The sequence below is a fragment of the Silurus aristotelis genome, assembly GCF_946808225.1.
Source record: "Silurus aristotelis genome assembly, chromosome: 12".
Classification (NCBI taxonomy): Eukaryota; Metazoa; Chordata; class Actinopteri; order Siluriformes; family Siluridae; genus Silurus; species Silurus aristotelis.
Window position 1 is genome coordinate 17,086,464 of NC_139585.1, and position 143,009 is coordinate 17,229,472.

The 143,009-nt window shown below is 36.6% G+C and overlaps 13 protein-coding genes and 1 long non-coding RNA gene across 25 annotated transcripts in view; 2 read left to right on the top strand and 12 right to left on the bottom strand.

The window, feature by feature from the left end:
- Window positions 1-3,653: 3,653 nt before the first annotated feature.
- On the bottom strand, window positions 3,654-8,569 carry sost (sclerostin). Its single transcript, XM_083556242.1, has 2 exons — window positions 8,116-8,569; window positions 3,654-6,031 (listed from the first exon to the last, which is right to left on the bottom strand). Exons 1-2 carry the CDS (start codon window positions 8,354-8,356, stop codon window positions 5,613-5,615), a joined length of 660 nt encoding a protein of 219 aa, XP_083412368.1. The 5' UTR covers window positions 8,357-8,569; the 3' UTR covers window positions 3,654-5,612.
- An 8,450-nt stretch (window positions 8,570-17,019) lies between these two features.
- Window positions 17,020-26,094, bottom strand: dusp3a (dual specificity phosphatase 3a). The gene is made up of 3 exons (XM_083556180.1): window positions 25,643-26,094; window positions 22,409-22,641; window positions 17,020-20,703 (listed from the first exon to the last, which is right to left on the bottom strand). Exons 1-3 carry the CDS (start codon window positions 25,810-25,812, stop codon window positions 20,495-20,497), a joined length of 612 nt encoding a protein of 203 aa, XP_083412306.1. The 5' UTR covers window positions 25,813-26,094; the 3' UTR covers window positions 17,020-20,494.
- Window positions 26,095-34,060: 7,966 nt separating this feature from the next.
- On the top strand, window positions 34,061-44,736 carry LOC310734340. Of its 2 annotated transcripts, XR_014536012.1 has the most exons (6): window positions 34,061-34,122; window positions 42,631-42,711; window positions 43,146-43,251; window positions 43,601-43,700; window positions 44,308-44,384; window positions 44,625-44,736. It is a non-coding gene; the product is annotated as an uncharacterized lncRNA (long non-coding RNA). The 2 variants fall into 2 exon arrangements; XR_014536013.1 differs by lacking the exon at window positions 34,061-34,122 and having other exon boundaries at window positions 42,711-42,758.
- Window positions 39,110-41,343, bottom strand: arl4d (ADP-ribosylation factor-like 4D). Its single transcript, XM_083556243.1, has 2 exons — window positions 41,157-41,343; window positions 39,110-40,385 (listed from the first exon to the last, which is right to left on the bottom strand). The coding sequence occupies exon 2, from the start codon at window positions 40,245-40,247 to the stop codon at window positions 39,645-39,647; it is 603 nt and encodes a 200-aa protein (XP_083412369.1). The 5' UTR covers window positions 40,248-40,385; window positions 41,157-41,343; the 3' UTR covers window positions 39,110-39,644.
- A 2-nt stretch (window positions 44,737-44,738) lies between the features above and the next one.
- tmem106a (transmembrane protein 106A) lies at window positions 44,739-50,992 on the bottom strand. The gene is made up of 8 exons (XM_083556238.1): window positions 50,822-50,992; window positions 50,325-50,464; window positions 47,245-47,308; window positions 46,922-47,075; window positions 46,370-46,510; window positions 46,202-46,245; window positions 45,230-45,283; window positions 44,739-44,978 (listed from the first exon to the last, which is right to left on the bottom strand). Exons 2-8 carry the CDS (start codon window positions 50,434-50,436, stop codon window positions 44,861-44,863), a joined length of 687 nt encoding a protein of 228 aa, XP_083412364.1. The 5' UTR covers window positions 50,437-50,464; window positions 50,822-50,992; the 3' UTR covers window positions 44,739-44,860.
- A 1,482-nt stretch (window positions 50,993-52,474) lies between these two features.
- On the bottom strand, window positions 52,475-63,058 carry nbr1a (NBR1 autophagy cargo receptor a). 4 transcript variants are annotated; one of them, XM_083556215.1, is made up of 21 exons: window positions 62,781-63,058; window positions 62,137-62,199; window positions 61,965-61,983; window positions 61,806-61,828; window positions 61,504-61,686; window positions 61,171-61,248; window positions 60,853-61,061; window positions 60,609-60,728; window positions 59,696-59,935; window positions 59,275-59,434; window positions 58,874-59,122; window positions 57,855-57,980; window positions 57,706-57,781; window positions 57,479-57,589; window positions 56,801-56,977; window positions 56,557-56,691; window positions 55,942-56,374; window positions 55,766-55,848; window positions 54,985-55,051; window positions 53,606-53,708; window positions 52,475-53,352 (listed from the first exon to the last, which is right to left on the bottom strand). In XM_083556215.1, the coding sequence occupies exons 1-21, from the start codon at window positions 62,880-62,882 to the stop codon at window positions 53,173-53,175; spliced, it is 2,937 nt and encodes a 978-aa protein (XP_083412341.1). In that variant the 5' UTR covers window positions 62,883-63,058; the 3' UTR covers window positions 52,475-53,172. The 4 variants fall into 4 exon arrangements, with proteins under 4 accessions (XP_083412341.1, XP_083412340.1, XP_083412339.1 ...); XM_083556214.1 differs by having other exon boundaries at window positions 55,942-56,383; XM_083556213.1 differs by having other exon boundaries at window positions 56,789-56,977.
- A 97-nt stretch (window positions 63,059-63,155) lies between these two features.
- psme3 (proteasome activator subunit 3) lies at window positions 63,156-69,582 on the top strand. Its single transcript, XM_083556234.1, has 11 exons — window positions 63,156-63,427; window positions 64,038-64,070; window positions 64,148-64,210; window positions 64,285-64,389; window positions 64,513-64,564; window positions 64,670-64,788; window positions 64,887-64,955; window positions 65,170-65,237; window positions 68,415-68,469; window positions 68,624-68,710; window positions 68,813-69,582. The coding sequence occupies exons 1-11, from the start codon at window positions 63,386-63,388 to the stop codon at window positions 68,891-68,893; spliced, it is 774 nt and encodes a 257-aa protein (XP_083412360.1). The 5' UTR covers window positions 63,156-63,385; the 3' UTR covers window positions 68,894-69,582.
- Window positions 69,583-71,097: 1,515 nt separating this feature from the next.
- Window positions 71,098-95,947, bottom strand: skap1 (src kinase associated phosphoprotein 1). Its single transcript, XM_083556225.1, has 12 exons — window positions 95,733-95,947; window positions 94,767-94,872; window positions 93,962-93,987; window positions 93,640-93,753; window positions 82,152-82,232; window positions 81,966-82,049; window positions 81,746-81,870; window positions 81,577-81,640; window positions 80,548-80,787; window positions 79,085-79,138; window positions 78,873-78,982; window positions 71,098-71,753 (listed from the first exon to the last, which is right to left on the bottom strand). Exons 1-12 carry the CDS (start codon window positions 95,770-95,772, stop codon window positions 71,661-71,663), a joined length of 1,137 nt encoding a protein of 378 aa, XP_083412351.1. The 5' UTR covers window positions 95,773-95,947; the 3' UTR covers window positions 71,098-71,660.
- Window positions 95,948-101,694: 5,747 nt separating this feature from the next.
- Window positions 101,695-120,853, bottom strand: hoxb1b (homeobox B1b). 3 transcript variants are annotated; one of them, XM_083555795.1, is made up of 6 exons: window positions 120,446-120,844; window positions 109,487-109,575; window positions 107,128-107,183; window positions 105,130-105,560; window positions 102,627-102,968; window positions 101,695-102,521 (listed from the first exon to the last, which is right to left on the bottom strand). In XM_083555795.1, exons 4-6 carry the CDS (start codon window positions 105,491-105,493, stop codon window positions 102,187-102,189), a joined length of 1,041 nt encoding a protein of 346 aa, XP_083411921.1. In that variant the 5' UTR covers window positions 105,494-105,560; window positions 107,128-107,183; window positions 109,487-109,575; window positions 120,446-120,844; the 3' UTR covers window positions 101,695-102,186. The 3 variants fall into 3 exon arrangements, with proteins under 3 accessions (XP_083411921.1, XP_083411920.1, XP_083411919.1); XM_083555794.1 differs by lacking the exons at window positions 101,695-102,521; window positions 102,627-102,968 and adding an exon at window positions 104,051-104,775 and having other exon boundaries at window positions 105,172-105,560; window positions 120,446-120,853; XM_083555793.1 differs by lacking the exons at window positions 101,695-102,521; window positions 102,627-102,968 and adding an exon at window positions 104,051-104,775 and having other exon boundaries at window positions 120,446-120,853.
- LOC310734137 (homeobox protein Hox-B5b-like) lies at window positions 113,175-115,600 on the bottom strand. Its single transcript, XM_083555796.1, has 2 exons — window positions 114,610-115,600; window positions 113,175-114,113 (listed from the first exon to the last, which is right to left on the bottom strand). The coding sequence occupies exons 1-2, from the start codon at window positions 115,196-115,198 to the stop codon at window positions 113,866-113,868; spliced, it is 837 nt and encodes a 278-aa protein (XP_083411922.1). The 5' UTR covers window positions 115,199-115,600; the 3' UTR covers window positions 113,175-113,865.
- hoxb6b (homeobox B6b) lies at window positions 116,011-117,968 on the bottom strand. Its single transcript, XM_083555797.1, has 2 exons — window positions 117,153-117,968; window positions 116,011-116,718 (listed from the first exon to the last, which is right to left on the bottom strand). Exons 1-2 carry the CDS (start codon window positions 117,574-117,576, stop codon window positions 116,465-116,467), a joined length of 678 nt encoding a protein of 225 aa, XP_083411923.1. The 5' UTR covers window positions 117,577-117,968; the 3' UTR covers window positions 116,011-116,464.
- Window positions 120,854-123,351: 2,498 nt separating the features above from the next.
- Window positions 123,352-125,527, bottom strand: hoxb8b (homeobox B8b). The gene is made up of 2 exons (XM_083557414.1): window positions 124,779-125,527; window positions 123,352-124,527 (listed from the first exon to the last, which is right to left on the bottom strand). The coding sequence occupies exons 1-2, from the start codon at window positions 125,188-125,190 to the stop codon at window positions 124,235-124,237; spliced, it is 705 nt and encodes a 234-aa protein (XP_083413540.1). The 5' UTR covers window positions 125,191-125,527; the 3' UTR covers window positions 123,352-124,234.
- Window positions 125,528-128,254: 2,727 nt separating this feature from the next.
- On the bottom strand, window positions 128,255-135,201 carry ttll6 (tubulin tyrosine ligase-like family, member 6). Of its 3 annotated transcripts, XM_083556081.1 has the most exons (16): window positions 134,976-135,201; window positions 133,990-134,119; window positions 133,607-133,762; window positions 133,366-133,403; window positions 133,120-133,238; window positions 132,911-133,041; window positions 132,652-132,808; window positions 132,409-132,552; window positions 132,125-132,210; window positions 131,746-131,971; window positions 131,424-131,602; window positions 131,079-131,267; window positions 130,823-130,979; window positions 130,277-130,486; window positions 129,733-129,994; window positions 128,255-129,439 (listed from the first exon to the last, which is right to left on the bottom strand). In XM_083556081.1, the coding sequence occupies exons 2-16, from the start codon at window positions 134,025-134,027 to the stop codon at window positions 129,195-129,197; spliced, it is 2,337 nt and encodes a 778-aa protein (XP_083412207.1). In that variant the 5' UTR covers window positions 134,028-134,119; window positions 134,976-135,201; the 3' UTR covers window positions 128,255-129,194. The 3 variants fall into 3 exon arrangements, with proteins under 3 accessions (XP_083412207.1, XP_083412208.1, XP_083412209.1); XM_083556082.1 differs by lacking the exon at window positions 133,990-134,119 and having other exon boundaries at window positions 128,255-129,442; window positions 134,976-135,200; XM_083556083.1 differs by lacking the exons at window positions 133,990-134,119; window positions 134,976-135,201 and having other exon boundaries at window positions 128,255-129,442; window positions 133,366-133,406; window positions 133,607-133,699.
- A 4,055-nt stretch (window positions 135,202-139,256) lies between these two features.
- The window catches only part of srcap (Snf2-related CREBBP activator protein), a 23,088-nt gene continuing 19,335 nt past the window's right edge, over window positions 139,257-143,009 (bottom strand). For all 4 annotated transcript variants that reach the window (XM_083556068.1, XM_083556066.1, XM_083556067.1 and 1 more), the window contains one exon: window positions 139,257-143,009. This exon is cut by the window's right edge and continues 1,699 nt beyond it. In XM_083556068.1, the coding sequence (XP_083412194.1) occupies window positions 140,680-143,009 (2,330 nt within the window). In that variant the 3' untranslated portion in view covers window positions 139,257-140,679.

Genomic DNA, 143,009 nt, shown 5'->3' on the forward strand with positions numbered 1-143,009 from the left:
GCAGAAAATACAAAATCCTCGTTTCTGAAGCCTTTTCCGATTCAGAAATCTTTTGTCTTTCTGCATTTATTTCTGCATTTATTTAATATATTTTGTTGCTTTTGTATGCTCATAACCATCACTGAATTGAAGCAAAGCAAGAGGTATAGTTAAGTCACAGCTTAATAGGTGTATATCTTAATAAGCATCTATTCACGATTTTCTCTGCAGACCACACTCCCAACAGGCAGCCTGTGATATCATATACATAATTGCTATGTACAAGGTGACATCATATGTACATGTGCTAGCCTTTACCTGGCCTCTATTCCCCCCTCATGAATACAGGAATCTCAAACACATGCTCTCAAACCATTTGGCATGTGTTTATTGTCAGAGCAGGGTAAATGTTCAAGGTGTCTGTTTGACTTGGATGAATTGTAATCTTTTAAACAAACAAACTGCAGTCTAGAGCCAGCACTCAACACCCTGTTGGCAAAAGCTGTAGAGTATAATATGATGAATGTTATCTTGCGTTTCACAAAAACAGATTGCTCAGAACCCCTGTGCCTCAACTGAGCCTATTTATTTGTATGAGGATCTGCATGTTTTGGTCTTGGATTTTCATTTTATTGATTCCAAATGGAGACAAGTATTACAGGACTCAGACCTCTACTGTTGTTTGTGGTTACTGTTATTCTCAAATATTGACTGCCCATATCCACTCTGCTGCTGACATTGTTCCTATGCAAGCTTGACCTTCATTGGATTCCTCCACTTGGCTCAGGCAGTTGTGGCTCATTGGGTTCTGCTGGCTCGTGACGTGCTACCGTCCGTCCCTGCACTCATCCGCTCCCCTAGTGTTTCCTACACAGCAATTTTTTATGGGCCATAGATGTGCACCCTTCTTAAGTGTGGTCTCTTGTTCCTCTGGGCACCAGGAACTCAGCCTCGATTACAATTTGTAGTCTCTGGAGGTTTGTGTGTGTTAAACATAATGCTATAGGACACACTAAGGAGCCCCAGTCTCTCTATAGCCCTGACCCAAGTTTTCTTACTCCTACTCTTGCTTAACATCCCTCTTTTTGAATTGTAACAATATCCCCACAGCGCTGTGCACCATAGAGGACTCCAAATTAGTTAAACTTGTGCTTTCCATATCTCCATGCCAAGTGCAGCTCTGCTTTAGATTTGTTCTAAGTTATTAGTGCACATGACCTGATAAGTCTAGTGCAGAACAAACATCCTTCTCTGAATTCCTCTCTCATAGCTCCATGTGTTTTGGGGAAATGAGATCTTTTTCTGGAGTACCTTAACTCAAAGTTTTAGGTGCACAAACAGGGACACAAAAGAATCTCAAATTCCTGGTAAATATTTCCAAAATTATGACTTGAATAAAGAAGACAGAAGAGAATAGTAAAGCTGATGTGTAACTGTTCTTGATGGGAACATTTAAAGGCTTTTGATTTTGATCTGAACGAGACATTCTGCATGCCATAAGCATCTGTTTATGTTTATTATTGCTGTATGAGTGATGAACACTAAAGGTTCAAACGTTCTTTGCCTGTGTAATGCAGCACACTAACACTAATATCTTTCAATCATCTTTAAACGGCGATACTTGATATTTTTAATTGATTTGTCTTTCATTTGGGTCTGGTAAATAATCTCTTGGCATCTGAGCACAATCAAACACTAATTGTGTGCAAGCTGGAGAGATGAGACATTTGATCTCAGTATTATCAAGATCAAAGGAGATGGTAGCCCTTAAAAATGCAGTTGAAAGCAATATCATCTACCAGACATGCAGCTTGGGTTAGACAAGCTAAGTGCAGAAGAGACTGAGGTTTACATAAAAGTGGTCTACAGGATTGTGTAGATGAACAACAATGTGCATTCACTTAGACTGAACGAGGAAAAGCTCAATGAGATAAAGAGGAACATTTAATGAGATTTGTACGAATGTAACAATTTGTACATCTGTATGAAGTGAAAACATTGTGGTAGAGAGAGAGAGAGAGAGAGAGAGAGAGAGAGAGAGAGAGAGAGAGAGAGAGAGAGAGAGAGACATTAAACATTGAGTATTTATTTCCATACTTCAGATAGCAACTGGCTTATTAGATATTTCGTGTACTTTGTGTTATCAGAAAAACTTGTTAAATATCACCAGCTGGTAACAAAAATAATACTTACTGAATCACAATATATCACCAGCTATCTATTAACAAAAATAATATTCATAAAGTGTTATTTGATAATAAAAATTACAAATAATTTTTTATACTTATTATTAAAAGCAGTTATGACATAATGAAATATAAATGGGCCGACTGTATTGCACATCAGTTCAAGTATTCAAAGTTCAATTTGCTCATATTTATTCTTCTTTTGCCTCTTTTACAATTACAATTACTTTCCAGATCATGTGTTACAACACTGTCTGTGTGATTACTGCTTATTCATACTTTCACAGACTCACATGAGACGACATGTACGTGTAAACAGATTATAAAAAATTTGTAGTTAAGATATTTCTTTATAAGTTATACTTTGGTATTTACATTTAGTATTATTTTCTATGATAATTTGTTACCATTCATTTGCATGTAAAAGTTTAATTGCAAATTAATGTATACTTTGACTGATCAAAGCTTTATGGTATGTTTCTTACTTTTGAAGCCGTACTTGACTACATTGACACCTGGTATTAATGGGCTGATTTGAACCCATGTGTTTAAAACATTGTAGAGAAGCCACTAAAGTGTTAAATACACTCTGAGGAACAGGTCTTCTCTGACCTCTCACACACCTCTGCCTACCCTCTGGTTTAGAAAGTCTGTGCCAGGTTGCTGCCGAGTAATTACTCAGTTACGGTGCCATAACACAGGACAGCTGCTTTGTCAGCACCAATTTCTTAAGGTACTAGTCTTGTGCTACTCACCAGTGCTTGTTCTTGAATTACTGAAGAAGCCCAATGCCTGCCAGCATCTTTGAGTGTAAGCACAGCACACGTTGTTAGTGTGGATACAGCTTGCTTGTGATATTGAAAATGGCTATAAAAGATTATCACAGGGAATCAGATGGCTGTTGTAGAACACTGGCAGCTTTAAAGAAAACCATTTATTTTTGAGAATAATTTGTCCGTGTTTGTCATCCATCTATGTTTGATTTCTTCCATATAAAAATTCCATAAATTACATTTGTATAATATTCCGCATAAACACCTGATTGTTTTGTGTGTACTGTGTAGACTGGTCATGGTTATGCATGCATTGGGAGTTCCTTTATGAGCAATTGTACACAGTGTTCAGGTATGTAACAAACATGACAAACACAGAGGTTGTCCAGAATAAGTGAGCTAAGAAAAGTGTCCTTTATGGTATGAAGGAGGCTTAGGTAAACAAACAGCTTTACGCTTGTCTATAGCTAAAGTATAGCTTCACCACAGTAAACAAAAAGTGACTGAACCAAAAACATCCGACATAACAATTCTTTTGTGCAAGCTCTTTTTCTCTCGTCTATTGTAACGGCCTGCTTGACATTCCAAAGTGCAACCAAACCTCCGTTCCCCGATTGCAGTACATTGTTTATCAGGGCATCACTGAGAGACAGGCTTAGCATGAAGGAGATAGAATTCATCAGAGCACTTTGAAAAGAATGATAAACACACTGCCTTTCAAATATACTTTGACTTACTTTATTTGTGTTCTCTGTCTGTTAGGAAATTTGCTATTATTTTAATATAGAAGTATAATGGCTATTATTTTATATTAAAAAAAGAAGTTGCATAAATAATTTAAATGTTTGAAATTAAAAAATAAATATACAGTTCATTCTATGCAGAAGTTTCTTTCAGGACTGGAGAGGGTTGCAAATCCTTCCAGTCAGTACTCATTTAAGGGCTTTACAACAATAGACCAGATAAGTACACTTTGCCTAATCTGGTTAAACATAGCATTTTAACATACATTACAAGAAAAAAAGTTTCTTTTTCAAACATACAATTAAAAAAGAAGCAATCATGGATAATAATGTATAGAAAAGAGAGAGGGAAAGCCACAGCCACAAAAAAAAAAATCTGGAGTTGAACAATGTCTGGACATGAGTGAAATATTCTTCATTAGATATACTCGAGGCGAGACACTTGGATTGGATGTGACAGGCAAATGTCTGGCTTGGGATTCCACAGCTCTCCTACTGTACATCCTGTGTAATATCAAAATGCACTTACATCCAGAGTTCAGTCCCGTATTTCATGTTTGTCTCTTAAAGCTCCCCTAAGGATGTTTGAGAAATTGATGCAACTCCAGTTGTTAAAAGCACACTGCTTCACAGCTTTTCTGGAGGACATTGTCATTCTGTCAGGTCATTTTTCATTCAGAGCTGAATTCAATCACCAATTAATTTCACAGCACATTTGTAAAGCTTATACATTGTACACAACATAACGGAAGCTTTTATAATTGAATGCCATACTGAGATTACATGTAGTTGTACATGCGGTTTGTTGTTTTAATGTCCTCGCATTTAAATCTCACTGTTATTACAATTAGATAACCATTAACGCTACTTAGTTACTCCAACTGGCCAAGAAGCTCCAAATGGTTTCCAGAGAACGGGGGCGGTGTAGAAAAGTGCTCTGTCCCTAAGGTAACAACAGGCACAATTGTTGTAGATTCCTACATGCATGTGGGCCCCGTTTTTCTGCTATTCAAACAAACAGGAACTGACCACGTCTAGAGGAAATAGCTTTTTATGACTCAAATCCTAAACACAGGAATGGGTCTATTTAGTAATTAAGACAGGACAGAGAAACAGTGTGTGCTGCTCTTGGCTCTAACAGACTCAGCTTGTGAAGTGCTGACACAACCGTTCCCACTTTCTGATGCTGACAGTGGGCTTCGCTCCAGCTGATAGCTCCTATAAGGTTTCTTCTGGAAAGGTAAGGCTGTGGGAATTCAGCACCACAGCTTGTCAGATGAGTTCCTTGCATATGAACAGGGTTAAGAATGCTAGATTTCAGCAAAGTGTCACCAGCAGCACGTTTTCTGAGCCCAGCACTCCTGGGCAGCTGGATCATGAGCTTCAGCACACCCGAAAGAGATGACTTCATTTCAGCTATACAAACATTCACCTCAGCCATAAGCTTGCAGCATCGCTGATGTAGGATTTGGTCATGGTTATGCTTGTTAACTTTGGTGTCAATTTTAATCCTGATCACCCTTATAATAAACTTCATGAAAATTAGATCACCAGCCCTCCACAGAAATACTGTGAATATACAATATAAACCATCAAACTCTCAACACTGATCTCCCACAACTACAAACTTCAGTTTAAGCAAAAGTCCAACAGTCCTCCTGTTTTCTGTTGTCAAACATCTCAATTATTGCATTTCATTCAAGTTTAATTGTCCATGCAAAATTTGTGACTTTATGAAAAACTTTGAAGACTTCAATCTATAAATGTTGAATATGCAAATATTTCAGGCTGGTTGTATCTCTATTTAGTCTTCTTTTCCTTGAAGTTTTGGATTCTCATTTGGACAAAATGTGATTGTGTGTGTATGTATGTGAGTGTGTGTGAGAGAGACAGAGTCTTTGTATGAGCTCACATACATGGAGGGCTGTTTCTCAGTATGAGTTGCTGCTGATAGTAGGCTCTCTGCTTCGGCCCCGTGTTTGCTGGAGTCGTGCACGCTTCTTGTTTTGATGTACTCTTTGAGAAGTCGGTTCCTTGGCATCTGACTGGTTGTGGTGGCGAGTGAAGCGCTTGCACTTGCAGGAGGTTACCACTCGGATTTTGTAGGTCCGACTCTTGCCATTGGGGCAGTGGAGCTGTACACGTTGCACGCGGTAGTGAGCTGGAATGCAGCGGTAATCCGGAGAGCCACTGCGCCACCACTTGCTTCGAAGGATAGAGTTAAGCATCAGATGAGCAGGCAGACATTGGCCTGAGCAAACAAGCTCATTCACTGGCTTGGCACTACGACACGAACCATCAGTGATGTAGCGAGTAGAACGCAGCTCTCGGCAGCTCAGTTCAGAGGCTTCTACACATTGACAAGAAGCAAAAGAGATAGTTAGCTCAGGCCGGAAACTGTGTTACATCAAATTTCTAGTCAAATGTTTTGTTATTATAAGTATTGGTTTTATTATTAGTAGAGAATTGAACTATTCTGTGATTTCCGAAGTTCCCATGCAAGTCTTCACAGAAACCAATCCTGATTCATTATTGTAAAGTGGAATGTGAATTCATTTAGTTTAAAGTTGTTCAGCTGGAGGCCAAGATCAGAAAGCTATTGTTCAACCCTTAGTGACACCATTAGTACCTTTCCATACAAGATACTGGAAGGGTGAGCTCAAGAAATTATACTGCAGAGGAATTTGTTTTCTACTGCAGCTCAACTTTAAAAGAAACAACAAAAGATTTATGTGTGTGACGAGTTCATGTTTTCCCTCTTCTTATTCTCAGAGAACCCGATCTGTTTTATAAAGGCTCAGTGATTCCGCTCCCCTTTAAATGCGAAGGAACTGGAGGTCAGCCAGAGAGAGGTGAGCATATTCATCATGACCCCATACTGTCCGCTATAGACTGCTTACACCCCACCTCTCAGAAATGGACACGGGGTATGTGATGGTCCATTTAGTTTATCTTCTGACTTAATTCTGTTTATGACCATATTAAAATACTAGAGTTACAGATAAAGTTACAAATATAAATTTTTCTTGTTTATTTCACGGTATACTCAAGTACATGTTTTTTACTTTTAGTTTTGATTACTTGAATTTACATTTTAGAGGGTTGAAAATTTCCATTTTTTTCTATTAAACTATATATTTGATATTATGTATTAATCATATCATATTTATATAAATAGTCCAGCTTCTGTAACTCCCACATTGAAGCATTAGATGAACAAAAAGTCACTATAACACCACAATATTGTACAACTCAACTGAAAAGATCATGAAGCACAGAGATTACCACAGGGTCTATTAAGCACAGGTGGGAATCATTCACTAAAGCACCATTGCATTTAAATAACAATTTTAAAATACCCTTAAGAAATGCTCTAACCAACTCTATTTGATTCTGCTTGGAAACATACTGATGCAATTAGATAGTTATTTGGACCTTGACTAATTGTGTAACAGAGCGGAAATCACACAAAACACTGAGTTATCAGTGCATCACCTGATTGCAACACAGACTAATACATTCCTCTAACTCAGCTTTGCATGATTCCTCACAATGAATAAATGTCCAGTGCCACATAATAACTTTCAAATCCATTTATTTTTAATTAAATAATATCACTTTGGATATAGCACACATATTCCATCTATGAAAAAAAAGTAATGGAGTGTAAAAAATATATATATAAAGCCATGATGACAGCCAACCCATTTGTGAATTGCGCTATAGGCTTTTATATGTAGTTTTCACATGGGTTATTGTTGTAGTTATAATAGAAAAAGTTGAAAATGTGTCAATTTGTTTTAAAATATCACTTTAAGAAACTAATTATGATTACTCAGTTTTTATTGGCACAGTTTTTACTCTGAAAATCTAGTGTTTTTAGTTGTTCCTCTGAAGGACCCACAAGTTTCTAAACCCCACAACAGCAAGGTTTTGAACTGGAAACATTTTGCAAAGCTAAGTACCATGATTTTACAAAAAATGAAAAAGAAAAAGAAAAACAATATATATTTTTAAGAGAGTTCAATATTCCTTGGGCAGCAGATTTGAAAGTATGGGACCACAAAATCCAAGTTCTGTCACAGAGTTTAGGTCAAAACTCAAACACTCTAGCGATCCAGACTGAAGCAGCAAACCGTGAATGAGTTTATATTTGTAATTCGTCACATAGAATGAAAACTGAATTCAAAACAGTTACACTAAATCGAAACATTTGGGTGTGATGTAAAGACCCACCCGTACTCTTCCTTATAATAATTAGCGCTGCAAATTTTTATGAAATTCGTGATATATGAAGCAGATTGAAACAGCAAAAAAAATAAAAATGTATATAAATGCAACTCGTTCAACTGAACGGATGCGATGTTCACTTTTTAAATTGAGTCCTTCTAATCTGAATACTAACAGGTAGAAAAGTTTGGAGAAAATACTTGCCATATGCAGGACTGTTAGCTGACTGTCTCCTGCCCCCGTTTTTGGCGTCGTTCATCGTGTTGTTGTAGTGGTTAGATGGCTGAAGCTGGTGCTGTGGATGAGCTGTGTGACCGGTGTACTCCGGGATCAGCTCCGTAGCGTCGTTCTTTAATTCTCTCCATCCTCCGGCGGAGGCGCTCAGGCAGCCCTGCAGCAGCAGCAGCACCGCGCTCCGGTACATCACCACCAAGTTCACCTGCATAGCTGACTGACACTGCAAGCAAGCTCACACACTTTCACACTAACACTGCACTGAGGCAAACTTCAGCAGGACGGAACCTCACTGAATTCTCTGAGCTCTGCCATCCGGGAGCTGTTTAAGTAGCTCAGGCTCCGCGCGAGCCTCATAATTAAGCGGCCCGGCGCAGTGGGAGGATCCGCTCACATACACATACACACATACACACAGACACACACACACACAGATGTGAGGAGGAGGAGCACGACTAGAATTGAAGAAAACCTTTCAGGTTTTTATTCTCTCAGGTTACTGAGGCCCATAATGGCATCCCATGGCAGCCCACTGGCACCCAATCTCCACTTAAACAAGACTCACATCTGTACTAATATTTAGACTCACATCTAGACTCAGATCTCCATGAACAGCTTTACTAACATTTGGATTTACATCTTCACTTATTTCTCTATTGATATCTCTACTCCACTGTGCTGATTAGATGTTCCCTCTTATTAATAATTGCAGACCAATAGCCCCCACCTGTGTTATCATGAACACCTTTAAAATGATGATGGGATTTCTCAAATGCAATATTTAAGATCTGGATCCACTTCAATTTGTTTACGGAATCAACTAATTGTAAAAGATGCTAATAATATCAGGTTTCACTTCAACTTAAAGTGCTTAGACCCGCAATAGGATGTGCTTGGTAGATTTTTGCTCAGAGTTAATATTGTTCATTGTCCATGAGCAACAACAAGAGAATCTCATCACTTTACAAGTCCTTGGCTCCAACTGTACATGCAAATTTTCTTTTCATCAGGAAGCAGTTTGAGAATTGGTAGCAACATTTCTGAACTCCACTTGCTCAGTATTGGAGCACCACAAGGTTGCATCCTCTCACCAATCTCATATGTGCTCTACACAAATGATTCCTTTGCATCTTTGAATTTGCAAATGATATTACTGTAATTTATCTGATCAACAGTGGTAAAAAGTCAAAGTGCCACCAAAAGGTTTAATAACTAGCCTTCTTGTGTTGTCAGAACAACCTCAAGCTCTTTTCTAAATGCTCTTAAAATCACACCATCTTCAGGAAACTGACACCTTTCCTCTGCCCACACATCTGTAATTCATCAGTGAGCAATGTCACTTTGTCCCAAGTTTCCCAAGATGCATAGATCATCCATCAACATGAAACCTTGGCAAAAATGAAGTTTCTACAGCTTTTTGCAAAATTCCATATATCCCAAGATTTCTGTTGCAATTCTATACTGTGACTTTAGAAAGCATCCTTACATCTGCTATCCCAATCTGGTTTGGGGCAACCTTATCCAGAGAAAACAAAAAACTCTCAAGGCCACTCAAGACCAGTTAATCATCAACTATAGCCTACTACATATGATGGTGATTTCTTAATAAACATTATATTATACTAACAATAAATTGTAATGTTTAATACTATCTATAAAGTATATTATTCATTAATAATGTCATTACTATACATTGTTGCTCTTTACATTTCACAATTTTCCCACCCCATTTAATGCACTGCATTAACTGCATCCAGATGAAACGTCTACCTCCTATAACCCCTCTATCTTCTATAACTGAAACTGCCAATTCTGCTTAATATATAATACAATTGTTGTATATTAGGTGCAATTTGTCTATATTAGGATGGTCACTGTGGTGTGTTGTCTGAGATGTGTGTGCTGAATGTACCATGTTCTGACTAAAGACAAAAAAGTTCTTAACACATGTACAACAACTTACCCAGTGCATCCAGAACAGTAGTCAGAGAGCCTCTGGACTATATAAACCAACTGATGTTTTGACTGACCTCATATTGCCCCAGAAGCTGATGACGACTGTCCGAAACCCTTTTCTTTCTCTGGAAACATTTACTACCTTTATTATATATAATGGCAATATGACCTTAGTTATTCTTTCAAATGAAACCTTTCATTCACTTACAATATTTTTTTACATAATATTTTGATATATACATTTGTATTTAGATTTAGTACACTATTTACAATATAAAGAATTGTACTACATATGCATAAAATATATTTGCAGTTTTCTGTAAATTTGTGTGTATTAATTTAACTTATATATATAAAATATAAAACTGGAGATCTCTATTCTATTGACATGAGAAAACCTCATTGAGTGGTTTGAGCTTGAACCACACAATAACCCACAGGTTATTAGTCAATAGGATGGTGACTGTTTAATGTCACAGATAAATGTTGTATAAAATATATACCTTCTGTTAATCATATATATATATATATATATATATATATATATATATATATATATATGTATGTATGTATGTATGTATGTGTGTGTGTGTGTGTGTGTGTGTGTGTGTGTGTGTGTGTGTGTGTGTGTGTGTGTGTGTGTGTGTTTTGGCTGATCTTTTCTTTATATATTAATTATTAAATATCAAATTATTAAATAAATAATTTATATATATTATCAAATCCTTGACTATCAAGTCCTAATGCATATATCCAATGCATAACCCAAGCGGAGATGTCGTATTATCTCATCATCTCAGTCAAGATAACGCATTTGTACAAATACTGCCCCCTTGAGGGAGCCCAAACAAGCAAAAGTTCCTAACAAGAAACATTTTGCCACACACTGATTAATAAAATAAATGACAAGAGTTGTAGAGCAGGTTTCATTCTATTTATTTAACTAAAACATATAAATAAATATGTAAACACGTACTGTGGATCAGATGGTTTTCTCAGAAATTTCCTGATTCTGATCAGATACAAGCTTAGAAAATTAAAGGCAAAATATTAGTGCCTGTGTTTCATATTATAAATCAGACACTGAAAGGAAAACGGAGAGTGTTTGTAACTCCTCATCTGTTAGTCTTGTCATCATGACAGAAGGGAAAGATTACACTGTCCACTATATTTCCACAATGATTGCCTGCTCTCTGGCACACTTTTTATACATCCCACAGTCTGCAGTTAAAACAAGTTCCATGCATGTTTTCTCATGATATCCGATTTTGGTTAAAAACTTGGGAAATATGTGACTGTTCTGAATAACATATAATGTTATAAATCTGTGTTTACAGCAAAGTAATATCTGCAATAAACTGCAAGTAAAGTGTTCAGTTGAATTTTAAACTATTCATGATATAATGACTTTTGTTCTCTATATTATACACTTTCTTTAAAAGTAATTTTCAAATGCTTAAATATTATCTAACTAAAAAATGATTGTAGAATGTTTTTTTAGAATGTTTTTTTCTTTTCTTTCAATTGGGATTTCTGTGTTTATACCAGGTGTGTTTGTAAGCAATACATTCGACCCTTGGACAGTGAACATTCTGGAATATTTTATTTGACTTCACTTTATGTTCCAAAAGTTTGAAGGCTGATTTTCCATCAAGCACATGGAAACCATGAAACTAATATTATATAATTTGCGTCTATTTGCCTGTTCTACGGATTAAGCAATATTAGTTCATCCAGGGTACGTTGGTCGAAGCATTTATGTATTTGGCTCCTGTACCACAATTATGTATATAATTATCAAGTCGCATGCTTGTCAAATAGCCTCACAAAAGAGTTCATAACATTTTTCAACTCACTATTTAAAAAAAGAAACAATAAAAGGAAATAAAAGAATCAGATCGGCAGAATTCAAAAGCAAAATTCTTGCCATCTTTCTTTCCTCAATCTGTGCTACATGTAATTTGAGTTTAGTTCAGCTGTGGTTTCACTGTGGAATTCAGCAAACCCCAAAGCCTGCTCCATGTGTAAACACCCTGATTTCTCTTTGCCAGCTCAAATGAAGCCACAGGTGCTATTCTTAGAAGCTTCTCTAATTAGCTAGCAAATTATCCAATCCAAATGTGCAAGTCCTCGAACTGTTCCTAAAAGAACACACAGTGGAGTGAACGTTAGGTTTTTTCTAAATAATTGGGTGACCTCTTTCTAGATTATTTCGACTCATAAATGTTATCCACACTGGGATTTACAGCAAGAAGGTTTTTATAAAATAAAAATGTTTGGGGTTGTTCCCAAAAATCATGAAAAAAAAAATATTTATTTTCATCGAGACTTTCTCTCTGACATTGTTAAAGTCCAGATCACATTGTTTTGTACCAGTCCAGAATTCTGAAGTGTGATTTTACACAGAAACATTTCTCACGCCCTGAAATTCCCATGTACTTTGTGCTTTGCATCATCTGATCTTTGTCATGTTTGCTTACCCTTTCTATTATAGGGGAGTTGAGATGCTTTTGTGTGTATTTGTGTGTTTGTGTGTGTGTGTGTGTGTGTGTGTGTGTGTGTGTGTGTGTGTGTGTGTGTGTGTGTGTGTGTGTGTGTGTGTGTAGTACAGGCCATAATGAAATGGTTTCAGTGCAATAATATAGATGAGGTTTATAAATGTCCTTGGTGCACTGAAGTTGCTTTATTAGCTGCACACTGGAGTGATGTTCGGAAGAACAAGCGTGTCAGTAAAGTCTGATTGTGATTCTAGACTGGGACTGCAAAATTGTGCTCTTGTACTTCATCAATCAGAAAATTAAAGCTGTAAATCTTTCAGCAAGAAAAACTTAATGTAGTTTACAGGATATCCACTGAAAAGGGATATTACAGACAACATCCTGTTCAAAAACTTTAATTAATTAAGTGTCAGTGAATATGATGTGCTTGACCTACTATTGCTACTTTCATTGGGTGTCATTTTTGTAGCGAACTTGTTTGCTAGTCCAACAGTTTGGCTATAGTTTCAGCAGCACATAATCTTTTGCAGACTATGACTCACAATCAACAAGGCCATCTGAAAACAAATGCAGTACACACTGACGTGTACTTTTGATGACAGGAAGGTGCAACAGCACACATGTGGAATGTCATATTTTCCCCAGAATTGCAGAGGAAGGGGCATTAATTAACCATGTAAGCCTAAACAACTTCATCTGGTGCACATGCAGAAATTTATGTGGCTTATCCAAGGGAGCTAAAAAGAAAATATTTCAAGCACTGTTTTGAAAGCACTTCAGCACTTTTTTACAGGATTTATAAAACTAGATAACAAGCATGTGAAAATAATCCTGCCACAGGTGTGTAACCCAATAAAGTCTAATTATAAACAGAGCTAATAAATGGGGTCATGGATCTGTCATGTGACATTCACTAAAGATAAAGTCAAAGACACTGACTAAAGACCAGAATCCTGAGTCTCAGCACTCATTCTAATGGGAGAGGTTATTTTGAAATAATAAATATATCATCACAGCATCTACTATTTCAGTTGGACCTTCAACCCAGTTCGTTTACACTGTTATATCCTAAGTTATATTTGGCCTTAGTTCTTATTACTGAGTTATATGTTTACAGGTCAGCTAAAACTGCATACAGTTTGTGTATGCTACATATATATATATATATATATATATATATATATATATATATATATATATATATATATATATATATATATATATATTATGTGCTGATAAAATAAACAAAATAAACAAAGAGTTTTCATTTCTTTCTTATTTTGACTATTTCTGAACTCTGACAGGTAAAGAATGCTGAAGCTTAAAAATTAAAAATAATAGTCTTTTTTTAAATCCTATTATCCTATAATTATGAAGGACATAAAATTGAAATGTTTGTTGAAATGTTAAAAATGTTTAAACGTATTTTAAAAACACACATTCTTCACAGTAAATATGTATTTATGATACATGTAATAAACAAGATAATACAGCAGAGTAGGGCAGATAAAACAAGTATATTACCTCATCTGTGTATAAAACCTTGTTCTTATTATTTACTTCTCTAATTCCTCCCCCAGCCAATCTCTAATATTAAGTGTGCACAAAAGTGCACAGACGTGCTGTCCATCACTCACAACTTTTTCTGCATATTTCCAGTCCAGGCTTTGTATGTTTTAATGTAACACAGCGAAAGAAAATCCTGTTTCATGTGGTTGTTGTGTCTGTGGATAATTTAAGGTAATTATGTTTGATCTCCTGCATTAATCAATCTGTGCTTTATGTGAATCTGCATCACTGTTGTAAGAGTCTATTATTACTACCTTTTAATACAGGCATATTTCACAGAAAAAAAATTTAAGAAAAACATTGAAATAATTACAAGGATTCCAACCAGGCCAGACGTTCTCTAAAGTAAAGAGATAAAAGCGCAGTCTGTTATGTTCCAAATACAAGTGCTCCCACCAGTATCACAAACTGACTTGGACCCCAAAGAGCCATGCAGACATATTTGACTGTTTCTGACATGACAGTTCCTTAATAAATATCAGGCGTACTTGGCAAAGGCTTGCAGGATCGTCACAGTGCAGTAAAACAACAGAGCACACGGAGATGAAACGAGCAACACCACTGCGGGCGCAGACGCTTGGAAGAGGATCTGAAGCCCATCCACTCCAAGCCCATTCTCTCCCCATATTTCCCAATAATTAGCACTGCTCTGCAGATGTTCCCCTTTTTTCCTTAAGTTTTCACAACGGGAGTGTGTTGCAGAATGGGACAAAAAAAAAATAATCATGTGCTTCTCATTTAGTAGAGACATTTGAGATGTATGACGAAAAAAATTATAATTTCTTGTAAATGAGTTATTTGTTTGTTTTTTTGTATTTATACATCTGAGCCTATTTTCTTAATTGCTACTTTGGTATTTGAAAAGACAGACTGATCATAAACATATTCACAAAGCATTATAACATGTACAAACATGTGCAAACATGGATATGTAATTTTTCCAAACATTGTAATTTACATTACACTACACATTTGATCTTAATAAATCTGTGTGTGTGTGTGTGTGTGTGTGTGTGTGTGTGTGTGTGTGTGTGTGTGTGTGTGTGTGTGTGTTTCTGTTTGAAATACACACACCGACCCCCTGAGGTAACTAATGGGGATGAAGGCCAATTATGAAGCTCCCTCCTGTGTTACTGGCAGCATGTCCTCTTATCAGACTCCAATGTGATGAGCCTCAGCCCAGATATTTCCTTAGAGACAACAACAGCACTGCAGCCAACTGTCACTGTATTATAACAAATATTTATAAATGCTTACTGGCTGAATGCATCTTCATTATAATTCAGAGACATGTAGTTTAGGTCATGACTTGGAGGCCTCACAAGGCTGTCAAAGTTGAAGCATGAAGAAGAATTCCTCAGCCTATACTGTTCTGCCCCAGTGTTTTCTTTGTGTTCTTCCATTATTTTCCGCAAAGTTCTGGCTCTGATGTCCAGCATGTCTCCGGTCTTTGGAGGGTGACAGGGAGGAGGCCTCCAGACAGTGCTCTCTAAGGAGGCCACAGCTGGCCTCAGGTAATTGCAGCATGAACAAGGCCATGGAAAACGAGATCGGTCATACTGTCAAGCCAATTGACTTGAGCATTTTCAATGATCCTCGTGGACGTATAGTTCAACCCCTTTATGCAGGTGTGCTGTGTAAAAACTGAAAGACCTCAAAGTCCATTTGAATCAAATCATCAGGAAACAGTAATGCAAACCTGCATAGGATGTTGTCTTGAGTACTAAATGTGTGTGCATGTGTGGTGCAGCAAGTTCATGGGACATTTCATCAAATCATGGCAAGTATGAGTAACAAGATTTTATTGAAGCTTTTGTCTCCATCTGCTGGTTGGTAGGCGTATTGTTTTAAATCTGCAATAAAAGACTGGGTTGCTAAATTTAAATATTGCTATTTCATATCCTCGTTTTTTTTCATTAAGCAAAACGGTTGTCTGCATCTGAAAAGCTTTAAAAGGCGCACTGTAAACCTTAAAACCTCTTTTAATGGTTAACATATGAACACTAAAGTAAATATAAGATATGGTGAGCTCATCCATTTTTTTTTTCCTGTATCAAATCGAATCTGGCCTTCTAAAAGAATGATGACCAATGACCTTTCTTTTAATGTATTCCCTGTTTACCAGAGGTAATTAAAGGCTGTTGTAAGCAATATTTCATCTGCTCCATCTGCTAAAATCAAAGGCCCACATAAAAAAGTTGCAACATGCAAAGGGAAGTAATGCTCTAGAAATAGTGTATTGTCACGCAACACCCACCTACATAAGAAATGAGCTCTTCTCATGCTCATTTCTGCCTGACAGAAACCAAGAAAGAATAAGCGCTTATTATAAATGGTACTAAACAATATGAGGCCTGGAAATAGCACAAAATAAACTATTGTTATAAATGGTTTTATATATACTGTTTAAAAAATTTAGGATGAAAACTTAAAACGTGAGGGCAGAAAGGCGCTTGATTAATAATTTATAGTAAATGTAAGAAAATCAGCTCAAAACATATATTTTTTAATTTAGCAATTTATTGTTCAACAGCTGGACATAAATACAATATTCCCAAAGCAGGAAACACATCAGTAATTCAAAATCAAGTGCACTTCAATATATAAAGTGTTTGTTATAAGCTGTATGCTTTGCTTTGTGGAGTGAGTACTATATATATATATATATATATATATATATATATATATATATATATATATATATATATATATATATATATATATATATAAAATCAGTTTTAAAAGTAAGGCTTTATGGTGGGATGACAGGACAGCTTGTATGCCCTACTCCCTCTTCTACAGTGTATTATTCATAAGTGGTTTAATGGGGGGGGGGGGTTGGGGAGGTTCCACATAGATTGAATTTAACACAGATTGAGATGTGCCTCATGTGTGTCAATCTAAACAACTATTTGGCAGTGTGAAAATGTGTGCAAAACCAACTGAAGAACATATTAAAGTATATAATAACATCATTGTTACGATGTTTTACAATATACTGCTGGGGTCATCTTATTTGATTCTTATTTGAGTACAATCATTCTGGAATAACAGAGCATGAAAAACACATAACTCTAAAGTGTATGCACACACGTTGGTGTAGGTGTGAGTATGTAAGACAGGACAACTTCTAAAAAGTACAAAAGTACAGACAATACACAACATTGTTACACTTGTGCTGATCAGTAAATACTGTATGTATACGATAATAACTTTGATTAGATTCATCAGCAAAGATCAGTGCAGACCACAGGTAAGACAATCAGATAAGCTCTTTAAATATAGCATAGCATTTAGTAGTTTGGTTTACATAGACCATCCTAGGAGCAATCTTTTTAAGTACGAAACAATATACCACCATAGTAGACATATAGTATTACATAAAAAAAATTACCAAGCAGCATTACAGTCACTCTTGATATCATTAAGCCATACAGCAGTTCATTACCAGCTTCAAACATTTAAAGTACATTTCTATATTAAATATTACTGAATGAAAATTCTATGGAAGGTGGCAGTGTATCTCTTCACTAATTCATTTTTACTTAGATAAGTATCAGATCTGGCTGGGCTCTTGGTCAGGAAATAGCACATCTGAATATTTTGTGTCCATTAAATAGTGGTAACCATTCTATCATACTTTTTTATTATATACACATATCTAATGGTGAAGGAAGATTTTATGTCTTAATTATAAGAGAGTTACTTTAAATAATCGAGGAAAACACATTTTTATCATAATAACCTTTTAAGAAGGGATACTTACTTGGCATCCACATTAGTACACTATATTTTTCTTATAACGGCAGAAGGTTTTCAGTATCTACAGTAGGTTAGGTTTTAAAAAGCATATGTCTCCAGAATACAATATAGGAATGTTTAAGGTTAGTACTTTCTTATTACAATTTTGTTGCCATTAAAATAGACATTATGGTACAGAACACTGGTGTGAAAAACTGAACAGGACAGATGGCGGTGATGCATTGAGGTAGCCTGTGACAGTGTTAACTGTGAAGACAGACTTTTGCCCTCTTACGTACAGTATAATCAAGATTTTTAAAGAAAACTGCACAGTAATTTAGAAATACATGTGATTGCTAATAGTGGTTTAAAAGCTTTTAAAAAACTGTAAACGTTTCAAAATAATACCTGAAATTTTAGAGCAGGGGTATTCAGCTAAGGTCCAGCTGAGTTCAAGGTCCAACTACATTATGTCATGCTTACAAAAGTGCGCTCGAGTGACCTTTCAATATTAACCTTGAATCATTTTTACACATAGTACAGAATACTAACTTTTTAATGTGCTTGCATGATATGATAACTTTGTTTTTGTAGAGAGAATAAACACTTATCTTTAAAAACATCTGCTTTCTTATCTCTTATCTCATAAATAAGAAATCTGCTTGTTGAATTATTGTCTCTAGATAACATCTGGTATGGTGAGCTGCCGAAAAGTCAGAAAGACACGACACAAAAACTGCTACAGAAGTCATGTTTTTTCTTTTGTTTTTGTAGCTTTTACAATTCAATCCATTTAACTCATTTAACACTGATCTGTTAGATGAAAACCCCTGCTGTAGATGATCATTATAATTTTGTTCTTTAAATATTGGCCATGTGTGTTAGCATGATATGAATCATGGCTACAGTAAGTTGGATAATAGTTTAAGAACATATACTGTATAGTAATGCACATACAGTTTATTATACATTCATATATGTCAACACCTAACTATTAATCTACATGAATATGTATATTTGTGCATTGCATATAAATATAGAAATTGGAGTTACTGGAAGAGAAAATGATCTATGGTTTTATGTGGCCTAGTTTTATAGTGTGTTCTAAGTGAATTATGAGTGTCCTTAATCATTACAATACGCAAGAAAACCCCTTGGGCTTTGAATGTAACATGTGAGCTTCACACAGTGGACTAATGATGCTCAGGTCTTTCTTTTGTGCTCTCAATTTTAATCATCTTGTACAGTCCCTGACTGTAATCCTACTTTTGATATATCAGGGCTATAAGGAAGACCCAATAAAAATATTGGCTTAAAGTAGTTTACTAGAATACAGTATATATGCTAGTAATGCCCTATATAAAGCATGGCTTGACCTTGTATTTGATGCATGATATAGGGTAGTTAGATTTATATAATCAAGCATACAAACATATGGATTTTTATGGTTATACTACAGTTTCACTGTGATCTTGAGCAGGCTAAAATTTTCAGGTGCTATTCTGGATTGGTAGAGGTTTAACTGACGTTTCACATCTATGCAGTTCCTGTTTTGCACTGTATCATGGCTAATACAGATATTTCCATTTTATAGGTTTTAGCTGAAGAATACTAACTTCATGTGTCCAAAAAAAAAAAAAAAGCAGTGCTGTCATAAAAAATTATTTTGTGATACCCTGTCAGTGGTCTAAACCTTATTTTTGTTGGAAATATCAGTATTAGCTGCAATTAGTTAAATAAATATTCATTCTTTTTGAATTTGGTGCTTTTTCCACAGAGGTGTGTTTACTTTCTGAAATTCCTCCATATATAGCCTTATACAAAATGGAATGGGTTCGATCATTGTGAAAAATCCGGCAGTGGCAGACATTGGTGTGACTGTGCTCTAAAATTTTACCATTGTATGCAAATTGGGCGAAAGAGCTCCAAAGATGGTAGACATACAACAGATGGCAGCAGGAGTGTTTTACACTCCACATGTATATGGAATATACTGTAATATTTTATAGAAGTCATATATTGCAAAATATAAATTGTTTACATTGTAAAATATATTAAATAGAAGTGTTTTGCATGTGGCTACATATATTACTGTGGGAAATTGAGATCAAATAAAAAAGGGAGAGGAGCAGAAGATTTCTCATAGTTAGATTTTGTAGACCTACACACTAACTGTGTGTGTGTGTGTGTGTGTGTGTGTGTGTGTGTGTGTGTGTGTGTGTGTGTGTGTGTGTGTGTGTGTGTGTGTGTGTGTGTGTGTGTTGTGTGTGTGTGTGTGTGTGTGTGTGTGTGTGTGTGTGTGTGTGTGTGTGCACGTGTTTTTGTGTGTGTGTGTGTGTGTGTGTGTGTGTGTGTATTCAAGGCTAAAAATGTAGCAATTCTGTTAAAACATATCTGACTTTAAGTTATTTATATTTTTATGGGTATTTATTTGTGTGTGGGGGGGGTGAGAGAGAGAGAGAGAGAGAGAGAGAGAGAGAGAGAGAGAGAGAGAGAGAGAGAGAGAGAGAGAGAGAGAGAGAGAAGTTGGCTGCTAGCCTGGTAAGATCTTTTCTCTGCCAGAGGAGTCACAGATGTGCCATCTGTCATTTAGTCTTCAGCTTGCCCTCTTTGGCCAGCTTGTCATTGAGTTGGCACAATTGGCGCAGGAAGCCATCGTTGGGCCCGATTTCTCTCTTGTGCCTTACTGTAGCCGTCGCCACTCGCACATCCATTTTATGGTACAGCATGAGGTAAGCAATAACCATCGTTGGGGAACGGCTGTAGCCTTCTCGGCAGTGAACATATACTTTTCCTAAAGTTAGAGCAGAGTAAAGGAGGTAGCTTTGCACACAATCATATGAAAGAAAATATTTGTCAGAATACAGCACACACAAAAAACACATACATGTATGCCCAAACGTATAAATGTATTATCGAGTACTCCATACCCCTGCAACTTTCCCTCACAAACTCCTACTATGCTTATTCTGCAGATTCTTTAAGCATCTGAAAATCAATCTCTGTCTCTCTTTTCCCATAGCCCCCTTTTCTCCTAGAACTATGGTATACATGAGTATAGCAGAATACACATTTACACTTTTGTGTTTCTTGAGAATTGAGCTTAGATCGGATAGGGGTTATCCACTCGATACATACATTTAAAACAGATTTAAATCTATTTCCGAAAGGTCTGACACACCATTTACTAATCTCTATACCCTCTCAATACACTCTATTAATATAAATTCTTTGACTGCTAATAACTCTGACTCATTTCTAAACAAAACAAAACAAATTAGACACACACACAATAAATGACAAAGGACTCTTGTGGAAAGTGGAATGAGCTTATTTGCTCATTATATTTGACACAACCATTAGGTTTTAGTCTAGCTCACTGTAGACACATTTCACAAGTATAAATGAACATGATTAAACTCAAGCAACATGCAACAGAAATGCAAGAACCTTGAAACAATCAGGTATAAAAAGAACCCAATGTGATCTTATTATCGGTGACCTTCCACTATAACCTGTCTCATATGTAATTGCAACCCTGAGCAGATGTTCTCTCCAGAGAAAGATCAATGTGTGTCTAGTGCTCTGATACCCACCAGTCTCATTAAGATTCAGTGACCCAGTCTGTTCACAGAATGTCACTGAACATTCTCTGAACACAACTGTCACAAATGTGAGCAGTGAAACAGGGCAGGAGTACAGCACCTAATCAGAGAATCTTTTTTTAATTTTTGCTCAAATTCTCATTTAAAAGATTGTCTTTTAACATGTCTCGGTTCTGCAGAAGGCCTCATGCATTATAATCATTCTTCTGCTCTGTCACAGATGTCATAAAATCCATGGCATAAAACATGATCCTGAGAGAACAAATTCTATGTATATAAACAAATAAATAAATAAAATATATCCAGTATGGATTTTATGTTATTAAATATGTTATATATATATATATATATATATTTTATGTTCCTTTATTTAAAATTTTGATTAGTCTTAATTACATTGTACAAATGAACTTTAGCTTGCTTTTGGGTTCCATTATATACAATTTCAACCAATATATATAATGTATATAATGGAACCCAAAAGCAAGCTAAAGTTCATTTGTACAATGTAATTAAGACTAATCAAAATTTTATATAAAGGAACATAATATTTAAATAAAAAAATAAAGTGCTCCGTGCCTTGTCTTTGTCTTAGTTTAGATGATTACATTATTTTTCACGGTGAAAAATGTACATCAATTCACTGTTTAGTTTTCAAGGAAACAATAATTAGCTGTCAGCTTATAAAACAATGAATATAGCTGAGAAATGCCTGGTATTCTGCACTTAATGGATATGACTGAGCAGCACTCAAGTTGAAAGATGAATGTGAGCTATAAAATAAATACATCTCAAAAATATTTATAGACATAATTAAAAAGGAACTACTTATAGGGTCTATTGAGAAAGATGTTGCTTACAAAAAAATGTTTACAATCACGATTTGTGACATACCTTTTCCATTTGCGTGTGCCAAAGCCTTATCAATAAAGTCGGCCCCTTCCTCAAAGAAGGCACTGAGGTTAAACTGTTCCGTGTCATTGGCCTTTATGCCATGGTATGTGATCCCACTTCCTGCATAGAACTCAGAGTTGGTGTTCACGTGCATGAAGGAGTTGCCCTCTGCTGTGTTCAGTATGTGTGTGATGCCGAGTCGTTGAAGACGCATCACATTCTGGGCCACAAACCTGACAAGCAGAAGGAGAACTTCACCTTATCCACAGGAACTCTGATAATGTTATATGTAAAATCAGTCAGCCCTGTCCAATAAAAATAAAACAGCTAAAAAAGCTACATTCACCAACTGAACTGCATTAAATATGAATAACTTTTGCATCTTCTTTTTTCCTTTCAGACACATGCACATTAATACTTTTTATATATTTATGTAATGGTATTGTAATAGTCCTGTAATGGTGCTCTTGCTGCTTGCGTGTTCATGGCATACTATAAAATCCAGACAGAAAAGCTTCTTCTATCCCGCACTATTTGCCATGATTAACTGGAACCTGACAGGAATAAATCGTGGAGCCACTTTTAGACAGCAGAGATGTCAATCCATGTTACTGAACCTCAGGGGATGGCAGTGTTCTAAACCACTACAGACACAGCAACCAGATCTTGGCTGCTGCCCAAAAGCATATAAAGAGCCACAGACTCTGAGCACCATGCCCAGAATAGGGCTTTGAGGTAAAGAAAGAAAGCAAGAGAAGAGAAAAGAGTCACAAGCAGAGTGGAGTGCTAGGTCATCATGTTGTTACATTGCTTCTGTTCTGCTCTAGCACCTGCTACACTTTTATCTTTATCTTCACCCAGTCCAGCTTTTTATATTGCTCCTTTTTTTCGGCCATATACTATAGAGGAGCATGATGTAATACAGATCGATGCGTAAATTGCTATGTAGATAGATGAATGAGGAAATAATGAGTCGGTTGCTTCATGATTTTACCAATAAAGTCTGCTTCTATCCAAAACCATTAATTAACTTACTTACAAAAGGTAAAAAGAAAATGACAAAACCTCCTATTATTACTTAATAGGTGAAGGGGTTATGAACTCTACCTGGATGATGAATTGTGAAACTTGATCTAATCCCCAAAACCCATCAATCAAATGCTCACACTGAACTCATCTATCCATCCAAAGCTGCAGGAGATTGCAGTCATACCTCTCGCTGGCCTGCTGTGCTCACTCACCCACAGCTTACTGCAGTCTCTACACATACATTATTAATAGAATCCTCACGAAGAGGTGAAGCGTGCCTGGCACAGAGACCACTCCATTAAACATCCTCTATTTACCTGTTCTGGTTAAAACATGCTTTTGTTACTTTATTCAGTTTTAACATCAAGTTATGTCACTCTATTTTCATGTGTGGTTAAAATGTCACAATTCCTAGCTGGCAAAATATTACAAAATCTCTAGCCATGTGAAAACGACAGGAGCAGGGGTAGTTCAAAGGCCTGAACTCAAATTGAGTTCAAATTCATATTTAGAGAAAATATTAAACATAATATTGTCAAAAGGTGAACAAACAAGATGTTATTATCATCTAAAACTCTGTTTGTGCACTAGTGTGTCATGTCAAATTTAATTTGTTTAAGTAGAATGAATGTAGAAACGTCCTACACACACAAATTCTTCCAATTCCAAAAGCCGATTGATGCGTCATCATATTTCTTCAGTATTACATGGGCTATTTCAACAAAACCCATACCACCTTCACCATTCACTTATGAAAGAATGTCATATAGGGCTGTTTTACACTTCATGCCACAGCAACCTGATTTTAATGAATAAATGTAGGAAACTATATTTCACTGACCTTTTCAACAAATCACATTCTGGTCTGCTTAAAGTGTAAACAGGCCTTTTCACAATTGTATCACACCAAACTCTCCGAAGCTGAATAAAGACTATCTGAATAAAACAACATAATCCCACTGATATTACAGCACAATGTATTTTTTTCTCCACACCTGCACTGTGGCATGTTTTATCTTTTCTATATCTTCTCAATTTATACCTAAGGAATATTTAAACCACAGAGGCATGCCACTGCTTCTAACAGACTGAGAGGAACTTATTCTAAACAATGGATCATCTCACAGATGTGAGAATATGCAAATACAAAAATGGATTTCTACTCTACTCACAACAATATAACACAAAGATTTTACACATTTCCATAATTTTACTGTATACACATCAGCATTAAGCCTATAGTTGGATTTGATTGTAAACAAAAGCAGGAATGTTGTGCCCTCTGATTCGATTATGCTTTGCGTTTTCATTTCCTTTTTAGTTTCAAACCGATTTTAGTTTATTCGGGACGTTTTCCTTCCCATCTATACATCCAATTTAGCATTCACCACATTCTTTTTGCTACATAGCACTGGATGTTCTGTACACTGGTCATATGATTTTGGCCAGCTAAGACAGATGATATATGGAACATCAAACCTTGAATCGATCCACATTGTTGGGAAGCAATAAATACACGCAAAACCACTTCTCATGCCTGTAGATGCCTCTGGTGTGTGTAATCAGGCATGAATGCAAATCGGATATTATTGCATACATTTTTTTATTAAGGAAATTGTTGGTATTATTAAATATTGTACAACTTTTTTGGAATATTTTTCCTACAATGAAGATAACATTAACAGTATAATATTAATATATAGGATGAGTGGGCTATATACTGATGCACTAAAAGTATTTTTTGTTGTTATTAAGAGAAATTCGACAAGCACAAAGTGATATGTTGATTTTTTTAGTATGATTAATTGGTGCTTTTAAAAAAATTAATAAATAAAAGAAGAAGGCTGGATATAAGCGATGAGGATGCTCATAAATGCTTATACATAAGAGTCACAAATGATACCTTGTTTCCACTCGGAGTAGGCTTTGGGTAAAACACTGCTCCATCTCAATAGAAGAAAATGTACCAATTAACCTACACGATTAGAGCAGTGGTTTAACTCTTTCAGTGCCATTGCCTGGAGACTGATAGTGAAAGGTTATGTTAATGAATCTATTCTATTCCGACAGCGTCTTATCTAAGCAAAAATTCAAATAGGCTGATAAAAACCCGGGTCTACCTGCCAGTTGCAGCTCCTGCAGCGAATGTAAACACAGGTTAAAGTGCCACCGATAAGAACAGAACAATAGGCCGCCATAACTTACGCATTTCCTATGTAAATCCTAGGAAACACCTCGTTGAAATGTTGCGCCGGTAAACTGTAAAATCCGCTGCTGTCGGATAAAAGCTCGTTGAGTTGCTGCACGGTAGCCTCGCCTTCTGGTACGCGCACTTCCGCCGCTAGCTTGGCGGGGCTGTGGTGTAGCTTCTTCATGGTTTTCTAGATGCCTTCCAAAGCCAAACAAGTGTCAGATCCGGCTTGTCAGTTTTTCATTATGCTGCATATTTTATTTGTTGTTTGAATTTTAGCTCCACTGGTGGTGGTGGTTTGCGCTCGGTGGGTTCCTTGTTTGTGCAGACACACCCCGATTCGCCCGAGGCGCTTAGACACTTCGGAGAGAGAAAGTGGTGGAGAAACACCAAGAGCGGCTCGCGCGCCGACGAACAAGTCTACGAGCGCGCCATTAAAGGGACCAGTGTGTCACGAGCGCCAGTCACACACCAGCACGTACAGACGGGTGACATATTAAAGGAAAATCCGTGTCTTTGTTATGCTGTGCAGAAGCATTTTAATGGGGCTGCCAGGGTTTGGGTTCATGTGTCTCCTAGAGCAAAGTGTCAGTGCAATCAGTGCAAAGTATTCCGAATGATTAGATTTGTCCTATGATTTCTGTTTTTACATGTAAACAATCTCTTTAAGAATGATTATACCCCAACACCTGATAGAAGTAGCAAAATGCAAAATGTTCTTTACAGCTACATTCATTACATTTAACACATTTCCTTGAAATACTATTTTTAAGTGATCAACAACTGAAAATAAATGTATATCTATAACCAGATGTTCCATTGATTTGGTTGCCTTCGTCGATAGTTGCATGATTGTAGAGCTGCACATTCACTACCCCATTTATCTCCACATACAGTGGATATTATCGCTCCTCATAATCAGTTCTGGGAACAGCAACACGTTAATGGATGTCCACTGCTCCAGGAATCACACTGGCCCAGGGTCAGGGAACAAAGAAGATGGCGCGACAGTTAATAGCATTATTGCTAAGTCTGTATCTGGGATTATTTAAAAGTATCCAGTGACTGCTAAAGTCCTGCTTTACAGCAAATAATCAGAATTTCATTTTAATATGTTTCTGCAAATAAAGTGTAGGTCTGTGTGTATACAGATGCATTTCTATTGTAAGATATTTTAGATATTGTTACGTCCCAGTCTAATTTATATACTACATTGACGTTGTTTATACTAGTTTATTTTAAATATTATCTGTCTCAGTTGCCTGTAATATGAATATTGTACAGTACAATCAGTTCTAAGCAGCAAAAAAAACACAATGCATGTTAAGATTTATGCATCTGGTCTGTTTTTTTATATGAAAACCTTTACTGTTCTGGAACCTTTTCTGAATCCTAGGAATCCTGGTTATAAATACAGTATATTAGCTCTTCTGTGTTTACACAGTGACAACAGTGACAGGAAACGCATCTGTTGTATTCAACATAGTTGAGAAAAGGTATGTCTAAACCTGCTCAAAACAAACTGCAAGGTTGTATGCTGGATGATTGTATGTTGCTGACTGTCAGCTGCCTAGTACTGAGTTACTCTAAAAAATCACTATAGTCAAGTGTCCTTTTCCTTTGAGTCTATGTCGTTTTTGTTGCTGCCTTGCCACACCAAAATATATATATTTTTATTTAGCATGATTTAAAAAAACAGTTTAAGTTGAAAAATAACTTTAACATCTGCACCTTGCCCTGAAAGAAAAACTTAAAGTATATTTTATCTATAGGACCCTTTTACACTGCCTCTGTGTCTTCAATGTTTATTTGACAAGACAATGCTCAATTCTGTTTTTATACATAAGGGGGCGACACCCTCACATTAATCCTTCAAGACTTTAGTTAACGCTGGTAAGGTTGAAAGGTGTTCTATTGCAGGCTATTTTGTCCACATTTTTCAAATAATCTTTTTTTTACTGTTATTTGTTGAGCAGCAGGGGTCTCTCTTTCATTCTCTCTCTCTCTCTCTCTCTCTCTCTCTCTCTCTCTCTCTCTCTCTCTCTCTCTCTCTCTCTCTCTCTTCATTCTTTCTCATTCTCCTGCCCAATCAACACCCAGTATATCCCCCCTGCATATAAAAAATGTATGCAGTTGTTAGTAATATGATTTTAAATATAGGTTGCAGTGTTAACAGGAATATAACTATTATTCTTGCCTAAACAGTTGTCTTTAACTGCAGTTTGTTCTGGTACTCTTTGAAACAGTCCTTGAATAATGGCCTTTGTAAAACAATCTAACTTGCACAGACATCAACTCAACAACACTGACTCATGCATAATAAACCATCTGCTGGTCACATATGTCCCATATTAAGAGCATACCTGAGTAGCTTTAAGAGAGAGAGAGAGAGAGAGAGAGAGAGAGAGAGAGAGAGAGAGAGAGAGAGAGAGAGAGAGAGAGAGAGAGAGAGAGAGAGAGAGAGAGAGAGAGAGAGAGAGAGAGAGAGAGAGAGAGAGAGAGAGAGAGAGAGAGAGAGAAGCAAGGTCAAGAAACTCTATGTCATTGAAATTACGTAATGTATCCCTGTATCCCTGTTTAGTGTTTTTGTTTGTTTTATAAATAGCGGCCCACATGTTCATAATGCAAACATCATGAGGTAATCAAATATGTTTTTTAGGGGTTTTTTTTATAGCAGTTTTAGTTATTTTACGTGCGGCTTTATTCTTGAAACCCATGCATAAGGTAACGACAATTTACACTTTCCCCCCCATGCTTTTTACACAAGTGGATTTCAAGTAGAGCATTGCCCTGGAGCTGCAATGTTACAGGAAATCCTAAGTTTATCAGTGCTGCATTCTGACTTTATAATTTAAGAGAAGCACAATATCTGTCCCAGTATATATGTATCTATATGTAGAGATGCAGCCAATTTTTTTTATGATCTTGTGAGACTTCTGGGTTGTCTAAATATTCACCATTGAGATGTGTGAGGGTCAAAAGCAATGACTGACACTGATCACTTTAGCAAGAGCAACTTAACATTAGCTCTAAATTCTTTATAGACTTAAAATTTTTCATAATTTTGATAGTTACTACATACATGTAATAGTGTTACCTATATGTAATACTTCGTTCTTTCAAAATGTACAAAGGTGAATTTACAAAAATCCCCAAATAATCCATTTGAAAAAAATGTGTTAAATGCTAAAAATATTATATGTTATATATAATATAATTGATTATTTTATCCTTGAATGACACAGGACCTATCCCAGCAAGCCCATTTATATCAGCATGTACTGGGTGCTAATGTCTTAATGTTCTTCTTTGTCATAAGTCAAAGCTTTAGTCTCATTATTTACAGTACTAAAATGCTGATTTAAATGAGAAGGAGTCAGTTAAGACATTAATCACTGTGTGCTGGACTGTGGTAAGCTACTATAAATACTGAAAGCAAGCTGACAAGAAACGGTTCCCTTTATTTTGGCCTCAAAGTTGTGGCCCCATCTGCAGAGCCTCATGAGATCACTGACCCTGAACACTCTGTGAGTGGTTCAGTACAGCAATGTTATGTAATTCAAGGACCGAGCTCATGAAGATTCTCACTGTGGAGACTGTTATTGTGTTTCTTGTGTTCTGTATTGTTTTGCGTGACATTTTGAACTCAAATATTATTCCAGGTTTTTTTTTGTTTTTTTTACACTTAACAGATGAACATTAAGTAAACACAATTTTTTAAATGTGGAAAACATAAATGTATATTTGAATATTTATTTTGTTCCTAATACTGTACATGACCATAGTGAGTTTAAGTCTGCAAAAGAGATTACTAGCTCTTCCATTACAAACACAACAACCATCCAAACACAGCTGTCTTGATCTGATTGCACTAAAAAACAGGATTTAGTAAAAAGCTAAATTGTTCTGAAGATGCTGTTCAAAGTAGGCAAAACTGGAGCAGTGCAGAGTTTCCAGCCCGGTTGCGGTCTGTGGTTAACTGGTTAAAAACTTAAAAACTTGGCAGACATGCTATGAACATGGTAACCGGGCAGATTACAAACCAATGATCATCTTTACACATTATATATACTTATGTGTCTTTTTTCACCTCTTCTAAACAAAACTGATTTTGTTAAAGCTTTATTTGTTATATACTAACATATAGCTTTTTAACTTTAACATCTGCCATTTTCTATAATATAGTATTATTTTTCTTATCTTGAGTAAATGAACTTCCCTTTTCTTAATGGCTCTAATCTAATCTGATCTAATATATTCTAATCTGATTTGTTAAATATTGAACATGTAATTTCACTGAGTGAGAGGATAAAAATTCTGCTTATATTTTGCCACTGGCTATAAGAGCCCAGTCTTTCCATTAGCATCTTTTGTAAAAGCCCTCATTCTGTCCACTCAGTAGGTCTTAGAGCTGCAGTGTGTGTATGTGTGCTAACCTTGTGGTGTGCCTATCTTTAGCTTTTACTCCTCTGCCATTGCCACGTCTCCCAGCTCCCTGCTCACTTGCACATGCATACTGCAGTTACTGAGCAGATGAAAATAGGCATTTTCTTCTGAGAGACACGTGTCAGATGTTGTTGTTTTTTTTATTGTAATTGAATGGTTCTGCACTAAGTTGCAACCTAAGGGAAGCTGGGCGACCTCTGCTGCTGCATAAATTACTACTATACTTTGCCTGAAGAAAGATTTTCCAGCTCCTGCCTTAGTCCTGTTCTGGAAAAGATAGCAAGAGGCATTTTTCCCTACTCCTTTCTTTAACGTACCTTTACATTTTTAGTATTTTGAAGTATTATTGCTTGCCTTATTGGATGTTTGTGGATACTAAACTGTAAAATTCTCATTGGGATAAATGAAGTATCTATCTAGCTAGCTAGCTAGCTAGCTAGCTATCTAGCCGACCTATAATTATAAGTAAACAATCCATCTATTTACTGTATGCTGTAGGTGTTATGCCAAAATAAGTGTTTAAAACAACTTCTCAAGTAACAGACGTTTGATTGAACGGAATGGATGAGTCTGGTATGTTTAGCTTATCTAAAGTCAATAAACGAAATGGCATTCCCTGCGTGTATCTTTTCTTTCCGCACACAGACCAGGACTGCATTTGCTTAATCTTATTCTTGGGGGTTAAATAAGGTCAGAGTTTCAGGTCATGATTAGACATCCACCAAAATTCTGCTGAAATTCCACAAATTTGAAAATCTCCAATCAGAGGTCAGGGTTAAAATAGTATAGTAATTGTTTTTATTAAAGCCCACTCTTAAGTGCCAGATTGTGGTCTTTGTGTGTAGTAGATGTGAATCTGATTAACTACTACTAAACTACTGCTACTCACTTATAAAGCACTAAATGGATTGGCCCCCATGTATCTCTCCAGTCTTTTAACACGCTACAATCCGTCACGCTCCCTGAGATCTCAAAACTCTGGGCTTCTAGTAGTTTCTAGAATAGCAAAGTCCACCAAAGGCGGTAGAGCATTTTCACATTTAGCTCCCAAACTTTGAAATAGTCTTCCTGACAGTGTTCGGGGTTCAGACACACTCACCCAGTTTAAGTGCAAATTAAAAACATATCTTTTTAGCAAAGCCTACACATAACACACATCACATCATAACCTTGTGCTCCAGAACGTCTGATCACATGCACATTATCAACTTGTGCTGTTAATATCATGAACAGCAGCTACACTAATTCCTCTCCACTGCTTCTCTTTCTCTCCCCATCCCGAGGCTTCCTGAGGTTTGGCCAGCTCCAGTCACGTCCCACCTCGTGAAGATTATGGACTTTAAAGAAGTAGATGCCGAACTCACAAACATCCTGAACCATCTAGAGACATACCAGTGCCAATTGGATCCCACTTTATGTGTGGAGTTTTGACATTGGACCTCCTGGAGTGTTTAAAGGCTCTGGCATGGAGAAGCTGATGCTGGATCTGTGATGATCACAAATGTTGAGCTCAGTAGCTCCTACTTTTATACCAAAGACTGTAGAAATAACATTTACTTATAATCTTATACTCCAGTACTCATGTTAGTTCTCACTCTTCAGTGTTCTGTATTGTTGAAAGATTTATGATCAAACTCTTGATGTCACCCAAATGACGATGGGGTCCCCTTTTGAGTCTGGTTCCTCTCAAGGTTTCTTCCTCATAACATCTAAGGGAGTTTTTCCTTGCCACAGTCACCATGGCTGCTCATCAGGGATAAATGCACACCATTCACAGTGACTGTTGATTTCTTTAAAGCTGCTTCGAGACAATGTCTGTTGTGAAAAGCGCTATAGAAATAAACTTGACTTGACTTGACTTGACTGATTAGTGTTAATTACTAAAACCATCCTATTTACATTTAATATTTTACCTCAAGTATTTTTAGCAATTAAATCACTGTTTATGATTGATTTAAGCCAAGTGGTTCAACACTAAGTTTCTGAATATTCTTAGTGTTAATAATTTAACTAAAGCATTGCATTCACTATTTTGCATAAAAAGGTTTGCTGATTTTGAGGCAGAGAAGTGCATTTGAGTGTGTGTGCTTGCCTCCCCCCCTTTCTCTGCAATGCAGTGTGTGAGGCTGCCTAGGGAGCTCAGCTGCACACTTTAGTGCTGCTGTTCTTTTCTTCTTCACTGTGCCATACGGCAGTGTTTTACCTCAGTAATATCTCACAATCCCCAGTGACCTTTATATTCACCTCTATGACAGTAGTGATCCAAGCTGCAAGCTCTTGGCCTCATTAAACAGGGCTAGTGTCACTGTGACTTTGAGTTTCTATATTCTTTTGTGTAATCATACATAAAAACAGTTTTAAAGCAGTATTGACCTGGCTAATACTGCTCTTACAGGCACAGGTGCTGCATACATTAATGCTGACCTACATTCTGTAGGAGACTGAACCAACAGAGCAGGAGGAGTGGGATACGGTGATGCAGGTCATAGAGATTGGTGGCACCTCTGACATCACTTACATTCTGTGTTGATGTTTAAATATGTCCTCATTTTATTAAAAATAAAACAAATTAAAAATGCTAAAAAGAATTCACAATTTCTATCAAGATTGTTTGCTCACTGGGTCCTGTTTAATACAAGAAATTCAAAATATTTAATCAGCATACACTTATCTGTACACCTGCACATGCATGCAGTTATCTAATCAGCCAATCTTCTGCCATCATCAACACCAATCAGAAACTGCTAATCTCCTGGAAGTCTGTAGCATTTACACAGAATAGTGCGCAAAAATATCAGAAGAGCACATCGGGTTCTATTCATGTCAACCAAGAATTAGAACCATAGGCACAGAGTTTGAGCTTGTACATAAACAATGTTTCCTGTCCTGCAAATCAACATTAAAAATTCTGTTTGAAAAATGAATATTATAATAATAATAATAATTATTATTATTATTATTATTATTATTATTATTATTATTATTATTATTATTATTACGGATAAGCGGGAGAAGATGAAATGAAATGAAATTATTATTATTATTATTATTATTATAATAGTAATCTTTATTATATACGTGTGTGTGTGTGTGTGTGTGTATGTATGTATGTATGTATGTATGTATGTATGTATATACACTCAACACTCAACATACCCAAAGAAAATGTACTCAGTATATTTACAGTAAGTGATTAATGTGTGCAAATGACCGACAGCATAAGTCTCATTTATCGTCAGTAATTCCGTTGCTAGCCTAATACTGTGTTCTGTTTCTAGTTTTATACGTTTAATTACTGGCCAGTGCAGGTGCAAGGCCTGCCATGTGCTGATTTCCTTTTCTTTTTTCTTTAAGACGAAAGGGCTTTGCCACCATTAAATAATTATACTGAGAAAGCATAATAAATTTAGGAGATAATGGTGGCAGATGATGTACCTGTGGTCAAATAGAAAATGAGATGCGGTAACTATTGACAAATAAGAAAGAGATTTGTTACCTAGACTGTAATAAAAGAACGTATAAGGATGTGTTTTTGCTGTAACTTTGGACACTTCCATGGAACGGTCTGACTTTGAATCTGCTGGAATAAAGCCTGAAGCTTTGACATCACAACTCTGGATTCTGTTTCTGATTGGAGTCTTTATTTTGATACTGAATTTGTTTGTTCAGAGTAATGAAGCACTTACTTATTAAAGTTACTTGTATTTTAAAGACTTGGTTGATGTTTGTATCTCCTCAGTTTTCTATTGGTTTATTTGTAATAGAAATGCTTAAATATTTGTCATATTTTGCATATAAGATTTTAATGAATAATGAATCCAATAAATACCAGTCTGTAATTTTTTGGCAGTAATAAATATTTTACTGGATGCCTATTTAGCATGTTTAGTAGTGTTTCTCAGTTTGCATATTGCTCTTGCTGAGAATTTATTCTCTATACAGTATGTTCAACTTGATGTTGAGGATCTCAAGAACAACTTGAATAATTTGATGCACATCTTTCATGAATAAACAACAGACACTGCCAGACTTGAAACAAACCCTGCAGGTACTTACAGAATAAAGCAATTGTATGAATCATGAACTACACTTGTAAGTTCTTGCAGAATGAGCTGCCCCCCCCCAAAAAAAAATGGAAATGAACAGCAGCAGTATAACGTGTGCTGGTCTGTGTCTAATAGACAGCATTAGGGCCAAGTAATTAAAAAACAAAAAAGAAACTGCAGTGATTGGTGTATGGGTGCTCTTTGTAAATGTGTTTACTATCAATGGGTTTAAAGAAATGTTAACTGTTGAATGAATGTAATGTTTTGTGCTTTGAAGTTTACTTCATTTAAAGAAACCTTAGAAATAATTGCCCACAGCTGATCCAGTCATGTTCAGTGAATGACTTTGAACTCAAAGGGTGGTGCCATTTCTCAGGCCAGAATCAAAGCAGATGACTGTCTCTCTAAATCTAGTTTAAGGCACATCGACTAGGCAAACTGAATGCATTCAGGTTGCCCCAGCTTCCACCCCCACCCCCTACTGCTTGAGCACTCACCTTGTGAGTCTGCCAAGTGCTATTGTAAAAATGTTATGGCCATCGAATCTTTGGGGAGGGTGCTTGTTGTTCTAGGCCGAACCTGTTTGAAGACTGAAAAATTGAGCTTAGAAAAAAATTCCTTCATTGAGGTCAGGAAGTATTACACTTAAACAGAAGTCTGTAATTGAGCTTATAACTATATAGAGGTTGTTTAGATGACAGGTTAATGTTCATTATTCCCCTGTAAATATACCCCCTTATAGAAGAGAATATGCAAATAATGCTAATTAAACTCCCACACATACATGGGCTTGGATACACACTTGCATTACACACTGTCTTCTCTCTTCACATGGTATCACATATCAGTCCCTGTGGAAGGCTGAGTAATGAAGGCAGATTTAATACAGTGTACAGTAAACTTGCAAACTTAGGGATCTTACTGCATGGGCGGAGGGAACTGCCTGCCAAGGATAGAAGAGTGTTTCACTCTCCCACAGAGGCATATTTATCAGCATGGGGCATTTTACCAAGAGCAGTGTGGAGGAGTGAGAGAGATCCCACCCACATTACAAATGCTGACCAGACAGAGAGGTGGGTTTAGCATGGGAAGGCCTATGCAGTAACATATTCTATATGGATTATAAACCATGCATATGGTTTTTATCAGACTTCTCTCATAGTGCACTGAATATCTGCAAAGTAAGAGTGGAAAGCTATACTAACCCTTATTAAGGTTATTTCATTAAGATTCTTGAAGATCAGTTGAGTCAGATTCTCACCTCGGGTTATTTAGGGCCCGCAGCTAAAATTTAATGGCTCTCATTGCTTTAATGAATCCAATAAGTCTTTACAGACACTGTTTCATTTTTGTTGAAATGCTACAAATGAGGATTCAGACTCTTAAGTAAGAATCCTTATTTATACAAACACATCATAAGAATTTAGCTTAATCACAATCTGTGTTCATAATTTATATTTAAAAATCGAATAAGTTAAAGTATTTGTGGTAATTGTTATGTAGTCATTCACTTATTGATTTCTACATTCATAGTCTTATTCTGTAATAAGTCTTGAAATATAGCTTAAAATGTGCTTCATGTTCAAACAGGTCACATAATTGGCATCCCCATGTTAGGGCTAAATCTGCAAAATCAGCTTTGTGTTCTATTTGGACATAAAGCACAAAAGGAAACCTCAGAGGCTGGCAATCCAGTTTCATTCTATGATACATTAGTACAGTCTGCAGGTGCACAGTCTATTGATAGTGTACAATAGTATTCTCTAGTGCCGTTTTATTCATAGAGCCTCTGAGGTTTGCCAACAAAAACCTACAGTAACACCACTTTGTATCTGCTGATTTTGTAGATTCAATTAATTAATGTAGTACGTAGTTTACATTTAGGCATTTACTTCCTATTGAGAAAGCAAATTGCTTCCAAAGCCTATCCTTGTATAGCTATCCCCGACATTAAAAAAAGAACAAGGAAACAGACTGCCACACCCTGTAGGTCTTAGATTTCAATACTAAAACTTCTCCTTTTAGTGCACAGTAATTATACAGTGAACACTCTAACTCCACCTCATGATTAAGGTTCCCTGTTCACAGCCTGAATATTTTGGCAGAGGGCTTTTTTTGCATTGGACTTCTGGAACAGGTCCTTGGCACATAGATATATGACCTACCGTCTCTGGCTTTGGGATTCCCACTGATTGCCTTTTTCTGTTTCCAGAACAGCTCGCATTTCAGCTACGGTAGCAGCTTTATGGCTTTGAGGAAAACAATACTATTTAGACAAGGCTCTGTCATGTGACAGCAACAGCAGAGCAATAAACCTTCCAGCATCCACTTTTATCCACCTATTCACTCATGTGGAGCCTTCAGCATTTAAAGCTATATTTCTAAATACAAATGCATGCATGGCATGTCTAGTAAAACTAACTTTACCTTGAAAGACCTCAATAGGTATAATGAAACTGTCAGTATTTCACTGCAATATACTATGTCCTCCACTGCACAGGCACAAAGACAATTAACAACTTTTGAAAAGCTTAGAGGTCACCCTTGGTTACAGGTTTACATTGAGCCCATTTGCATAACCTTGCTGTAATCTAAGTGAAGCCTGGATTTTAGCTCTGAATGCTTTTCTTTGTTAATATAAAACAGCAATAAAAAAAAAAATCACAGACAAACAGTAACCCTTTGGCATAAATTCAAATGACTCCATCTTCCACAGATGACAGAATGAGATTGAATATCTTATTCATTCTTAATCCATTAGAAACTGCCTCTCTTATTTGTATTCCCTCCATCAAGATAATATTTAAGAAGATGTAACATTCACTTGTATTTTCAGGAACAAATGGTCAGTATGGTGTTGCAGCCATAAATACACCATAGATGTGACACCTGGTATTCAAAGTAAGCAGTTCACCTATCAGAATGTTTGTGAAGGCAAGAGAGAAGTGTTGAACTTAGAGAAAACCCAGGCTGATACAGAGAAGACAAGTCTAACTCCATGTGGACAATTACATAAATTCAAGACAGAACCAGGGACACTAGAGCTGTGAAGAGCAACACTAGCCAACTGCACTAGAGACAGACATGCCTCTTGATATATTGAAAGATTTTCATGTATGCCATGCTCTCTCTCTCTCTCTCTCTCTCTCTCTCTCTCTCTCTCTCTCTCTCTCTCTCTCTTTCCATAGTAAGGTCAGAGTTTTTAACCAGGCTTTTCAATTCCCCCTCTGCATAGCAATTAGTCAAAGCTATCAGCTGTACTGTTAAAAAAATGTTTACACAAGGTTACTGATGGTCAGCTCCCATAGTATTCCTTGTATAATAGCGCAGAAAATGTTGGTCAAGCTGAGACAATAGTCCTCGGGGGTATGTATGAAACTCTTAAAGCTGACTGACTTGTGGAATCACAAATTTTTTGGAAGCCCCTTGAAGAATTTGTTATATATCTTTTATGGCCAGTCTGGAACTGAAATTGCTATCAAATATTGCTAAATCTTTCAGACTTTTCAGAATAATGTTTATGACTATAGTGTTTTTAATTTAAATTTTTTGGACCAAAACTTCCAAAATGAACACAGAAAGTGTCACCGTTTCTTTCAGCATTACAGTCCTTCTTAATTAAGCAGCTCTGCAGGGTGTTGTGCCTCTTATCATACATTCTTCAGATAACATTGCTGGGTGCGAGAACTGGTTTAGTGAAATGCCATTGTTCCTATGTCTAGCAGTACCAATTTTCAGCTGCCTTCTCCGCTAAATTCCCACAACCAGAAGTCACAGTGACGCACAAGAATTGGCTTTAACAAAGGTTGAGGTAAAGATTGCAGCAATCAATAAACTCATTAGCAGTAGATGGGGGGTGTTTCTTTTATTGTGGCTGATGATTATTTGGTATTGATGGAGGTGATGCTGTGATAGCAGAAACTCTCAGTTGTACTGAAATGTTTAAACAGAAAAATTAAAACTACTCCCTTGTACATAAGGCATGTGTAAATACTTAACAGTATATGATTTGGAAAAGCAATTTATGTTTAGATAGGAAATGAATAAAGAAACCCAGATGGTATGTTACATACACTTTGCTTAATGGTCCAAGACGTCCGTTAACATTGCCTCAGCAAATAAACCAAACCATACTTCAATAAATCAATCTTGCTTTATTTCCCCACTGCGGTTTGGTTTAGCCCAAAACCAGATTACTAATTAATCCAATCAGGCCTGACGCAGCTGCTTCACTTGGAAGTTAAATAAATGGATTTAGTGTTTATCCATGTTCTGATGGGGGTTGGGCATCACACCATTTGTTCATACTGTGATGGTCATTGGAAGACAGTAATATCTCACCTATTTAAGAAATATCCAGCTGCTGTTCTTTCATGCTTTTATTTTATTTAAGTCAGTATATGAATAAATATAACACAATATTTTAAACATTTAGACATAATGCTAGATTCATAAAAAAAAATGGAGTAATCTAATGTCTTTGTTTATTGCCATCTAATAATTTTGCACAAAATATATTGCTTTGAGTTTTAAAGTGTCTCCATTCAGACATATGGTGACACTAAACATTATTGGTGCATCTCTTAAATCGTTTTTTGTGACAAACTTACAGGTCATAAATGACATCATCGTAAGCCCTGTGTCTATAAATAAATTTGGGACAGTTGCTATTTTTGTAATGTTACTCTACTTAGGGACACCAGTGCATTTAGGCTTAATCTATTAAATGTTTTAAATAGGATGAAGTTCCTAGCTGAAGGCACTGTCCAAGAAAAATATCTTCTGCACATCTAAGGTCTAATGATTTTATAGAAATCTGTATATAAAGAGACGCAGCAGATCATTGGCTTACCATCGGACCAGAAGCCCAGTTCATATTTTTAATACTACAAACTTTAGAATTTCCTATAGAGTTTCACACAGTACATCATGCATGAGTCCAAAAATAAGTTTAACCTTGCAAAGAGAAATATTTCTTCAATGTATATCTCAGGGCAAAGTCATCTATAATTTATTCATTCTTCAACATTACAAAAAAAAAAACTATTTACAGAATGCAAAAACAAATAGGTTTCTGTACTAAATCTTCACTGGAAATAGAATGTGTCGAACATTGAGTCCACTAGCATAATACAAATTTTAATATGGCAATTGTTATATCAGCAAAGAAATAAAGTTGTTTTGTAAAATTCTCTATAAGCAAAACAATGTTTTGCTAAACGACAGTCTTGAATTCAGTCACTTTCCTAAAGGGAGGAAACACCTATGAGCAAAAGGCCTGGGCTTAAATTCTGTTGATATTAGACTTTTCAATCTATAGTTATCGTCAGATATAAACAGCAGCTGCACAGAAAATACTATGAAAAGCAGTTCAATACTGCATGACAGATAAAGGTCAAAGCCATTTTTCACTCCAAGACCATCTGGAAGGCCTTATTCCAAGCAAAATCCTCCAATAAAGCAGAAACCGCTGTGGAGGTTCACAAGCAAAATAACTGTGCCTTAATGGGGGTCCTTAAGCTGCTTATCGCTTTTTCTTACTGTGCCTCACCGCCTTTTTTCTTTTAAGGATCATCTCATACAGTTTCTCTAGGCCCAGTTGAAGGCCTTGGCCATCCACAGCACTACACCCTTGCACATGGTGAAAGGTGTTAGTGCTCAGTTCATGTACAGCCAAAACCTTCTCCACCTCAGTAACAGGCAGGGCAACCGGAAGATCCTGCTTGTTGGCTAGCACAAGTACAGGCACACCCTGGTTCTCTGACGTGCGTGTAATCTTATGAAGCTCCACCTTGGCCTCTTCCATACGCTCTGCTTCAGCAGAGTCCACAACAAAAACCAAGCCATCAGTGCGCCGTGTGTACGATTTCCACAGTGGCCGTAGTTTGTCCTGACCACCCACGTCCCATACCTGGAAAGTAATGGCTCGACCATTGCCCACCGGCATTTTGATCTTCTCCATGTTGAAGCCCTTAGTCGGAATAGTATCGACAAACTCTTTCAATTTAAGTCGGTAAAGGAGGGACGTTTTGCCCGCTGAGTCCAGTCCAATGACCACCACGTGGAGGGAATGAAAGTTGGGCAAAAACGGAGTGTTAGAAGACATTTCTGTCAGCTGATTTCCCATTGCAGTCGGATTTTCTCACTATCCTGTGAGACGTAGCAGACTTGACTATTAAGCTTTAAGTGTAGGGCATTTGCACCTACTTCAAAGATCCTGGAGGCAGACAGACGGTGCAATGAATCCTGAAGCACAGTGTTGGACCTGATTAAAGCAAACACAACAACTGGTTACAATCTAATGCACTTAATATACGCTTTTAACAGACTTTTAAATTAAATATCGAGAGTAACACATTTAATACTCATCCAAGAAAATCTGTACGCTATAAGTTGCATACATAGTCTTTTTATGTTTAAAAAATAAATAAAAGCATAATAATTAGGCTAAACATGGTCTATTGTGCCTAAACTATGTTATTGTCTCATGTATATATGTAAAATATGTCTTAAAGCTATAAATACACAACTTACAGTTCTCTATAAAATAGAAAGTGTGGGTTTAGTCCACACAGCCCACAGAGTAGTAGGTTGCTTGTAGATGTAAACTGCTACCAGACCTCGGGACTCTAGGAACTGTCTGTTTTCATGCACTTTTAGAAAAAATACCCAAATATCATTTTTTAAAATATCTAAAAAGCTTTAAAAGGTTCGTTAGTTTAAAGTTCGGTTTAGAGAGAGAAACATTTGAAGAATCCTAGAAGCAGCTTTTTTCAGAGTGCAGAGACTGGATTTCATCATCCTCATAGACAGACTGAAGGAAGTCTCGAAGTTTTCTATCTTGGTACACGTAATAAGAAGATTACATTGGCACAGAGATTGCTGTTAGATATTTTCTTTTCCCCTTGTAAATATTTAGATTTTCATCACATCCTATAGTCCAGACGCAACAACACTGCAGTGCTAAATTCAGTCTATGCGCTGTTTTTTTTGCGGGCATTTTTACAAATCAAAGCTACAGATTTCACCTCCTTACCTTATTTGCGGTTAATATTTCCTGAACGACACATGCTTTGACATGTTAATCAAGAGAACTGTTGACATTAAAATCCAGTCTTCGTTTCAAATCAGTCATTTTCTCTGTACACCTCAATGCGCATAAGCTGCTCCTCTGGCCGTCAGGAGAGAATACAGAAGGAGGCAGTTGGAGGCCAACTGACTGTATGTGCTTGCATAGCGCCGCCTAGGGCTCTACTGATTTCTCTGTGATCCAACGACCAAAAACTAACTCCACTGCGCCTCCTGCGGGTAGCTGCGTGTATATCTGCAAGCTGTGAATATTCAAGCTGTGTGTATGGTTGCTAGTTGTGTATGTTCAAAATGCCAAAATAATTTCGACAAACGTTAACATTATTTTATAATTCAGAAAAAATACTTAATCTAGGGATTCTAAAACAATTCTAATCAAAAGGTTTTGGAAAGTTTGTTAATTTGGTATGCTTTCCCCCCCCCCCTGTTTATTTATTTATCTGTTTGTTGTTTTCTCATAGTAACACGATGTTGTTAAAAAGATTTTTTTCAGATTCAATTGTTACCCTTACTTGCTTCCTAGTTATCTGTATATCCAGCTATATTTTTATGTTTCTTTATTTATAATAGTAGTTTTGCTTGAGGAACATTTTTAAAAATTAACAATAGATTGCTTAATTCTCCTTTTTTCGTCTTCTCCCATTAGGGGTCGCCACAGCAGATCATCCTTCTCCATACTCCATACCCCTGTCCTCTACATCTGCATCTTTCACCTCAACTACCTGCATGTCTTCCCTCACCACATCCATAAACCTCCTCCTTGGCCTTCCTCTTTTCCTCTTTCCTGGTGGCTCCATCCTCAGCATTCTCCTACTGATATACCCCATGTCCCTCCTCTGGGCTGGGCTTATATGATAAGATTTACCTTATGAAAAAGTATCTAAACACTTTCTCTAAAACATCAGTATTTTGATATCTACTGTGAGAGCTTTTTTTTTTTTTCAATAACTGCACACTAAATGGACCTGAATGGAAGCAGCAGAATTTATGGGGATTTTTTATATCATAACCTCTATTTTAGTTTAAAAATATAGTTTTTATAGACATTACATAAGTGTTATCAAACTTAATTTACCAATTCTTTATGCAGCTTCAATACAGCACTTCAGTAAGGTTCTGTAACCTTGTTGGATAACTTATATTGTGAAATGTTTTATATATTGTATAATGGTCCTTGATATGAGAATCTTATATTTTAATTCATATCACCAGGTCTGAAAAGATATTATGTATTACAAAGTAAAAAGAAAACAATACAAATGATTTATTAACATGACAAAATTGACATTTTTTTTGTTTTTGCATAGTTTTTTTGCTAGTTAATATAGTTCTCTAATAAAATCTGATCAGTGTGGATCTTTTGGACTGTGTACTAACGCTGTTATTTCTTGTTATACTTATTGGATTTTGTGGCATAGCAGTTGCTGTGTCACTAGTTCTTCTGTTTTGCAGAAAAGTTGCTAGGGAACGCACAAGCCATCAGGCGTCACTGCAGCATTGAGGTCAGTGAAGTCCAAAGTGTGTGTTGTCTCTGCAAGGGCTAATGTTGGTAAGCTTTATTCTTCTAAACAATGCTTATTAAAGATGGCAGTCTGCATTGCATGCTCATTTCTTTCTTAACTTACGCCTGTACTAATTCCTACAAGGGTTACATCCTTTGACCTATTGCTTATATAAATTGCTGTAATGGCTTTCATGTGACTGAAGTTGGCAAGATAAAAACATTTTCAGCCATGGTAAAGGATTCCCGAAGATTAATTAATACATTTCCACTGAGTGGGCAAATTATCAGATAACTAAAATTCAGTCTGTTTTTTTTTTTATTTTTTTTTTGGTCCTATCTGTGGACACCTCTCACCGCTTGAATTACACTAATCAGAAAAGGGAAGCTCTCATGTTACGTTCTGCTGACTGGTCACATAAATCTCCTTCTCAGGTCTTTCATCAGGTGGTGTAAGATGTCAGCGATGCACTGGGAGGCTCGCCGCCGGCAGATGGTGCTGGACCGCAGGATGGCCACTAAAGCCAAGCAGTGTCTCACAGTAAGCTGTTTAAAAAAAAAAATTCTAATAGCTATAAAAGAGATCTTCAGTCTACATAATCAAACATGTTTTCCTTATTAGTTTCGTCAAATAATATCTGCATCCCAAACATAGAAACAAAGTGTGACCATGAAATATAGTCTCACTAACTTATTACATTTAAGTGGAATAACGTCCTCAGATAATTTCTTGAATTTTTGTGCAATTACATGGTGTATGTGCGGCACAATGTTTATTACATTGTGTAACTATAATAAGGGCTTTAAAAGTAGCTCTCTTGTGTAAAGACTGATGTCAAATGTTTGCATGCAGTTCTATGAATGGTTCCTATCTTTTGCTGGTGCTGTAGGAAGACAGACAGAAGCACGGCGCTACAGAACAGGGACCAAGGGAAACTAATCTAACACCCTCAGTGTCAGCAGTGAAAACAGCACCGCTGCATATGACAGGTTTGCAAATACAGAATGCAGTATGATGTCGCAGTGCTACTTGACTCTGTTCTCATGAACTACCTGTGCACCATAGTATCACTTTCAGTTTTTTATCGTAATGTATAACAATTGGAGATATTTGTAGAGGGGTGATGGTCCACTCTGACATTTAAAAAGGGGGGGGGGGGGGAATAAAATATTCGAGTAAAAGATACATGTTTGGTTCAGTTTTTGATCTGAACCATCCTGAGGCTTAAATAAATCATGATGCCATTACTCTTCATGATCCCCTAAACCACCAGTCACAAAGCAGTCTCAAATAAAAAAAAATTTCCACCATATTAATCACGGGTTTTTTTTATTTAGTCCCTTTATGCAACTAAAAAGATAATAAACATAACCAAATTGCATGTTTTGATGTCATATGACCTCAGAATAGGTAAAAAAAAAAAAAAAAAAGTTCTTTAAATTCTGTTTAGAGCACATTTCTAAATGTCATTGTGTATAAAGCAAAATTTTATTGGGTTTTTTTCCGTCAATAATTCTGGAGAACCTGTTAATTTACTACTGCAACTGACAGACTAACAGCAAAATACACTCAAATGTGCCTTTTTTGAACCCCTAGTGGTGGAGAAAAGTATCAGCTGCCAGTGTCAACCTGCAAAAGAGCAATATAGCACCAAGATTGAAAACAGATTCACGGTAAGATTAATCATTACTTGTGTTATGCTGTTTTCAATAAGGCTATGATTACAGAATTAGAGCCAATTAATCATTGCTGGCTTATAAAGTGTCCTATAAATCCATCATTATTAAGGGAGCTGAGTAACTGTAATTAAACACCACAAAATTAAATACATTCATGCATTTAATGAATCATATAAGTTTTTAATAACTGTAAAAGCAATGGCTATATAAACAATGGCTGTATTTTTTGTTTAGTCCACACAGTATTCCCAACAGTGGTGATGTGGAGGACCAATCTCTGTTCCAGAGCAACAAGATGTAGTTGTAACTACAAGATAAATCAATATAAAAACTGTTTTGAGCCTACTTTGTGATTACATTTATCAGTTAAAAAGTTTGATCCCAAATGTTCATTTTTATAATCAGCTTAGGCATTTGCTATCGATCTGCCATTTGTTTTGTTATGTTGATTTGTCTTTATTGGCAGTTTGTCAGTGAAATTGTTGTATAGGATGAGGAATGGTAGTGTTTTTTCCACAATCTATAAACTCAAATGTATCCAACGAGAGCTGCTCCTCATGTGACATGTAGTAGGCTTTTACAGTTATTCTGTGGAGAACAGAGAATTACAGCTTAAGCATTTATTGCATGCATGTCACATGATTACATGCTACCACATTTATTGTTTTATACCACTTTACAATATACAGTACCTCTATATACATGAGCCCAGAACATGCAGTCATTTATATAGTGCAAAATATAATTTAAATCATAAACCAGAAGCAATATCCAAATTCAAAAAGTATTTGTGAAGCTGTGCATAAATTCAATGCTAAGGGGGCAAAATGGATACTTACTGCAAATGCATATACAAGGTGTGGGGACGGAGGAAACTTGGCTGACAGTAATAACTGGGAAAAAAATAAAGAAATAAAGAAATCATATTTTACAGTCAAAAACTTTATCACTATGCAGCTTGAGAATGTGACCACATGCATCTGTTTTTTTTCTTTTAATTATATATATATACACACAGTACAGACCAAAGGTTTGGACACACCTTCTCATTCAAAGAGTTTTCTTTATTTTCATGACTATAAAAATTGTAGAGTCACACTGAAGGCATCAAGGGCTATTTGACCAAGAAGGAGAGTGATGGGGTGCTGCGCCAGATGACCTGGCCTCCACAGTCACCGGACCTGAACCCAATCGAGATGGTTTAGGGGTGAGCTGGACCGCAGAGTGAAGGCAAAAGGGCCAACAAGTGCCAAGCATCTCTCAGGGAACTCCTTCAAGACTGTTGGAAGACCATTTCAGGTGACTACCACTTGAAGCTCATCAAGAGAATGCCAAGAGTGTGCAAAGCAGTAATCAAAGCAAAAGGTGGCTACTTTGAAGAACCTAGAATATGACATTTTTCAGTTGTTTCACACTTTTTTGTTATCTATATAATTCCATATATAATTCCACATGTGTTCATTCATAGTTTTGATGCCTTCAGTGTGAATCTACAATTTTCATAGTCATGAAAATAAAGAAAACTCTTTGAATGAGAAGGTGTGTCCAAACTTTTGGTCTGTACTGTATATATATATATATATATATATATATATATATATATATATATATATATATATATATTCATTCATTCATCATTCATTTTCTCCCGCTTATCCGTAATTTGGGTCGCGGAGGCAGCAGTCTAAGCAGACCCCCGCCTTCGACTGCTGCCCAATCCTCACAGCACCGTCCCTATATATATATATATATATAAAATTAATATGTATAAATATATATAAAATTAATATGTATAAATATATAATACTTACACCAGACCTTCATCTTCAATGATAACACTAGTCACAACATTAATCTGCAAAAGGGAAAAGTGATTTAAGTCAGTTAATGGTTATAATAATGATAGCTTATGGCCAATATTTTCAATACTTGTTTTGTAAATGTTTTAACTTTAAATATTTTAAATAGGAAAAACCCACCGATTTCTGTGAACGAGGGGGAACTGTGGTCACATTTTCGACTTTGGTCGTTCCAACTACAATTTCATTAAACAAAATTTGTAGATCCAGATCATGAGCGTGAGTGCTGACAAAGTTTTGATTGCTGATGTTTAGTTTGTTCTACAAAATGGACAGCAGATTTTTAGGTGCTTATGCTTTAAAATGATTTATAAAAACAAAACAGTAACAATGAAAGTATATTTTAGTTATTAATTATAATTAACAGACATCATAAACTCAAATAGTTACTGTTTTATAATCAGGCAATTCACTTTAAGATAAGAGATAAGATATAACTTTATTCATCCTACAGTGGGGAAATGTCTTTGTTACAGCAGCAAAGATATATACTTATACATATACACATACTTCTAATATGTGCCTTCCTTTAGGCACATATTAGAAGAATAGGTTCATTACAAGAGTGGAGAGAACAATTATTTCATTTGAAAGTTATGCCATGCACTGGCAGGAGTGTTATGCAGCTTAAGTTAAATTTGGGATCTCTGTTAATAAAATAAAATTACATACTGTGATGGTCATCTGAACAGTTTTCGGTGTGAAATAGACAAGGGCGGACTGCAGAGTTACAGGAGTTAAGACCAAACTCCGAGGGAATAAGAAAAACAGGATCAGGCAACAGATCAAAAGACATAACGCAACTGAGATACACACGTACAGCTTCCTGCAAAAACAAAATGCATTATTAGCTTGTTGCCAAATACAGGAAGCATATTATTGATAATACAGTAGCTCAAAAGAACAAACACTTGTATTTATTGTACTATTTTAGTGCATTCGACAAAAAGACTAATTATTTTAACAGGTATATCAAATCCACATGTGACACTCACGTACGAATAGGCTTCAGCCTTTTGTCAGAGCATGGAATAACTGCAACGAGCTGAGCCTCTTCACCTGAACACAGATATTATAAACATTTTTAAAAAGCATGCTCAACATAACCAATTCGATTCTTTAACACACACAAAAAAACTAATTACCCAATGATCTACACACACTGTTTTGTGATTATATATTTAAAGTATGTCTAATTACATATATACAATCAACTCCAGAATTATTGGCACTCATCATGAAAATAAGCATAAATGAATAAAATTGCTTACAAGATGTGGTCTCATATATGTGGATGTCATATTGTTTTATTTTTACACTATTTTAATGCCCTATACTGGGTAAAGCCTTTTAAGAATAAGATCTACTGTCTCTTTCAGTAATAATTATTATGATGAAATGCTTGTTAAAAGTATATTTGATTTCTCTGTGGAAAATATTTAAAGATTATTTATATTTTTATGCTCATCATTCTCAAATATTCCTAGACATACTCATTGGGGTTGCACAAGCCAGTGCACTCTTAGTGCCGGTCCCAAACCCGGATAAATGGGGAGGGTTGCGTTAGGAAGGGTATCCAGCGTAAAAACATGTCAAATCAAACATGCAGATCACGAATACGGATGATCCGCTGTGGCGACCCCTAATGGGAGAAGCCGAAAGAAAGTTTATTTATTCCTAGACATACCTATTTAAAAGTCCCTTTTTTTAGATTTCAGGTTTTCCCTAGAGAACAAATTTTCGTTTTGTTTCTGAAAATATTTGTCCATTATTTTAAATGCATATCTGGGGTCCTTGTCTTTTATTAAAAATAAAATACAGTCAAGACTTGTTATATATATATATATATAGTGGGGCAAAAAAGTATTTAGTCAGCCACCAATTGTGCAAGTTCTCCCACTTAAAAAGATGAGGGAGGCCTATATTTTCATCATAGGTACACTTCAACTAAAGTTTCTTTCGGCTTCTCCCGTTAGGGGGCGCCACAGCGGATCCTCCGCACGTTTGATTTGGCACATGTTTTACGCTGGATGCCCTTCCTAACGCAACCCGCCCCAATTTATCCGGGCTTGGGACCGGCACTGAGAGTGGCTGGGGATGGTTCCCTGACCGGGGATCGAACCCGGGTCGCAGCGGTGAGAGCGCTGCATCTTAACCACTAGACCACCAGGGGACCTTATAGGTACACTTCAACTATGAGAGCCAAAATGAGAAAAAAAAGCAGAAAAATCACATTGTCTGATTTTTAAAGAATTTATTTGCAAATTATAGTGAAAAATAAGTATTTGGTCACCTACAAAAAGGCAAGATTTTTCTTCTTTTTTAAGAGGCTTCTCTGTCCTCCACTTGTTACCTGTATTAATGGCACCTGTTTGAACTCCACAATGACTAAGACCAAAGAGCTGTTAAAGGACAACAGAAACAAAATTGTAGACCTGCACCAGGCTGGGAAGACTGAATCTGCAATAGGTAAGCAGTTTGGTGTGAAGAAATCAACTGTGGTAGCAATTATTAGAAAATGGAAGACATACATTGTACGGGGTCCCTTACGAGGGAAATATTAAGGTCCGTGACGTCGGAGTGACGTGGGGCCGCCTTCCCGTGGGCTCACCACTTGCAGGAGCGACCGTAAGGGACGGTGCTGTGAGGATTGGGCAGCAGTCGAAGGCGGGGGTCTGCTTAGACTGCTGCCCCCGCGACCCGAATTACGGATAAGCGGGAGAAAATGAATGAATGAAATGAATGAAAGGAAGACATACAAGACCACTGATAATCTCCCTCGATCTGGGGCTCCACGCAAGCTCTCACCCCATGAGGTCAAAATGTTCACAAGAATGGTAAACAAAAATCCCAGAACCACACGGAGGGACCAAGTGAATGACCTGCAGAGAGCTGGGACCAAAGTAACAAAGACTACCATCAGTAACACACTACGCCGCCAGGGACTTAAATCCTGCAGTGCCAGAGGTGTCCCCCTGCTTAAGACAGTACATGTCCGGGCCTGTCTGAAGTTTGCTAGAGAGCATTTGGATGATCCAGAAGAGGATTGGGAAAATGTCATATTGTCAGATGAAACCAAAATAGAACTTCTTGGTAAAAACTCAAATTGTCGTGTTTGGAGGAGAAAGAATGCTGAGTTGCATCCAAAGAACACCATACCTACTGCAAAGCATGGGGGTGAAAACATCATGCTTTGGGGCTGTTGCTTGCTGTCCTGCTGCAAAGGGACCAAGACAACTGATCCGTGTAAAGAAAAGAATGAATGGGGCCATGTATCGTGAGATTTTGAGTAAAAACCTCCTTTCATCAGCAAGGGCATTGAAGATGAAATGTGGCTGGGTCTTTCAGCATGACAATGATCCCAAACACACCGCCCGGGCAACGAAGGAGTGGTTTCATAAGAAGCATTTTAAGGTCCTGGAGTGGCCTAGCCAGTCTCCAGATCTTAACCCCATAGAAAATCCGTGTTGCCCAGCGACAGCCCCAAAACATCACTGCTCTAGAGGAGATCTGCATGGAGGAATGGGCCAAACTACCAGCAACAGTGTGTAAAAACCTTGTGGAGACTTACAGAAAATGTTTGATCTGTCATTGCCAAAAAAGGGTAAATAACAAAGTATTGAGATGAACTTTTGTTATTGACCAAATACTTATTTTCCACCACAATTTGCAAATAAATTCTTTAAAAATTAGACAATGTGATCATTTTGTCTCTCATAGTTGAAGTGTACATATGATAAAAATTATAGGCCTCTCTAATCTTTGTAGTGGGAGAACTTGCACAATTGGTGGCTGACTAAATACTTGGTTTTTTTGCCCCACTGTATGTATGTGTGTGTATATTATATATATATATATATATATATATATATAATGTGTATGTATGTATGTGGTATGTGTGTATATTATACAAACTATATATTAACCAAGGTACTCAAAATTATGATACTGATTGTGCTCCTACATGATACTGTGAACTCTGCAGGAAAATATTGCTTTTTAATTACCATAACTTTATATTGAAATTATACTAAGCTAAAAGTAAACACTACTAAACACAATGTTTGGAGCATACTTCTAGGTATTCGTCCTAAGCCTTGGCAGGTAGGACACGTTTCCCAGTGGGGTTCTGCTGTGACGCTGCCGTAGTCCAGCCACCTGGAGGTTTTCAGTTTGTTGTGGGTCATTATATCTGCTGTATTTTCTGAAGATAGGCTGAAATAATATGACTGTAATTTACAAAACTTTGGTCTACAAAGAAATAGATGTTCAAAGATTCATCATCAAAGAAAACAGTCACTGTGTAAATTTGTTTTTAAGGTAAATACAAAGCCCGAGGTTTCAGTTCCCCCCCAAAAAAACCCTAAATATCTACTTGACCAAATCACGTTTTTAGTTTCTTGGAGCATAAAAAAAACTTTAAAGATACAGTATACTGAATGTGAAGGTCAAGCTGTTTTATACACAAAATACAAGTTATAATGTTGTCAGTATTAAACGTTGTATTGAACACGCCAGTCTTCATTAGAATGATCTCCTTATGTTTAAACACTTGCAAGCTTTTACACTCACCGCTTGTCCAGCTCTCAAACACACAGTCCGCTGGCTTCAAACAGGTCATTAGTGTTGGTTAAACCCATACTTTATTCCTGTTTACATGAAAAATTTAATTATTCCGCATTCTTTGTCAGACGGATTCAGAGTGCGCAGTCTCTTCCTACTTGTGCTGCTGTGTGACTTACTTGTGGCCGCGTCGTGGCTGCTTTCAGTATGACTGCTTTCTCACAATTTCCGGAATGTTCGCCAAAACTACATTCAATCCACTTTCAAAAACGTTACTTTTTCAAATCTGCCAAATTTGCTGTAGCATTATACTTTCTCTTTATTGATATGAACTTACTCAAATGTGTTTCAGCTCATGCCATAAAAATGCCCATGTGCTTAAAGCAAAGTCCAATTGCTGAGGTTGTCGAGGAAGAATTCGACATAGTCTCAGTCTTCCTCACCCCACATAAATGCTCTAGAAGTGTTAATTTAAATGGAAAAATCGTCAAGAACATGTCTCCACATCCACATCCCAGCACAGTTGGGTTAAGATGTGCTTACCCTGTGGATAGTAGTATAATAATTTGCCTATAGTTATCCCCTGGGTAAAGCACATGAGGTATTTTCACCTTTCAAGTGATCAATTATTCACTTCCACCACTTCCTTCATTAGTTTTCTGAGAGACATGATAACAAGCTAATACACCACCTCACTCACTGCAGTCAGGCTTTTGTTCTCTTGGTGTACATCAGACACAACTTGCTTGCTACTTTGCAAGAACAAGGTGAAGTGTGTCTCATGTTTTCTACACATCTCTGTAGATCAAATGTGCACATGTACTATTACAACTACTAATGCTAGTACTACAACCTTACTATATTTCTCATCAAAATGTTGACAGATTGTTCTTGCATAAAAGGGTTTATTCACAGTAACCTGTAAAACAGTTCTTGTTTTGTTTGTCGTATCACACTAATGCACGAGGATTAGTCATATGTTTGACCATACATGCAACACTTTTGTAATTCAGTTTGAAAAACTAAAACTCTTTCAAATTCACTCGGTTCTTCTTTCCATCTTGATTTAAAATATCTAAATATAAAATGGGCTTGCACAGAATTTTTGCCACATGGCATTGTTTAAATGTTAAACGATTCAAAGCAGTGAAACGATTTATTGAAGTGTCTGTGTGCATGCAAGTGCTTTATTCTGTAAAAAATAACTGGGACAGAGAAATCAAACAAAAAAAGCTATGATATGATAACCTCTATTCTGCAGCTCTATTTGATTAATTAAAACACTGAATACAGTAAACCCCAATCAGCAGCAGAAAACAAGAATTCACTTCAGTTCTCTTCTCCTCTATATTTTGTGGGTGAAGTAAATTGAGTGAAAAACAGGACACACAATCATATCATTTAAAACAGGAAGCTGACTACAGGGGAAAAAGACATGAGCCAGATCTTTCATTTCACAGGGGCATAATTCTCTCATGTCTTTAATATGAACATCAACTACTAATTCCTTTTTTTCTGTACTACTAAGAATAACAACTGCTATATTTAAAAAATAAAACAAACTATTTTGTTGCAAGAGCAAAAAAGCAGCATAATTTCCTTTATGTTGCATTCGTTGCTCTTTATTTTGTAAAACAAAAATGAATCAAATGCGACCCCAAATTAATATGGAATGCTTTATTTCCTGGACACCAAGAACCACATTTACTTAAGCCATTAGCTCCATGATCACATTGTTAGTACACAGAGGACAACCAACACCTGTTGTCTAGCAAAATTTCAATCAATCACTGGCTAGGTTAAGCATGATTCAACAAGTCATTGCACATTTTATGTGTTGGAAAACCACCACCTTAGTGTCACATGGTTAAACATTACAGTAATTAGTGTTACTCAAACTGAAATCAAAGAGGTCACGGTGACAAAGCGCATAAAATACTGAATATGTTTTTAATATCCTACAGCTGATTGGCAAATGTAAAGAGTTGCAAAAGTATTATTACCAACCACATGACAATCTCAAGGCAATATCTCTGACTAGGCTTTGTATCCTATTAAAGTGATTAAGCACATTTAAGTTTCCAATGTGTTAAAACATTACTGTGCTTGAAGAAATATAGATAAATCAGACAAATAGATTAATTTCTGAGATTTTCCATTCATAATGTGCCAAAAACATATAATCGAAAACTATACAACTGAATAGTCGCTCTGATAGATATTTGTGGAAGGACTGTTAAATAAAAGCAGTCCTACACTAAACCACTAAACCCCTGACTTAAAAAAGAATCACATCTCAACTTGAGTATATTAGAGACACCTCCTGTATCACACCTATCGAGGTTATAATTCTACCATCTTTAATGGCGTTTTGTGTACCATTCATTGTCGGTCATTTGCACTAGCTCATTGACCACATCCAACAGATTGTACTGATGCTTCCTCAGCAGTTTCTGGTTTAGAAGCTTGTTACCGAAGCCCATCTCCTGTAGCACAGCTATCAATGAGGCTTCTTTAGACGCTGGATCAGCACTGGGCCGCTGCAGAGGAAAAAAAAATGGCAAAGGTAATTCTCAAGGAGGATACAGAGTGTACATGGAACCTGTGTCAACAAAGCAAGTATTCATCCAAAGGACACTAAGAGAGACAAAATTCTTAGAAACATAAATCCTAAAAGTATGAATTGTTTTGTCATAATATGAATTACTTTGTCACATATTTCTGCATGTGGATATAAGAAATGAAAAAGTGAAAACAGATGCAAATTGGTGTCAAGTTGCTGAATGTAAGTACCTGTGTGGAGCTGCTCTGGCCTGTGAAAAGTGCTTTGTAAGCAGATGCTGCCACAGAGAGAGCCCCTTTGACCAGTCCTTCAGTGAGGCCACCGTGACGTAGCCTTCAAACAAAAACAACAATTACTTACAAGGAGTAATCATCAACCCACATAGTATAAAATTAAGAAAAAACAGAAAACACACAGTTTGTGGTGTTCCTATTGAGATATGTCTGTCTGTGGGCATGCAGGAAGAACATGAGTTTAGAGCTACTTCCTTTTTGCATTCTATTTTTAAGCATTAGTGACATGCATAGGCATGTTTTTCATTTCTGCTACAAACCCAAACTCAGGACTTGGTTTACAAGTATTTCAGGTGTTTATGCAGATACTACATGGTTCAGATAGATCTTTTTTTCTCACTAATCCACACTCATAATGACAAAGCAAAAACAGAATTCTAGAAATGTTTGCAAAAGAACTGCCTGCAGAGCTCAGAGTCAGGATTATTGCGAAGCATCTATCTGAAATAAAGGCTAAAAAAAAAAATTGCTGCTACCCTAGAGATTCCTAAAAATGCAGTAGCCTCCAGAATTCTTAAATGGAATGTGTGGAACAACTAGGACGCCCGGTCTAATTGAGCAAATAGGGAAGAAAGGCCTTAGTAAGAGAAGTGACCAAGAACCAGATGGTCATTCTCACTGAATTTTGAAGATCCTGTGTGGAGATGTTACAAAGTTCCAGAAGGACAACATCAATGAAGCCCTCTACCGATCTGGGCTTTATAGCAGAGTGGGTAGACAGAAGCCTCTCCTCAGTGCAAAACCAATGGAAGCCTTCTTGGAGTTTGCTAACAGGCAACAGAAGGACTCTCCGACTGTGTGAAACAGGATTCTCTGGTCTGATGAAATCAAGATTGAAGTGATTGGCCTCAATTCTAAATGTATCTGGAGACAATCAGGCACCACTCATCACCTTCCCAAAACTATCCCAAAAGTGAAGCATAGTGGTGGCAGCATCATGCTGTGAGGGACTTTACAACTGGTCAAGGTTGAGGGGAAGCTAAATGGAGCAAAGTACAATAATATCCTCTAGAAAAAACTGTTTCACAGCACTCAGGACCTCAGCCTTGGCCAAAGGTTCACCTTTCTACATGACAACAAACCTAAGCCCACAGGCATTAGATTGGGAACAACGTCCTATAGTGACCCGGCCAGAGCTATGCCTTGAACCCTATTGAACATCTCTGGAGAGACCTGAATGTGGCTGTCCATCAATGGTCTCCATCCAAACCAGCTGAAGAGGATTTGCCATTAAGAATAATTATGTTTTATGTTATAATATTATGTGTGTTATCATGTAATTACTTGATAAAAGTGTAAGTGGTGAGGAATTTTACCTGGGATCCTGAGAGCTACAGGACTCAAAGGCACTGGCAGGGGACTCCAAATGTGTTGATCCTAATCCTGAGAAACAGAGACATAAATCACCATTCACAAGACACATTACAATGAAGAGTCAAATATAAAATGCAATGTTCTTACAAAAAAGGTGTCACAAAAATGTCATTTTAACTCCACGTTGATAAATGCAAGTAATCTTGTGTATGAGTGTAAGGATTCATCGAGGCAAAAATGATCAAATATTTACACTTTTTAAGCTTTTGTTTGATCAACTATTAAATGGTAGAAAATGCATCCTTGGAAATAGATACAATATATGGACAAAATAATTGGTATACCTCACTTTTCCAGCCAGATTTGGCACGGCCCCAAACTGTTATCACAAAATTAGAGGCACACAATTGTACAGGATGTCTTTAGATTGGTTGCTTTAATATTTCCCTTCATTCTCCATTAAGATTTACATGGAGTTGGAGTGGATTTGGAATGCTGACTGCACTCTAGGCCTCCTCACCCTACATCAGTATCTGACTTTATTAACACCTTTGTAGCTGAATGAGTACAAATCTCCAAAACCACACTCCAAAATCTAGTAATGGGACATCTCTCATGGAACGCCCAGTGGAGTGGATGATATAACAGCAAATGGGTACTGAAGTGAAATGAGATGCTAAAAAATGTTCCACAAACTTTCGTCTAAATACATAAATGATTCCACATAAAAAAATAAATAAAAAAAAGAGATGATATTACTTATGCTTTTATCCAAGAACTGACCATTTGTTTTGTTCTCAGGTGGGCATGATCTGTTCTCCTCAGATTCCAGTGTTCTAATCTCAGTCACAAAAGGTTGTATTGACCTAATAAAAAAACAATCAGAACAATATACAAAAATCAGTGTCACGTACATTGATTTAAGCTAATAAAAAGCTTAAAATGCACATAGTTCTGACCTATGTGTACGAAGAGTAGGGGGTGGTGACAGGGAGACAGGTGCAAGTGCCACTTCAGGAATTAGTGGAGTAGTGTTCAGTAGCTGAGAAGTGCACAGCAACCTGTTCACGCTGTTCTGCATTAGGGCTGTTGATTCCACTGCCTCCCCCTCAGCAGTAGTCTGATCCTGTGCTCTCTCAGGCTCTGTATTACAGGTATTTCCAGGATGGGACACAGCTGAGCTGTACAGAGAATCTCCCAGTGGTTTGGAGGTATCAAAGCAGTCAGGCAAAACAACAAGGTACTCTTCTGAAGAGGCTGAGGATGCCTGGCTGCTCACCTCATCCCACTCTCCTGCCTCTTCCTCTTTATCATAATCTTCCTTTTTTCCTTCATTCTCCTCCAGAGCAGCAGGGTCAGTGTACAAGTTTTCATTAGAGCCAATCAACATTTCTGAAAAAGCTGCATTGTTGGGAGAATACATAAATTATTACAAAATATATCAAAAGCACTTAAAGGACAAATGAATGAAGTGTTAAGGATGAGTGTCTCTGCATTTTTACATAATTAATCATTATTTTTTAGAAAAACTGAAATTAAGCTCCCACTGTGAAATGGAAGGAATATTTTTTCACCTGGGATAGTAGGCTCTTCAAGTATAATAGGTACTTGGACTGAAGGTGGAGCTTCTGGCCTCTTAATGGTCGGCAAGAGGGGTCTGTCATTCCTCTCTATCAAGGACCTCTCATTTACTGGTGTGGGGTCATGATCTGCAAGAAATTCAGACAATAAAGAGATATTTGCAATTTTTCTTCTGAGCAGATATTATGAAATAAAATTAATTCCTTTTTGATATATAATATTCACATTTGCTCTCACGCTCAGGCCTGTTGTGATTGACTCGACCCCGTCGTGGAGGTTTGTGCTCAGGCTCTTCCTCCAACGTGAGTGACCTAATCACAGTCTCACAGACAAACTGAGTCCCGCTGATGTCATCATCACCTTCATCATGAACTTGAAGATCCAAATTGTCAGAGTGTATCTGAGGCTGCACAACTAACAAACACACAAATCATGTGCCCTGACAACGATTAGCATTATCTTTATGTTGAGAGAACGCAGAAAATTAAATTGAGATCATACAAATATAATACTGTTTTAGGCTTTTATTCTTCAGAAGTGAGTTATGATGAGTTACTGTTTATTATATATTTTGATACTCATTATTCACATTCATAAGCATAAGCGCAACACAAGTGTATGGAAAAAAAAATAATAATAAATAAATAAATAAATAAATAAATAAATAAATAAATAAATAAATAAATAAATAAATAATATTTTATATATATATTTATAATTTTTTTATAATTTTTTGTAATCTTATTGAGGGTCTCGTTGAATTAATATCTCAGAATTGTATGATAGGATATTGAAATTCCAAGGTTTTGTTAAACTTTGCAAATGTTTAATGAGGACATCTTGTGGACTAAAACTGAGAACTACAAGAAAGAATAAAAATTGAGAACTACAAGTAGGAATAAAAACTTTCGTTACCTTGGAGTGTTTTAGTGCCTGTGCATTCTATGTTCTCTTTTACCAAGCCCAGTCCATGCTTTCCAAATGTATGTCCATAATGTGGCACTGGGGACATGCATGGAGTCATAGCTATATAACGAAAATGTAATACAAATTTAGCAATAATAATAATAAAACAGTTGCCCGTCATAGCCTCTACTTTACCCTACAGTGAAATAGCTAAATATCACTAATGTAATGCATACCAGCTGGAGTGTTAGCTGGGACCTTATCCAACTCTTGGACAATATTTATATCCAGCAACTCAAAAGAGAGCAGATCCTATAAAAAAAGAAGTATTGTTTATTACAGTAATATTACATGGACAGAAGCCGATTTAGAAGTGATCACACACCTGTGCTGTGAGAAGGTCCACTGAGGGAATGTAGTACTCTCTTTTGTTGCCGGAGGACCCCCGAGTTTCATCTCTAGAGCCAGTCCAGCACATCCCATCAATTCCTAAAACACTGTGTTTATTCATCTGCATCACAAAATAAAATAATTAATACTGGCCAAATCACGGACTAACTGTTGCATCAATAAAATTAATGGAAAATGTTTAGGAAACTGTATGATTTTGCTAAATCTTTAAATATGGTTATTAATCTTGGTGCATCCAGAACATTTTTTGGATAAAACTAAGGCTGCAACAACCAATCGATAAAATCGATAATAATCAATAATGAAATTCGTTATCAATGAATGCTGTTATCAATTAGTTGGGCTGTTCAAGTTATGGCTTAGCATGATGGTAAGATTACACAGCCACTTGAAAATGGTGGAAAATATATGGTTAACCAGCAGCAAGAAGAGAAAAGACACTGGTGTCACGGATGAAGGCGAAACATATCATCATGTGAAAATGGTATAGTTTAATGGAGTGCTATTGTGTAACTGTTTGCTAACTTCGGGAGAGTCGCACTGGATCTGTTCTGTTGTGACTTGCAATCATCAGGTTGCGCAATCACCTCGCTCGTGACATTGTGATGAATTCAATTAAAATGGTGCGAACAAACACTAAATCTAAAAGCAGCAAATAACAACAGCAATAAACGATTACATTTTTAGTCACTGTTGTGTTTTCAGCAAATGCTCATGCATTTGTACACCAATGCATATTTTTTGTACACCGCTGCATAAATCTGATACAAAAATTGTCCAATTAATCCATTATTCAAATAATCGTTAGTTGCAGCCCGAGATAAAACCATTGCTAATTATTTAATAAGGAAATGTTATTAATAAACTGAAATCAATTTAAAATAGATCAGAATTTTTTACATTACAGTTGAAGCATTTTTACTAGTGGCCTCAGACTTTTGGATCCCAGTTTAGTTCCTCATTAAGGTAATAAGAAATAGTAAAAGTACTCACAAATATTTTGCTTGAGTGAGAGTTGAGTTTCTGGCCTGAGCTGGGGACTACCACGATGCTGCACCATACTCTGGGGCCAAACTGCACCCCGCAGTGTGCCAGGCGCCAGTGGGAGGTGTAGGTGCCTTCTAGCATGGGTGCCACAAATGCCACACTCACCATACCAACCTGGTCTGGCTTGAGGAAGGGCACTGCCACCTCTTTCCGCTCTTGTGAATCCAATGCCAGATTTCCCCACATGAACTTCAGCTATTAAGACAAATATACATGGCCCACATGCAAGCAAGGCAACACAAACAAAACTCACACAAGAACAAGTGGATACATGTGATGTGCACCATTACAATATGAAAATCATGGATATTGTTTTACTGAACATATATATTTCATTGTTAACATACCTTTGTGTCAGACGTCCAGCTGATGTTGCCAGTATTCCTCATCTTCCAGTACTTGATGAACTTGGTGCCAGGCTCCAGACAAGTTCCGTCTGGTAGATTCTCATCCAGAAACAAGGCTGTCATTGTGGGCACCAAGGTGGAGCAGGAGACCTTGGGACCCCTGGTTTGAGTGTACAGAGCATTGTGAGTACAGCTTTGACTCAGCTTCTGTCTTTTTCTTGAAGCTCAAAGCAAAAAAAAGGTTTTTTTTCCCTAAAAAACGATGCAATACAATAAAGGCAGCGGGTGCATTTGAGGTAGTTCCATCCACTTGCCAGCGATAAACGCAACTATAACAGACAATGAGATAATCTTGATAAAGACTGTTCTAGGCTGGGGCGGTAGGTCACCCAGCCCTGAGCCCTCTCACTATGGCCCTTACTCTGGACTGGAGGCCTGAGGCTCTGGGCCCGGGGCTGCAGCTGCACCAGGAGCAGAGGCAGGAGCAGGGCCAAGACCTGAGCTGCTAGTGCCATTGGTGGCTCCACTCCACAGCAGGCCTCTCTTCTCCAAACGCAGCTTCTTCTTAATCTCCTTCACTTCAGCCTTCAGCTGCCTACGCTCAGCTTTCAGACGCTGCCGCTCGGCCTTGCGGACAGTCCTGTCTCCTCGCCGCAAGAACCTGTGAAAACAGAGCACAAACATGATCACTCATAGGGCTTATCACTACACATATGAGAACTGTAAGGATGTACCTTTACAATATATTCATTTTTATTATTAAAAAAACCCTGACAGAAAGAAAGGAAATCACTAGAGGTTGACTGATTCATCGGTTTTGCAGAATAATTGTCCATAGCTGATTGCTGGAACTATCGGCAGAAATCCATACGACAGTTTAGTTTTTTGAGTTGCATTATACAGAATGAGAGCAGCCTCCTGTCAATGATACCATGTACTGTTATTTTGAAAAGTCTTTTTATTCTTTCTGGTTTGGGTTTTTTTTTTTTGTTGTTGTTTTTTGGAGTGTTTCTTTTAGTTTCAGTTTGAATACTTGTCTAATTTTCTTCAAAAGTTTAATAATATAATTAATATTTTCATTATTTCATTTAGCACATTTTCATGATTCAGTATTTTTTTTAATTCATTTTTGTAAAAAAGTTCAGTACTATTTACATTGAGTGTTGTGTGTTTGTTTTGTTTGCCCAGTATCTATTTTAAAAACAATCGGTTGATTAATTGGTTATCGGCAAGTGCGATCCAACCTAAATATCGATATCAGTAAAATCGGTTGACCTCTACAAATCACTACCTTGTAAAGAAATGAGCTATTTGAGCTGTTTTACTGAACTGACCTGGGCTCTGGAGTTACTCCACGTTCTGGGACTGACAACGGGGTCCGTGTTCTCTTCAGGTTGTGGCTGGGGTCATGTTTGTGACTGCATGGCTCACACAAGATGCAAGAGGGACACACGCTAAACAAATGAATAAAAATTGGTCTTTTATTCTACTCAGATTAAATGACACTTTAAACAGAAAGAAACAGTGCTGACTCTGACAAATATTTTGAGAGAAGACTTTGAGAGAATACTCTCACACCTGCAGTGATATCCTCCACCAGTGGCTGGACCCTTGCAACTGCTGCAGTTAGGTACTGAGGTCCTCTGTGTTGTGGAACTTACTACAGCCATCTGAGTCCCAGAAGTTCTGGGCTCTTCTGGGGGATCAGAGGCTCTGTGTGTACAGCACTGGCCAGAAAATTCACTACACATCTTGTCCACAACTTCCCTCACTACCTGATCTTTGAACTGGGAAGACCGGGAGGAAAATTGTAACAAATTTAATTTAACGTAATATAAATTTTGAATAGTGACATCACAGCCATGTGAAAAGACATACTGAATTAAGTGCACATACTCTGTCCATGTAAGATTTGAACCATGCAGGGACAGCTTCTTCTTCAACTTTATTTACTTTATTTTCCTTCACAATCACCTAACAAAAGTAACATTATCAGTGTATTAAAAACCTGTTGGAATGGTCAAATTAAAGTTTAGAATGGGGATGCAAAGATTAATCAACAAAATGAACAAAAAATTCTAAACACAAGACAGAATAATTACAGATTGTGTTATTAAGATTTACAGAAAAAAGAACAAGATGTTAGAATGTTAAAAGAAAAAAACGTTTCACATTTAATTTTTTTAATTGACACATGAGCTTTATTCTGCAGAAATCACAAGTTCTCACCGAGTCCCGCTCGGGGGTCACCTGGGTTTCCTTGTCTGCCATTTTTACTCTGGCACGATATGGTGGAGCTGGTCTGGGGTCGATTCTGAGTTCTTTAACTTCAGCTTTAACAGGCCCACCTTCAGCCTGGCCTTTCATCTTATACACATTCATGTGTAGCTGGTTGGCTTGCTTAAATGCACTCTAAATTTAATATGTTGTAAGTACGATTCATTTAATGACAGTTTCCTTATTCAGAGAAGTTGATATGCAATGGTCTTGATATTTAAAAGGAAATGCAACAAGATAAAACCTGTTTTTACCTTCAAAGCCTCTGTATACTCATCTGATAGAAAAAAAAACATTGCATTGTTAGCATAGATGTTCGTTATATATACACATATAAACATTCAGCAATCCCCCACACAAAAAATAAAAATATTTTACATTAAAAGACATACAAACCAGGTGTACTCACATACCTTGGCTGTTTATGGATATCTGTCAAATAAAGTGTACAAGAATATTAAGTGACAATACATTCCAATGCAATAGTAACAAAGTAATTATTGCTTTTTGATGACAACGAATGGAATCTTGATCACAAATGTGAATGAAAAAAAAAGTGACAGAAACAACTAGACAAATGCTTACCTCTTCATTATCCTCGTCAAAATATTTAGCTTGAAAATGGCATAAGCCGAAAGTGGTTTTGATCTAAGGGTAATAAAAAAGAATGGTGGAATGAGCCATGTAAGTAACCAATCAGCACCATTTATTGACTGATTTTTGCACGCGACCTTGAGCTTGCAAAAGATGCTATACAAACAGAAAATAAAAAGAAAGATGTGTGTATTATTATTATCATCATCACCATTATTATTATTATTACAATATACATTTGTAGCATTTAGAATAAACGATCCCAGTTACTGTAAGTCATGATTATGTAGTCATCAGATCAGTTTGACTCGAACCAGATGACAATAAAAACGCAAACGCCATTACGTGGAAATCTTTCCAGAACTTCTTTACACTGCAAATTAAACCTTTTTTCCATGTTTTCACGCCAAACTAAGAGGCGAATACTAGTCTGTTTATGCAGACCGCGGTTTTGGCCTTCTAGGACAGTGACTGCGTCCAAACATGTATCCTACAGTACTAAACACTACTAAATAATACGCAATTTACGGTGATACACGATTATAATATAGTATGTAGGACGGTAGTAGGCGCTTTCGCTTGTGGTCTCAGATACGTAACCGAGCACGAACAGTAGGTTCATGAAGACAGCTTACCCAGGCCTCTACTGTCTCCCACTGCGCTTTGTCTGTATCCACAACGGGAAACTTCTTCACGCTCCCACGGAAATTCACTTTGACGGTAACCGGGTGATTCATGATGGTCAGTCAAAATGACACGAGATATCCGATTTTTGATTACAACAATTTAATTAAAAATGGTTAACGCCAACATTATAATCGGCCCTCTCTGTCTAGTCTCTCTCTTGTTGTTTACATCGTTTACCATGTACACTCCCCCGTGCACACGTAACAGGAAATATGTCATTCCTTTCCTACGTTATTCTTTGTTTCGTTATATGCGAGAGTGAACCGTAAGGTAGGAAATGAAACTGTAAAAAACAATGTTATAATGTCATGTACATATTATTAGTAGTTGTATCTGGCATGTCTTTACGTGAAGGTCTAATTATTGTAAAAAAAAAAGACAAGCTGTCGTCTTTGCGCATGCGTAGAACGCGCCTCGTTGCCGAGTCGCTTATTTTCAACGTCATCTCGCAGCGCGTGAGTTACCTTGTGGCTGACAGTCAGCAGTAAAAGCCACACTGTTCGTTAATGCTGTTAAGACAATCTGTAGCTTTTCTCCGTTATTGATTGAAAAAATGTCTTCACTCCTAAAGGTGGACAGTGAAATCAAATCAAAGGTAAGTCGGCCAGATTCAGGTGTATATATTTTAGGCTGAAGCGCTAAGCCAAATATTTGTCGACCGTTAGCAGGCTAACAAACTGTGGCAAGCAAAGCCGGTGTGCGTGTGATACATTCAGCAAGCTAAAGCTAGTTAGCTACATTTCCCGCCGGCAATCATTAATATCTGTTCAGTTTAATAAAAAAAAAACTATTCCAGATTGCGGGTTTGATCGTATCTAAACCCATATATTTGTGATGTCGCACAGATGAGTTAATGTGTAAACATTTCTATTGTGCATGAAGACTGTATAGCAGCGACAGCCCATCTGGTGTTCATTAGCTGACTAGCCCCTTAGCTTAACGAAGCTGTACCTTCATTTGCTGTCGTCAAAAAAGCTGATTTAGATAGCCAGTCGTACATTTGGATTTTAGTTACAGTCTACTAAAGTACACTAGGTAGTCTGAGTTTTTTAGCTACCAATTAAGTCGACCAAACAGATAAATCCTTCCCGGTCGGACAAAACACACAGATTCTAATTACGTTTCACGTTAATCTTTTATTTGTTTCATATTTATTATTTCTTGTCACTAATGCTTTGTATTAATACGTTAATGTTTCACTATAGGTTGATGTTTTCAGGGAACGAATCACATCAGAGGTGAGTCACAGATCACAGGAATAACAAGGAAATATTCTATTGGTTGCCTTTGACACTAAATTTGTTTCTAAATTCAGGCAGAAGATCTGGTGGCAAATTTCTTCCCTAAGAAATTATTAGAATTGGACCATTTTCTAAAGGTAAGATATTAAGATATTTAAAGTTAAGCTCTTATCTATAATAATGTATAACTCTAAATTCTCTTTATATTCAGGATCCTGTAATAAATATCCGTGAATTGAAAGAAATCCATTCAGAGATAAATTTGGCTGTGCCAGACCCAATTCTGCTTACAGATATTCATGATGGACTCGAGGGAGTAAGAGATTTTTTTTATTCAATTTTTCAAGCTTTTGAGAGTTTAAAAAAAAATGTACAAAGTCACTGTAGATGTTTCTGTTTAATTGTTTGCAAGAGGAAATATTTATTGTTTTATTAACAGCAACAAAATGCCAAAAAGAGAAAACTTGAAGATGGTCCAGGAGATGACAAAGGTGAGGTTTGCAGTGTGACAGCTGAGATGTTGGGGTTCTTTTAGGGATTTTTTTTTTTTTTTTTTTAACTCTTGTAACTAACATTCAATCTTTTCTCATTTGTAGTTAGTGGGACCAAGGTGTATATAATGCCTGGTGGAATGATGAAAAGCAATGGCAAGCTGGTGGAGCTGATCGAGAAGGTTAAGCCTGAGATCAGAACCCTCATAGAGAAATGCAACACTGTAGGTTCATGTTCTCTTCAGCAGTTTACATTATTATAACAAAAGCTTCTGTGTAATAATCTATGATTCTGTTTGTATGTTACTTGTGTATGTTTTAGGTCAAGATGTGGGTGCAGTTGCTGATTCCAAGAATAGAAGATGGCAACAATTTTGGTGTTTCAATCCAGGTATAAGACAATCATTGTGGTTTTCTTTAATGCAGCATGGAGTAGGTCAGCACTAGTAGAACAGAAAATTATTTGTAATGCAGAAGTCTATTTTTTACAGTTGTGTAGATAGTTTGATTGTGGAATGTGCATGATGTAAGTTTAATTTATAAAACAATTTGCCTGATGTGCCTCGAAAGGGTCATTACTCACTAACTAGCATTACTACATACAGGAGGAGACTGTGGCTGAGCTCAGAACGGTTGAGGGAGAGGCAGCCTCTTATCTGGACCAGATATCGAGGTACTTGACTCATTTTATTTCTGTTTATGATCAAATCTAAAGATGCTCACTTGCTTTAATGTTTACTGATTTAAAAAAAAAAACGGTCACAATCCCCAAAACACAAACATCCATTTATAATATCTGAACCAACTAACACATTCTGAACATCATTGCATTATGGCTATCTATTGGAAGGTAAATGGCCTAAGGCTTGATGATTTATACAGTAATCCCCCGTTTATCGTTACGTTCTAAAACCGCCCGGGATAAATAGACGGCACCCCAAAAATGCTGTTTTATGTATACAGTACTGTACTGTATTAACATTTTACTTCATTTTATAACTAATAATTATATTTTTGTTAATAAAAATGGAGTAAAAATTTTTCTGCATAAAAACAACTCCCTAGAAGTTTTTTGGTTTATCGTGCTATCTGCGAGAGACTGGGAAAATTAGCGAAACAAATTAGTCATGTGGCAAATGCAATTCCAATTTAAACCGGGGGCGTGAAATTCGAACCGCGATAAAGCAGGGGATTACTGTATACTGTGTTTTTATTTTAATGATTAAAAGTGATTGCATGTGTATCAGGTTGTTGATCAGCTGGTGGGTTATAATTACCTGTGTTAAAAAAAAAAAAAACCTTACAAATTAATAAATGTCCTGGACCACACTGGGACAGCCACCATATTCGAGTGCCTAATTCTATATTTCAGGTTTCTGTGTTTTCTGTGATAGCAAGGACAATTGCTGTAATGATTATGGACAATTTGTTGTGCAGGCCTAATGTCTATGTAGCTGTTGCATTGACAACACTGATGTGCCTCTAGTTCTGTGTATCCCATTTGTATATTTGCAGCTGTTTTAAGAAAAGTTCAGGTGTAGATGCACTTTTTGGAAATGCTAGATGTCTTTTACAATGTGTTTTAACATTGACCCACAGAGATATTCCATAATGATGTGGGGAAAAATAAATTATAGATATAGCTCTTATTTTCCTGGTTCCTGTAATTACTCACACAGCATACAATTGTCAAGCAACCAGAACACTTCATTTGTACATACAGTGAAGAACAGCAACCATTTTAATTTGATATTTTCTCAAGGAACAATACTGTAGAAATGAAACTAGAATATTTTTTAGTAGTATGCAGCTTGTATAGCAGTACAGATTTACTGTCCTCTGAAAATAACTAAGCTTAAAGCCATTATTGTCAAAATACCTGCCAGAAAATGTGAGTACACACAAAGTGATAACAGCTATACATTGTTTATGCATGCAAAGCCACATGTCCTATTCGTCATGCATTGTTTTTGTCTGCTGGACAGGACCATACAAATTTGTGTATCTTGTATTATAGCTGTTAGAATTTGGTGCTTTGAGTCCAATGCTCTCCTAATGACCACAGGATGTTCAACATGTCACCTCATGGCAAAGAACTGAGGATTTAAGAATTAGAATTGTTGCTCTCTAGAAAGATGGCGTAGGCTATAAGAAGATCAGTAACACACTGAAACTGAGTTACAGTACATTATCCAGGGTCATACAGAGGTTTTCCAAGACGGGTTCCACTCGGGACAGGCCTCACAAGGGTCTCTCAAAGTTGAGTCACTCACAAGTTGAGTCCTTGTGCTGTGTGCCATGTGCAGAAGCTGTCTTCAAAGAAAACCGGTGCGCAAGTGCTGCCAGCGGAAGGTCCGCTTGTCAGTCAGACCATACGGCGCACACTGCAACTAGTCGGTTTGCATGGATGTCGGCTTATAGAGAAGCCTATTCTGAAGCTAGCTTACAAGAAAACCTGCAAATACTTTGAAGACAACCTGTCCAAGAGAATGAATAACTGGAACCATGTCCTATGGTCTGATAAGACTAAGATAAACTTGTTTGGCTCAGATGGTATCCAGCATGTGTGACAACGCCCTGGTGAGTACACTTACAGTGTACTCACATTTGTTGTCCGTTATTTCCACAATATTGGCTGTGTGTTGTTATTTTTAGAGGACAGTAATTCTGTATTGCTGCACATTTGCTACTCTAAAACATATTCAAAATTCTATATAAATGAAGCTTGGATATTGTCCCTTAGTTGTACTAAAGACTGCCGAAATGTGAGGCGTGGTACTCACTTTTGTGAGATACTGTAGTAAATGAATTGTTTTAATTTAATCTCTTCTTTCTGTATTTTTTTCCCCAACTGTCTGTTGATTATTATTAATTTAATGCTGTTTGTTTTTGCTGTCATTATTTCATCTCCTTTTCAGTGCTAGTAGCATGAACTATTGTCTGAGGCAATTCTGACATTCCCCAAACAGTACCACAGATACTATATTATACAGTGGTACCTTGAACTACGAGTTTAGTTTGTTTCGTGGACGAGCTTGTATCTTAATTTGCTCGCACATCAATTCAATTTTCCCCATTGAAAATACTTAAAATGGCATTAATCCGTTCCAACCCTCAAAATGACACCCCGTTTTTGTTTTTTATGTTTCTAAATTAGGAAAAGAAACTTTTAAATAACAAATCTTGTATAAAAACATAATAGAAAGAGTATGTAAAGATATAATAAAGTTTTACGCAGTAAAACGCAGGATGGGGGGTTGTAGAGGCGATAAGCGGAGGCGGAGGGAAAACTCGTTTTTTGCTATCACTGCTGTACACTACGTATCCATAAACTTTAAAAAATTTTACTTTTTCTTCTTTGCTTATCTTAATTTTCGTCACAATCCTCGCTTTCTGGCTTCACTTCGCCATCTATCAGCGGCGTCTCGAACTCGTACCTCAATTTTTTGTTTGCATAACAAAGAAAAAAATCTACAGAGTGACCGCTCGTACCTCGGAAAACTCGTACATTAATGCACTCGTAGGTCAAGGTACCACTATTTTATTTGTAATAAAGATTTTCATATTTTGGATTACTGTCTAGTCCAGCTAAGAGGACCACTGTGATTGACAATTACGGTTTTCCTTATTTTATTTTGTGCTGTCAGTAATGCGTAATAAATTATCTATTAAGACATGTTTTTTGTCTTATGCCAAACTTTCACATAATTAATTTTATAAGTATAATTGGCTGGTGGTGTTTTAATGCACATATTTGAATTATCCACAATAATAACTTTTTTTGTGAAATTTTGGTCACAGTTAAAGGTCAAATTGAACAGGCAGTGCTTTTGATTTTTCTTTTATGCAGATACTACATCACAAGAGCAAAGCTAGTTTCCAAAATCGCTAAATATCCACATGTGGTAAGTTGTAACTTTTTTTTTTTTCTTATAAACTGTGTCAGGTGTGTAAGTAATTTGATGTTATTAAATGTTTCGAGATAATGATCATATTAAAACAAAAGCTGCATCACCAGTAAGCAGGCTATATTGTTTTGTTTTTGTTTGTATTTAACAGGAGGACTACAGGCGCACGGTAACAGAGATTGATGAAAAGGAGTACATCAGTCTCAAGATTATAGTCTCAGAACTGAGAAATCAATATGTAAGTCAGGAAAAAATAAATACCAAAAAGCATTTTCTTTCATGCTCAAGATGTGGCTTTGTGTGGTGCATTGCCAGTAAAGAGTTTAAACTTGTTTCACAGGTAACTTTGCATGACATGATCCTGAAGAACATTGAGAAGATAAAACGACCACGAAGCAGCAATACAGATGCTCTCTACTAAGAATGCCCCCATCTGATCTCCTAGCTAGTTTGGAACCTTCTGGACTGGTTCTGATGCCGCTATGAACCCCCTTAAAACCAGGCCAGCTCAATCAGGCCATTAACAGAACTGTAATATAAGATTATTTTAAACCGTTAAAAAAAAAATAATCTCCATCCAATTCCAAGTGGGCAGTGTTAAGGTATGGAAAGTCTGAATGTGCATCATGAGGAGTTTGCCTCAGTTGTTTTTCTTATTTAATTAAACAAATATCTTTAACATTGGGGTTTCTTTTATCTTTCACCAAACCAAATGCAAAGTAGCACTGTTTGGGGGTGGGGGGGATTTGGTTGGTATGGAGTTTCTAAGGCATTTTACACGTTTTAGACTCAGTTTAGTGACTGATGTGGATGTAAGACACAAATCTGTTTCCAGTTGAGTTCTGAAGTTTGAAGTTTTTATCAATGCTGTATTTTACTTATTCACTCTGTTCATCTAATATAGAAATGTAGTCTAAGATGAGCAGCTGTACTTTTGAATCATTTTACATTCATGAAATTAGATCTTATTTCATGATGCTGCAATGCAGGTATATTTTACCTTATTTTTCATCTTTATTGACCCACCAAATTCCAAACCTTCAAATGGCTCTTATTTTTTGTCTGGTTTAAAAAGATGTTTTGCTGAATAAAAATGTCATTCTTTTTTTTTCCAATGTGTTGATTTTATTGATTACATAGTCGCTAGTTCCTGACCAGATTAAATGTAAGACCCCATATTAAAAGGATTTGTTAAACTAAAGATTGCAACCAAGCATGCTAAAGGAAAACATTCCAAAAATATACTGCTCAAAACAATTCAGGGAACACTATACTTTGCATTTTGGATCTTATCATTAACGAGATATTCAAAATTACACCAACAATTAAAGTTGCATAGATTTCATTTATCATGTCTGGGTATGCTCCTAATAAGATGGCAGATAGTGTTTCGGGGATCACCTCTCAGACCTGGATCAGTGTGCTCCTGGACAGCTACTTGGTGGCTTTGGATGCAACGATACATAATGTGCCAGTGCTTCTCAATGCAATTCATATGTGAAAAATGTGATGGCCAGTCAATGACCAACACCTTTTGGCATCCAGAATTTGCCTCTATACTATGGCCATGTGAGGCTGGATATTGTCATGCACTAGGAGGAACCTATGTTGCATTCACTCCAGACTCTTTCATGTCTGTCACACAACTTGTCTCATATTTATACATAGAACGGGGCACACAAACGGAAAAATATCTTCTAGTGTAACAGTGGAATCTCTTGCATGCTATTGGAAATGTGCTGTGAGTTGCACAAAACCCCCTTGTACTGGCATGTATGGATGTGCCATCCTTGAGGACCTGGGCTACCTGATTGGGTTGCAGGTACTGCCTCATGCTACAAATAATGACAATTATCCAAGTAAAATGCAAAACTAAAAACAAATCCATGAGGAAGAATAAGGAGATTGCAATTTTGTGGCCACCACCTGCAATGCCTTTGAGGGTTGTTTAGCTGTTTACGTGTTGGCACTTTTATTTGCACCAAAGCAGGTGAAACTTATTTACCATCGCTTATGCTTACTAACTGAACAAATTAACGTCACTGAAGTTTAACTGAATTGTATTATATGTGATAATTAAGGGTTCCCATAATTTTTAAACTGTATTTTTTAAGCGCTCATTTTCGGTTGCCAAGAACAGAATGTAACAATTCAGCTTATGGACAGTAGATGGCATAAATACCACTAGCATAGTATGTTATTATATAAAAAATTTTTTATAGAAAGAAATACAATAGATGACTGTTTGATGGCATTATGCACAGTATTTTATATAAGTTTTATTTGATGGCTTATATGCAAATTATATATAAATTGTTATAATTAATTATAATAATACATTGGTAGATAATTATATAAGACGATGTAATATCTGGCACACCTAATGTGTGCAGTTGTCATTAGACAGTAGCACAGACATCATGTAGATACAAGTCATGAGTTTCTTTAATTAACGTAACTATCAAACATAAGAATATTACAAATGTGATTTTGACAATAGCTAGCAGTTTGAGTATTTTTAGAAACTGCTGAGTGTTTAGGGTTTTCACATACGATGGTACAATAAAAATCAGTGAGCAGCAGTTTTGCAGATGAAAACAAATTTAAGAAGAAGAAGCCAGACTGTTCAAGCTGACAGGAAGCACTCTTTATTACCATGATTAGAATTTCAGAATGCTGAACAAGTTGAAATTTGGGGCATATAAGCTTCATAAACAGAAGCACACATTAGGATCCACTTTCAAAATGCCCCTTTTCCATTTCATTGAGGAGGTATACTACATGGAAGTTATACTGTATATAATAATATATTCTCAAGAAAATGTATATGAAAAAAAAAAAGCGAATAATTAAATGAGACAATTTTACACAGTTTTTGGGACCAAAACTGTTTATTAAAAAACAGACATCATAATTCAATATTTACTTCCTGCTGTTTTATTTTTTCTTTTGTCAACAGATGTCAGTATTGAGAGGGTGTTGGCTATCATAGTCACTACATACTTATTTAAAAGTTTTGGTTTGCAAACACAGACAATTCTGTTTATTAGAATTCTTGTGTGTCTTGGGCCTTCTGTTCAATAGGTCGTAGTAATTGTCAGTGACATTTTATCTGCGTTGTATGTTTAAGATTTTAAGAATGCCCAAGGTCAATGACTCAGAACTAGGGCTTTACATACTTTAACAATTTAAACAATGTAAGCAGGGTGCAAGAAGTCTTTGGGTACAATACCAATATTACCATGCAGCTCACCAACCCACCAGCCATAGATGTTGTACTCCTAGAAAAGAAACAGATCACATCTGGAGGTAAATATAAAGGTGAATAAGATTTATATATATATATATATATATATATATATATATATATATATATATATATATATATATATATATATATATATATATATATATATATGTATAAAATCTGTCTCTGTATATATACTAAAGCGAGGAATCAATCCCAGGATTGAGCCTCATGCATTGTAATGTCAAAAGGAAAACCAGGCAATTTAGCAATATACTCCATGATATATGAACAGTGTGCTGCAGACCTTCGTGAAACACATATCAGACTGGAGCTAGTCATGACAACAAAGCACACACTTAATTATACATACAGCCTTGTCTAATATGGATTTTACTCCAGATGTATGTAGCAACACGTCTTTCTCTTAAACTTCACATCAGGGAATTAATGTGAGAAGAAATGTGATGCAAGGCAGGCATGGTGATATTAGGATGGTTTTATAATTATTTCAGTTTGATGGCCTAGACAAATTCTCTGGGCAACATCTGAGCAAAGCAGTTTGATCACCTAATTAGTTATTGGCTTTAAACTTCTCATTACTCCAGCTAGGCTATGTGTTTTCCCCCCAGTTATTAATCAGACTCCAGCAAGGCAAGGTGCCTGGCACTTATGAGCAACTAGTGGACAGAGTCCCAGTCCAGGCTTTTGACAAATGGACACAAAGGTGTTTAATATTATCAATGTGATGGCTGGTGAACATGGAAACATGGAGTGACAGGGAGAGACTTAGACTGTGTTCATAGTGCTTTAGCATTCCACAAGCACACGCAGTACATTTAGATGTGATGAGCTTGTCATCCATCCAGCGCCTGCAGAGGAGAGTGGGAACTAATTACCATCTCTTCACACACAGCGCCGCAAGCCTAATGTAGTCTTCAGCCCATGTAGACGAGCTGCTCTAATGATGTCAGGAGGAATGAATTCCAAGCAGGGGAATAATCTAATGGGGCTACCAGCATCTGCATTGCCTATGCATATGAGACTTCTGTGAACTCAAGACTTTTGTTTCAGAGCATCTAACCAAAGTTGATTGAATGTGAGTGAAATTGCAGGGCAAACAGAGTTGAGAGAAAAGAACAAAAATAAACCCACTCTCTTTTCAGGCGCTGCTGCAGGGCTGTTCTCCGTCTTGACATGAATCAAAGTTAATTTTACCTCTTCTTAAATTTTTGATTATCAACCACACCATTTTAATATACATCTAAATTATACCTCTGTTACAGAGGTTCCACAGGTTTATACAACTACTCAAATTAAGGCAGACTCAAGCTAAGACAGACTATATTTCTCTGACAGTTTTAAGTATTCAATCATGCTAGTCCTCTTTCATGGCTTATTTTTGTCTCTTTTTTTTTCATCTACTGTTTTAATCTACTGGAAACAGTGCACACATCTTAGAGTAAGAGGTTTTTGAGTGAGAAACAATATAGAATGATGGGCTCATCTTAATGTGAATTTGTTTGTAATTCTATTGTTATTTACTACCAGATAGAAGCTTGAAGGGCTTATGAACAAATCCATCACATCCTCATGTCAGTGGTGGAGGAGGAGAGGTGTGTTTCACTTTGACCTGTGTGTAGGCACACCTCATACACTATAAAATGCCAGTGTGCCACTTAGGGTGGTATGAGCGAAAGAAACAGTGTAGCACTGCCGATGACCTCTGTGTGACTGCTCTTTCAGAGATGGGTGGGGTTGGCACGGGGAGCAGCAGAGAGTGGGTGTTGCTATGGCAACACCTGCAGTCTGCAGCGTGTGGCTGATATCATTTATTTCTCACTCAGGGGGCTGGCGAGCGCTGGTATTCAAATGGGTCCATCACTCTCAGGCAGCCGGGGAACAGACTGGCAGCTAATGATGCCTTCAAAAGGAGCGGCTTAACTAGAGAAATGTCATATGGCATATGACAAGGTGAAGAGTAGCTCATGTGTTTAAAACATTAATGTAGCCAAACAACCAGATATGGACTATAGACTTCTTATTAATCCCTCTATTCCATTACTCTATATCTATTTTCTATCTAATCTATTTTCTTTACTTCTTGTGTTTTTTCATTGGTTCTCTACAGTTTTTCTTTATCATCTTCCTTAAATTCTATCGTTGGCACCTTGAGTTCTCAAGTGTCCTTTCTTTCTCATCTTTTAATTATTTACTTTATTTTCCCTCTTACCTATTCTGTCTGTTTTGCACTCAGCAACACACACACACATACACACTTAGGAGGCAGGAGAGATGCTAATAAGAATGAGACATGAGGCCTGTGCCGCAGGCCACCAGCTGACTGAGGTACGCCTTGGGAGTGATGGAGCGCAGGAAGTCTCTCATTGCCCTGCCGCTGAACCCGCCGTTCAGGCCTTGCTGCTCCCCCCTCCCCTTCATCTAACCCTCCCTCTCCTTTTTCTCTTGCTGTCATGCACTGGAGTGTATCAGCAGTACACACACCCAGGCTGCAGAGCATCTCTAGCTGTCATTATAAAGAGCATGAACACGCTGCCGCAATATATGACACAGAACAAGTGAAACCAAACAAAATGAATACCCTGCGGTGATATCCTGGTTTCTTAAAGCATTCATCATGTAATTATATCCTAATCAGTTAATCAGTAACCAATGCATGTTAAGTTCCAATCACAGACAGAACAAGTTACCACATTTAAAAATGTGAAAGTTTACACATGTAGAATAGCATTTTACAAATGTAGGCACCTTTGGTGTGCACTGATAAGCAACAATTAAAAGAACGATCCATACTTTAGATAAAACTGCCAATCTTTATAATCTATTACATTCGTGGCTATTCAACTATAGATAGTGCAAAATGATGATCAAAACTGTGGATGAGCAAATAAACTAGCTGCTGTTGTAAAAGTACGCTAGGGATTACTGATGGCTCTTTAACTTAATAGGCATTTAAAGTGGATTGTGTATGCTGCTGAGTGCCTGTAATGATGGCTGTTTATGTGGCCTTCCATTTATAATAATTAGGCAGAACGGGAGGGGGCTGCCGCCATGCAGTTCTGGACTATTGGCTTAGGCTGAATAATGACCTACTGTAGTTGACCGGGAGATGACCGTTGCCTTCTGCATGACCCCAGAACCCCAGACTCACCCCCAGCTGATTCTGCTGGTAAATAGAATGCCCAATGTGTCTATATAGTGGCTTGGTGTCTATTGCAATAATAAAAGCAGGGGTTTTTTTTGTGTGTGTGTGTGTGTGTGTGTGTGTGTGTGTGTGTGTGTGTGTGTGTGTGTGTGTGTGTGTGTGTGTGTGTGTGTGTGTGTGTGTGTGTGTGTGTGTGTGTGTGTGAGGGAATGAGAAAAAGCAAGAGGAGGGTGTGGACACACACAACGTCTTAATGCTTGCCCCCTGTCTCTTTTCCTTAGGTTTTCCTTCCTTTTTATTGCACCCTTTTCCTTTTCTTTAGACATTTTGTAGGAATGACCCCCTGGGTGCTAGGGCAGCAAGAGCTTCCATTTTTCTGCAGCTGGTGAAGATATGACCCACTGGGGAGGAGAAAATAGTCTCACACAGACACAGTTAGTGAGAAGTGACCACTCACATACCAATAAATCATACACGTGCTTTGCAAGTTACCTCTGTGGTGAGGTTTAGGGATAGGACACAACATATTGAGTACTTTGTAGATTGAATATAAATGTAAGATTTGTCCTCTCTGTAAAAATAAATACCATTGGCAAGAAATTAAAAAATAAAACAATGAGGTAAACCTGTATTATTTATTTGTCGTATTAGCTAATAATTATGTAAAACTTGTAAATGGATGCGACGAGTTACGTGAAGGAAATGTCCGTGGTTAACCAGAAGGTGTCACTGGTGTACACAAGTCTTGCCAACAGAGTTTGAGCAGCTAAACACTTAAGGCTTCTGTCTAGTCCAGCGTTCCAGCCTATTTTATGACTCGAGGGTGGAAAGGATTGTTGGTGTGAAAGTGCAGTGCATGCTTCAAAAGGCATGGGGAACTGAAAGAGAGTGCTGTTAGGTGTCCTGCATGTTAAACAGTTCCTGGATAAGTTTGGCCTACATGTTTGGAGCTATAAATCTTTGCATGTCTTATTGCAGGATTTTTACGGGAATTCCATTGGGAACTCAGGCATGTGTTGAGTCTGACCTCTAAAGTCGTGTACTTTGAAACTGGGAGACATAAATTAGATGACAGGAATGCTGGAGAATGGGATGGTTGTAGAAAGAACAGAGAAAGTAATGCCGGTGAGGTCATGCTCCCCTTACAATCCTTCCTTAAACTTTTCCAACTTCTGTTTTTTTTTTTATATAAAGTTGTTTACATTTTAATTGATTTTTATACCATAAAAATTGCGCTAGCAGGATGTGCTGCAATTAGCAATATCCTTTTTTTTTTTTTATCATGAATCATACTACCATTGAGCGCCATAATTAACTGCAATCACACAAGGACAAATAAAAGCGCGTTTGTAGATTAGAAACGCAAGTGCGATGTGATTAGTGTGGGGAGAAGAAAAGCCCTGAACATGCTTTGCTGCCATCAGTGGCCATTCTCTCCAGTGCTGTGGTTCGGCGAGGCTGCTTTAACGCTGCCAGATGGATGTTGGTTTCGGCCACTATTTCATGTTGTACCGTAGCGAGGGAGCCGCTGAAGGCGAAGCTCGGGGACTCTTACAGCCGAGCAGGCCTGAGCAGCGCAGCGCAGCGCAAAATTAACTCCGGCGAATTAATCGGGGCAAGATTGAAAATGAAACTCGGATGCAGATGAGCGAGCAGCTCGGCGTGTTTGTTTATTCTGCCACCGCAGGCTCCCCGTGCTCGTATACTTTACGACGCCGGAGGGCTGAACATACAGACCCCCGCTTTTTCTCTCTCACACACACACACACACACACACAGAGGCGCACGCGCTTAGGCCTAATTGTAATTATCATCTTACGCGCGATTTTCGGGGACGCTGTTTGATACACTTGATTTCCAAGTGGAAAAAAAGATGGGAAAACCTCTCTAAACAAATACCCTTTACTCCTGTGCCGAATTTTAATAAAACAAACAAACATTTTCATATTTTTTGCATATAAGAACTCACGCGCGCCCTCTTTTATTGACCTATTTACCGATGCGGCACAGCCATTTTAAGGACACGCATGCATTGCAGAAACATTTGAGTCGATAATATCTGATCAGAAAACATGTTGAGTTCACATTCTCTGCTCTGCTGTAAGTCAGAAAACTACTACTACTGCGCTCCTCGATGCTTCTTCGGTGCGCTTTACTTCTGCGCAATCAGTCATAGCGCTACAGTACAAACCTGTTGGTTAGCACCAGTGATTTAGCACTTCTCATGTCTTTAGCACCTCGTAATTACGCTCGACGTTGACACAAATACACACGGCCTCCCCTCCACGCCTCTGGACAGCAGAATTTACGCGCTCTTATTTTATATGCACTGCTTTATGAGGGAGACTGTTAGAGGTAAGCTGGAGTTCTAGCCAGTCGCCCATAATTCATGTGTTGAGGTCAATGGTCCAGGCAAGCACTCGTAAAACAAAAACACCAAACCTTCCTGGTCTAAAACAACTCAGAGGTGCAGGAAATCCTCGTGTGGTCGAGGAATTGCTGGTAAAAATCATAATCTGGTCGTTTGGATCTTTATCACCATTAATAAAAGATTATATGATGAACCACAGGGATCAATTACAGGTGGAATGTCATAAATCTACATGAAAATGCATTCACAGAATCATAACAAATTGGATAAACAATCCCACAGTCTAAACTCCAGCATAAACTAAACGGAAAATAAATTATCTGTATAGGCTCTGGTAATTAATTCAAATGGATGATCGGAGAGTTACACTCATACACGCACTATTTCATGATAATGAGAACTACAGGTAAGCAACAGAGTGCATATAAAATATGGCATTGTGTTTAACATTATGTAGATGTCAGGTATTATAATGTTTCATTATTATTGCACAGATTGTGTCTATTTAATTCATCACAAACTGTTCACTTACACCTGACATAATTCAAAAGGCTTCAATATTATTGAATGAGAAAATAATGTTTTTTTCTAAAATGTTGTGCATTTGACTTACTGAGAGTCAAGGGGGAAATTAAATCATTGATTTCCAGTGTCTGTAAAATAGCTAGCCTGTGTATGCTGTTGAGACAGTACGTGTGTAAGATGTAAGCTATAGATTTATAGAACACTAGATGCTGAATGCACTAAATAAGAAGTCATGCACGACTAAACACTTGACTCTGTGTGATACAACCCCTGTAATGAATTAACAGCCCATTACTGGGAATCTAGCTCTCGAGCAGTATTACACCAGCGACAAAAAAGTCTTATCACAACAATACCTCAATATGGCACACAAGGTAAAAGTGCTGACTTTACAAGCTTTTGCTTGAGCCTTGCAAGAACACATGCAGAATATATTATTCTGCAGTTTTAGCATGTATATTTGTTTATGACAATATTGTTCTGTTGTATGTAAAAAGTAAGAATTTTGTGTATACAAAAATATATATATTATTGCACACAACGTATTGTGCTTCATAGAACCTTGTACATGTACATACAGGTTTTTCATGTATGAATTTAATTTATTACATTAAAAATATCCATTATCTTTTCTAATCTAATAAACTAATTTTGGTAACCATGTAGCATATGTCTACTGCTTGCCAGAGTGAAATAAATTACGCTTTTTTAATTTCTTAAAAAAAAACCTGTCAGTGACAATTTAGACAAGGTGCTAAATGTATGCTAAGGTGCCTAAAACAGAGTAGTTTATATATATATATATATATATATATATATATATATATATATATATATATATATATATATATATAAATATATATATATATATATATATATATATATATATATATATATATATATATATATATATATATATAAATATATATATATATATATATATATATATATATATATATATGTATATGTATAATGTATAAAATGGACTGAAGCAAAAAGCCTCAAAAGGCTTTAATAAGTGAGTTTAATGTGTGAATAAAATAAGTGTGAAATCTGTTTGCATGCAGGTTTGTAAATGCAAAGAAACTGACCTTGCTTAGAATGTAGATGAGGTCTCCTCTAAGAAATGAAAGCTCGTCTGGCTTGTCTGCCTCACAGTCCCACAGGCCTTGATAGTAATTGGCGTAATCTGATGATGGATCTGATGAGGAAACACCAACAGACACAACTATTAAAACACATTCATGATTAAATTTTTTTGGTAAAGGCACTAGGTCTAGACAACATGATAAACATTTCTCACCTGCTCTTTGCCTTTTCTTCGTGCTCTCATCAGACTGGTCAGAGAGCTCATCCTCTAAAAATGTGCCAGAAGGCATTTAAAAAAAAATGAGAAAAGAAGGCCAAAACCAAACTTTAAGCGTAAATGGTCCATATGTGCTTCTTAATTGAACACTAAAATTCAGTTCATGTCAATTAATGTTAAATTACTTGAACACCACAGTGGACTTTCCTGCCACAGACCATTGGAATTATAGAACAAAAGTGCAATTATCAAAAAATGTTTGCAGTTTTGATGATAGGGAAGATGCCATTCTGAATTTTTAGTTAGTATGTCAGGGAAGGCAGAGCATTGATTTAGGGTGTGGCACCTCTTGGTCTGTAAAGTGACAATGATAGCCTTGCTGCCTGTCTCCCACATCTATCTTCACCCTGTCAGCCTGCCGATAAAGCCACCACATAGCAACCTTATACTTCCCACAGCACAAATCGGCCCTCCACTTCCAGGAATTGTGTGTGTGCGTGTGTGTGTGCGTGTGTGTATTGGGGGGGCAGAATTCATGCCTGCTCATGAATTTTTTTTACAGTTGGACTATTAAATATAGCTTTATTTTTTAAACCAAATAATTTATCATGTAGTTACATTCTATTGTAATATATAAGCTGAAAATTTTCAATTTCAAAAAATGTAATTAAAATTTGCCACTATATCAACAAAATTAGATGTTTACATTTACAATAAAAATTACCATTCTTTCCATTTGCTAGTATTAAATTCCAGTAAAATAAATTCACTCCCCTGATCTATGAAATGATACCAACCTAGATTTTATTTTTCAAGTGCAGTTAAATAAATTAAACTAGAAAAAAACTACATTGAACAAAATGGCTCAATAGATAGCTCAGATTCCAACACCTTGTAGTCCTTTGAAAAACCACTGCACTCTCATAGCATACTATCTTTTAAAGATATTACTGTAAAACCTTTCATTGCTAGAGGAACAGGAGGTTGAAGAGAGAGATGGATTAAGGGTGAGAGAGATGGTCATTTGATCCACCATCTGTGGGCAGCTCAGTTCCAGTACACACATGGCTAAGAAAGGTGAAAATGACAGCACTAAGGACTGATGTGTTTCTGCTCAGGGCTCTCCCTAAGTGCTGTCTGACTGCTGGTCCCATCTTGGGGTAGCAGATCTCCCCATATTTAGTTTGGCACATGGGAATGACTGTGACAGGGTGCCAAATGATATGTTAGCCTTTTGCTATTTTGATAGGGTTTCTTACTAAAACTAAAACCTTTCCTTTCATTCATATGGTTCTTAAGAGTAATTAGTGTTCTAATGCTTCCCATTGGTTACCATTGGTTTAGCACAAGATAATGCTTAGACACCTGAAATATGATGTTTTCAAATATTTTCAATTTTCAATGTTTATTGGTATTATAATGTAAAAGATATTAGCATCACTGAAGAAACAGCTATGTACCTGGCAGGACTTCATAGATGTCCTCTTCCTCCTCTTCTTCTTCCACTCTTACTGCCCCTGGTCTGTCCTTCTTCACTTCCTGGCCACTAGGTGGTGGTGGTGGAGGCAAGGCAGCAGTAGAAACCTGCCCGAGATGTGGTGGTGGAGTTCCTGCCCTTTCTATATCATCATATGCCTCTTCTTCATCCTCCTCTTCCTCTTCCTCGTCATCATCAAAGGGGATAAAGCTAGAACTCAGGTCTACATTTATGAAGAGAGACAAGATCAAAAGTATAAAACATCAAAAAAGATCAACAAACAATTCTCAGAATTGTCAAAAAAAAAAATCATAGAAATGTTAATCACCTGAAACATATTTAAATATCTTATTTAAATAAAGGGGAATTATCTCACAAATATTGACCATGTAATGTTATTCTAAAGCAAATTGGCCAACACATACTGGTGTATATTATGGTTAATGATAGAGATAACAGTTTTGCATGGCCAAGGTAAGTAGGAAGAGTATAAACAATCTGAGAGGTGTTCATTACTTCCCGCAAATCAGAGACTCACAAGGAGCCCGTTTTAGAGCTGTGGCCATGCTCCAGATCTGTCTCAGATAGAGATGGGACCTGATTGCAGGTGACTGAGCTCTGTAACACAGGCTATCACATCCTCACTGCCTGGATGCCAAGCAGGGCCAGATCAATGTCTATGAAAAATGGCCCATGCACAGCCTAATCAATTTCCCGTAAAGAGCGCTGTGCTACGCGGAAGAGGAGGCAGAGTGAAACACGTGGGACTCAGGAGCTGCATGACATACTTTATGAGGAGGTCTACAAAGCACCTGATTGGCTGAGCTCAGAAAGGTATTTATAAGCATCAGTCTTAAGCAAAGCATATCCCCTTTTAAACACTGACATTGTACAATTGTCCTGATCAAAATTTATAAAAAGGCTGTGGTGCATTCAAGCAAAATTATTCAGCATAATGTATTGTAGAGTATTTACATGGTTAAAAGAGAATCATGCACCCAGTGTAACCTACCCTTTAGGACAAAATTTATTTGGTCCACCCATTCCCTTGCCTCACGGGGGCTGCTAGCAGTGAACTGCAGAAAAAGGCACAATTGAAGGAGCAAATAAGCAGACCTCACTGTAATAATACAATGTAGCTCTAAACAAACAAAATGGCATTTGAGAGTGGTTGGACAAACCTGGTAGGAACGCCTTCCTGGAGCATTCATCTCAAAGCAACAGTTTTTCTTGGAGTCTTTACGCAAGTTGGATACCAGCTCTGCACTATAGCCATTAATATAAAACGATCCTTTCTGCTGTTTGTCTGGAATTATAAAATTTGTAACAGTAAACATAAGAATCTTTATGACCACATTAAATATCACGACTAAACAATTCAGCTGAGTGAAATGGACATACCTTTTTCACTTCCAAAGTAGTAAAATATGGTATTGTTCAGAACACACCACCTTTTCTGCCACTCCATCCTAAATAAGCTATGATCTTGTAAATGAATGCAAAGGACAATTGTAAATTACAGTATACATTCAACAAACGTCATAATCGCTCACTTATTTGACAATCCTGTGATTTTTTTTTTCTTACCCCGTCTTTTTTTCTCCAGATAGCCCTGCTTCAGAATATTACTTAGATCTTGTGCTGCCACTATGGGAATATCTCGAAAATCTAAATGAGGGCAACCGAGTAGGAAAAACTCAATAAGATTAATGTAACAGCATTTTTTATGCTATTAATAACAAGATGGTGCATCAGAAGTTGTTATGTCAGATTTCCAAGCACAATGCTCTCCTGGTAGAAGGCCAACAGAGAGCTCTAAAGCTGAACTCAGACAATGTAAACACATTTCTTGTCAGGAATTAGAGATTTTATTGCAGCTTTGGGAAACAAAATGGATCAATAGATATAGAGTGGTCCAGTCTAGGTAATCAATTGAGCAACTATAGGGGGATTAATGTGGGAATCTTGGTTATTAAGAAGTATTCAGTACGAGTGTCAGGAGATCTATTCTTTATTAAATATCTGCATGCATATATCTCCTACTTCTAATATTTTATAGTGATTTTTAATATTAATATTTCAGTCATTATATTTGAATTTCAATATTTCATCTGGTTCATGTGTTACATAGCTTTTTTTAATAGTGTTAAATCAATCTTATGTTTTTGAGCAGACACAGTAAAAGTCCTTTCTAATAACAGATGGTACACAAAGCTAAAATTCTCCTTGTTTTTACCTTTCATCAGTTTCGGACCACCACAGAGGGCCTCTGAATTGAACATGGGACTGATTTAAACCCTATTTCTAAATGATCCCATGTTTTAGGGCACATATGACAGTGGATACTATTCTTTAAATGGGGGTTATGTTTTACCTGTGACATATTGAATGTTATAGTGCATAGTGTATTATAGAAACCCTCAAAGAGCTTGCACTTCCAAAGTTACTTGTAGGTGGTAAGTGAACTTCATAACATCCCCATAATAAATCCCTTGTCAAAATGAAGATTACATCAACCGGATAAGCTTGTGGTGATGGCATGGGGCCAAGTGATATTCATTGTTTCCATAAATAAAATTTAACACAATAAAATCATCTAACTGAATACGCAACACCTGTAAAGGCTGCCCTTTTTTGACACAATTACATAGTCTCATGAAAAATGTCTTCACTGGCACTGGATTTCAGACAGATGAAAACAAAGTTCCCTGACACTTGAACACTCACAGGCACCTTCACTCAGACATCAGCCTGTTGTACACACACACCAATGTCCATGTCATCATAAATACAATTGCAGTACATGTTTGTCACAGCTAGCTTGATATATCAACATCAAAAAGAGCCCTTAGTCGACCAAATGATCCATCCTCCTCTCTGTTCATTTTTTCCTCTTGTTCCTTTATTCTGACACCTTTTAATCCCCTCATCCATCTACACCTCCCCTTCTTCATTTATCTAAGGGGTCAAGCGGTGTTAATAGTTTAGCAGATATGGTATAAACAGAGAAAAGATGAGAATGGCTAAAAATGAGATGACATGGAAAGGTCTCTCATCTTCACACACCCACTGACAAGACAGTCTAGAGTGATCAGCACATACAGTGGCACCCTGTACCTCGAGCAATGAATTAAAGGTAAGGGCTAGAGCATTCTAAATCCTTTAGTGTCTTTTCAGTTGATAGAAGCGAGGGGTGACTGTGGAGGCCTATGTTCTTTTATTCTTCCACAGGGTAGCAGTGTAACCTAAAATTTCGCTTTTAGACAAAAGAAAAGAAGACTCAGTGGTCTGTTCTTGATCCCACCCATCCGTGCAAGATTCCCATTGGCTAAATTCAGTATCCAAATTCAGACACCTAGTCTTCACAAACCAATTAGAGGTGATGTTTTTGTATCTGACAACAAAGCCAAACAGTCAAAGCCAACTATACAAGTGCTAAGTACAAGATTGTATGAGGGCCAGATATATAACATTACTCAGGTTTTAAGACTTTACTACTAAAAATAGTAAAATAGGGGAAAAAAAAAACAAATACACACACTGCAGAACTAAGTCATAAGACTTCATAAAATGTTTTAATTAAATTAATTAATGCCTAATAATTTCACTTTAAATATAAATTGCATATTTAATAATTCAGAACAGTGTTGTTTTATAATTATTTTACCACTAGCATTGCTCTGTTTTTGCTCTGTCTTGGCTATTTGTAAGTGGAAATGTTAAGCTTTTTCACTTAAAAATATTCTAGGGCTAAATATTAATATTTCAGGACATAAATGCTTTCAACAGCACTTTAATCCAGCAAGGCCTGAATTTATTTTTATTCCATTATGTGAAACTAAATCCAATACCTTTATGTAAGTCAGATGGCAGTCAGTCTCATATTTATTTAGAAAATTAATGCATTGTAGTATTTTTGTTACAATTGCATGAGCTTTACTTATATTAAATGAGTTGATTCCTATACACTGAATTCATGTGAAATTGTAGAATTAGTAAGAATTTATTTCAGAATAGAGTAAGAATACATTTCTTATATTTATATAATAACATATTCATTTAAGTCCAGCATCTACTTTTGTGGTTGAACTGTCTGCAGGTTTGTTGGTCCACTGGTTGATAAACAGAGCACCGAAGAGGAAAGGAAAGAGGTAAGAGAGGGAGCGAGACAAAGCTAATGACTTTCCCGCGGGCACTCTCTGTTGCTGCCAGAGATGGCGATGTGATGCATGGCACTTCTACTGCTCTGTGGCAGGGGAAGATTGGTGGCGGTAAGGCATCGAGTGAGCCACGCAGGGCTGCGTTTATCAGTGCCACTGCACTAGTGGAGCTCTGCTTTCTCTCTAAGCTAAAGCCAGTGGCCTGGCCTTTCAGCTGCAGTACAGCTCTGAGTCACATCGTCCCTATCATACCAATATGAATTACCTGGCATTTACGTCTCAGTTATTGTTCTTTAGGAACTCATTCCACACTCAGGCGCATAGACCATTCAGAATGAAATGGCATTAAAAGCAAATGCAATCAATGACAAAGAGAGATACCAAAATCTATGAAACATAATTCTTCAGTAAATAGCATATTTTGAGCAGACCAAATACGTTCTTTTGGAAAAGCTCTGAGGTGCATTCACTCAGCAGAGTTAAGTTGTAAATGTAATAGTGCTTCTCATCTACTTATTATTATACTCTCTGCAAGGTGTTATGAGCTCAGCTGTTAATCCTGCTATAAAATGTGATTGATGTTATTGTGACCTGAGGAAGTTAATATACTTAGCCATTACTTTCCACTTCATTTTGGCTACAAGTCAATCAGGAGGCTGTGTTTAACCAAGGAAGGAAGATGTAGGTGTGAGCACTTTTATATATTTATCTTAATAGATTGTGATAAACATGACACAGTAATGCTGTACACCCATTTCAGGATATTCTAAATGAAAGAGATAGGGACTGCCCCACAGTCACCCAACACATAGAACTGGGACATCATTTAAAAAAACACAATAAAAAAAACATAGCAGTCACTAGAAGGTAAAAAAAGGTTACAAATAGGATACTTTTCTATTTAACATATGGAGAAGTAACAGTTCAGTTAATCATTTGACGAGGTGTTGTTGTCACAGTTGTGCTGTGTGTAATACATTTATATTACTGCAGGACATCAGCAAGGAGTTTAATGTAGGAAAACCAATCTAATAAAAGTCTGAGGGTAGAGCCTGAGGGTCTTCCTGTGTGGGCCAGTATGGTATATGTCTATTTACTCCTGTCCATCAACCTAATAAAGCCGAAATTAATTTTATAAAATGACTAAATTAAGTTGCAGCAGGTTTGTAATTAAATCCAAACAGGGAATTTAACCAATACAAATCCTATATCCCAAACTTTAGTCAGAGGGTAGTTCTCCCCACCGAGTCACTGGCTTTTCTGTGTGTCTTTAGTTGTGTCCAAAGAAAGTACGGGTCCAGTGGCTGACCTCAGTTTGAACTCTGGTGATGAGGTGAAACAGAAGGCGCTGAGGTCCCTAGAGGCCGAGGCAGAGGCTGGGGAGGAATGCTGATCAGAGAGCGAGTGAGTGGAATTGCTGCACTCTCCTGCATTGCACTTGATTAGGAAAAAGGATCCACTCATGCCATCCTTACATCCCCTCGCCAATGCCAATACTCTAGCTGCATATAGCAAAGAGCAAATTGATACATTTGTTCTCATTAAATGTAAGGCTGTAGTCCCAGAGCTTTGCTTCCACAGAGCCCAGATAAGCAGCGATGGACACAGAAAAATTAAATAATAAAGGGGAGAAAAATAAATGCCTGGATGAAAACCACAACAGGAGGTATTTGTAATCTTCATTATTTTTCCCAAGTCAATATGGACTGATGTGTTCTGACTGAAAAAAATATTATTCACCAAATTTGCATGCATTGTACATAATGCACACATATCATAAAGTCTGGATTTAACAAGAATAGAAAAATGGACCAACTTAAGATTACAGTAATGTAAAAACTTTCACACCTAAACGTTGTAATGGCGAAACTACTTTCTCTCGCAGCTTTTGGTGAATAAATAAGATTCGACTTTAAGGTATGACACACACAAAAATAAAGATTAAGCCCTAAAATGTCTATTCAATGTGTAATACCATCCTTTCAAATACCACATTGTACTTTTACATAATTTGATTTATGTTCCAAAATTGACAAAACTGTAGAATAAATTTAGTATCCACAATATTAAAAATCATAAAAAAAAAAAAAAAACCTCTGATTTCACTACAATTTATAAATCTATAAAAAAATTTCCTTAATTTGACATTTAGGTAAAATGTTTGAAAAGTCTAAAAATGTTCAATTATTGAAAACTATTATGGCGTTTTTATTTTGGTTTTTTTCTCCATCTTCTTCTTCTTCTTATTATTATTATTATCAATATTATTATTGATTTATTTGTATATTATTTGAAAACAATATCATCTAAATCATTATATTCAGCTTTATCAGAAGTGTTTATGTTGATCACGGGATGGGGTGTAGTCAGGTCACCTATTTAACACCTATTGAGTTTGTTTCTGTTACTTGTTCATTAAATATGATTGGCAAAATGTAATTATAAAACAGGTATTGCTCAACATGAATGTACAAAAAAGTTATTCACAGTAAAGTCAACTAAAAATCATTTAAATGTATTGTAAAAGAAAACACATTTCTAAAAAACCATTTTAAATGGTGTGTGTGTGTGTGTGTGTGTGTGTGTGTGTGTGTGTGTGTTTGATCACGGGTTTTTTTTGTCACCTGTAAGAAGATGATAGTTACACGATGGAATATAAGTGCTATGTGAGAGTATAACTAAACAGAGCCTAAAGCCTGCATGCGCGTGTCGCTTGTCTGTAGAGGGTAAATAAAGACACGCGATAACACTCAATAATCCTGGAGGGAATGTGTGTCGGGGTCAGAGCGCGAGACGGGTCCGTTACCATCCTGCGCGTTCCAGTTTGTCTGATGAGGAACAGACAGACCGCTGGCCCGCGCCTGCACCGGCTCAAGGCCACCGACACAGTATTTTAATTTCGTCCTTATGTGGTCAGCATGGATATTATAAATTGCTAACCCGTCCTTGCACATTGACCAGCACGTAAATTTACCAGATATATTTTACCCGGAATGTGCCAATAATAAAGAAATGAATACACACACACACACACACACATATATATATATGTGTGTGTGTGTGTGTGTGTGTGTGTGTGTGTGTGTGTGTGTGTGTGTGTATATATATATATATATATATATATATATATATATATATATATATATATATATATATATACATATATGTGTGTGTGTGTGTGTGTGTGTGTGTGTGTGTGTGTGTGTGTGTGTGTATTATTCAACGTTTGAATTGTGCTATTAATGTTATTATTATTATTAGTAGTAGTAGTAGTAGTAGAAGAATTAGTAGTAGTTATTATATTATTATAAATATTATTAAAATTAATAATAATTACGTTTAAGACGTTAAATAATACATAAATTGTAATAAAGCAAATAGTAACATTAGTAACAAAAATGTATTTTTAATTTTATTTGTGTTAAAAAAAATTTTTAAAAAGCGGATCAAAATAAACGTGCAAAATAAATCCTATAATGTAAAATAGTGTTGATTGAGTAGGGTCCTTCTACAGATTTTCTACAGATAATTACTGTTTAGGTTGTTATTAAAACAAAACATCAAAGACGATTAGCTCAATTCGGGACTTTTCATATGCTAATGTTTTCGGGTTATAATTTCAGCTCAGCCTTCACTGGACTTCACAACATTCATGCAGCTGTGTAAAAAACACTTCTTACTGTAGTTGCGGCGATAATTATAGAATGTGTTTTTTATTCACTTCACTTAATGTTAGATTATATCTGAATGAATGTTGGTCATTTTTACGTATTTATAATTTACCTATTACCTTTTCTTATACATTTGCCCATTTTCTAAATGAATTCAAAACCGTTTAAACTTCATTTAGTTACTCTTTTAATAATTATTATTTTATTCTAGGCATTTTAAAATATTCCTATATTTGATTGAAACAAGAGGACATTGTCAGTGGAAATAGTATTGCCGAAATAATCAGAATCTGGTGATTGTTCAAACTCTTCTCCATTCAGCAGCTTCTTTTCAGTCCTGCTCGCTAATGCATGCAGAATGCAGAAGACTATTGACTAGGTGCCTGCTTAGGTTCAGTCAACATTAATGTACACAACTGCGCGCTGCTTTTAAGATTAGAGCGACGAAACGCTAAGTGAGTGCTAATCCTCCACTCATGACTAGGCTATGCATTAGTTATATCATGTATCTTATTGTCTTCCAGGACAGATGTGAAAGGTTACAGGCAAGTTGAGTTTGCTTCCACTGGCGCTGCTTTGAAAATATTAAGGAGGATGGGGAAGTTCCATGGAAGTGTTTGTATTGGCTAGGTCGAGCTCATGGCCAGCAGCCAGCCATTCTCTCTGCATGAAGAATCACTCTTCGGAAAAAAGCCTCAGGCCTGATACTACCATCACTTTTTCACCTCGGTCTCTCACAGTTGTCTATGCTTCGTCCAAAAAAAGATATGGCAAATTAATACACTGACACTGCACCACCATGGTGGCGTCCAACCCATATACTATTGTCCAGAATGTTCTGACAAACAGCACACATGACGTGGTTTGCAGAACGGAGGTTTACAACCAAATATTTTGATTCTATTTTGGCATAGCCTGCTATTTCCAGTGCAGCAATCTATTTATAATATTCTGAGTTCAAAGTGTTAGATGATGTCTTATTACTTTTATTAAAAAGTTTCTGTCTTTTCCTTCATATACTGTATTAAAATTGTAAATAACACAGGGACCTTAGCTATAATTGTCTCTTTACCTCTTAGACGTCTCTTTACATCTTAGATTAAACTTTGGAATAGAAGTCATAATCTGAATATTTTTTTTACCTAATGTACATTTTGTGACTTATTACAAATTAGAGAAATTTTATTTGGTAAATTTTAATATTTTAGTACTTTAATTTATAGTATATATTCTTAAATCATACATGAGGAACAGCATAACAGCATGCAATGAAAGACAGTACCCACAATTGGAAACATGACCGTACAATCTCAACCCAGTGTAGTGACTATCATAGTGATGCTGAGGAAAAACTTAAAACTGACACTCAGAGAAAATTGGTAACACAGAGCCTTTCTAGTGCATGTAAAGGGTCACACACGTCCACAGTATTCATTTATTTCCCTAAGAAAGCATCAGGCCACCTGGGCCTTGCATTGAAACTTCATTAATCACCAGAAATGGAATCCAAGGGAGAGAAAAATCAAATTCTCATTTGCAAGATGGCAAAGGGGGGGATGGGGGGAGAGGGGGTAAGGTTAGGCACTGACGGTGCATTGGACAGTTTACATTTGTTTACAATGGACAGGTTATCTTATGTATTCTAAAAAGAAAAAAAAAGAAAAGAAAAGAAACCACTGAAATGAATAGGAATTTCTATAAATGTCCATTCTTTATTTTCTTAATGAAAATAATAACCACCTCAATTCTAAAAATCCCCTTGTGTGGGTATGAGTGGGGAAAAGAAAATGGTAAAGTTGTCGGAAAAAGTGTGTGGTGTGTGTCTGTGGGAAAGAGAGAAGTAAAAGAGAGAGAGAGAGAGAGAGAGAGAGAGAGAGAGAGAGAGAGAGAGAGAGAGAGAGAGAGAGAGAGAGAACGAAAGAGAAAAAGAGAGGGAGGGGAAATTTCCACATTTTCACCAGCAAAACAACCTCTGAACTTTTGAACCTATGTGGCAGGAGCATTGATATACATAAAATATTTCAGACTCTGAACATGTTTTAGATTCCAGATCTATAGTCTGAAATAAAAAAACAGATATCTAAACAACGTGAAACAGCTTGCTTTTATTGCCCAACATGCTAATAGGAGCATAAAAGTATAATTAAGGTATGGGAAATCTTTGTAAACTAAATAGTGGGATGATGGCAAAGATGATAATTTCTGCAGTGAAATTTTACGTCTAGCAAATGACTTCTTAGTGAAAAGGGTATCTATTCCTACACTGGCGATATAGAGGTGCAAGTCAATAATGCTGCCACACATAGTCAGACAGGTCATGAAGTGACCAGCACAACACAAGGGGTCAAAAGTTTACAGAAGGGAGGAAGCTCCACTCAAAGTCTGGATACTCACAGAGTATGTTTTAAAGGTTGACATAAGACCTTGGAAGGCTGAGGATCTGCAGATAAACACTCTCAACTAAAGTTTACTACACTATGCATGAGCACACACCAGGGTCAGTCAAGGTGCAAAATATCCACTATTATATTTCCACCCATTTGGGGAAGCAGCATGAAAATTGTAAGAACAGAAGTGTAACAAATACACCTTGACAAAACCTCCTTAAGTTCGCTAAGGATTAATTACAAAAGTCAATCTACTAGCCGATATCTTCATTAATTTAGGCCCAGTATGGCCCTGAAAAAAATCTAATTTACATCTCCATCTAATTTGTGATAGAGATTTAGCACAACTGAGATTCCATTCCTACCTTCTGATTGGTCTCTTCCATATTGCTGTTTGGCTACTGTGAGCTGAGATAACAGCAATAGCAGAAGCTTTTGTTTCAACACATAAATCAGTCAGCAAGCACAAAGAGCTCTGGCCATGTGCAGTGTCTGATACCACCCAGCCATTTCTACTCACAGACCACAATGTTTCTAACCATACAAACTAATTCTGGCATATAACTGCCATCCAAAAAAGGTAGTGTATGAAAATCATCTTAAGATTTAAAAACAGATTAAGATGACATTTGAACATATTTTTAGATAATTAATTTTAAATATCAAAATTATGTTTAATTTATTATCTCCAGATCAGAATAAAATAAAAAATAAAAATACACTGTCCCCAAATATATGCCAGTTGTCTGGCTAAAATTCTACTGTATGACAGAGTCCCTAAACGCCTGCATGACTGCTGTCATCCAGACAAGGTCTGTGGAGAGGCTGCATGCACAGCCGGGTCAAACGTGCAGTCTACGGGTGAAACTTAGTTCACATTACCATACAGACAGGCGCCCTGACAATGGAGTGCCCATCTGTTCCTGTCAGCCATAACAAATCTGGTGTCAGGATCCTCTCTGGAGATGAGGAGGCAGTATTTGCTAAATGAAATAACACTGACTCCTCCTGCCAGTCAGTCGAGCTCCCTCCTTCTCCCCTTGGTTTAGAGACTCTCTCAGCTTCCTCCTCATACAAATGACATAGTGGCATCACTGAATGGAATATCTGGATTATATTTACTCTCCAATATAAGCCTCATTCTGTAGTGAGTTTTTAAATCCTTTAAACTTTTTATTTTTAAAGAATAAGACCCAATTCATATCACTTATTGATGTCTTTAATGTTCCTTTGAAAAAAGAAAAAGCATGTAAGGAATTTCCTATTTATTCTCTCTGAGAAATTAAATGAATATGAATTTCAGTACTGAAATGGAGCTGAAGGCCCATAGTTAAGCAAATGAAATATTCAGTGTTTCCTCAAAGGTCTTGGAATAAGAGTCCCCATTGGTGAACTAAACATGAACCCTGAACTGCACTTGCCCCCTTTGGTCATTATCTTTATTAAAGGAGTGTCATGATGTGATTCTCCACGTAAGCTTTGTCCCCTTACCCTTAAACTCCTTTTACTGCAGCCATATTAGATCACATAGTTTCCTAATTTTGCTCCTAAAAAATGGGTGCACTAAATAAATATGATCTTTAAAAATATTTCTTCAATTAATTCGTTTTTTATAGACTTATAAGGTTATATATTTAAGCACAAAAATACTTTTTATGTCTTTTGTGAGCAGAACTTTGTATGCATATGAGTTTTTTTTGGACAAAAAAAAACAATAATCCTTGAACATTAGATTTGCAAATTATTGCAAATTTATAATTTGTTAATAGCGAGAATATTTTTTGCACAGTGAAGTGTGTGAAGTGAAATGAATGTTTTTCTCCCTGAAACGACCATCTCCTTTTAAAGAATAGCAATGGCAGATGAGTGATCGGGAAAAGGGGAACAGACACAGCCCCTCAGGTATAGGGTTGGGTTTCAGGCCCAGCTGGTAAGAGAGAAAATGGGGATGATGATCAGTCATGGCTCTGGCCTGGAGCAAAAGTGCAACCACGGTGCAAACTGGTTTCTGGAGATAAAAAGCAGTCAGGGCACCAGACTGTGGGCAGATGCAACATCCTGACAATTTCCAGGATGCTTTATATCATTCTTTCTCTGCATTGCTTATGATAACCTTTACCTTTTACACTTTGAATTTGATCACAATCATGGTCATGCCCTAGGAAGGGCTGGCATTCAAAGAGCCAGATAGAAGACTTCAATCACACCGATTGTGTTTTTCTACCACTAGAGGATGCTCTGCATCCCTTTTCTGTTGAGGCTAACTAAGGCAATGGAGACAGACCCCCACATCCCCACCCCCACATCTTCTTCTCCGTATCGTAAACTGGCACATAGCACCGACGTGGGAATCCACTAGAGGGTGATCTGTTACCAAACACACCGCCACACTGTAGTTTATCATCACTCTGCCCAGTGAAATACTGACATTCTTCAAAGATATTGCTCCCTAAAGTTCTTAAAGAAACTAGCCACATTTTGCACGACTTTTCCATTATGAACTGGTTACACATGCAGTTTAACACATGCATGTATATAATGAAAAAAAAAACCTTCTCTTCAAGAGTGCAAGCTCAAAGTTTTTTCACATAAATTTTAAATGTTGGGTAATTTATTTACTAAATACAGAACAATACTGTTTTGATGTCTGTTAGTGTAACTGATCTGCTCTTGCATTCTTCCTTTAAACAACTGAACACATTGTGAGAACCCAATAAAATTGTGAGAGATGGTGATTCAGGGACATTGCTTAATTTTAAAATAAAAACCAATTAAGCATTAAACTCACAGTTATATGAGTCATATATTTTATATAAAGCCTAAGAAAAGACAAACACATGGAGAGGCTTGAACTCACATTCAGGCGCAGTGTCCTCCTGATTGTCTGAATGGACAGACTGATCATCAGAAGGAGCAGAGCGTCCCAAGCTACTGTGGTTGTCATCTGAACTGTCCTCATACCTGACATCAGCTGAAGAAAGAGAACATTTTTTAGATTTTTTGGAAGATTAGACACAAACATATGGGTTATATACTTAAATAAGAGGAACATGAATCAATCAAGTTTTAATAGATTTTTCTTACAATACTGACTTATATGATCTTCATTGTTTCATTTGTTTATACAGTTTTGTGTCGGAAAAACATGTAAACAAGTATGACAAAACATGCTAACTCACGTCTGTATGGAAATTCCTGAGGATTTCTGGGGGGAAAAGAAACAATTGAAGATAATTACAGATAATAATTAGAAGAAAAATATTAAATCACAATTATTAAAAAATGGTTTTATTTTTAAATAAATGGGTTTACAGCTATATGTCATCATAATTAAAAGTCGTCTAAATGGACTTGTAATGTTTTTTGATTAAATTAATAAGTCATAGAAATACAATCTAGAACTATTTTAGATCATTCTCTTGCAATTGTGCTTTTTTAAATGTAAGTATAAATTTTTTTTATTTACTCCTATAAAACTAATACTTATTTGAAATAATTTAACCACATTTTAAACATTTTTAAATACTTAAAAAATAATGTGATAAACACTCTCTTTTGATGCTTCAGTGATGTTTATTTATCTTATATAATCTATTACTGTAAACTAGTCCTTTTCATTGCTTTGCATCTGTTATAATTACACAGTGTGTAGTGTTTTATTTGTTTCCTAATTCTGGGTAAAACTCAGTGCCTCGGTGGAACCATGCTACAGTGGAAAATGTAGCATGCTTTTTTCACCTGCGTGCAACAAAACCACAAAGCTAGCAGAGGGAAGTGAAGCATGTTCACTCTACAATAAATATACCAGATATGAGTTTCCTGAGTTAACATATTACTGCTAGTGGGAACACATTTTTGAAGTTATGATAAGTTTTTTAGATCCTTATACTGATGGTCATGTTGGTGAAAAAAGTTTGTTATACACGTTTATATGATTCATTGGGAGTTGATGATAGAAGAGATCAATACAGTGAAAGGGCTTACCTGTTGTGAACAATTCGAAAGTTGTTTAGTAGTATTTCTCTTTTTTCTTGAGCATGTCTGCTGAGGTTTTCATCCTGCAAAATACCTGAGACAAAAAGCTCACAATCTGAAAAAGACCATTCATACACACACACACACACACACACACACACACACACACATATACACACACACACACACACACACACACACACACACACACACACACACATACACACATACACACACACACACACACACACACACACACAAACACACAAACACACAAACACACACACAAACACAGATTATCTGATGGCACAAAACAAAACAAAACACAATTTTGAAATGCTGATATTAAAGCAAAATATGTTTTCAATGTGGTATACATTTTTGCCTTTATATAGTATCTCTAGAAAATATGCAAACCTTTCCAGCCAGCACGTTACCAAAACCGGTTAATGCAAATGCTGCAAAATACCATTGTGTGTGTGCATCTGACAGTGGTTTTGTGTTTGAATGAGGAAGATATTAATCTTAAGGTGTCAAACTGTAAAAGTCTGACTGAATTGTACATGTAATTCTCTTTGATATCCAATAATAACACGGTATGGCTCATTGCCATACATTTAAGATAGGTTTAAACAGCTTTATCTTTATTTAAATCTTTTTTTTATAAAATAAAAGATAAAAGAAAATATTTAATCAACTATTTAGTCAGAAAAAAAATAGTTTCTAAAAGTTGTTTGCTATGTTCCATGTGTGCATTGTTTAAAAAAAATTTTACATTTTGTGTATTATGTAAATGTTTTTCAACAATTCACAGCAATACCAAATGCAAAAAAAAAATACAAATAAAAATAAAACAATTTATTATTAGAGATGTAAATCATGCCCACTGATAAGCCACATTTCTAAGTGCAATATTTACTTGTTAACCTGTCAAAAGCACAATCATAAAACACTAGTAATCGCTTGAGGCAGTACCTTCGAGAAGCCTTCTGATGTCATCAGAAATCGTTCCCATTAATTCTCTGAATGTCAAACTCCAGTGAAAAAATTGAATGAAGAATAATCCTGTGTTTTTTTAATATATGTTCTGAGTAACTATGCTGTCTCTTCAATCTACCAAATGGCACTACTCAGTGTGGCAACACAGACATCCTCTGAGTGTTCAAGGAAGAGCACAGCATTTCATCTGTGGTTTGAAACTGAAACTAGTTTTGTTAAACAAATGTGGAAATCCAAACAGCTAAACAGCTAACAGCTAAGGTTAAATGCTAAAACATAAATTATTCTAATTTGCTTCTTAAAGTGCAGTTGGTATTTTTAAATGCAATATATTAATCTAGATATGACATTGTATTTAAATGCTGCACCGTAAAGAATATGTGTAATTTTAAAAATAAAATAAAAAGCATTATCAAATTAAAGCAGTATCATACTGCAAGTGTGACCTAGTAACCTTTCTACCGAAACATTATTGTAAATGTTAAGCTTTTTTAACTATGGAAAACATTTTCAACTCAAAATGCCTATAAAAGCAAAATTTTTTTTTATGTTTAATTTATTTGCTTTTCTGTTTTAATTATAACCCAGAATGTCTAGACATGTTTATTGTTTTTCTGTTATGCTACATATAATCCAGTTATTTTATACCAACTGTTTAATGTTCCATGTAAAGTTATGTGAGAATGTATTCTTTATATTGCTTTGTATTTTTCTAGTTTTTTATATCTTACAAGAACATTATTTGTAATTCAGCAAACCTGTAAAGATTTTGTGTCATGAAGCCTACTGTGAATTGCTCGAAGGTGTTTTATGCAGGTATACAGTGGATACTGGGTGGTAAATCAAAACTGAATAGAGCAAAGAGGGTAGCATTCTTAGAGAAGGACATGACCGTTTGACCCCTTCCTCCGTGTCCCTGTAGCTACAGCTCTTGGTGAAGGAATGAGCAAGGCCTCCCAGCCCTCCATGAGCACTGCCTCCTGCCTGCTGGGCATGGCCATATGAAAGGAAGAAGCCATTGTAATCCACCCAGGATTACACCGCCCAACAATACACAGCTGAAAGGGTGACAAAGACTCAGTATCAAACACAGGCCAGGGCTGATGAGAGGAACCTGCTATGATCTCCCACCACCAACACTGCCATCAGCACCTCTCATCTCCCCAAGAGAGCTCTTTTGCCATTCGTTGACTCCTTTCTTCTCTTTGCTTATCTGGAGACGCATGCTTTTTCATCTTGGCATTCCTTTTCATTTGCGTTTCACTTGGGGGAGGGGGCATGGCTCTCTCATCTGAGTAAACCACCCTCCTCCACAGAAATCACACTGTAACACGGCAATGCTTCCCTCTTTAGAGCTGGGGTCAGTTTAAAGGTTCCAGGGGCAGACTTTAAGGATAATACTTGTCAATATGTAGATGCTATTATTATTATTTGTAAATTGTTTTCAAGATCTCCTTTCTTAGAGTAAAGATGTCAATGCACTCCTTGCTATTCAGTGCATTTGGGGCTTTAGGCTCATTCTTGCTACAAGCTTGACCTTTTGAACTTTAAACTGCTGTTTGCTGCTAATTAGCCACCTCTCAAACACTTTAAGATAAATGTACAGGCTCCACTAAGGAGTTGCTGTTTATGAGGCTTGGTGGAAAATAAAAAATTTTTTTTTTTTTTTGTTTTATATCAATATCCAAACCTCAAGCAAGAGTTACAATGAAAAATACAACTCTGCATTAAGATTTCATTTCCTCGCAAAAAGAAATTATTACTATTAAATATATCTAAAAAGCTGAAAAAAGACATGGAATTAAAGAGTCACAAATCACAAGTATAAATCTATAATCACAGCAGAGCCTCACATAAAGAATATCTCGCCATTGAACTATGTCCTTGATCTAATTATTTAAAGATGGTACAAACCTCGTTTTCATTATTTAAACAGTTATCATGATGGCTACAATTATCTGATCTTACAATCAGGAAAAATAAAATGTTAATGCTAGCAAATTTTATATATATATAAAATTTGCTAGCATTAACATTTTATTTTTCCTGATTGTAAGATTAGATACTTGTAGCCATCATGATAACTGTTTAAATATAGACATTTGTGAGATATTCTTTATTTGAGGCTCTGCTATAATAATATAATCAAATTATGATTCAGGTCAAAGTGACAGCCATTAAAACATTTGGACCCTGTTCACCAGAAAACAAAAAAAGAGAGAAAAGGGCTGATTGTAGAGCCAGGTTTTTTTCTTCCTGTATCTCTTTCGGCAGATTGGCATTAGACACTAGGAAGGCAACCAGTGATTTCAACAAACTATAATTACTCATTAGTTTTTTTTCTACCACAAACTCACTTTATTTACTATTCATTTATATTAAATTCACAAAGCAATGGTTTTAAAATGGCAATCTACAAATATTTCTTAGAATTAAGCAGTACATGAATGTTTAAACCTGTAAGACAGAAATTCCCTTTGTTGCATGAAACAACTGCTTTATCCTGTATCTCTGTTTCTACAAACCTGTTGCAAATGCTTCTAAACTAATGCACCCTTCTCACTTGTGGTTGCTTGGCATCTGCAGTTTGGACTCTTAAAATCAATACAAGAAACCTTGTAAAAAAATGATTAATTCTGCTTATTTGTCAGTATTAGTTACTAACATAACAAGGGGATGGGTTAATGACATCATATAAGGACACGGAGCCACCTAAACACAAGGTGGAGGGGGGACGGCAAAAAGCGGTAGGAGGAAGTCTTCCTTTAATGTGTATTTCCACTATGGGTGGAGGCTATTTGCATGAGGCTTCTTTCCTTACTTATCAGACTGTCTGTCAAAAGCAAGAAGACATACAAAATGTCCCTTTGACTCACTTTTCTAAGCCAGTGAATAGAACATACAGTGGTCTTTTTATCCTTTTGATTTCAGTTACCCCTGTGGAGTGACATGCTTCAGAAGGACTTGAACAAGACTCAGGAAGTCAAGCCAGGCATTTGATTTGTAAAAACCCTTGTGACACCAGTGCCCAGCAAGAGCAGGAGAACACACAAGGGATTTTCAACCTGCCACAGCATTGTAGCTTCACCTGACAGAATTTAACACTTACACTGATAACACCTTTGTGACTTTTCTAGCTTGACTGTTGACTGTCCCCGGCATCTCACAAAGCTAGAAAGTAGATTGTCTATACTGGTGATGAGCGATGGCTCAATGACAGAGAAAACAAACACACTGCAGCTTGGACATACATCAGTAAAAAAAGGGTTGTGCACAGAAAAATGGGTTGTGCGCAATATCATAATAGAAACTCAATACTGCCAATGGCTCTTATCAATGTATTACCTAAAAGTAAAGGCCACTATATGGATCCCTGTCATCTGATATTGAGATAATTGTTTTTTTTTTCTTTTTAACCTGGCTTATATTGCTCTTTTTGCCTTCCTACTGTCATTCCCATGTCTTCACACACCATACAACACTGCAGTGTGAGATTTCCTTGCATGCTGACAGGTTATTGAAAAGCATCCCTCTTCTGCAGGCAGCTGCGCATCAGTCTCCATAGGGCTGTGTCTTTGGCTCTGATGCCCAGATCCAGTGGGACCGGAGAGCTATACGATTCAAAAGACCAAACAAAAACATAGTAATATATATAGTATATCTTCTCAAGTGACAATTCTTCTTTATCCTCCTGGGCATGAAGAGCTGCACAGGTTGTTGCTGGGATCCTCTTCCACTTTTCCAAAATGACATCATGAGCTGCTGGATGTTAGACACATGGCGCTTCTTCAACTTACCACTTGTGCTAAATAGGGTTCAGGTCTGGAGAAATACTTGGCCACTCCATTACCTTCACCCTCAGCAGGGCAGTTGTCTTCTTGGGGATGTGTTTGGGGTCAGTATTATGTTGAAAATCTGCAGTTCGACCCAGTTTCTAAAGGCATCTAAGGGCATTATGTTCTGCTTCAGACTGTCACAGTTAATGTTGGAACCCATGTTTTCCTCAATAAACAGACCATGATGCTACCACCACCATGCTTTACTGTAGGCAGGACACAATCTTCTTGGTTCTCCTCACCAGGGTGTCACCACACACACTGGACACCATCTGAGCCAAACGAGTTTTTCTTAGTCTCATCAGACCACAGGACATGCTAAAGTAATAATGGTGTTTTAAATTACGGAAATCATCAGGACATCAAATTGAACTTTTGCTAAGTTTTCACATGGACAATTTTAAATGCCATGTTTTTTTTTGCAATGATAATTGTGCATCAGGCCGTTTTTTTGTTGTTTGATTTGAGACTTGGCTCTTCAGTAAAACAAATGTTTAGTTATTAAAAGTTATTTTTCAGTGGAGTTTATTGTTGTTTTTTTTATATCTGAGTAAAGAAATAACATCAGGAAAAAATGTGTTGAAGTTTAAAATGTAGCCTATTTTATATTTATTTATTTACATTTTGAATAAAATTAGTGCTGTTAAAATTAATTTGCACTAACATGTTTACCAAGTATTATCAAGTTAATTTTTATAGTCCTAATATATATATATATATATATATATATATATATATATATATATATATATATATGTGTGTGTGTGTGTGTGTGTGTGTGTGTGTGTGTGTGTGTGTGTGTGTGTGTGTGTGTGTGTGTGTGTGTGTGTGCAGTAATGAATGATATAAGCAGTTTGTATTTTTCCTTTCTACACACTTTTTAACTAATAAATTTAGTACATATATTTTGTTGTGTAGAATGTACGTTACTACTAACAGAATCTTTAAAGCCTTACTGTTTTATGTCAGTAATGAACACAAGATTGACATTAAACATGCAGGATTAATGGTGTGGAATGATAAAATCATCCCTGACCTTTGGTCAGACACCCTTCTCCTCTCTTCCTGAACTGGCCTGCAGTCTTACTGAATTAATTTAGGCCTGAACTCTGGATGAACCTGGTCAGTGAAGAGGGTGCTGACAGTGCAATGCTTTTGGGGCAAGAACTGTGCAAACCCAACACCCTGAGCAAATATTGGACAAGTCCATCAAATCATCAAGTGAATGAAACAGGGTTGTTCGGTTTCCAATATACATTTAAGCCCTATCAATAAAGTACTCAGGACCTGTTTCTTTTCTTTTTTATAATTTTTAAATGTTAATCTATTACTATTTTATATTACTGGTATATTTTCTCCAATAAATAAATATACATGTAATACTAGAATGCATCGCACTATGTGTTCATTCAAGTATAAACATTTAAATCTAAGTCTGCCTAGAATTCTGGGAAAAAATGGCAGATTGAATACCTGCATATGTTTTATTATATTAAAAGTAAAAAAAAAAGGGTGTCATTAATTCTTATATCTTAATTATCTCAGGCATAAAATAAGGCTGGCTATTCCTTTTTTATTTCTATTATTATTTTTATTATTATTATTATTATTTTATCATACTAGGTTTTGATTGGCTCCATATTGTGCAATCAAACATTGTTTAAAAAGTATATATACTAGAAACAAAATTATATAAACTAGCAATATATGCCCATGATTCAGGCTAAATTCTTATGCAATTATTAGTCATTATTTTTAATATTAGCTATATAGCTGCATGCATTGGCAAATATGAGTAAAACAAGAATACCATTCAGTGTTATATCACTGAGCAAGCAGGAGTGTTTACATGTTTAGAAGTCCTGCAGGCACAGTAAGGGTGAAAAGGTCATAGGAAGCCACCCGGGGTGTACTGCAACATTCCTCTAGTCAAACTATACCTACTGGGTTAGTCTTGATTTAAATTAGCCCTACTGGATTGAAATGTCCTTTAACAAAAGACACTATCTTTTTACTATGGAATGATAGTCTCCATAGCTTCTAAATATAAAAACAATAAACATGGGATCAGTGTGCTTAAAAAACTGAATGATAGATAGGAGTTCAGAAAAAATAAAACAATTTTATTTATTTATTACTACTTCATAGGTCAAACGAATATTGTGATCCTATATATATAACACGAGAGTCCAAAAGTACATTTGTAGTGCAAATAATAAAACTGCTCATTCAAAAAAGCCACATTATGTTACAATGAGCTTCGCATCATAGTTAAATACATCCAATAAAACTTTTTAACCATTTGCGAAGCAGTAACATGCATCATGAAAAAGTAAGAATGTCCATGCAGAAACGAAAAAGTGACAAAAACCAAATTTTTTTTTTTTTTTTACATTTGGTCTGTTACAGAAAAATAAGTTATGTAGACGTCCTGAGCAACACCAACACAAACATGCAGGCTCTTTTACAATGCACGTATAAAACACTTTTCTAATTTCACATCACACGCCGTGCTAAATTGGAGGACACCATGGTGCACAATATGGCTTATTATTTAGAACTGTAATATGGAGAATGTTTGCTATTAAAGGTCCTCAGTTGCCACTCGAAGAGTCTGAGATCGGAGATGCAGCTGGAGATGAGCTGGTGGAGCTGTTCGAGTTTTGTCCAGCTGCGCAGTCTGTTACTCGTTTCATGACTGGCACTGTTCCTTCTCTTTCGCGCTTCTTCTGTTTCATTCGGCGATTCTGAAACCAGATTTTAACCTGGGTCTCGTTAAGCTCGAGTGTAGCAGCCACCTCGACTCTCCGCGCCCTTGTGAGGTATTTGTTAAAGTGGAACTCCTTTTCCAGCTCGGTGAGCTGCTTCGTAGTGAAATTTGTGCGAATAATACTTTGCTGTCCATGGCTCCCGTATTCAGTGACTTTAACTGTGAGAGGAAAAATACAATGTTATTAATCCACAGGTTCCACTGACATAACATTATCCTGTCAGATGGGACAAATGATAAATAAATAAAGACGGTTCAACTGACCTGTTTTAGGTGGGTTCCTTTTAACTTTCATCCAGTCGAAAGTTTGTGCTTGGTTGGAATTGTTCTTTGAGTCACTGTCGTTATGGAGGCCGGAATATTTGCTGTACGTTCCGTACTGGTGCTGTTGATCTTTTTCTCCGTAGGGATATGATGGATATTGACTCACAGTGATTTCTTCTGGCCTGCAACTAGACTCGGCCGCTGTCCCACTGTTGTTCCCGATGTTCAGCACAGAAAAGCCAGGGGACGGCAAATACATGTGCTGTTCACCCTGATTGAGAATGGCCTGATGGCTGTAGTCCAGGTGAGATCGGCTCTGCTTGCCATAGTTTACTTGATGGCCTGTTGTAACAAGATCCAGATTAATGTGGCATGACTGGGATGCCTGGTGCGCATAGTTCATGCCTTGAGTTTCGTGCAGCGACGGTGTAAACGAGTTTCCTCCAACTGGCCGCCCCTCAGCAATGCAACTGTTAGTGCTCCCACAAGCACTTTGCATGTACTCTTGATCCAGGCCGAAACATCCAACTTTTGAATTTAAATGGTTAGGTCCACGGCTGTAAACTGTGTAATCTAAGTACGAATTCATTTTCAATGCTCCACCAGTAATTGTTTTAAAGGGGGTCAATAAACCTCGGCGTGTTACCCCAGTGCCCTACCACCTCTAAGCAGTATGTCAAACCTCAAAAGTTCTGTCGGGCTACATATCAACTGAGTGACAGATCATGTGACCAAAAATCCACCAATAGTCTGTGACCTACAGCGGTAATTTGGGCGTTGCGAGTGTCCATCAAGTGAACTCGTATTTACATGACAAACACATGAATGGCACCTTCTCATCAATCAGATAACGCACACTTGCAGGGTATGCCTGATGAAAATTTCTATCACAGCACTAAGAAAAGTTTTACGATATTACAATGTATCTGATTTTTGGGAAGGTAATAAACAATCAATGGCTATTAGAGGTTAAACAGTGGATAAACAGTGCTTCCACAAAAGTTCCAACCTGCCCAAATGTAAACATTTCAATCACAGACTTATTTTCTTGATTGAAAAAAATCGATGAGGATTATTGAGTGATAATCTTTCAAGAGACACCATGTCCAGCAAAGCATTTAAAGATCCAAGATATTTGTTGATATTATATTTTTCTATAGAATCCAAACGACTAAATGACCACACGAAGATTGAAACAAGCTACAATTAATAATTTTCTTTAATCGCATATAAGTCGAAATTTAAATGACGAATATTAACACAAGATGAAATGGTTTGGATAGCAATAGAAATCACCTTAAATACTATATACTATATATATGTGTGTGTGTGTGTGTGTGTGTGTGTGTGTGTGTGTGTGTGTGTGTGTGTGTGTGTGTGTGTGTGTGTGTGTGTGTGTGTGTGTGTGTGTGTGTGTGTGTGTGTGTTAGAAGTAATATGAAAGTACGTTCAGCCTGTGCTTGCAAATAAAGTGCATTTGTGTGCCTAAAAGAGATTCAGGCGGGTGATTGTTTTCACTGTTCACTGGGGTAAGTGAGCGGCCATGCTCTCTGATTCAGACTTGCTCTCTGCTGACCAGTCATATTATGAGACCTAAGACAACCAAGTCTGCGAATTTGAGGTTCGGAGAGCGCAATAAAATCCTCACAGTTACCTTCAACATTACAATAAAAGCTTTCTCTACTAAAGGTGAAACTACTTCCATCATTTAGCCTTGCAGAATATTGGTCATTTGTAGGTCTGTGTTTTTGCACGTAGGACCAATGACCCTCGGAATTTCTGGAAATCTCGCTCATACAGCATGCATCATTTCTGCTATTGCTAACGGAAGGAGGATTCATGTAATTCTCTGTAGGTGATTTAAGTGAAGAACTAATGTCCATTTGCAGGGACGATGGAAGGCACGCATTTGATGAGGAGGGCGGGCCGGTTCCTTTCAATTTTGTGTCTTTTTTATGTCTCATCCTGCGGTTCTGAAACCATATCTTGATCTGTCTTTCGCTAAGCTTCAGTAGGTTGGCCATCTCATGGCGTCGCGGTTTGCCTAGATAGTGATTAAAGTGGAACTCTTTCTCCAGCTCCAGCAGCTGATTGCTGGTGTACGACGTGCGCGTCCTTTTACAGCCACCTGAGCCATCGGGTCGGCTCTCTGCTACAGGGGAAACGAAGTAAGAAAGCATTAATCTACAATTAAAAACGAAAACTAAATACACGTATAGACATTCCAATCATTAATAATGAAAGTTTTGTGTGTCTTTTTGATTTTTTTTTTTTTAGTGTAAAAAGTCCAAGAATGTTGCAATCAAGTCCAATCCCTGGATTCATGCCCTGCACCCAATATCCCTTATTCTAATGTAACATGCCATGAACTTATCAAATCATTTCACTCAGATAGATAGAATGTCTCATTTTGGAGCTGTGTGGTGTCTTGCTATGGTTGTTAAATAAAGATACGTCTTGTACTTTGATTTAAAGCCTACTACAACAAACCGAGTCTACCCACCACCAATGGATGCATCGCAGAAGCTATGACTTTTCTGCTTGCCTTTTTTCATAGACTCCGTCATCCACGGGAATATCAGCTTGTCGTCAATAGTAAGGTCCCCGGTTGAGGAGCTGCATGTTTGTCCTGTAGGGGATAGGAGGGGTGATTCTGTACAGCCTCGATAAATTTCACATGGAGTGCAGTCCCGAGTGTCATCCATCGCAGTCTTCAGCAATGTACAAGCATTCATCCCCCTGTCGTTTTCCCGCGGTTCCACAGAGAGTGAAACTTCTGTCGTATCACTGTATCCAAATGTGTCGTCACCCTTAAACGAGTCACTGCCCAATAATGAGGTGTTGATGTTGTCTGTCTTGTTCTGCATTGTGTAGAGCTTCTGGAAAACTTGCGTCACGTGACAGATTCTTTACAGAGGCCTCTTGGTGGGAGACCTAAAATGTCGCAACAAGGCATAGGAATGTAGCCACAAAATGAGCATATATACAGACGTTTTTTTTTTAAATATATAAATATTGTACTGTTCTACAATATTGAAAAAATTTACAATAAACAAAATAAAGGCCAAGGATGTGAGGATAATACCAAATGCTTTCCGAAAAAATATGTCAATAGATAAAGTAGTTTTTTTTCATAATCGAGACATAATATTCTAGGTCAATCTTAAAATGAAATTCACTGAAAAAGCCAAGAATTTTTGCACACACGAATCCCTAATTTATTTACGATAATTACGGCTTTATTTGGATATTTCTATTGTCAAAAACTGCAGTCTACGTTTTTTATAGCTCATGAAACATAACGTTGGCCAAATGAGTACATGTAAATCGAAAATTATATTTAACGATCATAATAAAATAATAAAGAATACTACCTAATAAAATTATGTTACATTAATAATGTATTGCAAAATGTGTTAAATGGCAGAATCTTGTATAGTAATGCATTATAAATAAACATTTATGCAGATGTTTAACTTTACACTCGATACACAACGAAAATAAAAATAGATATAGATATGCACTGTATAAACAGTTAAAAGGTGGGCCCAAATTATAAAGGCATATAAATCAAGTTTAAAATCATATTTTATGTTTATATGTCACAACACCCGGCTTTATTTTAAATCGCAATCAAAATGAACAAGGACAATAAGAATTGGACAATTACAATTCCTAGTTGTTATATTATATTATATAATATTATATTATATTATATTATATTATATTATATTATATTATATTATATTATATTATATTATATTATATTATATATATATAACATACATCATTCAGTGTTTACCCTGATATAAAAAAAAAACAACATTTTAGACAGGCATATTCTCAGTTGTGTTCATGGAGACAGAAGTTGTGCAGAATCGGTCGTAATGTGACAAATGGAGAAAGAACGAGAGAACGACTACGCTGAAGGAGGAACAAAGACTGCTGAACTCGTCGTGAACCCGTGCTCAAGTAATACGGCAATAAATCACCCGGACATATCCGCCATTCACAAACTGACTGAGTCTATTTCAGTGTTGCTCGCTTATTGCGCTTCTGTGGGTTTGTTCTGAATCCACACAAGCAGTCAGTGTTTAGCATCATCATTTTTTGTGCCTGATCAAAACGCTAACTAAATATTGCCAAAGGATCTCTTGTCGGATCAAAAAGCTTGAAAGTCATATTCTCGTATTCTCTGTGCTTCTTAAACCTACCATCTGCATATATTGCATAAACTACAATAAGAGAATGTACATCAGCTGACAGACCTTTATGATTATGTAAACTTAATTATTTAATTGCTCGTAAATTTTTCCTTGAACTTCATATAATGATACAACGTTTAATTTGACACTGGTTTCATTTTCCAATCTTTTCTCTGCCACCTGGGAGAACTGAAACAGGAAAGCTTTAATAGCAACAACCAATTATCATCTTACAGTAGCAAGCAAATACATCTTAGTGAAATCAGTTCAATATAAAAATATTTCTATTTACTCACCAGTCAACTCCTGCGCCAGAAACTTCGCGAAGAACCGCAGACAGAAAATATAGTACCTAAAAAAGAAATACATTGTTTATCACGTTACCCAAAATATTATTAAACAATGTTAAGGTTTTCACATAAAATTGAAATTATGTAGGGAACAAAACTAAAACCTAGTCAAGGGATGAAACCTAGATGAATATTATGACACCCACTAAATTTGTTGGGCTGTTGAACTGGATGGTAGAAATGTGTCGCTCATGTAAGCTACTTTCAACTCCACACACTGAAGCAGGCTGGAAATAGCAGATCGTTAGATAGTTAAACAGCCGAGAGGGGTGCACAGGACCTCAAGCGCAAGAGCTGACCAAGGCAAATAATGCTGTGTCTTAGAGTAAGCAATCGATACAAATTGAACTGCGAATCAAACAAAAATTAAGCAAGATTAGGAGGTTGTTTTAAAGAACTATCGACAGATTGGAACATATAGCAAAACTACCAAAGCCTTTTCTTTACACGAAGCAAGCAAATATTTTGACAAGGCAATAATAGACTTTTGTGTGATGTTTTGACAAGGCAATGACTGTTTGCAAAAATGCCAGCTTTATGAGATTGTCTGATCACGTTGTCTCACTATTGCTATATTGTAGAATCATGTTTTTTTTACTTTTAAGTAGCCTGGGTGATCTGGTTTTTGTTTGTTTGGTTGTTTGGGTGTTTTTTTTGTTTGAATGGAAGATCTGTTTGTCACAATTTCGGTTTTGCCGTGGAATTTATGTTGCTTGTAGATTCATAGCGTCATGCCCTTTTCCAAATTTATCTTTTTAATTTGATGATAATGACAAACACCATTGTGCATTTTTAGTTATATAAGTAGGTAAATTCAGTATTGTCTGTATGTCTGTTATAATCTCAATCTCTAATAATAATGATACCAAACTAAAATATCAGTGTCCATAAAATAAAAACAAATTCAATCGTCTATCAAATAAAACTGTAATTTGAGCAGAACAAAATTGCTTTCCTGAAAAAAATCAGTAAACGTTTTAAAGTGTTGAACCAGATATCTGTCAGAAATTGTCTATGTCTAGTCTGTTGTAATTGCAATCTAGTGGTGGTCTTCAGATCAATTTGTTATTGGACAGGCGGCCTTTGATCTCTCAAGTAAATCTCCTGCGTTCCGTTCTCCTGCACCCACAGTGTTTGTGGGCTTGCGCAGTGGGGTTAATACCTAACCAAGCCAATCATAATCGTATGCTGTGATTACTGAACTCCCTTACACCTGTATAAGAAAAAAAACCTTTATCAAAATTCAGTGACTTCACATTATCCATTGGCTTTAAGTCTGATCCTATTTACGGAGTGCCATATTCGATCTAATACCTTCTCATTAAAGCTTTTTATGGTTTTAGTCAGTATTAGTCTACTGGTGGTACCTAAAATAGTATTGGTCACTGTATCCTAGTAGTGATATGAGCCACTGGACCTAAAACATTCACAAGCACCCCCCCTGATGATTTATATTCAAACCTTTTATATCTCCCGACACTTCCCCAAACTTTTTGTTCCCTTTGCCTATTCTTTTTCTTTCTCTTCTTTTCATTTTTTTGTTACTTTTATTTAGACGAAAATGAAAAAATGTCATAAAGACAATATACAGTTTTAGGCAATAAATCGTGCGGTGGTTGTAACTTTAGTTATAATAACATATAAAATGATTTTATTGCTCTTATTATTATTATTATTATTACATACTAAAGAATTACATTACATTATAATTAGTCAGGAATTTAAAACTTGTTTTCATATAACCTCTCTGCTGATAGGTAAGCTTCACAACCTATTGTTTGTTTCAGATGCGATATTTTATATGCAGTCTGCTAACTGCTATACTAGCATCCTTTACAGATGACACACAGGTCACCTGACCGTTTTATTTTTAAATTTTTTTTTGGTAATATTTTTTATTACATTTTTTTTTTTCTCAGAATTCCCCAAGCGACAACTGAAAAACTATCCGCTATTCTCCCGAATCACGTGATAAACAGATGACTCCTTTTAACCCCATTCTGGTTTTTACTGTTTTTTTGTCTCTTATCAGATCTTATTTAGAACATTACCAATTTGACACCTCTTTTCTGCTACTTGTGCAAACAAAAACATATATATATATATATATATATATATATATATATATATATATATATATATATATATATATATATATATATATATACTATATATAGATAGATAGATAGATAGATAGATAGATAGATAGATAGATAGATAGATAGATAGATAGATAGATAGATAGATAGATAGATAGATAGATAGATAGATAGATAGATTTTAATTTACAAATTGTATTACGTACCTGCGCAGCAACATTTCTCGCTTATTCTCTTTTTCGGTGGGGGACATTGTAGGATCGTTCACACCTGTTTTCCACACTTTAATTGTTTCCTGAAAAACATTGTATAAAATGATATAAACGTTTAAATGTATAATTGCATGCTAAATATAACCCAATTACTTAATATCTACTTATTAATCAAAGTCCAGTGAGGAGCTAGTTTAAACCGAACCGCTATCGTTAAGCAAGACGAAATTTGAAGACTTACAGAAAACAAACTAGCAAAAAGGAGCTACCGAAAAATCTAAATACAACCTCTCTTTTATGTCTGCTTTTGGTTAGTTAATGGCTGTTTGGACAGTAATGGCTTTCTCCTTTAAGCTCAGTTCAGTAGACAAGAAAAAAAAGCACCACCAGCCCAGCAATCTTACAATGCTATCTAAAAAAAAAACATTACAATTAAATAATTGACTTGGTTTTTATTTCACTGGCTTTCAAACTTGCCAGCCAGCAAATTCAACCAAATGTATGGGAAAAATGACTCGCAAAGCCCAGAATAAATTCAGCCTCCTTCGACGCTGAGCTTAGATCAACTACATATTCCCCAAGACACGAATTTGCGAATAAAGATCTTTTCACACAAATTCGGATCTACAGGGTATATATAGATGACAGATATCGCCATCCATTTGAATGGTATGCAAGACAAAAGCAAAACAGTTTATGCTAAAAGATGTATATAAACCTGTGACGAGTTAGTGACAGGAAAAAAAAACATTAATAAAAACGGACGCTTTAATTATAATTGCATTGCCTGCATGCTATTAGTATTGTATTTCTTTACTATTAGTATAGTAACATAGCTGTCAAACCTAGCTATGTTTTATATATAGATATAACTATCATAAACATGAACAACAAAAAATATTAAATGATCTGGTCATAATGCTAGAAATGACTGAATCAGAGTACCCGATAATATCATATCTGTGTGAGCATATTCATTTTCACAATGTAATATTTAGATTGGACTTCTTTTTATTTGATTCGTGTTTATCTTGATGGGGATGCACACGGACTTGCTTTGGAAACATTAGAGATCCTTTTGGACTCATAATAATCGATTGAGGAAAAAATTAAAGACAACCAAAAAAGCGAAACATTATCGATCAACTGTATCCAGATATCTGATATACTCACGCTTTGATATTGTTTATTTCGGTGGTAACGCTCCATACAAAAAGCATAAGGTTTTGGATAATGTGTTAATTTAAGGGATCCAAAACGTCCTAAGAAAAGTTTAAAGTATATTTATACAAAAACTGTTTTACAAATCTGTAGTTTTCACAAATTATATTTCTTGTGCATGTATGTGCATTTGTTGTGAAGTGGCAAAAAATCGTGCAGTCGCTAGGTGACCCCAAATTGAACTCAAATCCCATTAGCATGCACAGAGCAGTGTGGCTTAGATTAATCTGATAGTAAAAGAGCGTTTAAAAAATCCTGTATGTCTAATTTTTGTTTGTATCCTAAACATTTTAAATCTTATTTATCTTGTTTTTTTTATATACAAAATAATAGAGCCAGTCGTATTGCTGTTGTTACAATTTCCTTATTATTATGAACTTCCTTACTCATATGTGTAAGTTATATTAAGTTACAGTCTCCTCGTCTCAGTTAACCGGACCTATTGGAATTGCCTGGGTTTATATAAATAGGATTTGCTGCAACAAAATCCTCGGTGTTTGAGTGAAAAAAGAAACAAAGTGACTGGGACCTCGGAGTAAGGCGAGCTCTGCTGGTCAATCAGGAGCGTTACATCATTCAAAGACAGCATCAAAACTATTAGCACTGATTTACATTGGCGTTTTTTTGGTTACATTATGAAGATTTATGCTTAAAGTAAAAGGTTTTGTATAAAATATAAAATAATAAATTATTTATGAACATCAGATAGTTTTGCTATAGACAACGATCGAGTATAAACGATCATTCTTTAAATATCTTGATTAAATATATTTTTGAAAATACAAATTGTGTATTTTCAGCTCAGTAATATAAATTGTACACTAAATATGAACAATAGAACAAAAATATAAAGATTTCTTATGAACCTCGGTATATGTGATGGAAGCATATATTTCTAAACCTGCATTTATTGTAATGGCAGCTTGACACTGTGCGTGTCTGTGTTCAGCACTAGTCTCCTGACCTCGCTGTGATCCCCTCTCCATGAATAATTGATGAGAACGGTTCACAGATTACCCCTATCAATATGCAAAACACATTATTGGAGTACAATGAGACTTTAATAGTTATGAATCACGTAACCGTGTTTATCGCGAGAAATTTGGCACAGTTACATCATGTTTTCAGCCCATTCAGTTTCATCACATTTCGCAAAACACACACACATACACACACACACACACACACACACACACACACACACACAATTAATTTAACTCAGCCTTTCTGACAGGAAAAACAGAGTTAAATTTTCTGCTTTTTGATTTTTTGTTTCTGACTAAATTAACTTGAGGTTGGATAAAGATACATAAAGATTACAATTTCTGAAATTTTCCCCCGCGCATATAGACAATTTATTTACAAAATCGAGTGAGACAAATGTTCAGAAAAATACTGTGTTGACAAGTACATCTCTAACACGTTTTAATAATTATGATATCCGCAGCATTTTAAATTATATAAATTATATCCGCAGCACGAAATGACAACATGCATGGCATCAAATGCATGCATGACATGCATGCCACAATTAGTCTTCTATTCTATGTGCACCAACACATTTTGGGCCTATAAAAATACAGGCTATTCCCCAGTTGTTAATACCTAAAACAACCCAACTCTTTGCAAACAGACTGTTAATGAATGAAGGAAAACTTACTCTGAGACGTCTTGCCCCAATCCAATAGAAACATAACAGAGAGTAGCCAAGTGAGTGTATGACATTTTGAGTGGCCGAAGGTAACTGACTAAGAGCGTATCACATGCCGTCCACAACCTTTAGAATCCCGCTGAAGCAGTGAAACCGTCACTTTCATTCAAGAATGTGAATTATGTCGCACATTGTCAACCCCCAAAACCATAAAACTAACTTTATGGACCTCACGTGACTTGTTTAGCAATACAGAGAAAGACATGTCTATGTTATAGACTAAACTTCACGAAATTAAATCACTTAGGGAAGTCGAGGCTGTATATCTGATGTAATAACTACAATATATAAACTATTTGTAGGCGCATACTTCAATTGATTTGACCATTTAAGAGGTAAGTTCACAGGTTTAGTCATTATTGGACACAGGCTGTAAAACAAAATCTTTTTCCTGTGAATATTTCTCTTTTCTTTATTATAATATACCAGTGATATGACAATGTGAGCAAACGTTTTGTCTAAAAGTATCGGAAACACAAGAAAATCCTGCGCCCTGTGGCCATGTCAAGGTTATAACTCAGACATAAAGGCTTGTTGTTTTACCCTAGTCTGCTTCAGCCATTGATGTGCCTATAGATTGCGAAGATTATATTAATAGGATAATAACTGTAAAGTAGGAGTGTGAATTGACCGAGTGGTCACCCACTGTGAAGGCAACCGATCCCACAGGTGTAATAATGTGCAAAAAGACACTAAAGCATCTTGAGACTAAAAGAACTTTTATTTTTCAAATTAGAATCATCACCCATTATTAATCGAGACACAAATAGAAAAAAATGCCGGCTGGCAAAATTCCCAGCATATCAACGTTAAAACATTTTGATAGCTTTTTTTTTTTTCAAACACGGAACGTTCACCACTCACATTTTACAAATAAAATATTGGTCACAACTGTACATCAAACATATTTCACTCGTCATGGACTCCAAATCCGGTCCAGAAATGTTTAGATGCAACATAAAGTACACAAATGTAGCCTAAGTGCGAATATAGAGGATGGTTTTTTCGCGATTTAACAATCCTATCCAAGAAAGTAATAAACGCGGTACAAGCATAAATGTCCTGCAAAACTGAAAACAGTCTTCACTGACGTCCCTATACGAGTTCATAAGAATACAACAAAGGTTTTTTTTTTTTATATATAAGATGATATAGGTAGTTCGCGTTGATACTGTACAATATTCCTTTTACATGTTTAAAGTTGCGCACAAATAGCTTACATGGAACATGCTTTCTTCCACGAAAGTATAAACTTGATACGTAGCATTTACACTTAATTTACGGCGGCTGTTAACTGAAGCCCTATGGCATATGAGATAGAACAATACTCAACGGTGGACAATTCGTGTTACACCAGTCACACAGAGAAATGACGCCTGATAATGACAAGCAGAAAGGTGCAGTGCTATAACAGTAGTTGAATATTCTCAACAAAATGCAATCAGTTTTGAAAGGCGCTTCCACCGGTAGCAAGACTCATGCTTTTCAGCTTGTTGTCCTTTTTCCATTTCATCCTCCTATTCTGGAACCATATTTTAATTTGCCTCTCAGTGAGACAGAGAGCGTGGGCTATCTCTATCCTCCTCCTCCGGGTCAGATACCTATTGAAATGGAACTCTTTTTCCAGCTCTAGCGTCTGATAGCGTGTGTAGGCAGTTCGAGCCCGTTTTCCATCAGGTCCAGTCATATCTAGGGCACGGACAAGGACAAAAAAGACAATACCCTTTAGTTATAATAAGCAACAAAAAATCGAGAGTGCTAGACTCCAGAAAGAGTCGCTATCGCATCTGCGCTTAGCAGCAATGTGATTATGGGACATTGGATTCAAAAGAAGTCATTTCCCAATCTTGTTTCACCACTTCAGGGATTGCCTTGAAACAATAACCTGTTTCCTGCATATTATGATTCTCCGTGCTTGCACATTTTACAGTTGCAAATATTAGGCTATGTGTTCTTTCTAACCATCTACATAAGCTGCAAATTTGCAGGGGAACGGCGAATAGAGTAAAACTGATTATGTGTAGCTACAATATGATATTTTATGCAATTCACATATAAAACATTTTACATGAATCCTTTAATTAGCTACATTTTATGTTTTTTGGTTTTTCAATTTTGGAAGCAGGATGCCATTAAGTCAGTATAATTTTTCATCCATAATTTACAGTAATGGAAATGGTTATACCGTGGCTAATGTGAAGTTTCCGCATCCATGGAAAGATTTGTGGTGTTTGGCCGTCCCCGGGTGTTGTGGTGGAAGGTGCAGCGGGTTCTTGTTTCTGAGTGCATGAAGTGGCATGGTTAGGCTGTGCCCCTTCCTCCGGCTCCGAAGACACGTTTGCTTCGTCCGTTTCTGCAAAGTGTGTGTTGCTGTTGCTGAGATTGCTGCTGTTGGTGGTGAGTGCACTGTTGCCCCCGGTCGTGGTCTGGTCAGAGGAGCCTGTAGTGCCTTTCAGGTTGAGACTGTCGCTGTTGGTGCAAGGAAGAGCGTCTGGAGAAGCAAGCGAGCAGCTCGTTTGACGGTACCGGGTGTCCGTGCCCGGGTTCTGAAAAGCACGACCGTTATCCCCAACCGTACCGAAATGGGCATTGTTGTTAGAGCGATTTACACTAAGGTCGATCCCATTGTAGGTGTAACCGAAAGAGCCGGAATGCATGCCCGTAGAGTCCCGGTAAGAGCCGTTCATTGCGCCGTTAGTCCCATAATTTAGTAACTGATAGTCGGACCCATTCGGATAGCGCCCTGAGAAGGAGTTTAGAAAATAGGAGCTCATTTGGATATTCTTTAAAAACCGTCTCGATGAGCAGATCTCGGTCGTTAAAATCCTGCGCAGCCCAATTTATGATGTAAAAATGAATTATAGCAATGCACTGTACTTCGTTTTTGCCAAGTATGCGGCCAAATATGGGAGCGCGTTAGGGCATCACGTGCCTTTGTTGACCAGTCGTAAATTCTCTCTGATGACTTCAAGAGGTAATTCATGCTCTGTGGTTACAAATGATGACGAAATGATGATCGTTAGATTCAACTCAATGGTGCCTCCCCACTGCGCGCAGCATCCCATGTTAGCAGAGGGCGTCACCTACCGGGAGAACTGCAAAATGCCCAAACACCTGCACTGAGGTCTTTTGCAGTTATCAGTGGCACACTTCACTTATATATAAAGCTACATTATTTACAACGTATTCGTGCAATTCTGCACATTTATTTTTTTTTTTTTACATTTTTATTTATCAGTAAGAATTTGGTCGTGCTTTTATTTTTTATAAATGTGGCATTTTGAAAGAGAATGTTTTGACAGCCGTGACAACCGTGGCCTCTCAATATTGTACTCCGTTTTTTAATTTGTTCCAACTACAAAATCATTTAAAAATAAAGAAATGGGCTAAAAACTCAATTTAAATAAATATAGTTAGTCTAAGTTTAATGCAATCCAACCATTGTGTGAAGTGACGCTCTCGCGGTCGAGATTTGCCTTTTCTGTATTATACATCTGACATTTGTAAACATCTTGTGTTATCCTACATAATAGTATTGCTTTTTGACATTTTAGCACGAACAAGCGAGTAAAAAAGTCGTGGTTGAACATATTTTATTGGCAAACTGGCATTGCTAACAAAGATCAGTGCATCCACATACACAAACGTAACAAACAAAATAAATTACACACGAAAACGTTTAAACATACGAATGTCCAACATGTCAGCAGTCACCCTTAGCCTTCTATAAGCCTGTTCTAGGTTGTGAAAAAAAGAGTGCAAAATGCAACCATTTATTTTATGCCAAGTAATAAAAAAATTGTCTAATGGCGAAACAGTACACAACGGGGTGAACATTACAGAAACGAGAACGATGCATGTTTTACAACCCTGAGAGGGTTTCTAGCTTTTGCCATTTAAAAAGCCTTAAATAGATAATCGTTTTGTTTGGGTACATTCGTACATCTACATGAAAATACAATAGCCTATGTACTGTGGGTAAAAATATTGGACCTGTTTATTATTTACAACACAGTGCATATCGAAATCGTCTATCCCGTCTATCCCGTCTTTCCACCATCCTCCTCTTCGCTGGTCTTTTCAGAGTTCATCACTTTATTCTCCTTCTTCCACTTCATTCTCCGATTCTGAAACCAGATCTTTATCTGTCGCTCTGTTAGACACAGAGCATGCGAGATTTCAATCCTGCGCCTTCTGGTCAAATATCTATTAAAATGGAACTCTTTTTCCAATTCAAGTGTCTGGAATCGAGTGTACGTCTGACGACCCCTGCGGCCAGTGGTTCCAGGAATGCCTGTCAAAAAGAGGTGGAAAACACGGAATAGGTTAATACAGAGTCAAATCAAAAGAATGGAATACATTATTAGTATTATTATGATTATTATTATTATTATTATTATGATTATTATTGTTATAGTTATAGTTTTTGCTTTTGCTTTTTAATTATTTGTAAGTGTTGTTTTTTAATCATCAGTTCTATTATTTCATTAAAAGTAAATATTGAATTTAACTTAAAAAAAAAAGACATCATTTAAAAAAATCAGACACTTGTCATTTACAGAAGAATTAGCCGATTCTTTTGAATTTGCTTGGAAGTGCAAAGTTCACAATACATTAAGATGCACATTCATTTACTGTGCCATGCTGTGACATAGTATATGTCCATGGAAAAGATGTTTATTTGAACTCGAAATCCGACCAAATAAGCGAGATGTAGAATAGACTTACCGCTACAAGAGTTCATCCTCTGCATCCACGGGTAAACAGGGGCACAGGGCTTGGATTCGCTATAGGAGTAATTGTCTGAAGTGTGCTCCGAGACCTCCGTCTTGCTATGCCCCTGTGTGAGAGCCAGCGACTCTTCCAAGCCTCCGAGAGGACATGATGAGCGCTCGCTCTCTCTGTATATGCTGGACGCAGCGTAATCGCAAGCAGCGCCTGAACCGCTTCTCCCAAACACTCCGGTAGCTTGCTGGTAGTATGAGTTGGAATACACCTTTTCCTGGACATTGCTCGCTCCGAACGTTGCGCCTGGATAGTGTCTCAAAGTGTCGGTATATCCAGGAGAATATAACGGTAACTGGTTGAGAAAAGAATCCTGTCCCCCGCCAAGAGACACGGGAAAAGTTGAGTTGACGAAGTAGGAACTCATTGGGTGGCCACTGTTATTGTGCGAGTGTTATGATTTGTTGCGTTTTATAGTCCAAGTGTGTTTTGCCATTACTTTATGTGAGGTTTGGTTTTAGCCGAAGGGGGGTGGCGAGGTGCCAATGTGAGCGAGTAGGGAAACGCACCAGCTGATCATTGTCTGACCAATCCTGAGCATCTCAGCCAATAGAATAGCATTAAGGGAGGGGGACTCTTGTTGCACTGGATGAAGTCCCCAGTGCATATAAACCCTTATCATTTTTATAGAAATATATTTGTATAATTACATTTGTTGTAATCAAGTGTCCGCTCCAAAATAAGCAAATAAACACATACAAAAATAATAATAAAAATGTAAATAAATAAATAATAAGGCAAGCACTACAAGCACTATGCTAAAAGTGGATTACTGATGGACATTTTTCAGTAATCTTCAGCAGGCATAAAATAGCATATTTTCGATCTAACATACATGCCAGCAAATATCCTATTATTTTGACAGTGTATTGCTTCATAAAGCTATATTTCTTCCAAATAGAAATGAAGAAATGTGTTTGTTTTTCAAGAAAGACTAAAAAATAAAATCATATGAATGGAACAAAACTACTTATTGTAGTGTTTAGGTAATTTAGTTCATTGTAACACTTACTATAAAAAAACTCAAATAAATTCAATATTTACAATAGGAACATATGCAGGATATAAGATTGCCTCTTTTACTATGTATTGTTTTTCAAAGGGTTCTTCTTTTACAATCAACTCACGTTGGGTGTTTTTTCATCACGAATCACAGAAACAATTTATGAATTGTATTTTATGGCTTTCGTGTTTCTAGCTGAACGTCAGTTCAAATAATTAAGACCTTTACAATTGGACGAGTTTAAAAAAGTAAATACACACAGCACTAACGTTTCGGCACAAAGCGCATTGGAATTCGATAAACTAATCTATTTAAATAGCTTTACGAACAATTACTGTTCTGAGTTAAACCAGCTTTGCGATATAATTTTATTCTTACTTGAGGTCCTTGTCATTCGAAGATTATTAAAATACTGCATATAAAGTGCTCTAAAAAAAACTGTACAAAACATAAGCAAAATATTGTTTATTTGGACCGATCTGGGATCAAATTTCACATATTAAACAGATCGGGACTAGTATAACTTTATTTCTCTCAAACGAAAGCTTTTCTTTGGCTATTAGAAATACAAAGATTTATTACATTAACAGTGCATAACCTGTAATAAAAACCTAAACTACAGTTTAACAACGACCTACAAACAGGCCTAGGCCCCATCGCATTCTAACCATAAATGCTTTTTCAGTTTTTCTTCAGTCTGTCTGCAAAAAGATAAACACACAAAAAAGGATTTTCGGTAAAAAAAAAAAAAAAAAATCCAAATAAGACTCTTTTAATAATCCTTAAAATATCCAAAAAGTATTTAGATTTCATAATAATGCCAGTGAATCTTACAAAACCGCTTAGATAAATGAAATGTACTATTCAAGGTAAAACAGCTCACACACAAAACACACACACACACACACACACACACACACACACACACACACACACACACACACACACATATATACATATATATATATTATTTTACAAAAACTCTATATATATATTTCTTTATATGTGTGCATATATATGCATATAAAATATAAAATATAAAATCATTATTTTAGAAAAACTCTCGTCTCAAAGCTTTTATATTGTATTTATAGAATCGAAATATAGTATCTAACCATTTCTTATTGTGATACAACAAAAATCTTGGATAAGTGTTGTTTAAATACAAAAATTCATATCACGTCACAAAACAATTATTGTACAGGGCAATTCTTTTGTCACTAGATGGCACCAAAGAGCAGAAAATGAAGTAATATTGTGCCAATTCAGTGAAACGTGAGATTATATATATATATATATATATATATATATATATATATATATATATATATATATATATATATATATATATCAGATTATATATATATATATATATATCAGTATCACTAGTATCACTATCACTAGCGCGTTTGTGTGTGTGTGTGTGTGTGTGTGTGTGTGTGTGTGTATAAAGAGCATTTTAAAACGCAATAGTGAAAAAATGGCTGCATCCTGTGATATTCGAATGCTTAATAGTGACTAAGCAATAAAATAGTACTGATATTCCATATTAATAATTTTGGATTTAAATATGCGCGTTAATTCATTCATTTTTACTAGAAAGGGGACATTAATGTGACGAATAATCATTCCAAAATAATGCACCACCGGTCAGCAGCGATCAGCTCATCAGCAGGCTACTGTAGCTTTGATCACGCGGATTTCTCACAACAGCACATCACTCTGCTGTAAATAATCTGTCATATTCAGATGTAAAAAAATAAGATCACATCTATTGTCTTCGTTGGTTGTTTGTTGTATTAAGACTGTATTTAAATGGTGATATAACTTAGGTCAGAATTCTGTTTTTTGGGTGAGTAGCCATCAAGCTTAGTGATTTAATGCGGCATTCCCGTAATGCTTTTTCATTATCGTTTATAACTACTAAAACTTCAAAAAGATTACTAATTTAATTTAAGAGTCTTTGTTTATTTGAACAATCTCAAAGCCATAATGCACCCAACTACAAACATGCAATGCCTTTCTGCTGGAAATCTAGCATTAAGTCCAAGCTTTCAAGCCTATTTGACAAATTCAGCTGCAGTTTTGTTCTGCTTAACCTCCAGTCAAATATATCAGTGTTTTCCAGCAAGCATGCCTGCACAAGATAGTAGGCCTATCATATCGTGGGTTACATAAAACACACACATGCACTGGTTAACATCACAATGAGGAAGACTAGAGCAGGTCCTACCTTTGTCGTTTATCATCGGCTCGCAGGAGTGCTTTCCAAAAGTAACCAGGGTTTTCTTTTTGATTCTTCAAATCCGCGTGTAATCGACAAGATCCAAATATAGCAAATAAACGAAAGACTAAATATGTATTCGTTTTGTGATTTCTGATCCATCCAATCTTCCATGACTTCTCTGTAGGAATCAAGCGGCTAGCACTGTCTTGCTAGGCTCCAGCCATCTTAAAATACAGTCCGATCAATTAAATTACTATTTCTAATATACTGCCAAATAGTAACAACGAAAAAACGTAAACACGAAGACAGAGGTGTTACTGACTGCGCCCTGACCAAAAGAATGCTGCATTATAACCACTTGGGAAATCATAAAAAGTTCATGTTCACAGGGAGCTGATCACGTGACCACGTCTACCCAATCCCGTCGCAGAGTCACACATAAAGTTCTAGCAGAAAGTTGTAAATTTTCATAAACAACTGGGAGTTTATTGCTTTGCTCCAACAGTAGCTTGGTGGCCGCCATCTTTTTTTCATTAAAAAAGAAAGAAAATAGGCTGCTGGTTTTAAAAACTACTAGACTAAAATTGAAATCTTTCCTCTTTTCGTTTTAATCAAAAGATATTCATAAGACATATCGAGTCGGTACAAAATGATCCCATAGGAATGAGTGTGTATATATATATAGTTATAATGTAAATCCCATATGTATTATTTACCAAATTAAATAATAATTTTAAATCTAAATAAACCTGGTGCACGTCTCACGCATTTTACTTAAACTCTATAATTACGTTGGTATTTAAGTTGGTTACAGCAATGGAAATGTTTAATATCAAATCTATTCGATTGTGCGGTTTGAGAGAATGTGCAGGCTTCTATACAAAAGGAATAGACAAACGGAAAGTGTAAACCTTTTATAGCTCTAAACATGCCTGGCGGAAACAATGACTTCCTGTAAGAATAAACACTTAGACTATTTCCGACATTTATTGGGGCAATAAAGCAGTATAACCCAAAAGCGACTTACGGTCTATCCAAGTGCCTTCCAAAATTAGGCAATATCCTTTTTTGTCGCAAAGTGTAGGGTCATCAATTGGCTAAAAAAATAAGGCAGATGAGTAACTTATTAATGAACATTGTATTTTTTTATAAATATTTGAAAGCGGTTGCAGTATAATAGCTGTAGTAATAAAAGCTTTTGTGCATTGCAAATTAACTGTACATCACTTCATTTCCAAAAACCCTACATTAAATGCAATTCCACTTTAACAAATGTGTATTTGGTTGATTTCTATATATTAATTCGAACACATCTCTGAGAATGTGGAAGGCTAAGTGCAGATTTGAAAACAGACTTCAGATATCTTATGACTTAAAAAAAACTTATTTTAGTTTTGTTTTTAGTTAACAGAAATGTAACATTTCGATGATTACCATTTCGATTTTAACATTTTGAACATTTCATTTTGGGTTGGTAAACAATATATATATATAATATATATATTATCCAAATAAAATCCACGTTCAAAAATTTTTTTTTTTGTACACTGTGTTTTTACAATGTAAAAAAAAATATTGAAATTTTTTTTTTACTTAACTCAATTACATTTTATAAGTGTACAGACTTTTTTTTTTTTACACGTTTTTGTTGTATCACAATAAGAAATGGTTAGATACTATATTTCGAATATATAAATACAATATAAAGGCTTTGGGACGAGAGTTTTTGTAAAATAATGATTTTATATTTATATGCATATATATATGCAGATTAATAAATAAATAAATTGTATATATATATATATATATATATATATATATATATATATATATATATATATATATATATATATATATATGCACATATATATTTTATTTTTTAAGATCTATTTAAAAGTGTATTATTTATTTTACATTTCTATTCGTGTAGCAATATCACAATACAGTTTTTGTTACATTCTAGAATTGCAGTCAAGAAAGCACGTTATATAGTTTAGAGGTTAACACTAATAAATTTTATAGAATTACATCTAAATCGAATTTTTCTTCTTTTTTTTTTACAAACAATAAACCAACATTTCTATAAAACAGCTTCATAGTTTTAGTCATTGATGAGGTGGTGATATCTGTTGCCGTTACTGACATTGTTCAATAAACATATTTACATATTACAAAGTAAGTACATGCTGAAAAAAATATAGCTGTTAAGAACTTTGCTAATTTGCTAATTTGAACTCTGCTACATGATGCTTTTCGTAAGGGGTGATGTTCTTTTAAACTTCTGCTTCTAAGTGAATAGATTTTGTGTTTAATGTCTCAAAGTTTAGACTACTCCAATGTTTAAAACGACAGTTTCCTTAGACATTTGGGCCTTAAACTTAAGGAAGGTTAAACATTCCTCATAGTCTATTCGAAGCTCTTGTGTTTAACGACAATAAAAATAGAGTAAAATTAACGAGTATTTTTAGACACTCACCAACGTATACTTTCATGATAGATATATGAGAATCTAAAGGCACTTGTTAGTCGCTCTGGCTAAGGGGATTTGCAGTGTTTTGAAGATAAATGTAATGTTAAAAAAAGTGTAAAAGTGTAGTTGGAATTGTAATAGTGGATCTATTTATACTAATTAAAAATAGCATAAAACATAATTATTCATAATGGCAGGTCTATTATTAAGATTTATAGTTTGCATTTTCACCACTTTCACTTTTAATAAATTCACATTTTTATGATGAGAAGTCTTACAGGTGAACCAATAAACTCAATTGCAGGTCTAAATAATAACTCTGAAGTTGTAAGTTAAAAGTAAAAGATCAATTCAACTGTAAATATTGAAGTTATGTGCTTCCGGGAAAGAGCTAGCAATGACAAAAATAATAACAATGAACAAAATGGAATCTTTATTGTACTTTTTCCACATACACCTCCAACCACAAACAATTAAAATAACAATAACATTCAAAACAATCAAATATCCTCATCCTATGTAGGACTATATTCAACAGAGTATGGTATTTTACAGTAAGTCGCGCATTAAAATTGCCTTGTAATAATATGAACTAAAATACTTATAGGTAGTGTTTATGACATTAGATAAGCCTGAAAAATTACTATTCTAATCAATCAGCCATCACAAGTGCATATTATGTAGCCTATACTACTACAGTAAATGCGCCTATTTACTCCCTGATTATATTCAATAAAATAACTACAAGTGTTGTAAATAAAATCTTACGGTAATTTAAATGAAACGTCATGCAGTAGGTAAAAAGGCATCAGCTCTTAAACAATCTTTCATAATCTACATAATAGACAGAACTGGGATGTGGGCTTACTTCCCCAATATCACACACACACACACACACACACACACACACACACACACACACACACACACACACACACACACACACACATACACACTGTACAGCTGCCAACTATGAACGCTTGGCATTTCTGAGGTAAAATGCCGGGAGTTACAATGAATGAAATTCATTGGCAAATATTTACACTTATGTGAATTTATTATTAACAACAAAAAGAGTGTCACTGTATTCTTATTATTCTTATTCTTATGATTATGATTATTATTAGTAGTAGTAGTATTACACTCCCAGTGGCAATGAAAGGAGAAATACCTTGTTTTGTTAGACAAAACAAGGTAGATCTCTTAATTAGAGATCAAGTGCTTACATCACGTGATTTCTCTTTTTAGCGGACTACAGAAAATGTTTCGACGCTAATGGGAGCACGGCTTCGCTTGTTCTGCAATTTACTGAGTTCCGTGTCCTCTTAGTCCTCCTCTCCTGGCGTAGGTTTCCCTGAATCGACGCATTCGCGTCTCTGCTTCTCGATCTGCTCTTGTTCAGCCCTGCTGCTCGGGAACTTGTCCTTGTTGTTCTCCTTCTTCCATTTCATGCGCCGGTTCTGAAACCAGATCTTCACCTGGCGCTCGGTCAGACAGAGCGCTCGCGAAACCTCCACGCGCCGCTTGCGGTTCAGGTACGGATTAAACAGAAACTCCTTCTCCAGCTCGAGAGTCTGGTAGCGACTGTACGTCTGCCTTCCCCGCCTTCGGCCGGTGGCTGTGGAGGAAAGAAAAGAGAAACACGATGTAGGCCGTAGGAGAAGAACTGAAATATTCTCAAATGTCTCAAAACGTGCTCATTTCTGATTTCTTTGCTCTGCGTAACAAAAGCTGACGATCTGTCCAGATGGGGGTTTAAAGCCTCATTCTCCTGTCATAAAAGCTCTAATTGGGGGTAATAAGCAGGCCTACAACTGTTCTAACGTGTCATCAAAAGAGAAAAGGGGTTTTCCAGGGGTATCTGCTCACCTTGTGGTCGCATCCAGGGGAAAAGCTGCGTTGGGGACGTTTCTGCGCTCTCCAAGTCCTCACTAATGTAGCTTGCTTTTACACTGTAGTCTCCAAACTGCGCTAAATCCGCATCTTGCGTGCCGAAGAAAGTCTGTCTCTGTAAGGCATCCTGAGCGAGAAGGTTCGCGGCGGAATCCCCGTGGAACTGGCTGTGTTGGTACGGTGCGTGGGAGAACGTCGAGGCTCCGTGGTGATAAAACTCCGGAAGCTGGGATGTGTGTTGAAATGTTGATCCTGTGCTGTGTCCGTACAGCACTGACGGTCTGCCCGCAAGCTCCTGCGTGTACCCAGAACACTCGTAGTAGTTTGGACGGATGGTGTCGCTCCCTTTAAATTTGCTAAAGAGTGAATTAACGAAATATGAACTCATTTTCTTAAAACCCTGTCTTTAGAAAAAACTCGATGAAAACATTCAATTACATCAGCCCCGTTCTAGGAGCGGCTAAAGTCGCACGGGCTACGGGAACGCGCAATTATCGGGCACGGTTTCGTATATATTCACGTGCAGCTTCAGGCTTCTGAACAAATTTCCCCGCGAGTGTAATCAAATAGCATTTTTTAGTGGCGAGGTTTCATAAAATAATGGTTTTCGTTCCTCCTGTTGAGCTGTGCAGAACAGTTCTGCGTTTGCAGTATTACTGACTCCTTTTTTTTTTGGCCCCGTCATTTCCAAAAAGACGACGGCGCGCGCTGGTGATTGCAGAGTGAACAGGGTGAAAATGGGAAAGCGAGCAAGGAGTTGGTGATGTGTGGGTACAGGGGAGGTAGCGGGAGGTATGACACTGCTGGAAAGCGATTTTAGTGGTGAGAGCTCATACGACACATATACTGTAACCACAAAACCGTTGTTAGACCATAACTATGCTACTATATGCATTTGACTGGTCAGCTGCAAATGTACTCCTTAGTAACGCATAGAGTCGTGACATGGCATGGCTTTCGGATCTTTCAGAGGTGTTTTGGAAAATGATCATTCCAATTTCAACCAAGTCAGGTTCCACCAAGAAACCATTAAAATCAGTTTAACCCAACCGTTTATGACGATGTTGACGATGAAATGACGGTTCTTTTTTTTTTGTATCCAAATTATCTTGTTTGCTCAGTTAATACTTATTTCTGCGGTTTGGTAAAGAACGTAACTGGGACAAAATCACAGTGTAACATCATAAAATATAGTCCCAATTGGAATTCATTCATAAGACTATTTAAAATCTGTTTTGTTGTTGTTGTTGTTGTTGTTGTTGTTGTTGTTGTTGTTGTTGTTGTTGTTGTTGTTGTTGTTGTTGCGTATACTAACATAGAGGAAATTGAGGACATATCTAATGTTCATTTGCTATCTTCAAATCATCACTATCAACCTGTCTACATTTTATCCGACAAACGTTTCATTTCTGAACATGAATTTAGATCAACGCTGCCGCTATGCGATCGAAAGAGGTATTGCATCCAGTAGGCGGAATGGAAATACACAACCAACTCACTATACGGATGATGCAATTTTACCACACTCTATGTTTTGCCACAGACTATATAAAAAAAACGGTTATAATTGAGAAAGATGGCAGTTTCATAGATCGAAGCTATAGTTAGTAAAAAACTAACTAGCAAGAAATGCAGTGAGGAACAGGAGAATGCTGTGGTGCTTTAATGCTGTGGTGAAAACTAACAAGAAATCCATGACAACAAAATAATTTATCATGAGAACGAATAATACATTTTGTTTCAATTTGTAATTTATTGTAAGGTTTATTGCATTTTCCTATATTTAACATTTGTGAGAGGTTGCCAAAGAAGTGCTTTTACTAGCAACTGTGTGTTGGTTTGTTTGTCTGTTTGTTTGTTTGTTTGTTTTTGTTTGTCCAGTTGTATCATCTATAGAGGTTCCAGGATATTGCTGAGGTGAAGTTTAAATTTCTCCCCAACCAGCGTGGCGGCCCGAGTTTTGGTGAAACGTGATGTGAATAGTCAATAAAAATACAGTTTTAAATGTATTTACTTTGCTAGAATGGTACACGCCATTTTTAGATCAAGCCTGATGTTTTCCCTAAACACATTTCCATAATGTATTCTACTGTATGACAATGAGAAAGAATAAACATAATTTTGTTCATTTCATGTTACATAATTTAGCATTTCGTCGTTAAAAATAAATAAATAAATAAATAAATAAAACAGTTGTTATGGATCATAGTGAGCGCACTGAATTTAAGATCTAATTTTCATTATTATTATTAGTATAATTATTAGCAATATAATTCTTAATTATCATCATTGTTGATTAATCGTAAATCTTGAATTAACTGTTGATTTCAGATTGAACTTAAAACATTCAAGAGTAACTGCACCTTTAAAACACCACTTTTACTATGATTTTTTTCACTTTTTTCACTTGTGATTTGCTTTCAGTATATTATCCAAATGTTTCAAAACAATAATTAAAAATATAATACCCTACATATGACTTATTTCTTATATATTCATTTTTTTTTTTTACATCTATTTGCTACGAATAAGCTAACTTACAGCTAAACAGAAAACAAAAATTATTTGCTTGGTTAACAGTTTTATGTGTGTAGATTTTATTATTATTTGATTGAGACAAAACATGGATTTCCAAAAATATAAATAAACTCAGACTAATCGCATAATTTCGATATTACTATTATTATTATTATTATTATTATTAATATTATTATTATTATTATTATTATTATTATTATTATTATTATTATTATTATTATTATTATTAAGGTTGTTGCTCAATTTATTTCGTTAACCACAATTACTTGATATGCGTTTATTTCAGTAGCCGACATCATCCTGTCAAATTTAGTCAGACAATCGCAATTTAAAAAGATGATAAAAAGCCCCAAGCAGTCTACAAGCTTATCAGAGACACATGAAGACTAGTACTAAATGATCTGTTCATGGCACCACGGGGAAATCTAAAACAAATTTGAAGCCAGACACTCTTGTTTTTACAGTGGGCTTTTGGGATGATTTTACGGGTGTGTACTTCCGTGCACTGTGGGTGCACTATAAAATGATTTTCATTTTTACCAAATTAAAAAAAACGTGCCTAGTGCTTCAAAGCATTTATAAATGAAATAGGAATTAACCCAACGAGGAGTGGTTTCATTACCAACGCTTAGTGTAGACTCATCTAATCCTGCTTCCGGTATGGTTAAGCAAAAGGTGAACTAACATGGGTGTATGAAAAAGGCCAAGAAATTACAGCTCACAAACATCTGCAATGATTTTTTAAAATTTTAGTTCATCTCCGTGTTCTAATGGCAATGGTTCTAATTTTCATTTTAGCTTCTAAAACTTAAAAATAAATCAGGCACACTACAACCTCGAGGAGAAATAGGTTTATTTATGTAATAGAAAGAAAGCAGAAACTTTTATCATTAGCTAAGAATCAACAATACAGCAGTAACTGTAAATTTGGCCCACTAATTTGGCAGAAAATATATAAAGTTTAAGTTTATTACACAATTATTAACATTAACAATATTTATCACAGTGATAATATGTAATCAAAAATGTTTTCACTGAAAGAAAGCTGATAGTGCTGCATCAAAATACCGAAAATGAGCTAGATAGTTGTTTCTGTTTTATAAATTGGGATAATACAATACCAAAAAAAGTAAAAACATTAAAAATATATATTAATAATAAATTTCAAGTTGTTGCTTTCCTAAATAAATGTTTTAAAACATATTATTAAATGTTTGTGGCTGTTGTTGTTTTGTGGCTAGAATAATCATTTTCTAATAGAAAGATTTAATCTCATATTGGTGATTTTTAATGTGGGATTGTGAAAAAACAAAAAAAACAAAAACAAAGACAAACGCATTCACTGAAAGGTGAAACAAAACATGATGATTACTTCTGCTTTAAAGTACCCGATTACGCAGTGTCACTGCTTAAACTTATTTGATAGCTGACATTTAGAACAAAAAATAAATAAGCACCTCAGAGTATCAGAGTACCTACACATCCATTCAGATATTGCATTAATTAAAGTTTTAAGTTTAAATAATTATGATTTAAATATTTTTCTTTTATTTCTAGCTCTGAATATTATGATGGCTCACCTATAAATTATTTATAGTCTATTAAAATAAATATATATATATATATATATATAAAAAGCCATTTGTAACCATTCTATCTGATACTGGTTATAAGGCATTCACAGACCATCTTATACAAGTACACAAGACATTAATACTGAACAAAGAATTTCACAGACTTCCATATATATTGAAACACATTCAGATGATTTCATTTACATCCTGACTGGGAATTAAAATACAGTACAGAGAGAACCCTATGGCTGGGCTCTTGAGTAGTAGCAGGAGTCCCACATCAGTGGCTGTGTGGCGATTTCTTGCAGTGGCCTTTATGGAGAGTGTAAGGTTGGCCTGGACGTGGGACAAAAGGGGCTGAAGTAGAAACGACAAACAGATTTTGCAAGGCTTTACAGTCAGGGGACATGGGAGTGTAATACAGTTTCCTTGAAACCAGATGTTGCATAGTGTTTAATGAAGCCCGGTTCCCTGACTCAACAAAGCATGATTTCGTACTGCCATGCCTGGCACGAGGGCTAGTAACTACTGCCAGAGAAAAAGAGAGAGAGAGAGAGAGAGAGAGAGAGAGAGAGAGAGAGAGAGAGAGAGAGAGAGAGAGAGAGAGAAGAGAGAGAGAGAGAGAGAGAGAGAGAGAGAGAGAGAGAGAGAGAGAGAGAAAGAGAGAGAGAGAGAGAGAATAAAATAATAAGTCTGTATAAGCATAAAGTAAAATAAATACAAATCTTTATGCTTTTTATTTCAACTGAATTTCCAACCAGTGGCAAAACAAAATAAAAATCTTGCTAACAGACGTAAAGGTCAATTGGTTTACTTACTTGTCCAAGGTACCTGATGATCGGGACGTGCTTGTTGCTCAACATCTAATGCTCTTGTCATTTCCATGTCAATATGCTGGAAACTCGTTGGCTCGCTCAGCACCAGCCTTGAAGGTCTCCAATCTTGCAAAATCAGTGGTGTGCAATGCTGCATGTGGCAAGAGTGCAAATACTGCAGGCATGACTTGTGGCCAGGAGGAACTCTTTGCTGTCTCAGAGTACAGGGTAGTTTATGCCTCCAAAGCTCTGTCAGAGATCCCAACTGGATATATAGAATTCACATCAATTTCACAAAGTCATATAATGTTTGCTTAGCTACAGGAAAAATATGCATAATCCTACTACTAAAGGTAGTAACAACAACTTCAACTTAAATAATAATAATAATAATAAGAAGAAGAAGAATAAGAAGAAGAATATCTAAAAATTAATGTTGTTGATTGGTCCATGCATCATTTCTATTTAGAATACAATCACTGACATTTAGAATTCTACATTTCTGATTATTTTTTTTATATTGTCATATGGGTTGTGTAACATTTACCTCATGTGGCTGCTTGTTGGGATCAGACTGTGACTGGGCACCATGTAGCAACTGATACACCTTATCAACCACACCCAAGTCATGCAGCATTTTTTTTCGTTGGATGAGTGCATTAACTCGTTCCACTTCCTCCCCTTTCTCTTCTTTTGATGTGTCCAAACACAAGGATGTCTTTTCTGATGAAATTGGAAGAGGTGGCATGGGCTGTGGCTATAAAAAAAAATTCAGGAATTGACATTAAATTGTGATTAAAATAAAACTTATTTTTTTAGTTTTAAGCAATGGGGAAAAAAAAAACATTCAAATAACAAAAACAATTTCATTCATTTTTATTCATTGCTTCATTGGGACACTCATCTAAGGTAACATGTTCGCCCCCTCTAGTGGCAGATTAGTGTAACAATACAATGTCGGATTTAGTAGAATAAAATGAAAAATACCATGAAATAATGTAATCTCCAGAAAAGAACTAACTTTACTAGGGCTACAGTACACTAAATAAAGTTTTCTATACAAATAAGACAAAGGCATGAAAAAATGACTTACATCTTGTTCAGAGCCTGGTAATAAGTGTGCACAGGGAGATTGCACTTTGCGTGGTTTTGGTCTTTCTCCTGCAGATTCTCCTTGTAGATGTTTGTAATTTCCTTTACGCTTCTGATCATCCTTCTCCTGAATCATACGCAGCTTCTGCAACTGCTGCCTAGATAAACACACATACACATGTAAGTTAACATGGTAATTTCATGTTATACTCCTAATTTAAATAATCCTTGATTCCTTGTGTAAACAGATGATAGACCTAGAACACTCCTCTCTTGCTCTAGAGGCTGCTGTGTCCTGGAACAGAGAGCTGCTCTGTTTAAAATATTTTTCATATTTCTCTGTTCCTTCTGTGGGGTAGATTGGACGGAATCCCCCAAGGTGATTGGCTTCATATATCTGCATTTGCTCCATATTGGCCGCCTGCATCTGGCGAAATTCCTCATTCCTGATAACAAAACAAAATATTCACAGAGACTAAGTAAATATATGTTAAATGCAGCATATGTCATTTAGTAGCATTGTGGAATATATTGAATCTCATCTGTACTGATATTGATGTTTACTGTAACAGAAGCAGTGTATCCAATTGATATTGAAGTACCTGGCCTCTCTTGAATGCTTCTGTTGTAGTCTTTCATTGACCCTACGCTTCTCCTCTTCTGTGATCTTCTTGCGATTACATGCCCCGAGGTTAATCAGCACCAAAGTGTCATAGAGCAAACTGTCCTTTACCTCATGGTCCAACTGAGAGTCAGTTGTGAAACTAGGAGAATGATTGACCTATACAGACACATGGTTTTCTATGCATATAGGCATACAAACACAAAAACCCACAGAACTAGACAATATAGCACTATGGCAGAGCCAGCTAAAATTATTTCTATTTATTATGTCTGTTAAATAGAATTCAATAGAAACCCCACCTCCAGTAGCCAGGGCTTGAGCCTGTGGTCCAGCAGCACATCAAAACCCAGGATCTCAAAACAAGCATTGTTTGATGTATGACTCGGGAAGCAGGCGTGATAGTTGTGCTTCAGAATGGAATGGGCTGAGATGAGGGTTTTAATGATCACATCATCAATATTTGCCCACACCTTCTTTGCATCATAACCCATAGACTCCAGATACGTGTTGAAGACAGAAAGCTTTCTATGAGAGAATTATAATTTTTATTAAAAAATAAATAAACAAATGTGGAAATTGTGAGATTTTGACAGAATACACATAGAAATACACAAACAATGCACATAGAATTTTTAAGTATATGTAAATGCAAATATTTATTATGAAAAAAAGTACAACCTCTTGCTTCCCCTGTCATCATCATGGACAAAATATTCACTGTGCTTGTTGATGGCATAGTTGGTCAGGTGCATGCAAAAATCATCCTTTAAAAACAAAAGTCGAGTGACCGAGAGCAACTTTCTTAAGCAATTTATGCTGAAAATTATGGTATACCTGATGCTTAATATTAGTGATTAGTTAATTATTTTAAATAAAATCTAATAAAAATTAAATTTTTAATATGATCATAAATTTGATCAATCTATTCGAAAATACACAGGGAAATCTCAGTGGTTTTTTACCATGGTGTTACTGGTGGGCTCACTGTATTGGTTTGTGCAGAAACGAGCCAGTCCCTCATTGTACACAAAGATCCGGAGCGGTTCACAGCTAGTCACCAGCACATAAATGCGCAAGTCAAACTTGAATCCATCAATTAATAATGGCTGTGGAATGAAAGGTCAAACAAAATGGCTCTTTGATTCAAACGGATATTCACAGAATGACAAATGCATAAAAAATGTGGCCTGGAATGCATGTTGTACCTTGGAAATATACACCTGACAAATCATGTGTTCACCTGGTCGAATGTCTTTGCTGGACTTGGTGAGATAAATACCACGGCCTTGGCAACCTGACTCTGGTTTGCAAATATAGGTTTTAGACTTTTTGGTTCTTGTGTAGGCTTGGAAATCACTGTAACTGAAACATATAGGTAAAACATGATAAAGCGCTGTTAAGATGCTAAAATAATGTTCCCTGATGTTATGGATAGGGAAGTAACAGTGTAAGCAAAACACTTACTCTGCAGGAAGACACCAAGTGCGGGGAAAGATGTTATAGTCCTTCGGAAAGAGCTTCAACATACGGTTCAGGTTTCTTGCCAGGAAGTCTTTCCTACATATCTCACTCATTCCAGGAAAATGGTTGATTTTCTGTATAATAAAGTATTAGTAATATAAGTAAAGTAAAACCAGTAAGACATTCAGAAGACAAAATCTAAGTGTAATTACCTGATATCGCTTTATTTCCATGACTCTATCCAAAGACACAGATAAATCAGTCCAATATAAAGTCCAGTCTTCTCCTTCGCCAGCCTCTCGCAGACCATATCTGCAGGCAGCACGACGCACTAAGTGTAATAAGAAAGAGCAGCCACCCAATTTAAATTATCATTATCATTATAGCAGCTGTTGGCAAAATCTGAGAACAATATATATGAATGTATATTTTTCTCCTACATCTAAAGTGAAACTTACCACTCTCATATTTACAGTTAGTGAGATTGATCCACAATCATCTGGAAAAAAAAGGAGACAGGCAAAAGGACAGACCTGTGCACTTTTTAGGTAAAAATAACTACTCTATATTAAAGTGACAAGGATATGCTATGGTTTTTCATACCTATGATTGTTCTGTTTCTCATGGTTGTACATGGTGTACACTTTAACACAGCAACTTTGAAAAAAAAAATAGCCTACAGTAATGTAAACAACTGACCTCTTCTTTTTTTTCCTCTTCTTTTTGCTTACAGCAAGGGTTGCGGTACTGGTTCCAACTTGAACGTCAGCACCACAGCTCTCTTCCTTCTGCTCTGCTTTGGGCTCAAATTGAAAAGAGTCCTTGGCTTCTGATGCCTCAAAAGCAGAGCCCATACTTAGAGACCAAAAGCAAAATAGAAAAAGTGTAAAAAAAAAAAATTATTTAGACTCTTATAAAGATTAAGGTGCTCAATGATAAACAAGTTCATCTTATCTTTGACTAAGAAATTAAAATATTGTTACATGTTACATCTTTTTCTTTTTTCACAAGTTACAGTCATACAAGTGTGATCATGAACAAAAGAAAATAGGGTGCACATGAACAAGCACAGTAATCTTGACCTGAGTTGACTACAGTTACAATGTTTGTAGAGGGACATCCCAGCAAGCTGTGGGTGGCCTGGGTGCTAGGTAACTGTATTTCGATCCAGTGATCTGGATAACCCTGCCCTTGACACTTGAAGGATGTGACCTAACACAGGGGTAATATTACTGATGAATATCCTGCTTCATTTGAAGCACGTATAACCTGTTTCTATACCGATCCCTCTAATACATTACCAATATATTAGAAAAAGGAAAAGCCACATTGCAACTTATTAGCAATAAGCCCTTTGATACTGATGTAAATAGTATAATTCCCATGGTGTTTAGTACTTGTACATTCTATAACTAAAACATTTCAATTAATCAAACATACGATCAAACACTGCACACTTAAGTGCTTGGGAACAGGGAGACAGTGGTCTTCCAGGCAGTCGGAAAATGACAAGCCTCTGTTGACTCGGTTTATCAGCTTATGCTGTCATTGTATCTGCTTGGGAAGACATTTACTGAGCCAGATGTCTGTCTCAAAAGTAAAACCCAAAAAAATTAACAACTTCATTTTGGTTGTGCGAGAATAAAACTTATAATAAAATAGCCTTGATTACGTGACTGGAAGGACACAAAAAACAAACACCTAGACAAAGTAGAAAATAGGGAGAATCCATGATATATCAATTATTATTATTATTATTATTATTATTATTATTATTTTATTTTTTTTACAAAGTTAAAATACTGAAGTGTGCATATCTGGTAATATAGCTGGTAATATATTAAACAGTATACTAAATAGGTAAACACCTGGTGACTAAAAGTCAAGTAGTTTTGTCCTTTGAAAGTCACTTCCAACAAATAACTCACAGAGTCCATGTGGCAAACAATAATGTATTATATGTTCCTGTTTTATCGTGTGTATATATAACGTGTATAAAGTCATTGTAAAAAAAATTACGAACAGAAACAAAAAAATATATATATTAGAATATACATAACCAACCTACCTTTATCACATTCGGAGACATAATAAGGAAACACCGCACCGTGATAGCACGCACTGTCGTGTATTCACCGTTGCTATGGCAACGTAGCCACGCGGCGTAAGCAGCGTATCCTGGAATTAGCTAAAGCAAATGAATGTCGGTATTAAATGTATTATTAAACAGCTAGGGTTAGGGTTAGGGTTAGGGTAAGTTTAGCTGCTAACCTGACACACTTCATTAACAAACAGTATAACGAGAGAAGATGAAAAAATGTGAATATTTCTGAGTATGTCCGAGACCGAATGTGATTGACTGGATGGGTCACAAATCGCGCTCAAAATGACGGATTAATTAACTGATTAAATATCAATATTATAAACATACATTCTAACACTCTAGCACTCTATCTTTCCAGTTGGCGAACTAATGATGGGAATAAATTCCGGCTGACTGAGTCAGATTATATGAGCCGACTCGTTTTTCCCCTGCCATTCGACTCATTGAAGTTTATTCATAATAATGACAAAATAAATCCTGCAATCACTATCCTGTTTAAGTACATAGTTTGTGACAAAGGTATATATATATATATATATATATATATATATATATATATATATATATATATATATATATATATATATATATATATATAAACTTTTTTTTTTTTTTTGTTAAAAAAATAAAAATAAAAAATACAGGTGCATCTCAATAAATTTGAAAAAGTTCATTTATTTCAGTAATTCAACTCAAATTGTGAATTGTGTATTAAATGAATTTAATGCACACAGCCTGAAGTAGTTTAAGTCTTTGGTTCTTTTAATTGTGATGATTTTGTATCACATTTAACGAAAACCCACCAGTTCACTATCTCAACAATTTAGAATATGGTGACATGCCAAACAGTTAATCTACTCAAAACTCAAAACTAGTCTCTCAGTTTGGTTCACTTGGCTACACAATAATTAGAAAGACTGCTGATCTGACAGTTGTCCAGAAGTCAATCATTGACACCCTTCATGAGGAGGGTAAGCCACAAATATTAATCGCCAAAGAAGCTGTCTGTTCACTGAGCGCTGTATCCAAGCATGTTAACAGATAGTTGAGTGGAAGGAAAAAGTGTGGAAAAAAGATGCACAACCAACAGAGAGAACCACAGCTTTAAGAGGCTTGTCAAGTGAAATCGATTCAAGAATTTGGGTGAACTACACAAGGAATGGACTGAGGCTGGGGTCAAAGCATCAAGATCCACCACACACAGACGTGTCAAGGAATTTGACTACAGTTGTTGTATTCTTCTTCTGCCACTCCTTTACCACAGACAACATCAGAGGCATCTTACCTGGGCTAAAATACAAGAAGAACTGGACTGTTGCCAGTGGTACAAAGTCCTCTTTTCATATAAGAGCAAGTTTTTTTTATTTAATTTGGAAATCAAGGTTCTAGAGACTAGAGGAAGGGTGGAGAAGCTCATAGCCAAATTTGCTTGAAGTCCAGTGTCAAGTTTCCATAAACTGTGATTATTTGATGTGCAATGCCATCTGCTGGTGTTGGTCCACTGTGTTTTTTGAAAACCAAAGTCACTGCATATGTTTACCAAAATATTTTTGAGCACTTCATGCTTCCTTCTGCTGACCAGCTTTTTAAAGATGCTGATTTCATTTTCCAGCAGGATATGGCACCTGTACACACTGCCAAAAGCACCAAAAAAGAACCTGTTCTTAATGACTTGCCTGTAAAAATTAAGGTTAAACAAACAAAAAAACAAACAAACAAACAAAAGTTGGTTAAAAGACCACGGTGACTTGCCAGCAAAATCACCAGACCTTTAACCCCCTAGATAATCTATGGGGTACTGTCAAGACAAAAATGAAAAACAAGAGACCCAAAAAATGCAGATGATCTGAAGGCAACTGTCAAAGAAACCTCGGCTTCCATACCACCTCAGCAGTGCCACAGACTGATCACCTACATGCCATGCCGAATTAAGGCAGTAATTAAAGCTAGAGGAGCCCTTTTTAAATATTGAGTACATATAAAGTAAATGAACATGCTATCCAGAAGGTCAAAAATTCACTAAAAAGTTTTTTATTGGTTTAATGAACTATTCTAATTTGTTAAATGTGAGCCAAAATCATTACAATTAAAAAACCAAAGACTTAAACTACTTCAGTCTGAGTGCATTAGTTTGATTTAATAGACGAGTTTCACAATTTGAGTTGAATTACTGAAATAAATGAACTTTTCCATGACATCCTAATTTATTGAGATGCACCTGTATATACCGACCAGGCATAAGTTTATGGCCACCTGATATTTTGTTGGTCCCCCTTTAGCTGCCATAACAGTCCTGACCCGACGAGCATTAACAGCATCTTTTTCAGCAATTTACGCTACAGTAGCTCATCTGTTGGCTCAGACCACACGACCCAGCCTTTCGCTCCCCATGTGCATCAATGAGCATTGGCCGCCCCATTGCTGGTTCAACACTATTCCATCCTTGGACCACTTTTGATAGATACTGAACACTGCAGACAGGGAACACCCTACAAGAGCTGCCCAGTCTTCAAGCCATTACAATTAAGCCCTTGTCAAACTTGCTCAAATCCGTTTCCCAAATCCTGACCACGTTCTACAGAGGGACCATCGAGAGCATCCTGAGTAGCTGCATCACTGCCTGGTTTGGGAACTCACACTCACTGAAACTCACACACACTCAGTCAACTAAGTGTTACTGAACTTGACAACTTAAAGTCAACATACACTCATTAACCATCTCAATTCATTCCACCACCATTTATTAATGATTGATATTTAATCATATTATACTGATTACATGCAGTATTTATTTTTTTTTCGACCGCTGCTACTGTTGTTTTTGCACTGCTATTGTGTTTATGTTTACAAATGCTCTTTGTTCATAGTCTTTTGCACAGTACTGTATAATCAGAGTATACAGTAGGATTACTGGTTGGTGCTATTTTGTTTTATGCGTATTTATCCCACACTGTCTTGTGTTGTCTGTCTGCACTCGGTTGCACTCAATGCACTGTATGTAGCTTTTTGTTGTAGCTTTATGTTGTTTAATGTAGCACCAGGGTTCTGGAGAAATGTTGTCTCATTTTCACTGTTTACTGAATCAGCTATATATGGTAGATATGACAATAAAAGCTTCTTCACTTGACTTGACCTAATGTGCTTGAATTTTCCATTGGAGTTTTAGTTCCCTTTTGCCGTTATAATAACCTCCACTCACCTGGGAAGGCTTTACTAGTCCTAAAGCCTGGTACAGTCTTTGTTCCAATTCATGCAATGCTCAGTGGTGTTGATGTTAGGGCTTTGTGCAGGCTACAATGCTGCAACATAGAGACCGTTCACATAGCATAGTTATGTGGTTTAAACTTCATGCCAACAGTTTGGGAAGGACCCTTGCATGGGTATGAGATTCAGGTATCCACAAAAATGTAACCATATCGTGTTCTTGGGAAAATGATTCACACACACACACGACACTAATACACTAAAAGCAAGTTAAATTATTAATTTAAATAATTTGAATAAATAAATAAATTCTCAAGTGAGAGGAAAACTAGTCTTATTGCAATGCACCTTTCAGATGGCAGAGAAAACTATGCATTCACAGTAACATGTTTTTAAACCCAGAGTTGATATTTATCATAGCACATTAATAGCAGAAACATGTGAATATTTTGACTTAAATAAACTATCATACTTGAAATAAAAAATCCCATAGAGCTCTAAGCCATTATAGAACCAAGTTTATGAGTAGCCTACTTAATGAAAAAAGTTTGAAAGCCATGATTTTATGTTTGACAGGCTTAACAATTTCTGGAATCGTTGAAACACAGGCAAAGTGAGCAGCTGGAAATATTTGTGCGCCCAACATGGACACACATTCAGGTTTTGCTCTGCAGTCAGAAAGCTCTATAAAAAAAAGCAACCCTGAAAATAACAAGGAAAAGCATACTTGCATAGAAATGCAATTTGAACAATGTCTACTAGGCATGGATTCAGTGCCCTGAATAGAAGCCAAATTCACTGGGGAATGAAACACTTCTACTGCAGGGAACCTTTTTTGGCAGCCTGAACTAGATTGAAGTGAAAGTGATTGGAACTGATGAATCAACAATATTCTCCCATGTATACACACACACACAGACACACAGACACACACACAGACACACAGACACACACACAGACACACAGACACACACACACACAGACACAGAGACACACAGACACACACACACACACACACACACACACACACACGACAAAACATTTATATTTTTGGTCTTTTTATTCAACTGACTTTTGTTGTTTCAATCTTTCAAGTAAAACAATTTGGAATTACATGGGAACAAAAGGAATGTAACAAATTCAAAGAGACAAAATAAAAATAAGACTATCACCACATTCTACCCATTCCCCAAAATAATTGTCAACCCCAAAATGGGATAATGACATCAACTGTCAAGGTTTCGCTGGAAAATAAAATATTCAGGAGGTTTATGCAGGAGAATTTCTTTTTGAGTTTACCATAAAAATAACAAAGAAAACAAAAATGATGACAACAGCAATTTACACTGGAGAGGTGCTTTCAGTATTGTTGGACTCTAACACAGGTGTATCCCCTGTGGTTCTGGATGGATAATTTCTTTATTACATTTTAAACACTAAATCCAAATTTGTTTTCTTAACAAGGCATACAGGGATCCAGTCATATGTGGATCAACAGGCACTCTCACTTTGTCACACTAACTTGAGACTGTTCGACAACAAAGTTTAATAGAAAGTTGACCACTAATACTTTGGAAAAAGGTGAAAGAATGAGGTTGCATTTCATTTCCATATTGCCAAAAAGCAAAGGACAAGCAGACTTCAAAAATTTTCACAAGCTCAAAGATATACATAGTGTGAGGTACCAGTAATTTATAAACTTGATTGAAAGCGATGTAAAAACTATCCAGGGGTATTATATAAGATGTGCAAATGGAGAAATGCAGGTTGGACTTGAAAGTAACTTATAGAGAAGGAAAAAAAAAAAATACACAAGACGGGGAGGTCTGAATAAAGACTAACTCCAGCATAGTGCAGCAAAATCACATTTACAGACCTGCTCTCTTCATACCCTGGAAGAAACCACAGAATATTCTTAATTTTTCAACTGACTTGAAACAAACAATAGTCAACAGCTAGGCACACATTTTGTCATAGCCCAACTGCTTAAAAATGTTAACAATCACTCAACCTTTTAAATGTAGCATAAATTACTTTATGCAATCACCTTTGCAGCACAAGTAAACTCTGTATATAGGGCACACATGACCCATCTTAACAGATACTTCTCTTAGTATTCCAGTCTTTAAATGATTACAGTACATAGTGTGAACTAAACATCTTTGCCCCTTGCCCAGCTGTCCAAAGTCCTTGTGGTATAGTTGGGTATAGTTCTTTTAAACTTATTACCAAGACCATACCAATGCCATATTTATATTGTATAATGCGTTTTCCCCCATCTCCACACTCAAGATGGCTTAATAGAATGCACCCAAGTTTAGTTCTTACTGCAAAATGCAATTGACAAGATTCAACACCTCAGACAGTGTTAAAGAATGGCAAGTTTGATCCCCGTTCCTTAAAACCCGTAAAAAACCTTCCTCTCATTACTGCAGTTCTCAGTCATTATCACTCTTGTCCTTAATCAAGTTTTGGAGTGCCGTTGTTGACTGGAGGAAGAACGAGTGTTGCTGGCTGGAGTGCGAGCCTGGGCTGCTGCTAGCGCAGCAACACTCCTCAGCACCCTGTCAGGAGTTCCCTCACTTGATCCAACACTGGGCTCTGGCTTTCCATGATTTTTTGAATGCCTCTCTCTCCTGCTTTCACGACCTCGATTCTCTGCCGTTTTCTTTTGCCTGCCTTTCCCTTTTTCAGTGTCGCTACCTGATGAAGGCGCTCTCGAGTGGGAGTATGGTGGACCAGTGCTCCTTGAGCTCAGGCTGCGAGTGCACTGGCTGCTGTTGCTACTACTCCGGCTCCTGCTGCTGTCTGCACCTCTTTCACTACTTACACTACTACAGGCACTGTGTCCCCTTGAAGACCTTGTCTCTCTGTTTTCTATCTCAACCTCCTCTTTCTTATCTGAAGTCTTTTTCTTTTCCTCTTTTTTGGCTCTTTTGACTTCAGTGTCCAAGGGAGGCACAAGATGGCCTGGTCGCTGCCGAGTTGAACGCGAGGCAGAGTGACCTGTTTCAGTGGCGTGGTGCGGGGAATCTGTTGAACTAGCAGGAGTTTGTACACTACTCTCTGTTTTATTAACAACTGAATTTGACTTAGGGGAATCCTGATCTTGTTTAACTTTAGACTTAGTGATTTTGTCAAAAGTGGGTTGCTGTCCTTGTATAGCCTTAAATTTGGAACTGGAACTTGGTGGATCTGGTCCCTTTCCTCTCATAGCCAAAAGTTTAGCAGCAGCATTGAGTGCTGAGCAGCGTTTACCTAGTACCTCAGGCTCAGCTGAGATTGAAGAAGTCAGTTTTGGACTAGGTTGTGTGCCTATGGATTTACGGGTTAACCTAATAGGTGTTGCTGCAGTGGCCTCTACATCTTTGGTCACTTTCTTTTTGGACCGCCTTCGCCCATTACTGCTCTTCTCACCCTCGTCACTCATGATCACCTTCTCCAAACGTTTGTGTGATGAACGAGTAAGACGTCTTTCTTGACCAGTGGAGTCTTCTGAATCTGAGGAAGCAGAGTTGGAACACCGACTCTCAGGTTTCACTGGCTCTTGATCAGACCCTCTGTCTGTACTATCTTTTTCTGAACCTCTCTCGATTCGCTTTCTCTTTGCTGGCATACGACTCTCTGTTGAATTTTTTGACCGTGATGAAAGAGTACCACTGGAAGAAACAGAAGACGGAGAGGATGAACGAATAGATTCCTGACTGCTTTGCCGACAAATGTTTTTTTTCTTGCCTGTGCTTTTGCTCTCTTGATCCTTTGTCTTATTCTCCTCGTCAGGTAGAGCATCAGTCACATTCTCGAGAGTGTTTTGCATCATTGCTTCGGCGGTTAATGGCTCATCAGACCTCTGATCTTCTGGCAAATTTTCCAATTTTCTCTTTTTTGCCTGACACTGGCTATCATCTATTTCTGCTTTCCCAAGCTTTTCAATGATGTCAATTTCCTTCTCTACTGTACTTAAGCCATCTTCCGTTGAAACACTAGGCTGATTTGAAGTTATCTGTTCTTCAGCATGTACAGGAATATGTATATTTCTCTGCCTAGATTCAGGTGACTGCTGAGAAGTGTCAGATGCCATTTCAAGTGACTCAGGAACAGACATAGGGGCTAAAGGTATTTGGCTTAAATGTGTGGTGACTGTTTGTGTTAGGTCAGGCTGAGATTGTGAAAGAGCAGTGTTTGTCTGGTTCTGATTTAATGGAGTTTCCAGTGGCATATCAGGTTGAACAAAAGGCTGAGTAGAGTCAGGAACTAATAATGGCTGAAGACATGTCACAGTGGATTCAGAGAGAAGCTCAAATGTTTGGGTAAATGCAGTTGATTTCACACTATCAGAGGTCAGTGAAGGACTTGATACGTTGCTTTCAAGCACTGGTTGGGCCAGCAATTCAGTAGATGCAGTTGAAACTTGGGTAAGATCTGTACACTGGTTAGATTTATTTGAAAGCTGTGAGGGTGATGTGGTTACTTGAGTGCTTTGACAAACTGAGGATGCTGATGGAATTATGCACTCTTTGGCAGGTTTAGTAGCGGCGCTATCAAAACTATCACTTGGAGTGGTAGCAGACGGTAATGAAGGTTTTGTGTTCGTCTGAATGGCATTTTCTGTCTGAATCACGGGTGGAATAGCTGAAAGTGAAAGATCTGAAGAGACAGAGTTCAGAGCTGTGTCCTTCAAATCTGTGTGCTCAGATGGCAGTTCGAGGGTGGATGCTTGATTACTCTGAGATTCACTAGATGCATGAGGTGGGGGAGTGCTGAATTGAATGTCTTGAGTGTCTGTTTTAGGAA

Excerpts from the sequence above, each read along its gene's own strand:
- sost (XM_083556242.1), bottom strand. The coding sequence starts at position 8,356 with ATGCAGGTGAACTTGGTGGTGATGTACCGGAGCGCGGTGCTGCTGCTG. Across the intron at positions 6,032-8,115 it reads AGCTAACAGTCCTGCATATG|AAGCCTCTGAACTGAGCTGC; the intron begins GCAAGTATTTTC and ends GTCAATGTGTAG.
- hoxb6b (XM_083555797.1), bottom strand. The coding sequence starts at position 117,576 with ATGAGTTCCTACTTCGTCAACTCAACTTTTCCCGTGTCTCTTGGCGGG. Across the intron at positions 116,719-117,152 it reads GAGGATGAACTCTTGTAGCG|GCATTCCTGGAACCACTGGC; the intron begins GTAAGTCTATTC and ends TCTTTTTGACAG.
- ttll6 (XM_083556081.1), bottom strand. The coding sequence starts at position 134,027 with ATGTCCCTCTACAAACATTGTAACTGTAGTCAACTCAG. Across the intron at positions 133,763-133,989 it reads TGTAACTGTAGTCAACTCAG|TATGGGCTCTGCTTTTGAGG; the intron begins GTCAAGATTACT and ends TTGGTCTCTAAG. Across the intron at positions 132,211-132,408 it reads AGCCCACCAGTAACACCATG|GATGATTTTTGCATGCACCT; the intron begins GTAAAAAACCAC and ends TTGTTTTTAAAG.
- hoxb1b (XM_083555795.1), bottom strand. The coding sequence starts at position 105,493 with ATGCAGAACAAGACAGACAACATCAACACCTCATTATTGGGCAGTGAC. Across the intron at positions 102,969-105,129 it reads CTGCGATGCATCCATTGGTG|GCCATCAAGTAAACTATGGC; the intron begins GTGGGTAGACTC and ends TTGTTACAACAG. Across the intron at positions 102,522-102,626 it reads AAGGAACCCACCTAAAACAG|TTAAAGTCACTGAATACGGG; the intron begins GTCAGTTGAACC and ends TTCCTCTCACAG.
- arl4d (XM_083556243.1), bottom strand. The coding sequence starts at position 40,247 with ATGGGAAATCAGCTGACAGAAATGTCTTCTAACACTCCGTTTTTGCCC.
- LOC310734137 (XM_083555796.1), bottom strand. The coding sequence starts at position 115,198 with ATGAGCTCCTATTTTCTAAACTCCTTCTCAGGGCGCTATCCGAATGGG. Across the intron at positions 114,114-114,609 it reads GAAACTTCACATTAGCCACG|ATATGACTGGACCTGATGGA; the intron begins GTATAACCATTT and ends TCCGTGCCCTAG.
- psme3 (XM_083556234.1), top strand. The coding sequence starts at position 63,386 with ATGTCTTCACTCCTAAAGGTGGACAGTGAAATCAAATCAAAG. Across the intron at positions 64,211-64,284 it reads AATTGGACCATTTTCTAAAG|GATCCTGTAATAAATATCCG; the intron begins GTAAGATATTAA and ends CTTTATATTCAG. Across the intron at positions 64,565-64,669 it reads TGGTCCAGGAGATGACAAAG|TTAGTGGGACCAAGGTGTAT; the intron begins GTGAGGTTTGCA and ends TCTCATTTGTAG.
- hoxb8b (XM_083557414.1), bottom strand. The coding sequence starts at position 125,190 with ATGAGTTCATATTTCGTTAATTCACTCTTTAGCAAATTTAAAGGGAGC. Across the intron at positions 124,528-124,778 it reads CCCCTGGATGCGACCACAAG|CCACCGGCCGAAGGCGGGGA; the intron begins GTGAGCAGATAC and ends TTTCCTCCACAG.
- tmem106a (XM_083556238.1), bottom strand. The coding sequence starts at position 50,436 with ATGACCCACAACAAACTGAAAACCTCCAGGTGGCTGGACTACGGCAGC. Across the intron at positions 46,511-46,921 it reads CTGTTCAGATGACCATCACA|AACAAACTAAACATCAGCAA; the intron begins GTATGTAATTTT and ends TCCATTTTGTAG. Across the intron at positions 46,246-46,369 it reads CCCCTCGTTCACAGAAATCG|ATTAATGTTGTGACTAGTGT; the intron begins GTGGGTTTTTCC and ends TCCCTTTTGCAG.
- skap1 (XM_083556225.1), bottom strand. The coding sequence starts at position 95,772 with ATGGGAACGATTTCTGATGACATCAGAAGGCTTCTCGAAG. Across the intron at positions 82,050-82,151 it reads TCTGGAGAAAAAAAGACGGG|ATCATAGCTTATTTAGGATG; the intron begins GTAAGAAAAAAA and ends TTCATTTACAAG. Across the intron at positions 81,871-81,965 it reads CTACTTTGGAAGTGAAAAAG|ACAAACAGCAGAAAGGATCG; the intron begins GTATGTCCATTT and ends TTATAATTCCAG.
- nbr1a (XM_083556212.1), bottom strand. The coding sequence starts at position 62,882 with ATGAATCACCCGGTTACCGTCAAAGTGAATTTCCGTGGGAGCGTGAAG. Across the intron at positions 62,200-62,780 it reads GGGAGACAGTAGAGGCCTGG|ATCAAAACCACTTTCGGCTT; the intron begins GTAAGCTGTCTT and ends TATTACCCTTAG. Across the intron at positions 60,729-60,852 it reads GGTGGAGGATATCACTGCAG|CGTGTGTCCCTCTTGCATCT; the intron begins GTGTGAGAGTAT and ends TCATTTGTTTAG.
- dusp3a (XM_083556180.1), bottom strand. The coding sequence starts at position 25,812 with ATGAAGAAGCTACACCACAGCCCCGCCAAGCTAGCGGCGGAAGTGCGC. Across the intron at positions 22,642-25,642 it reads AGGATTTACATAGGAAATGC|GTTTGTGGCCCAGAATGTGA; the intron begins GTAAGTTATGGC and ends TCTGCTTGTCAG. Across the intron at positions 20,704-22,408 it reads GGCACACGCAAATGGAAAAG|GAAAAGTATATGTTCACTGC; the intron begins GTATGTCACAAA and ends CTCTAACTTTAG.